Source organism: Dendrobates tinctorius, unplaced genomic scaffold (genome assembly GCF_039654945.1).
Source record: "Dendrobates tinctorius isolate UK_male_01 unplaced genomic scaffold, ASM3965494v1 ptg000103l, whole genome shotgun sequence".
Lineage (NCBI taxonomy): Eukaryota > Metazoa > Chordata > Amphibia > Anura > Dendrobatidae > Dendrobates > Dendrobates tinctorius.
In genome coordinates, this window is record NW_027361771.1 from 38,472,559 (window position 1) to 38,616,737 (window position 144,179).

The window sequence follows — 144,179 nt, forward strand, 5'->3', positions numbered from 1 at the left end:
AAGGAGGACATCATCGTATGAAGATGTGAGGCGCCGGACCGCAACACCCACCACAGCCGCCCCTGCCCCCCGGTGAGTATAATCTAATGTGTTTTTCTTATCTTTCAGGTTAAATTGGGGGCTTATCTACAGCATTACAGAGTGAATTACACAATGCTGTAGATAAGCCCATGATGGCGGTGGCCGCAGCTTATAGCACTAAAATGGGGTGACAGATTCCCTTTAACAAACTCACCACCGATTTCATACTTTGCAATACAAAGAATCAGGTCAGTGGTAAACATAGTAACATAGTTTTGAAGGCTGAAGGAAGACCTTATGTCCATCTAGTTCAGACTATTTTTAGTGCAGCTGTTCTGCATTGTTGATCCTGGGGAAGGCAAAAAACCCACAGAGTAGAAGCCAATTTTCTCCATAGGGAAAAAAATTCCTTCCCCTAAGCTGGGTCAACCATCTACCTATAATATTATGTTATTCGTAACCTTCTATACTGTTACTCACAAGAAAAGCATCCATTCCTTTCTTAAATTCATTCAGTGAGTTGGCCATCACCACTTCCTCAGGAAGAGAATTCCAGAGCCTCACTGCTCTTACCGTGAAGAACCCTCTTCTATGCTGGTGCAGAAATTGTCCTTCCTCCAAACGAAGAGAATGCCCCCTTGTTCTTGTCACAGGCCTTGGTACAAACAGTTCATTGGAGGGATCTCTGTATTGCCCTCTGATATACTTGTACATATATATTAAGTCTCCCCTAAGTCTTCTCTTTTCTAGAGTAAATAGACCGAATTTTGATAACCTTTCTGGGTATTGTAGTGAACCAACTCCATTTATCATTTTAGTAAAGGTGCGACATTACATAGTAGTAAATGCAGCAATATCTGCACAATGTCTGTGTGGATGTTTTTGCTGTTAATTTGCTGTTTGATTTCTGCAGCAAATACATTGTGTGAATGCCCCCTCTTCTAGTGGTAGGGGGTCCTAAATCACTTATATCTGACATTGGAGTAATATCAAAAGAGTTTTCCCTCACATCCCCCCATATACTTTTTACAGAAATCTCTCTGCTACCTATAAGACCATAACATTTTATGAAGAGCCTCATTTTGTTAGTAGTAGGGAAAGAAAAGTTTTAGTCAGGGGTGATAAAGGGGGAGAGGGGCTCTATCAGGGTAATACAGGGGGAGGTGGCACAGTCAGGGCTGATAAAGGGGGAGAGGAGCTCAATCAGGGTGATACAGGGGGAGGTGGTGCAGTCAGTCAGGGGTAATAAAGTGAGAGAGGGGCTCAGTCAGGGTGATACAGAGGGAGGTGGTGCAGTCAGGGTGATACAGGGAGAGGTGGCGCAATCAGGGTGACACAGGGGGAGGTGGCGCAGTCAGGGTGACACAGGGGGAGGTGATGCAGTCAGGGTGATACAGAGGGAGGTAGCGCAATCAGGGTGATACAGAGGAAGGTGGCGCAGTCAGGGTGATACAGAAGGAGGTGGCGCAGTCAGGGTGATACAGAAGGAGGTGGCGCAGTCAGGGTGATAAAGGGGGAGAGGAGCTCAATCAGGGTGATACAGAGGGAGGTGGCGCAGTCAGGGTGATACAAAGGGAGGTGGCGCAGCCAGGGTGATACAAGGGGAGGTGGCGCAGTCAGGGTGATACAGAGGGAGGTGGCGCAGTCAGGGTGATACAGAAGGAGGTGGCACAGTCAGGGTGATACAGAAGGAGGTGGCGCAGTCAGGGTGATAAAGGGGGAGAGGAGCTCAATCAGGGTAATACAGAGGGAGGTGGCGCAGTCAGGGTGATACAAAGGGAGGTGGCGCAGCCAGGGTGATACAAGGGGAGGTGGCGCAGTCAGGGTGATACAGAGGGAGGTGGCGCAGTCAGGGTGATACAGAAGGAGGTGGCGCAGTCAGGGTGATACAGAAGGAGGTGGCGCAGTCAGGGTGATAAAGGGGGAGAGGAGCTCAATCAGGGTGATACAAAGGGAGGTGGCGCAGCCAGGGTGATACAAGGGGAGGTGGCGCAGTCAGGGTGATACAAGGGGAGGTGGCGCGGTCAGGGTGATACAGAGGGAGGTGGCGCAGTCAGGGTGATACAGAGGGAGGTGGTGCAGTCTGGATGATACAGAGGGAGGTGGTGCAGTCAGGGTGATAAAGGGGAGAGGGGCTCAGTCAGGGTGATACAGAGGGAGGTGGCGCAGTCTGGGTGATACAGAGGGAGGTGGCGCAGCCAGGGTGATGCAGAGGGAGGTGGCGCAGTCAGGGTGATACAAGGGGAGGTGGTGCAGTCAGGGTGATACAGAGGGAGGTGGCGCAGTCAGGGTGATACAGAGGGAGGTGGTGCAGTCAGGGTGATACAGAAGGAGGTGGCGCAGTCAGGGTGATAGAGGGAGGTGGCGCAGTCAGGGTGATACAGAGGGAGGTGGCGCAGTCAGGGTGATACAGAGGGAGGTGGTGCAGTCAGGTTGATACAGGGGGAGGTGGCGCAGTCAGGGTGATACAGAGGGAAGTGGTGCAGTCAGTCAGGGGTAATACAGTGAGAGTGGGGCTCAGTGTGATACAGGGGGAGATAGTGCAGTCAGGGTGATTCAAATGGAGGTGGCGCAGTCAGGGTGATACAGCGGGAGGTGGCAGCCAGGGTGATACAGTGGGAGGTGGCACAGTCAGGGTCATACAAGGGGAGGTGGCGCAGTCAGGGTGATACAAGGGGAGGTGACGCAGTCAGGGTGATACAGAGGGAGGTGGCGCAGTCAAGGTGATACAGAGGGAGGAGACGCAGTCAGGGTGATACAGAGGGAGGTGGTGCAGTCAGGGTGATACAGGGGGAGGTGGTGCAGTCAGGGTCATACAGAGGGAGGTGGCGCAGTCAGGGTCATACAAGGGGAGGTGGCGCAGTCAGGGTGATACAAGGGGAGGTGACGCAGTCAGGGTGATACAGAGGGAGGTGGCGCAGTCAGGGTGATACAGAGGGAGGTGACGCAGTCAGGGTGATACAGAAGGAGGTGGCGCAGTCAGGGTGATACAGAGGGAGGTGGTGCAGTCAGGGTGAATACAGGGGGAGGTGGTGCAGTCAGGGTGATACAGGGGGAGGTGGCGCAGTCAGAGTGATACAGGGGGAGGTGGCACAGTCAGGGTGATACAGAGAGAGGTGGTGCCGTCAGTCAGGGGTAATACAGTGAGAGAGGGCCTCAGTGTGATACAGGGGGAGATGGTGCAGTCAGGGTGATACAGGGAGAGGTGGCGCAATCAGGATGATACAGGGGAAGGTGGTGCAGTCAGGGTGATACAGAAGGAGGTGGCGCAGTCAGGGTGATACAGAGGGAGGTGGTGCAGTCAGGGTGATACAGGGGGAGGTGGTGCAGTCAGGGTGATACAGGGGGAGGTGGCGCAGTCAGGGTGATACAGGGGGAGGTGGCACAGTCAGGGTGATACAGAGGGAGGTGGTGCAGTCAGAGTGATACAGGGGGAGGTGGCACAGTCAGGGTGATACAGGGGGAGGTGGCACAGTCAGGGTGATACAGAGAGAGGTGGTGCCATCAGGGGTAATACAGTGAGAGAGGGCCTCAGTCAGTGTGATACAGGGGGAGATGGTGCAGTCAGGGTGATACAGGGAGAGGTGGCGCAATCAGGATGATACAGGGGAAGGTGGTGCAGTCAGGGTGATACAGGGGGAGGTAGCGCAGTCAGGGTGATACAGGGGGAGGTGGCGCAGTTAGGGTGATACAGGGGGAGGTGGCGCAGTCAGGGTGATACAGGGGGAGGTGGCGCAGTCAGGGTGATACAGGGGCGCGGGGGTGCAGTCAGGGGTGATTCCGGGGCGAGGGGGTGCAGTCAGGGGTGATTCTGGGGCGAGGGGCTGCAGTCAGGGGTGATTCCAGGGGGAAGGGGTACAGTCAAAGAGTTTCAGGGGTGATTCTGGGGCAAGGGGGTGTAGTCAGGGGTGATTCCGGGTCAAGGGGGTGTAGTCAGGGGTGATTCCGGGGCAAGGGAGTGCAGCCAGGGCTGATTCCGGGGGAGGGAGTACAGTCAGGGTGATTCAGGGGTTAGGCGGTGCAGTCAGGGGTGATTCCGGGGTGAGCGGGTGCAGTCAGAGGTGATTCTGGGGAGAGGGGGTGCAGTCAGGGGTGATTCCGGGGCGAGGGGGTGCAGTCAGGGGTGATTCTGGGGGAGGGAGTGCAGTCAGGAGTGAATCCGGGGGAGGGGATACAGTCAGGTTGATTCAGGGGCGAGGGAGGTGCAGTTGTGGGGAAGGTGACTTGACGGACAGACTTGACTGGAAGTAGGAGGGGACGATTTGTGCACTATAGACGGAGATTGGCAATGACAGAAAGGTAACAGCAGGGGAAGACCGGAAAGGGCGTGCAGTACCAAAATTTGACCACAAGATGGCAGGGGGGAGTGTAGTTCAGGACTTGACATCAGCTTAGGCTATAGAAACTGCTTAGTCATGGGGGGCGGGGAGATAGGAACCTAGGAGGGAAATTCCCAGTGAGAGAGGGGATAAATAGGACAGGACAGGGTTCCAGGGGTGGTTAGTCCCGGGAGGAGCTCAGGTGGAGAGACTCACTACAGAAGACTGACGACGGTGGAGAGCTCAACCAAGAGACTGACAGGAGAAGACAGTCAGGGGGGTGGCCCTGACACGACGTACCGCAGGACAGACGAGGCCCTGGGGGTACCGATTGGACGACGCCCTCGGGCAGGTGAAGCGCTGGCGGTAGATTGGTGTAGGACAGCCCCAGCGAAAGATCCACAAGGAACGTCACCACGACTGAAGGAAAGGTGAAGGTACCCGGGCCTGGATACGGAGAGCTGTAAAGGTGCTGCGGTGTGTGGCTACGGTCGTCAGGAGGACGGCCAATAAACTCGGACCTGTTACAATTGGAATCTGCCTCCATCTCGTCTTTGCACCGTCTGGTCGCGGTAAGCAGTTGTCCACCCCCCAATCCGGACCCGTGCCACACAGTCAGGGGTGATATAGAGTGAGGGGTGCAGTCAGTCAGGAGTGAAAGGAGAGATGAGGTAATGGGGCCCTAATTTATCCCTAAGTATCTTAGCCCCTCCCCCTCTCTCACCCCAGACTAATGGCCCCCCATTTACACTTAAGGTACTGTCACACTTAGCGATGCACCAGCGATCCCGATCAGCAATATGAAGCGGTCAGGATCGCTGGTGCATTGCTAAGTGGTCGCTAGTGAGCTGCCACACAAGCAGATCTCACCAGCGACATAGCAGCGGTCAGGGTTCTTTACTTACCTGTCAGACAAAGCGATCCTGACGTCCTCCCACCCGCGTCCACGCGTCGCTCGTCGGCGCCACAGGAAGCCCAGCAGGAAGCTGACGACGAGAAACGGTCCTGGGCGCTCTCGCGCGATTAGCGATAATCAGCGGGGGAGCCGGTCGGAGGTAAGTATCACACATAGCGATATTGCTAGCAATATCGCTGCTACATCACAAAAACCAGTGACGTTATAGCGATATCGCTTAGTGTGATAGGCCCTTTACTTTTAGGCTGGCAGGGGGACCTCCTTCAACCATTGCAGCTGTAGTAGGGAGTCATCTATCTCCCTCTGCTGCTTACACTGTGGGGGAGGGGAGTTATAGATGACAGCAGCTCATTACCTGAGCTGTGCTGTACACCTGGGGTGAAGAGAACACAAACTTAAGCTAACACTGATTAGCTGTGCTGCAGCCAATCAGTGTTAGCCTTGCCAAAAGCTGTTCCATGCTCTCTGCTTGCTCATATCAGGGAAGAGCAGTAACACAAAAAGTCATCAGGACACAAGAGCACTTACTACTTACAAATAGTGCTCCCCAGTCTGCAGCAGCCGAACATGTGACGCCCGACCGCACAGCTCTCTGAGTAGTGAGCACGGAGCTGGGAGTAGTGGTGGTGATGTCACGCTACGAGGAGTCCTGCTCTGGGCTCCTCCCACAGAGCAGTGAATATTAATTTTTCTTTAGTAGCGGGGACAGCAGAAGCCGGCTTCTGCTTCCTGGCACCCCCTGTTGCTCCGCTGGCACCGGGGGGGCCCCATAGCAGCTGCCCACTGGCTGAGGGCCCCTGGAGCAGTGGGGGCCCTAGACAACTGCTGGCCAGTATGCCAGCAGCTGCCTATGCTTGGGCCCTCTCCAGTGGGCCAGTCCGACCCTGCCACCTAGTATGAGGCCCCCACGGTACACACAGACATCTCCAGAGAGGGCTCGCAACTCGCATTGAACATATGGGATTAATTATAGCTCTGGAAACGACAAACTAAATATAACTGAAGAAATGGGAGAGAGCTGGCACGTCAACCTCCATTGACGTAGGGGCCTCCCTCAGTGACCAGGTGATTACATCTGGGGATTTGCCCTGAGAGCCAAACATTAAGACTGGGATCTGTTTTTGTAGAGGCGGGTAAGTACCCTTCCCAGGCCAGGGCTTCCTCTGATGAAAATATTTTTCTGAGACACTTTGGAGCTTGTGATTAATATTGTGGTCTGCATTGATCCAATATGTATGGGAGATATTTTTTCAGCATTGTAGCAAAGGGAAGAACATAAAGCTTTCACTTGCATCACCAGAAGGCTGATCTAACCTCTCCAACTTAATATCGAAAAATGGATAATGCTATCCATGCCATGCTTCATCTCTACATAAAGGTAAAATCACAATAGGAAACATGGCGGCAATATCTAACGCCTGGGACCTCCAGGGACGAAGATATCATGTAAGTTGGGGATCTCATAAAAATCTGAAAGATACTAGTTTCTAAATATCCTAACATGCTGTAGATTCTGCTTTCTCATCATCCTGACAAGCTATAAGTACCAATTTCCACTCACCCTGACAGACTGTGGATAACACATTCTTACCACCTTGACAGGCTGTGGGTAACACTTTTCCCTTACCATGACAGGCTGTTGGACACACATTTTCAACATCCTTACAGGCTGGTGATAAACCCTTACCCGTCTCCCCTGATACATCAGGAGTCATGCACATCATGGGGCAGCTACCATTGGCCATGTCATAGTCCTTTGTGACACTGGTCAGCTGCACAGGACCATCTTTATGATCCCTGTGCCTGTCCCCATCCTCCGTTAATACCTCAGGAGCAATGCTAATTATGGGGCAACTACCTCCGACCATGTGACATATACAGAAAGCACTGCTACATCAATACATACCAATAGACACAGCTCTACTACATTACTACACACCGATACAGACAGCTCTGCTATATCAACACAAAATCTATACACACAGCTCTACTACATTAATACACACCCAAACACACAGCTCTGCTACATCAATTCACACAGCTCTGCAGCGTCAATGCACACATAACTCTGCTATGTCAATAGAAACACATACCTCTGCTATGTCAATACACACATAGCTCTGCTAGATTAGTACATGAATACGAACAACTCTGCTGCATCAATATACACAGCTCTGCTACATTAGTACAAACACATACACACAAAACTCAGATATGTCAATACACACAGCTCTGCTATATCAATAAATATATACACAAACATACACATAGGTTATCTACATCTTGCTCCTCTTCCATTTTATTAACTGCCAGATCTTTATAAAGGCTAAATGCTGGCTTTTTCCCACATCCTTATATTCAGCTGCATTCAGACATAGCTGATGTTGGGACATACTCTTGACTTACTGAGACAGCTCCCCAAAATTGTGACAGTCCCGCTGGATCAGGGACTGTTTGGTGGTATCAATGAGCAAAATGCCTAAAGGGGTTTTACAGGCTTGTAACAAGTCAGTAGTTACTCTATGTCTCAAGCCTCGACAACCCCTTTAAATGCTACATAAACAATACAACTCACATTAGCATCATGGCACTTTGGCTGGCTGTGCATGCGCTCGTCTATTTTGACTCCTTATCTCCTTCTATATCTACGTAGTATGCTGGGTTATGACATACACTGCCTAAAAAAATAAAGGCATCACTTAAACAACAGAATATAACTCCAAGTAATTAAACTTCTGTGAAATCAAACTGTCCACTCAGGCTGGTTTCACACTAGCGTGTTTTAGCGCAGCGCATCGTGCGCGTACATGTGCATGAGTCCTGAGCCCCTATCTTTAACATGGGTGCGCATGGTCTAGCATTTGCACGCGTTTGTATGCGTTTTTGTGCGCATGCGTTTTTTTGTAGTGTGTGCCTAGGCGCGCCGACACAACCTGTTGCATTTTTTGTGCGTCCAACCTGTGTCAAAAAAACGCATGTGCAAAAAAAAAATCACATTACAGTCTATGGGAACGCTGTCGTGCAAACGCATACAAAACGCATGATGCATTTTTTATATGCGTTTCTATTGCACACGATGCGCAGCTCTAAAAAACGCTAGTGTGAAAGTAGCCTCAGAAAGCAACACTGATTGACAATCAATTTCACATGCTGTTGTGCAAATGGAATAGACAACATATGGAAATTATTGGCAATTATCAAGACACCCTCAATAAAGGAGTGGTTCTACAGGTGGGGACCACAGACCACATCTCAGTACCAATGCTTTCTGGCTGATGTTTTGGTCACTTTTGAATGTTGCTTGTGCTTTCGCACTCATGGTAGCATGAAACTGACTCTACAACCCACACAAGTGGCTCAGGTAGTGCAGCTCATCCAGGATGGCACATCAATGCGACCTGTGGCAAGAAGGTTTGCTGCCAGGAGACAGGCCATTACACCAGGAGACGTGGAGGGGGCCGCAGGAGGGCAACAACCCAGAGGCAGGACTGCTACCTCCGCCTTTGTGCAAGAAGGAACAGGAGGAGGACTGCCAGAGCCCTGCAAAATGACCTCCGGCAGGCCACAAATGTGCATGTGTCCGCACAAATGGTTAGAAACTGACTCCATGAGGATGGTCTGAGTGCCCAACATCCACAGATGGGGTTGTGCTCAAAGCCTAAGTGGACAGTTTGATTTCACAGAAGTTTGATTGACTTGGAGTTATATTCTGTTGTTTAAGTGTTCCCTTTATTTTTTTGAGCAATGTATTTATGTAGGAAACATGGTTCTGTTATTATTTCTAAATAGTAAGCTTGGTTCTGTTAGACCAGGGTTCCCCAACTCCAGTCCTCAAGGCCCACCAACAGATCATGTTTTCAGGATTTCCTTAGTATTGCCCAGGTGATAATTGCATCACCTGTACAATACAAGGGAAATCCTGAAAACATGACCTGTTGGTGGGCCTTGAGGACTGGAGTTGGGGAACCCTGTGTTAGAGTATGTGCACACGATCCGGATCACCCACAGAGACGGACATGCGTCTTTCCAGACGCAGTGAACACATGCGGATTCACCTGCTTTCAATAGATGGCAGCGCTTTGGACGCAGCGAACATACACTGCGTCCAAAATGCTGCTAGTTCCAGATTGGGGGCACCCGGCCCTATTGGTGAAATTTGTCTTGTGGAGACTAGCATCTACGCAAGAGAAATTAACATGCTGCGGTCTGAAAAGACACACCGCATGTCAAGTCTCCGTGGGTCATCTGTCGAAATGGCATCTGTGGACACATAATGGACATGGGATTTCTTGAAATCCCATCCACTATGCTGTAACATCTGGTTGCTGCGTGTTTGATGCTACATAAGTACGCAGAGTCAGACCCGCAGAAAATCCAGATTGTGGGCACATACCCTTACTATATCTACACACGTGGTCAAAATTGTTGGTACCCCTCGTTTAATGACAGAAAAACCCACAATGGTCACAGAAATAACTTGAATCTGACAAAAGTAATAATAAATAAAAAATCTATGGAAGTGAACAAATGAAAGCCAGACATTGCTTTTCAACCATGCTTCCACAGAATTTAAAAAAAAAATAAAACTCATGAAATAGGCCTGGACAGAAATAATGGTACCCTTAGCTTAATATTTTGTTGCACAACCTCCAGCAGCAGTTCACTCCTTGTGAATCTCCCCCCAAACTTTTGAATGGCCTTTTCTTAACAATCCTTTCAAGGCTGCGGCTATCCCTGTTGCTTGTGCACCTTTTTCTACCACACTTTTTCCTTCCACTCAACTTTCCATTAATATGCTTGGATCCAGCACTCTGTGAACAGCCAGCTTCTTTAGCAATGACCTTTTGTGGCTTAACCTCCTTGTGGAGTGTGTCAGTGACTGCCTTCTGGACATCTGTCAAGTCAGCAGTCTTGCCCATGATTGTGGAGCCTATTATTATTATTCTAATTTACTAAGATAATGACTTTTGGGTTTTCATTAGCTGTAATCATCAACATTAACAGAACTAAACACTTGCGAATAAAGAAGTTTCAGGGTGCTTCCTTCAAAGGATCCTTAACCCAATTTGGAGCAAGAAGGTTATATAGCCAAATAACTAAGTATCTCTGATACTGAATTTTATAAAAGACAATAAAAACATTAAAACTTTTTTTGTTATAATAAATAATATTAGAAAATACCTCCAAATCTAAATGAAGTATAGTTCTTCTGATAAGTTGCGTAATTTGCCCCATGTGCAGGGCTCTGCAGTAGCTTAGGTATCCATGGTTACTGACAACTACACTATCACTATGTGAGTGGTCGTAATAATTTTTAATTGGAGATAGTTGCTAATATTATTACACCTACTACATATTGGGAGAGGGTCTTGGGGGTGGGAATACCCCTTTAAAGGGAATCTGTCACCACTTTTTTGGCATATCATGTAAAAATATCTGTCACGCTCACGCCTTGGCTGAATGGCGCGAGCCGGGGGGTTGTGGCCCCACTGTGCCACAAACCAGACTACCCTGGAAGGGGCGTGACTACGACAGCTACCCCGGTCTTCACTGGAGCCTCTGATGGTGAGGTCAGGCTTGTGCGGCAGGTAGCTGTCGGGTGCCGCTCCAGGGTGGTGTCTGGCTGTGGCTGCTGATCCCACTCGGGGACAAGTCACTTGGACAGATGTGACTAACAGGCAGGCTGAGACACAGGGCAAGCAGGCACGGCTTGGAGACATAGGGCAAGCAGGCACGGCTTGGAGACACAGGGCAAGCAGGCACGGCTTGGAGACACAGGGCAAGCAGGTGTGGTGTATGAAGGGACACGTTGGGACCTGTTCACACAGGAGGTGCAGGTATGGATACAGGCAGGAAGGAGTGAAATATGAAGGAACAGGTTTGGACCTGTTCACACAGGAGGTGCAGGTATGGACACAGGCAGGAAGGAGTGGAATATGTTGGAACAGGCTAGGAACTGAGCCGCAGGAGTGCGGAGTAGGCTGGGCTGCAAGGGAGCCGGGCAGGCAGAGCGGCTAGGGAGCCGGGCAGGCAGAGCTGCAAGGGAGCAGATGCACAGACAGAGCTGCAAGGGAGCAGATGTACAGACAGGGAGGACACAAGGAAAGCCACAGCAGTGAAGGAAGCCACAGACAAGGAGAAAGGGAGACTAAGGTAGGACAGAGTACAGACAAGGTACTGGGACCAAGACTCAAGGGCCAGGATATTCAGCCTCCTGGCAGGCAGGCAAAGAACACAAAGCAAGGCTAAGAGTATTCCAACAGAGAAGGAGATACACAGGACAGGGCCTGGCTTCCTCAGCAGCAAGATACTAACTGAGTATAGACATTGCACAGGCAATGTTTCAGTGGGTGTGGCGGAACTAAATAGTCAAGGGCTCTAGGTGATTGGTCAGGGACAGATTAGACAGGTGCACCCTGACTGCATAAGAACCAGAGAGTTCTGGCGCCACCCCCCTATACACACACATAGCCAGGAAACATACAGAAGAGCAGAGGCACAGAGCACAGGACTGGCAATAGACAGAATTCACAGCATGGCCCGGAGCAGTGAGTAAGTTGATGTGCGGGGGATGGGAGGCCATGCAGTGACACCAGCAGGGTTGTTACAGTACCCCCCTTTACGGCCCCTCTTCCTCAAGCCTGCCAGAATGACCTGAAGAAGGAGTATGGGACCACACACAGTCCAGGTTGACATGACATCCTTCAGGTAGGGTGGAGTATGTGTGTCATCAAGAATCCCAGAGTGCCAAATTTCTTGGTGCCCAATTGCTTCCAACACAGAGGGTACAAGGACTTCTTCCTCCAGATTGGCAAAAAGCGGGGCCCTGGCAGCTTCAGACTTCGCCCCTATATCAGCCGGCCAGCTAGAAACTGAAGACACCTGCACAAAGTCCATTTTTAGCCCATTATCCAAAGAAAATTGGATCTCCTCCAGGTGAGTGAACAACAGAGATACATAGGCCACAGTTCCCACCTCTGCATCCACCTGCCATATGGAAGCTGGAGGCATACATACAGGGAGCCATTTCAACCTGTTACTCAGAAAAAACTGGGCCCCCTTTTTCAGGTTAGAGGATGAGTAATGCTCCATCTTGGGACCTTCACCCACTGGCCATAGAGGAGCCGAGGACATCCACTCAGGATCCATCTTCAGCCCTTTATCCTGAGGAAGACAATCAGGAGGCAGGGATGCTCTAGGGAGCAGATCACTGGCATCATTGCTGGAGATGTGTGACGAGGAGACCTCCGCTTCGCCCTCTTCGGAGGCGTCATCACCCCTAGACTCGACGACCAGCAGACTGGATAAAGACGACGACTTGGCTGACTGAATCTAACGCAAGGGAACCAGACACCTCTTGCCACTTGGTTGTTTCAAGTGTGGTGCCCTGCTGGGTCTCCAGACATAAACAGGTACTAGAATCTCTGGATCAGAAAGACCCATAGGCATACCAGTCAGCAAGTGGAAGATAAACTTCCTCATGTATAAGGCTCTGACCTGGAGCTGTAGCTGTCCTTGCAGGACTAGACTGTTCTCAAGTAGGGCTCGGCCACCTCGAGACAACGCCCACGCCGGCTTCTGGAGCTGTACGACAGAGACCACCCACTGACTCCGTATGGCTGGCGGTTTATACACCCCAAAGCTCCCTGAAGACAGAGAAACAGTCATTGGCTTCACAGGACAGAGACCGTCAGGGTGTTCCTTCACCAGACCTGATTGTGGCTGCAAGCTTGCCAGCCGCTTTTTCTTAGACCTCTTGGATCTTACACGGGAGGCCGACTTGGCAGGCTGTGGAACAGGAGTGTCAGGGACGGTCACAGGCGGTTGAGACGATTCACCCACAGGTTCCTCTTGTCTGGTCTGTCTCTGGAAGCTTGGAGGGGAAGACTTTTCAAGAGCAGCTGGACGAGGCATGTCGAACACTTTACGGAAGGCCACCAGGAAGGCCCCCAGGCTCATGATGACAGGGTCCCCTGCTTCCCAAAGGGGACAGATCCACATCAAGGTATCACCAGCTAGGTAGGACATGATGTATCCCACCTTGACCCGGTCAGAGGGGAAACAAGCTGCATTCTGCAGGATGTAGTGCAGGCACCTTTTCAGGAACCCTTGGCACTCTTTAGGGTCCCCATAGAACCTAGGCGGGTCTGCTGGGTCGTGCTCTTCATAGGCCGGGAGCTGATTGTAGAGGGCATTGGAGACGATGATTGGTTCAGAGGTCTCCACAATCGGAACCACGCAGGATGGAACAAATTCCTCAGGTTGCGCATACTGGCATACAAGTTCATGACGCTCTGTGAGCGGAAGGACATGGGACTCAGCGGGGACCATGGCCTGTGCAAACTGTCACGCTCGCACCTTGGCTGAATGGAGCGAGCCGGGGGGTTGTGGCCTCACTGTGCCACAAACCAGACTCCCCTGGAAGGGGCGTGACTACGACAGCTACCTCGGTCTTCACTGGAGCCTCTGATGGTGAGGTCAGGCTTGTGTGGCAGGTAGCTGTTGGGTGCCACTCCAGGGTGGTGTCTGGCTGTGGCTGCTGATCCCACTCGGGGACAAGTCACTTGGACAGATGTGACTAACAGGCAGGCTGAGACACAGGGCAAGCAGGCACGGCTTGGAGACACAGGGCAAGCAGGCACGGCTTGGAGACACAGGGCAAGCAGGCACGGCTTAGAGACACAGGGCAAGCAGGCACGGCTTGGAGACACAGGGCAAGCAGGTGTGGTGTATGAAGGGACACGTTGGGACCTGTTCACACAGGAGGTTCAGGTATGGATACAGGCAGGAAGGAGTGAAATATGAAGGAACAGGTTTGGACCTGTTCACACAGGAAGTGCAGGTATGGACACAGGCAGGAAGGAGTGGAATATGTTGGAACAGGTTAGGAACTGAGCTGCAGGAGTGCGGATTAGGCAGAGCCGCAGGAGTGCGGAGTAGGCTGGGCTGCAAGGGAGCCGGGCAGGCAGAGCGGCTAGGGAGCCGAGTAGGCAGAGCGGCTAGGGAGCCGGGCAGGCAGAGCTGCAAGGGTGCAGATGCACAGACAGAGCTGCAAGGGTGCAGATGTACAGACAGGGAGGACACAAGGAAAGCCACAGCAGGGAAGGAAGCCACAGACAAGGAGAAAGGGAGACTAAGGTAGGACAGAGTACAGACAAGGTACTGGGACCAAGACTCAAGGGCCAGGATATTCAGCCTCCTGGCAGGCAGGCAAAGAACACAAAGCAAGGCTAAGAGTATTCCTACAGAGAAGGAGATACACAGGACAGGGCTTGGCTTCCTCAGCAGCAAGATACTAACTGAGTATAGACATTGCACAGGCAATGTTTCAGTGGGTGTGGCGGAACTAAATAGTCAAGGGCTCTAGGTGATTGGTCAGGGACAGATTAGACAGGTGCACCCTGACTGCATAAGAACCAGAGAGTTCTGGCGCCGCCCCCCTATACACACATAGCCAGGAAACATACAGAAGAGCAGAGGCACAGAGCACAGGACTGGCAATAGACAGAATTCACAGCATGGCCCGGAGCAGTGAGTACGTTGATGTGCGGGGGATGGGAGGCCATGCAGTGACGCCAGCAGGGTTGTTACAATATCATTCAATTTAGTGTCAGGTCTGCATTATACAAGTACTTTTTATACCCCTTGACTCCCCACCAATGATCCATAAATACCGTTTTTATTATTACCGCAGTGTATGTAAATCTGCTTGGTCCGGTCCGATGGGCAGGGCTTATTGTCCGTCTACACCCCCCTTTCCGTCTTGCTATACGTATTCGTTTCTGTGACTATCACAGATAGCGTAGTTACCGAGTGTGCACATTCAAATGGTCCCTCGCGCATGCGCAGTATGCTTTGCCCAACTGTGGGCAAAGCTGTAAAACAGTATTGCGCATTCGCCATGGCTTTCTATGGCCCGGAAGTAGTATACTTCCTTGCCATAGAACGCCATCACGCATGCGCAATACTGTTTATCGGCTTTGTCCACAGTTGGGCAAAGCATACTGCGCATGCGAGAGGGACCACTTGAATGCGCACGCGTGGTAACTCTATGCGAACACAAGAATTACCCAAAAGGAATGTGTAGAGCAAGCCAGGAGGGGGGGGATGGACAATAAGCCCAACCCATTGGACCTGACCGAGCAGATTTACATACAGTGCGGGAGGAATATAAAAGGTATTTATGGATCATTGGTGGGGAGTCAAGGGGTATAAAAAGCACTGGTATAATGCAGAGCTGACACTAAACTGAATACTTTTACATGATATCCCCAAAAAGTGGTGACAGATTCCCTTTAAATTGTCTTCTCTGTAATAAAATGCAATTGCTGATTTAAAGTTATGTTAGAACATTTAAAAACTTATGAAGAAATAATTTGCTGGAGCAGCCTCGAGATTTTGAGTGCCTAGGGGCCTCCACAGGGTTTAAAGGGCACCTGTCACCCCTCCAGGCGTTTTTAAGTAAAAGAGCCACCTTGTGCAGCACTAATGCTGCATTCTGTCATTCTACATGTGCAGTAGTTATCTGCGGCTGTCATGCCCGAGATTCTCAGCCCCGCAGTGTGAATAAATCATAAGCGACTGCGGGGCGGGATCTGTGGCCGCGCGATATGAAGCACAGGATGTGATCTGAGAGCACGGGCACGTCGGGCAGCGCTGACTGCACATGCCCACGAAACTATAGTACAGCGCAGGCGCCAGCATTTCAAAAGAAAACTGAGACGGCGCCAAATATGAAATGACTGACGGATGCAAGGCGTCTGTCAGAGGGGGAAAGACCTGCCCCCGTCAAATTTCAGGTATTTTTGAACAATTTTATAAATGATAATTTCTGCGGTGGAACGGAAGCTAAGTAACAGAGGCTCCTTGACAGAATGCAGCATTAGTGCTGCACAAGGTGGCTCTTTTACTGCGGCCTGGAGGGGCGACAGGTTCCCTTTAATGCCGCCAGTGTGCAGCCATTCTCTAGAGCAGGGTTCCCTAACTCCAGTCCTCAAGGCCCACCAACAGATCATGTTTTCAGGATTTCCGTTGTATTGCTCAGGTGATAATTGCATCACTTGTACAATACAAGGGAAATCCTGAAAACATGACCTGTTGGTGGGCCTTGAGGACTGGAGTTGGGGAACCCTGCTCTAGAGGACACTTCACCAGTGCAGTCTCCTCTTCATGGAGTTACCTCTCTTCATCTACAAAGGGGGCAAACATTAGAGGCTGTGGTGTCCACCCTCTGCATTACTTTGAACTTTCCCCCACACAGCAGAAGCGGAGCAGCTGAGCCCTGCACTCTGCGGCAGCGTCACTGACTGCATGACACAAGCACCGCCCCTTCCACGCCGGTCATGTGACCGCGGACCATGTGACGTGCGTGACGTCATCAGCCCTCCCGCGGTTCCTGCAGCGATAGTAGTGTAGCTGACAGGATGGTTTGGGGTCTTCCTTAGAGTCCCCTCCCTTGTCGACAGCGCTGAAGGCTTGTGAGAGGAATATGGGTGCAGGAGTAAAGTGTGTGATCACAGGGGCCAACATTAAAGGTAAGGCAGGCACATGTGCACGCTGAGCCTGTGGGCACAGCTGTGTTGCTTTCCATAGGGCTCCAGGCTGCACAAATAATGCAAACTGCAGTGTGATAGTGAGCAGCAGGGGTCTGTGCCCTGAGACCAGCCAGACAGAATAGGGTGGCCGTCACTTAGCAACACAGAGCGCAGCGAGCGGGTGATGCGCAGAGTCCGTCCCCTTATAGTGCGACAGAATATGGCGGCCGTCGCTTAGCAACACAAACTGCAGTGAGCGGGTGACGTGCAGAGACCGGCCCCTTATAGCGGGACAGAATATGGTGGCCGTCGCTTAGCAACACAAACTGCAGTGAGCGGGTGACGTGCAGAGACCGGCCCCTTATAGCGGGACAGAATAGGGTGGCCGTCGCTTAGCAACACAAACTGCAGTGAGCGGGTGACGTGCAGAGACCGGCCCCTTATAGCGAGACAGAATATGGTGGCCGTCGCTTAGCAACACAAACTGCAGTGAGCGGGTGACGTGCAGAGACCGGCCCCTTATAGCGGGACAGAATAGGGTGGCCGTCGCTTAGCAACACAAACTGCAGTGAGCGGGTGACGTGCAGAGACCGGCCCCTTATAGCGGGACAGAATAGGGTGGCCGTCGCTTAGCAACACAAACTGCAGTGAGCGGGTGACGTGCAGAGACCGGCCCCTTATAGCGAGACAGAATATGGTGGCCGTCGCTTAGCAACACAAACTGCAGTGAGCGGGTGACGTGCAGAGACCGGCCCCTTATAGCGAGACAGAATATGGTGGCCGTCGCTTAGCAACACAAACTGCAGTGAGCGGGTGACGTGCAGAGACCGGCCCCTTATAGCGGGACAGAATAGGGTGGCCGTCGCTTAGCAACACAAACTGCAGTGAGCGGGTGACGTGCAGAGACCGGCCCCTTATAGCGGGACAGAATATGGCGGCCGTCGCTTAGCAACACAAACTGCAGTGAGCGGGTGACGTGCAGAGACCGGCCCCTTATAGCGGGACAGAATATGGCGGCCGTCGCTTAGCAACACAAACTGCAGTGAGCGGGTGACGTGCAGAGACCGGCCCCTTATAGCGGGACAGAATAGGGTGGCCGTCACTTAGCAACACAGAGCGCAGCGAGCGGGTGATGCGCAGAGTCCGTCCCCTTATAGTGTGACAGAATATGGCGGCCGTCGCTTAGCAACACACTGCAGTGAGCGGGTGACGTGCAGAGACCGGCCCCTTATAGCGGGACAGAATATGGTGGCCGTCGCTTAGCAACACAGAGTGCAGCGAGCGGGTGACGTGCAGAGACCGGCCCCTTATAGCGAGACAGAATATGGTGGCCGTCGCTTAGCAACACAGAGTGCAGCGAGCGGCTGACGTGCAGAGACCGGCCCCTTATAGCGAGACAGAATATGGTGGCCAATGCTTAGCAACACAGCAAGTAGGTGACATGCAGAGACCGGCCCCTTACATTGGGACAGAATATGGCGGCCGTCACTTAGCAACACAGAACACAGCAAGCAGGTGACATGCAGAGACCGGCCCCTTATAGCGGGACAGAATATGGTGGCCGTCGCTTAGCAGCACAAAGCGCAGCGAGCGGGTGACATGCAGAGACCGGCCCCTTATATTGGGACAGAATATGGCGGCCGTCGCTTAGCAACACAGACCGCAGCGAGCGGGTGACGTGCAGAGACCGGCCCCTTATATTGGGACAGAATATGGCGGCCGTCACTTGGCAACACAGAACACAGCAAGCAGGTGACGTGCAGAGACCGGCCTCTTATAGCGGGACAGAAAATGGTGGCCGTCGCTTAGCAACACAGAGCGCAGCGAGCGGGTGACGTGCAGAGACCGGCCCCTTATAGCGGGACAGAAAATGGTGGCCGTCGCTTAGCAACACAGAGCGCAGCGAGCGGGTGATGTGCAGAGACCGGCCCCTTATATTGGGACAGAATATGGTGGCCGTCGCTTAGCAACACAGCGCAGCGAGCGGGTGACGTGCAGAGACCGGCCCCTTATATTGGGACATAATATGGCGGCCGTCACTTAGCAACACAGCAAGCAGGTGACGCGCAGAGACCGGCCCCTTGTATTGGGACAGAATATGGCGGCCGTCGCTTAGCAACACAGCAAGCAGGTGACGCGCAGAGACCGGCCCCTTGTATTGGGACAGAATATGGCGGCCGTCGCTTAGCAACACAGAGCGCAGCGAGCGGGTGACGTGCAGAGACCGGCCCCTTATATTGGGACATAATATGGCGGCCGTCACTTAGGAACACAGCAAGCAGGTGACGTGCAGAGACCATCCCCTTATATTGGGACAGAATATGGTGGCCGTTGCTTAGCAACACAGACCGCAGCGAGCGGGTGACGCGCAGAGACCGTCCCCTTATAGTGGGACAGAATATGGCGGCCGTTGCTTAGCAACACAGACTGCAGCGAGCGGCTGATGCGCAGAGACCGGCACCTTATAGCGAGACAGAATATGGTGGCCGTCGCTTAGCAACACAGAGCGCAGCGAGCGGGTGACGTGCAGAGACCGGCCCCTTATATTGGGACAGAATATGGCAGCCATCGCTTAGCAACACAGACCAGAGCGAATAGGTGACGCGCAGAGACCGTCCCCTTATAGTGGGACAGAATATAGCGGCTGTCGCTTAGCAACACAGACCACAGTGAATAGGTGACGCGCAGAGACCGTCCCCTTATAGTGGGACAGAATATAGCGGCTGTCGCTTAGCAACACAGACCACAGTGAATAGGTGACGCGCAGAGACCGTCCCCTTATAGTGGGACAGAATATAGCGGCTGTCGCTTAGCAACACAGACCACAGTGAATAGGTGATGCGCAGAGACCGTCCCCTTATAGTGGGACAGAATATAGCGGCTGTCGCTTAGCAACACAGACCACAGTGAATAGGTGACGCGCAGAGACCGTCCCCTTATAGTGGGACAGAATATAGCGGCTGTCGCTTAGCAACACAGACTGCAGCGAGCGGCTGATGCGCAGAGACCGTCCCCTTATAGTGGGACAGAATATAGCGGCTGTCGCTTAGAAACACAGACCACAGTGAATAGGTGACGCGCAGAGACCGTCCCCTTATAGTGGGACAGAATATAGCGGCTGTCGCTTAGCAACACAGACCACAGTGAATAGGTGACACGCGGAGACCGTCCCCTTATAGTGGGACAGAATATAGCGGCTGTCGCTTAGCAACACAGACCACAGTGAATAGGTGACGCGCAGGGACCGTCCCCTTATAGTGGGACAGAATATAGCGGCTGTCGCTTAGCAACACAGACCACAGTGAATAGGTGACGCGCAGAGACCGTCACCTTATAGTGGGACAGAATATAGCGGCTGTCGCTTAGCAACACAGACCACAGTGAATAGGTGACGCGCAGAGACCGTCCCCTTATAGTTGGACAGAATATAGCGGCTGTCGCTTAGCAACACAGACCACAGTGAATAGGTGATGCGCAGAGACCGTCCCCTTATAGTGGGACAGAATATAGCGGCTGTCGCTTAGCAACACAGACCACGGTGAATAGGTGACGCGCAGAGACCGTCCCCTTATAGTGGGACAGAATATAGCGGCTGTCGCTTAGCAACACAGACCACAGTGAATAGGTGACGCGCGGAGACCGTCCCCTTATAGTGGGACAGAATATAGCGGCTGTCGCTTAGCAACACAGACCACAGTGAATAGGTGACGCGCGGAGACCGTCCCCTTATAGTGGGACAGAATATAGCGGCTGTCGCTTAGCAACACAGACCACAGTGAATAGGTGACGCGCAGAGACCGTCCCCTTATAGTGGGACAGAATATAGCGGCTGTCGCTTAGCAACACAGACCACAGTGAATAGGTGACGCGCAGAGACCGTCCCCTTATAGTGGGACAGAATATAGCGGCTGTCGCTTAGCAACACAGACCACAGTGAATAGGTGATGCGCAGAGACCGTCCCCTTATAGTGGGACAGAATATAGAGGCTGTCGCTTAGCAACACAGACCACAGTGAATAGGTGACGCGCAGAGACCGTCCCCTTATAGTGGGACAGAATATAGCGGCTGTCGCTTAGCAACACAGACCACAGTGAATAGGTGACACGCAGAGACCGTCCCCTTATAGTGGGACAGAATATAGCAGCTGTCGCTTAGCAACACAGACCACAGTGAATAGGTGACACGCAGAGACCGTCCCCTTATAGTGGGACAGAATATAGCGGCTATTGCTTAGCAACACAGACCACAGTGAATAGGTGATGCGCGGAGACCGTCCCCTTATAGTGGGACAGAATATAGCGGCTGTTGCTTAGCAACACAGACCACAGTGAATAGGTGACACGCAGAGACCGTCCCCTTATAGTGGGACAGAATATAGCGGCTGTCGCTTAGCAACACAGACCACAGTGAATAGGTGACACGCAGAGACCGTCCCCTTATAGTGGGACAGAATATAGCGGCTGTCGCTTAGCAACACAGACCACAGTGAATAGGTGACACGCAGAGACCGTCCCCTTATAGTGGGACAGAATATAGCGGCTGTCGCTTAGCAACACAGACCACAGTGAATAGGTGACACGCAGAGACCGTCCCCTTATAGTGGGACAGAATATAGCGGCTGTCGCTTAGCAACACAGACCACAGTGAATAGGTGACGCGCAGAGACCGTCCCCTTATAGTGGGACAGAATATAGCGGCTGTCGCTTAGCAACACAGACCACAGTGAATAGGTGATGCGCAGAGACCGTCCCCTTATAGTGGGACAGAATATAGCGGCTGTCGCTTAGCAACACAGACCACAGTGAATAGGTGATGCGCAGAGACCGTCCCCTTATAGTGGGACAGAATATAGAGGCTGTCGCTTAGCAACACAGACCACAGTGAATAGGTGACGCGCAGAGACCGTCCCCTTATAGTGGGACAGAATATAGCGGCTGTCGCTTAGCAACACAGACCACAGTGAATAGGTGACACGCAGAGACCGTCCCCTTATAGTGGGACAGAATATAGCAGCTGTCGCTTAGCAACACAGACCACAGTGAATAGGTGACACGCAGAGACCGTCCCCTTATAGTGGGACAGAATATAGCGGCTGTCGCTTAGCAACACAGACCACAGTGAATAGGTGACACGCAGAGACCGTCCCCTTATAGTGGGACAGAATATAGCGGCTGTCGCTTAGCAACACAGACCACAGTGAATAGGTGACACGCAGAGACCGTCCCCTTATAGTGGGACAGAATATAGCAGCTGTCGCTTAGCAACACAGACCACAGTGAATAGGTGACACGCAGAGACCGTCCCCTTATAGTGGGACAGAATATAGCGGCTATTGCTTAGCAACACAGACCACAGTGAATAGGTGATGCGCGGAGACCGTCCCCTTATAGTGGGACAGAATATAGCGGCTGTTGCTTAGCAACACAGACCACAGTGAATAGGTGACACGCAGAGACCGTCCCCTTATAGTGGGACAGAATATAGCGGCTGTCGCTTAGCAACACAGACCACAGTGAATAGGTGACACGCAGAGACCGTCCCCTTATAGTGGGACAGAATATAGCGGCTGTCGCTTAGCAACACAGACCACAGTGAATAGGTGACACGCAGAGACCGTCCCCTTATAGTGGGACAGAATATAGCGGCTGTTGCTTAGCAACACAGACCACAGTGAATAGGTGATGCGCGGAGACCATGCATCTTTATGGAGTAGGGCAATGTAATTCTGTCTATGGGGTCGGATGCTTCACTGACACCTGGATCTAGGCTGATATTGACAGCAGACTGCACTGAGAAATCCTACAGAAAGTGTTCCTAAGGACCGCAGTGATGTCCCGCCAGAGAAGGCACCGGAAAGGTCTAACTTCACTTCTCAGCTCCATACTCTTCCCAAAAAGGAATCTGTCAGATTGCTGTAGGCCCAGAGCGCACATAGAGGGGTCCAAGAGGTAAAGGGACCCATTTTCTCCTCTAAAACAGGTGGTGTTATGTATTATGATGAGCTCAGATATTGTTCTTGCACTGGGGCCCCTTTCTGTTTGTGTTTGCCAGTGGATATAGGGTTAATCTGAAGGTTAATAACTTCGTGAAGGTGCCCGGCCGCAGTACTGAAAGTACGGCACCAGGGAGAAAATGTACTTTATTTCTTGCTGGAGCCACCGGCTTCTAGTCTTGCAGGCGTGCCAGCGCTGTTTCAGAATCTTACCTAATTGGTGTGAGGATTTTAGGGAGCATCAGGGTTCCCATACAGTGTAGTGGTGGGGAGGAAGTGTAATAGTTGCAAAGTGGATACCAGTACTAACCACTGAGCCAAGACCCAAAAGAAGGAGCACAGACCAGGAATGACTTACCAGAGAGATTACAGGCCATGCGTCCCCCCGGGTGGATAAGTGGTGATGAGGATGACATTCCAGCCGCTCAGCACCCCATTCCCATGGACACAGATCATGTGCAGCTGATGAAGAGGATCATGGCTGGAGAGAAGCTTTTGTCTCTTTCAGTACCTGTTTGGACACAGCAGCTTTTTGATGCTGACTGGGAGTTCACCAGACTATCCAGTCCTGCTCTTCGCTGTCTCCACCCAGCAAGAAATAAGTCTTTAAACATTGCTTGTGTATATGTATGTCTGTAATCCTTCCGGATAATGCTGTTAACCTGCAGATACAGGGTTAATAGTGTTATGAAGCTGCCCCGCTGAAAGTGCAGAACCTGGGAGAGAATGAACTGTATTTCTCCCAGGAATCGCCACCTTTTAGTCATGCATGCTAGCTGGCAAGGCTTCAGTCACCGCTTGCTATACTGCTACTTTAGGCTGTAAGCACACCCTGGCTGACTGACAGCCCGCTAAGCAGTCAATCAGTTCAGAGCTGGCTGTCAGTCATCGGGCACTCGGGCACCTTCATAACCTGCAGAAACCCTATATCTGCTTGTTAAAGGGAATCTGTCATTAGGATTAGCTCTTGTAAGCTGTCTATATGGGCATGTAGGTCATACAGTTGTGGCCAAAAGTATTGACACCCCTGCAATTCTGTCAGATAATACTTAGTTTCTTCCTGAAAATGATAGCAAACACAAATTCTTTGGTATTATTATTACCTTCAATTTGTCTTAAGTGAAAAAACACAAAAAGAATTGTCCTAAAGCCAAATTGGATATAATTCCACACCAAACATAAAAAAGAGGGTGGACAAAAGTATTGGCACTGTTCGAAAAATCATGTGATGCTTCTCTAATTTGTGTAATTAACAGCACCAGTAACTTACCTGTGGCACCTAACAGGTGTTGGCAAGAACTAAATCACACTTGCAGCCAGTTGACATGGATTAAAGTTGACTCAACCTCTGTCCTGTGTCCTTGTGTGTACCACATTGAGCATGGAGAAAAGAAAGAAGAGCAAAGAACTGTCTGAGGACTTGAGAAACCAAATTGTGAGGAAGCATGAGCAATCTCAAGGCTACAAGTCCATCTCCAAAGACCTAAATGTTCCTGTGTCTACCGTGTGCAGTGTCAACAAGAAGTTTAAAGCCCATGGCACTGTGGCTAACCTCCCTAGATGTGGACGGAAAAGAAAAATTGATGAGATTTCAACGCAAGATTGTGCGGATGTTGGATAAAGAACCTCGACTAACATCCAAACAAGTTCAAGCTGCCCTGCAGTCCGAGGGTACAGCAGTGTCAACCCGTACTATCCATCAGCGTCTGAATGAAAAGGAACTGTATGGTAGGAGACCCAGGAAGACCCCACTTTTTACCCCGAGACATAAAAAAGCCAGGCTGGAGTTTGCCAAAACTTACCTGAAAAAGCCTAAAACGTTTTGGAAGAATGTTCTCTGGTCAGATGAGACAAAAGTAGAGCTTTTTGGGCAAAGGCATCAACATAGAGTTTACAGGAGAAAAAAAGGTATTCAAAGAAAAGAACATGGTCCCTATAGTCCCTACAGTCAAACATGGCTGAGGTTCCCTGATGTTTTGGGGTTGCTTTGCTGCCTCTGGCACTGGACTGCTTGACCGTGTGCATGGCTTATGAAGTGTGAAGAATAAGAGAAAGCACTGGAGACTTCTAAGGTGGCCAGCAATGAGTACAGACCTGAATCCCATAGAACACCTGTGGAGAGATCTAAAAATGGCAGTTTGGAGAATTTTAAATATCAGGGACCTGGAGCAGTTTGCCAAAGAAGAGCATTGTAAGAAACTCATTGATGGTTACCGGAAGCGGTTGGTCGCAGTTATTTTGGCTAAAGGTTGTGCAACCAAGTATTAGGCTGAGGGTGCCAATACTTTTGTCCTGGCCATTTTTGGAGTTTTGTGTGAAATGATCAATGTTTTGCTTTTTGCTTCATTCTCTTTTGTGTTTTTTCATTTAAGACAAATTAACTGAAGATAATAATACCAAAGAATTTGTGATTGCAATCATTTTCAGGAAGAAACTGAGTATTATCTGACAGAATTGCAGGGGTGTCAATACTTTTGGCCACAACTGTAGCTGATTAAAATGATACTTTGAGGTCTACGATCTGATGTCTTATTCCAGAAAAATTAATGTTTTTCTTATATGTAAATAAGCTGTTCAATGCTGTGGGCCAGACACTGATATGCATGAGAATCTGCCTTCAGAGCTATTTTATATAAAGGGGGTGTTACCGGTGTGAGACAAGTAACTAACACAGAACAGTAGAACTGAACTCTGTCTCCTTACAAATCCTTTTGCTGCAGCTCTCACAGCTCTGCTGTATTACAACCCTGTTACCCTGTGATATGGAAGCTGACCCTGAGAAGAACCTGCAGATGTGGCAGTTATAGTGACACACAGCTCTGCTGTATTACAACCCTGTCAGCCTGTGATATGGAAGCTGAAGCACTGAGAGGAACCTGCAGATGTGTCAGTTATAGTCCCACACAGCTCTGCAGTGAGATCAGGAGAGAAGCGAGCTGCCATTACATATCACACTGGTAACTCCACTGCATGTAAAACAAGTTCTGGAGGCAGATTCTCCTGTGGATCAGGGTTCTGGCCAATAGCCTGGAACAGCTCATTTACTTATAAGAAAAATGTGGATTTCTGTGAATAACACATCGGATCGCAGATAGCAGGGTATCGTTTTATTCAGCTTCCTATGATCTACATGTTCACATAGATGACTTAGGAGGTTTGATCCAATGAGAGATTCCCTTTACTAGCGTCATCTATCCAGACAGGTTCTCTTTAAATTAAATTGTTTAAAAATGGTGGCAGAACCGTGATGGATAGGGTAGGAACAAACAGTGTATTTATAAGGCCCCTGTGGCACTTTGCTCAACACTTGCCTTGTTTGTAAAGTTGGACAGACTGTCAATGTCTTTTTAAAGGAATCTGTCATCAGGCTTTTGCTACTCCATCTGAGAGCATCATGACGTAGGGATAGAGACCCTATTTCCTGCAATGTATCACTTACTGTGCTGCTTGCTGCAGTTTGCATAACATCCCTGTTTTCTCTACTGCCGATCTAGCAGTTCTAGTAATGCTGAGCTCTGCATAACCCCATCCACACCAATGACTGGCAGCTTTCTGTGTATACTATTTATAGGGAGAAATCTGCCAATCAATGATATGGGTGGGGTTATACAGAGCTCATGAATATATAGAAATGCATGACAGCAGGTGTATTAGTCCTTTGATTAAAAGTGATTTTATCAAAACAGCAAGCAGCTCAGTTAGTGACACATTTCTGAAATCGGGGTCTCTGTCTCTATCTTATGCTGCTCTTAGATTAGGTGGCAAAATCCTTGTGACGGTCCCTTTAAGCCTCCATCGCGTGTTGAGCAATATGGAGCATACTGCACTGGTAAATGACTGGGCTGCCAGCATCTGCACAACCTAATACTTACAATAACAAACTCATCTCTGCTGCATGTATGTAGTGTGTGTCCCCGTGTAACATACCTGACTTGTCTTTCAGCTCTTGGGCGTGCCGTCCACTCCTTATCTCGAATTGGAGAAGAACTTTACTTTGAACCTTTAGACGATGGGGTAAGAAAATGTGGCCAATACTGTTCATCCATATATATTCTGGTGCTCATTAGGACATCTGTCCACATAGTGACATAAGGATATCGTAGAATGGGGGTCTCCCACTCAGGACCCCCTCTGTGAGCCAGAGTGGGAGGCTTCTGAAAAGCAGCTCTGGCAGACTTAGGTTATCAATGAATTGCATAATCAGCCAGTGGCTGTCACGAAAGGTGCCTTTCTTCAGCTGCTGGCCATACTTTTTCCTTGTAAAAAGAGGTTAAAGCGACTTTCTGGGCTGAGACAACACCTTTCATGTGCTTCTGTAGAGTGGGATCTGTCTGGTTTTGCTGCTTAGTTCCATTGTAGTAAACGAGACTGAACTGCAATACCACACACATCCTGTTGATAGGTGTGGCGCCAGTTTTCCACGAAAGGAACAATGTTTTTCTCATCCTGGACAACCCATTCAAATAGAAAACAGAACTGTGCTTTATTAGCAAAGTGAATGCTCAGCCTTCTGTAGAATTATTTTATAATGTCTGACAATCTTTATCTCTCAGCTCTGCCTGCGCTCAGTCAACTCCTCGCGGTCAGCCTATGCCTGTTTTACGCTCGCTCCGCTCTTCTTCTATGCCTATGAGGCAACTGGAGGAACTTGCCATTGCAAAATCTATATGAAGGTAACCAGCGGACAAGCATACATTCCATATATTAGTGAAGCACCTTCACAACTGAACGGTTCCCATTTTATCTTTGTGATCTACACGGAAAAAGTAAATCTGTAAGCTGATTGGTTGCTACAGGCAGATGATCGTATTCTTGTCGGCAGTAGTTTTGATACATAGACCTCATTGTCTATAAGCATGTATATTTGTCAGCTAACATTTTTGCTCTTTCCCCATTCCTAGTCGGTGATGAGTGTCTTCCGCTCTCTACCTTCTCTGGAGAAGACGGTGGAGAAGTGTGTGATCAAACTGAACACGGACAGCAGCCGCTTAGTTATCCAGCTGTTCTGCAAATATGGTTTGTATATGGCAAGCATACTTGTCTAGTGTTGGTAAATGCCGGCTGGGTCTGCAATCATGTGAAGGTCCAAGTTCAACATATCTGAGTTTCCACTGCTGCTCCTGGTGTCTGTTATTGTCTGCAGTGCTGATGTCACGCCAATAGTGCTGCAGCCAATCACTGAGCTCAGTTGCTATGACTATCTTGTGCCAGCAAGTCTGCCAGAGCCGCTGACTTCATTTACGGGATGTCAGTGCTGCAGACAATAGCTAACACTGGGAGAAGCAGCAGAGACTCGTTGCTGCACCCAGGGAGGGTGAATAAAGCAGTTTGGGTTTTTTTAACCAAATTGCAGCCAGGGAACAGAGCTCTTCTAAAATCAGCAAAACCCCTTTAATTTTTGGCAAACTTGGTAGAATTATTTACATCAATGTGTGTCATTTCTTAGTGGGTAACCCATGTCAAATCACTATGTAATTAGGACATCAGATGTCTAAGTTCAATCAGACCTCAGACCAGACTACTAAACTCCTTCAGATCCTAAATCGGGCCCCTAAACTCTGAGGCCCGACACTAGAACTTCATAGTGTACCTGAGTCCATGCATAGAGTAGTGTTCGGATTCATAGACTTTCTTTGGAGACCGTACTCCACTCTGCATGCTGGATCTGAGCACTTCAGCCTACTGAGCAGTGCCAGTAATATCTGTTTATGACCCATCAGTGGGTGGTTTGTGGACCTAGACACTCTTAATGGCCAGCAACGTGTGCAAGGAGGCTTATTATATTAATAAAAAAAGTAGACTTTAAACTCATTCAGAGTCCATATGAATTGAATTCTTAATCCAGGCCAGAATTACGTTTTAATTCTGAGCGTAATGGTTGATTGGCTGCACCAATCATGTTCTATGTTGAAGACACTGCAAGCATATCCATAAAGATTGGGAGAGCAGAGAAGAGGTGGCACAGGTGCAGGGATGGGTGTATAAAGCTTTGTTTTTAATTCAAAAGTCAGGACAACCACTTTCATTTAGACCATTTACCAGCTCCTAACATCAAAGAGGTTGTCCACTACCCAGACAACGCATGTGCAAATACTATATTCCCCCAAGCAAAGTTAAAAACAGCCTGAACTTGCTTCTGGGGTCAGCGCCGATCCTGGTGCTTGCGTGCCATTGTTATGCTATATTAGCCCTGAAGCTGCCACTAATGTACGGCTATACTGACATCCAGAGGAGGAGATGTGACCGAGCAGCAGCAGTTTGCACTTTCTCTGGATATCAGTTTAGTCTGAAGGAATTGAGAATGAAGTGGCCCATTATGACTGCTGATTAGCTGCATTACTACACATAACAATGTCATGGGAGACCCATTGGGCCTTAACAGTAAGGCTACTAGATGTAGTGGTCTGGCAATTGAGCACCCGTATAGAATATGGTACGTTTTATAGTGTGTGTAAGACTGTATGGTCAGTATATTGTATATGTAGAGCATAGTAGAGTTATTATTACATATTAGAGGACTTGTATGTGTGGTCCTACTATTTCCACACCCTAACACATTAACACACTGAGATTTCTGCGAGAGTTTTCCAACAGGTTCCATTATACACAGCTGTGCTCAACCATCGTGCAGTACTCGATGGCCATCACTATGGAGGTGGTCTAATTCCTGTCAGGACTTTAATTTTACACGTGGCGATGATGACCAGTGTAAACAGCAGCATATCTCCTTGTGTATACAGGGAAGTAACCTGAATAGAAGAGTGAGTCAAATGATCATCTGAACTAGCATTTTGGCCATAGAAAATGGTTAAAGGAACAAGCACTGATCACTTTGCTAAATCGTTGATTGGTGTTCGATACATGTTAGATTTGTTTTCTTAAGAGCCCGGTCATACTTGTACCTTGGCCCCTATGGGACGTATGCAAATGTAAGGTGTGTACGTCATACATCTATGTAGCCTAAAATAGAGCAGGATTTCACACCCCAAACTATTTCTGTGCACCTGTAGCTCTTTCAAAAACCAAGTCCAGCTTTCCCTTTACATGGCCAGTCGGTTTCTCCATTATTGAGAAATCTGCTTTTGAATTGATAACACTGTGTTACCAAGGTTTTGTCCCGCTGTCAATTTTGAGTGTTCCTGATAGATTTTTTCATGCTGATTTCAGAAATGACTTCAGATTTTCCCTATCACGTAAGGTTTTTGAGAAATGATATAAAACATTATAATATTCTGTTATAAATCTAAAAACTCATATATGAACTTTAACTATTAATTAGTTAAATGCCGCTGTTAAACTCTGACAACAGGCATTTAATTGCACTTCCGGACGCCGGTCCGGAAATAACGTGCAGCGACGACCCTCGTCACGTGATCGGGGGTCATCGCTGCGTTGCCATCACAACCAGAGGTCTCCTCGAGACCTCTATGGTTGTTGATGGCAGATTGCTATGAGTGCCACCCTGTGGTTGGTACTTCTAACAAGCCTGTAATTCTGCTGCATAGAGGTGATCTGAGCATCACCTCTATGTAGCAGAGCAGAGGCGGTTGGGCTATGGCAGCTTCTAGCCTCCTATGAAGGCTATTGAAGCATGCCAAAAGTAAAAATAAAAACCAAAAAAAACATAAGTTCAAATCACCCCTTTTTCGCCCCAAGCAAAATAAAACAATAAAAAAAATCAAACATATCGGGGTTATATTTGGTATAGCCGCGTTCAGAGTTGCCCGATCTATCAATAAAAGAAAATTAACCTGATCTCTAAACGGCGTAGCGACAAATAAAATCAAAACGCCAGAATTACGTTTTTTTGGTCGCCACGACATTGCATTAAAATGAAATAACGGGCAATCAAAAGAACGTATCTGCACAAAAGTGGTATCATTTAAAACGTCAGCTCGGCATGCAAAGAATAAGCCTGCACCCAACCCGAGATCATAAAAAATGGAGACACTATGGGTCTCAGAAAATTGCACAATTTTTTTTTTTTTTTTTTTTAAGCAAACTTTGGAATTTTTTTTCACCACTTAGGTAAAAGAGAACCTAGACATGTTTGGTGTCTATGAACTCGTAATGACCTGTAGAATCATAATGGCAGGTCAGTGTTAGCATTGAGTAAACCTAGCAAAAAAGCCAAACAAAATCTGTGGGATTGCACTTTTTTGCAATTTCACCGCACTTGGAATTTTTTTCCCGGTTTTCGAGTACATGACATGGTAAAACCAATGGTGTCGTTCAAAAGTACAACTCATCTTGCAAAAAATAAGCCCTCACACAGCCATATTGACGGAAAACTAAAAAAGCTATGACTCTGGAAAGAAGGGGAGCGGAAAATCAAAAAAGCTCCGGTCATGAAGGGGTTAAAAACCTTATGTGATACAGACTCCAGAAGCACATATTCGTGTTCAGCATATCAAAATCTGTAAGATACAATAAAATTTTCTCAGGGGACAAGAACTTCCCTGAAATTTGTTGCGCAGTGTACTCAAATGAGGTTGAGGGGCTATTTGTAGATCTGAAACCTCTGTCACTCCGGATCGGTTTTCCACCCAAAGCCACCACCATTTGTTTGATTGGTAGGTAGTTCCATTGTCAGAAGTCACACAGCTGTCTGTTCTGCCCATTTATGTGCAGCAAGTATTTTCATAAGTGCTGTACCAGTTATGACCATTAGATGTCATTAGTTGTCCCCTTGTCCTGTTCCTGGACTTAGGAACCTCTCCCTTTAATAGCTTGTTCTGTTTAGAACCGCCCCTTCAGTTTCCCCGGGGCTAGAGAACTTGTAACCATTTTCACCCCTGATCTCTGAGTTACACACACACGTGTTCCTGTCTCTCCCTACAAATCACTGCTTTTGACAAGCGGATTCCGGTGAGGGTTAATACAGTTATGTGTTTGTGCAATGTATCTGTGCTAGCTAGCCATTATGCAGTATTTTCCAGCTAGTTGTAATGCTCTTTGCACTGCATGTAGATAGTTGCATTTCTGTTTAGGATAGTGCAATGCTGGCAGCCTAAGTTTGCTTAGATATCCCTCTTAACTGTATTTTGTGTTGTATTGCGCAACCGCTGTAATACTCCTGTTACTGATGTAATAGCACCCTGTATTGTTGCTGTTGTTTTGTTATCTGCCAGTACTGATATACTGTCTATTTCTTTGCAGCTTTTACCCGTTATCATCCACCACTGTTGTTCACTGTTACCAAGTTCAGACCATCATCTCAATAAACATAGACTTAAGCACCCATACAGTCTTGTTTCTGGGAGTGCATGAAGGGTTTAGCCGTATGCTGGAATCCACACAGCATCATACGTGGAAGAAGGCAGAACAGCTGTCAGTCAAGCAGGTGGCGGCACTGGGCTGGGAATAGGGCTGGAGTGACAGAGGCTTCAGATCTACCATATCCATTTGCATATCAGTTCAAACACTGATTTCTTAAGGCGGGCGGTGCCATCTTGGAGGAGGAATTTTTTTTTTTCCATCTCCAGTAAAATGGCGCCGCTGGCACATGCGCTGTAGCAGCTATCGGATCACAGCTATTTTCTCTAGCTGAATAATATCAAGAAACTGTTTTATTGGCACACAAAACAAGCTGTTATGCTGCAGAGCAGGTGTTACAGCCGTCGCTTGCAGAAGTGTGTTTTTTTTTTTGTGTGTTTTTTTATTATTCAGTATGTACAGATATTCATTATGTAAACTAGGATGCAGGTTAGTGAGGGATCAGTGACCTGTCAGCATTATGAATATTTAATCAGAGCACCACATACCCCAACCCCGCCTTAGGGCACAAGCATATCATTAACACATAACTAAAAATAAAGATTAAAGAACAGCCGCAAGATGGATTTCATGAACCCACTTATCATTTTATTCAGTGTAATGGCGCCGACCTGACACTGTCTGTAGGTTACTGTGCACAATCCTGCTGACAGGTGCCCTTTAATGGAGGAACAGGCTGGCCATGTAAAGGGAATGCTGGACTTGTCTTTGAAAGAATTACACGCGCATACAACTAGTCTGGGGTGTGAAATCCTCCTGACAATTCCCCCTTAAAGTTAAAAGGAAACGTATAAATTCTAGAATTGTGCAGCGACATTTTTTTTTACTTGTTTTTGTTTTCCTACTACACTGTATTAATGTATTTTACAGTCCATTAGAGCTCGGGTAAATAGAGAGCTCCTTGTCTATTTATTCCCCGCAGATCCCACATACATTTGTTGTACAGTAAGGCTTACCCCGGTAACAGCCACATCGGTAATAAAGACCGATTATTACATGCTGTATCGCTTTTATGGGTTTTTTTTTGTCTCTTCATTTGATATAAGAAATTGGTTATTGTAATACTTTCTAGTCACCTCTTGTAGACTTAAGCATATAATGTAATCACAATTGCTTATTATGTGATATGTTTGGTTTACTGCTTTCCACCATATATACCGTATTTTTCGGATTATCAGATTTTCTTTTTTAACCCCCAAATCTGGGGGGAATATGGCGGTGCGTCTTATAAAGCGTATGTACCTTATCGGTGCTGCCGCTGCCCCGTGTCTGGTGCTGCCGCTGCCCCGTGTCTGGTGCTGCCGCTGCCCCGTGTCTGGAGCTGCTGCAGAGGGCTCTGCCAACATTTTGTGAAAAGCCGGAGCCCCTGGCAGTTCCATGGTTTCCTCCTGTGTGGTGGACTCTGGGGAAGATGGCCACCGGGGGCAGCGCATGCGCAGACGGAGATCTTTGCACCAAGATCTCGGGAGATGAAATCTTAGCACTGAAATCTGGGGTGCGTCTTATAATCTGAAAAATACGAAAATTGATGCCGTTAATTTCTACCATTTAAACGGTTCATCCTTTTTTTTTTTTATAGGAGTTACAAAAACCCATAACTTGTCATATCAAGACTGTGAGTCTCTGCAAGCTGTGTATAATCCTGACAGCTGTCCCAATGTACTTCGGGCACATGCCAGGTAAATATTTTTTACAGTAAATGGTTTCTCTGCTCATATGTTTAATCTGTCATTGGCAAAACGGAAGCCGCAATGCTCCTCTGTGAAATATGCAAATTGACTTCTTGAACTTGACTTGTAGGATTGCTACTTCCAGTAGGTGGCACTAGAGTTCTAATTCTCTTTCTCTGAAGAGACAATTGGCATATTTCCCAGAGGAGCATTGCGGCTTTAAGGCTAATTTCACACTTGCTTTTTTTTGCAGCGCGTTTTTCCCGCAAAAAAACGCATTGAAAAAACGCATACAAACGCATACAAATGCTGCGTTTTTTTCAAGCATTTTTATGAGCATGCATGAAAAAAACGCAGCGTTTTTATGCGTTTGTATGCGTTTTTAGTGCGTTTTTACCGCGTTTGCGGTTTTTTCCAACATTAGGTGGCCCCTCACACTAACCCAAACCATGACTTTACTGACCCTAACCCTGACCCTAACCCTGACCCTAACCTTAACCAAACCATACTAACCCTAACCCTTAACCAAACCATACTAACCCTAACCCTGACCCTTAACCAAACCATACTAACCCTTAACCAAACCATACTAACCCTTAACCAAACCATACTAACCCTAACCCTGACCCTAACCTTGACCCTAACCCTTAACCAAACCATACTAACCCTGACCCTAACCCTTAACCAAACCATACTAACCCTAACCCTAACCCTTAACCAAACCATACTAACCCTAAACCCTAGCTAACCCTAACCCTAGCCCTAAACCCCCTTAACTAACCCTAACTCTAACCCAAACCCCTAAATTCCATTGTCCAACTAATGGTAAAAAAAAAAACGCATGCGCAAAAAAACGCATACATAAGCATGCCAATGCGCACATATGCGCACCCATAGACTTATAATGGGTGTCTTGCTGTAAAAAAACGCATTGCGCGCGCATGCGGTTTTTTGAGGCAAGTCGGACGCCCAAAAAATGTAACAGGATGCATTTTGTGCGCCCGAGCGCATACCGCAAAAAAACGCATGCACGGAAAAACACGTACAAACGCATGTGTATGCTCACATAAGCGCATCCCATGCAAAGTATAGGAAAAAAAAAACGCATGCGCTATTTAGCGCTAAAATACCGCGAAAAAAAACGCAAGTGTGAAACCAGCCTAAGTCTCCTCATATTGACATGCTTAGCATGTCAATCTCCGCAAGGAGAAACGATACTTCTTGGATATCGGTCAGACGCCTCTCACATAGCCAAACCAGATCTCACACTTTGCACTGACGAGGGGCAGTACCCCGAAACACAGTGTCTGCAAATTGAGATTCTGGTTTGGCTTCATCCTAAGTCATATGACAAGGCTCGTTAAAGGATTGACATTGACTTTTAGGATTGCTACGTCCAATAGGTGGCACTAGTGTTCTAGTTCTCTTCCTCTCTGAAGAGACAATTAGCATGCACAGCCTCTAAAATTTAGCACACTATGTACAATTTTCCCCATATATCCCTAATAATTTCCCTAAATATTTTTTCATCAATACCAAAGATTCATATAATGATGCCATCTTGGCAATTGGCTGACCATTGTGAATCCCACTTTTTAGAAGCCCCTTTGGACAAGGGAAAGTTACAGCTTTTCTCTAGTGGCCACTGCAAGAAAACAGCAATAACTGCCAACGTCCCCTAGGATGGGAGCTCTGTTGGCAAAGTTTCACACTGTTAAAATAATTGCCCATTTCTACATCCATAGTGTGGCCACAAGTCACACCCCAACCTCAGGTCTAATGATTACAACTACAGCATCATAGATATCCAAAATGACCTATGCTATTCCTTCAGTATGCCAAAGGGTAAGCAAGAGGAAATCTAAGGTTCTCACATATGGATCTATAACGAACAGCTGCTTCCACAATCAAAATTATCCCACTAAAAAGGGGAGCCTCCTGGACTGTTACTGCTTTTCCACTCTAAGCCCTGTAAAGTAAACCCCGCCAGTGTTTTGAAGTAAACAACATCACATGATTACTGATGGGGTACAATCTTCACATTTCTGTCCACTCTGTATTTCTAGAAAGGTGAGAACACAGCGTTGAGAACACATGAAGTTCTCAACAGATGTCCGTAACAACCCATCCAATCCACACAGGCAAAGAAATCAAACCATAGACGTTTATAGATTTAGTTATGTGTAATAATGAGAAATAACACACATAAAAAGTATTGAACACGATTACTGAAATTTATTTAATACTTCGTACAAAAGTCTTTGGTACGGACAGCTTCAAGACGCCTCCTATATGGAGAAACTAGTCGAATACATTGCTCGTTTGTGATTTTTGCCCATTCTTCCATACAAACTCTTCAAATCATTAACCCCGTCACGCTGCAGCCCTTTTTCATTTTTGCGTTTGTTTTTTGCTCCATTTCTTCCCAGAGCCATAACTTTTTTATTTTTATGTCAATATGGCCATGTGAGGGCTTGTTTTTTGTGGGAAGAGTTGTATACTGCTCAAAAAATAAAGGGAACACTATTTCTTTTGCAACAGGCTGTTTGTGTTCCCTTTATTTTTTTTTGAGCAGTATGCTTTTAAACTAGAACATGTGACGGGGTCACCGATGGGCAGAATTAGTGACCCACTTCCGGCGCGATCACTTTAAATGCCACTGTCAGAGATTAACAGCGGCATTTAACGGGTTATCAGCCACAGGTGGATCGGAATTCCACCCGCGGCTGTTAGGGGCACATGCCAGCTGTTCAAAACAGCTGACATGTTCCGGGAAAGATGTGGGCTCAGTGCCGGAGCCCACATCAAAGGGAGGGGACACAACATGTGCAGTACATGTACGGCACATGTCGTGAAGGGGTTAAGGTTTTGTGGGGTCCTTATATGAACTCTGAGCTTTAGTTCCTTTCATAAATTTTCTGTTTTATTCAGATCAGGTGATTGGCTGCCCCATTCTAGTACTTTTATTTTCTTTCTCTGAAACCAATTGAACATTTCCGTGGTTGTTGGTTTGGTACCATTGTCTTTCTGAAATGTCCACCCTCGTTTCATCTTCATCATCCTGGTAGATGTCAGCAGATTTTTGTCACAAATGTCTCCGTACATTTTTCAATTCATCCTTCCTTCAGTTATATGAAGTTTGCCAGTTCCGTGTGCTGAAACACAGCCTCACACCATGCTGTTCCCAACTTCTTTGTTTGGTAGGTTGTTTTTGGGGTGATAAGCATTGCTTTTTGGCCTCCAAATGTGGTGCATGTGATGGCATCCAAGGAGTTAAATTTTTGTCTCATCTGACCCGACTGCATTCTCCCAGTATTTCACAGGCTTGTCTAAACGTTGTTGAGCAAACTGTAATCACGCTTGAATATGCTTTTTGTTCAGCAATGAAGTCTTGTGTGGTTTGCGTGCACACTGGCTGTGGAGATTGAGCGCTTTACTTTATTGTTGTCTTTGAAATAGGGTCTTATCTGATAAACAGGGTACAAACAGTACTAGATTTCTACTCACCTGGTATAGGAGAGGTATAGCACATGGAATTGTCAGTCAGCTGCCGCACATCCACAGGTCAAACCAGTGACCGCAGAAACATGATTTAATGGAATTTTTAGTGAATTTATGCGCTGAGGAAGAAGTGATTTTCACTTTGAAACGCGTTGGGAATATGAATAAAGTAGCGATCTGTTGATGTACGAGTGATTGTCATGTTAAACAGCGCATAAAATCCACTAAAAGTTCCATTAAATCATAGATTTCAGCTGGTGTCATGACTTTTCATGGCTTTTGCCAATACTCAATACTTTTGTTCAATACTTTTCCCATGTGTCATTTCTCATTACAACACTTAATTTATGGACATCTATGATTTGATTTCTTAGCCTGTGAGGATTGGATGGGTTGTTACCGACATTCGTGAGAATTCCATGTCAACAGTGTGTGTTCAATAGGGACGTATTCAATATTTTATTTCACCATCTGTTTTTTCCGCTGTAGCTGGGGCATTCCTTGGAGCGCCAATTACATGGGATAACAGTCCACTAGTAACAGAAGTCACTGGCTAAACTGCAGGAGCTTTAATCCCATGCAGTAAATTCATAATGACGAGAGATTAAAGCACTTGTTTATTCTCAGGTTAATACTAATGCACAGCACAAGAATGGAGCAGCATTGTAAGAGGTTAATCTGGCTTTAGTTAAAACACCAGCTTGGACTTTGTAAAAAAAAAAAAAAATAAATAAAAAAATAACAAAGAATAAATTTAGTATTATTGCACCCCATGTGGATGGGGCCGGGTTGCAATATTAGACATAACCTGTGAACAAAAATAGTGCTGTTACTAGATAAGCAGACCTCTTTCTTAACAAGTATAGTGAATCAGATGAGTTATACTTCTATTAATTCTGGTTTTTAGGCTGCTTTCAGATGCTGTGGTGCACTTCCCACTGACACTAGCAGAAGTGACGCTGGGAGCTAGTCCTTGTGGAAAAGTTACACTCCGGAATTACGTGGAAGAGGATATAGGTAAGAGGATGATGGGTTGTTTTGTGAAGTTTTTATCTCACTTTATTGTTTACAGTGGGGCAAAAAAGTATTTAGTCAGTCAGCAATAGTGCAAGTTCCACCACTTAAAAAGATGAGAGGCGTCTGTAATTTACATCATAGGTAGACCTCAACTATGGGAGACAAACTGAGAAAAAAAAAATCCAGAAAATCACATTGTCTGTTTTTTTTTCATTTTATTTGCATATTATGGTGGAAAATAAGTATTTGGTCAGAAACAAGCAATCAAGATTTCTGGCTCTCACAGACCTGTAACTTCTTCTTTAAGAGTCTCCTCTTTCCTCCACTCATTACCTGTAGTAATGGCACCTGTTTAAACTTGTTATCAGTATAAAAAGACACCTGTGCACACCCTCAAACAGTCTGACTCCAAACTCCACTATGGTGAAGACCAAAGAGCTGTCAAAGGACACCAGAAACAAAATTGTAGCCCTGCACCAGGCTGGGAAGACTGAATCTGCAATAGCCAACCAGCTTGGAGTGAAGAAATCAACTGTGGGAGCAATAATTAGAAAATGGAAGACATACAAGACCACTGATAATCTCCCTCGATCTGGTGCTCCACGCAAAATCCCACCCCGTGGGGTCAGAATGCTCACAAGAACGGTGAGCAAAAATCCCAGAACCACGCGGGGGGACCTAGTGAATGAACTGCAGAGAGCTGGGACCAATGTAACAAGGCCTACCATAAGTAACACACTACGCCACCATGGACTCAGATCCTGCAGTGCCAGACGTGTCCCACTGCTTAAGCCTGTACATGTCCGGGCCCGTCTGAAGTTTGCTAGAGAGCATTTGGATGATCCAGAGGAGTTTTGGGAGAATGTCCTGTGGTCTGATGAAACCAAACTGGAACTGTTTGGTAGAAACACAACTTGTCGTGTTTGGAGGAAAAAGAATACTGAGTTGCATCCATCAAACACCATACCTACTGTAAAGCATGGTGATGGAAACATCATGCTTTGGGGCTGTTTCTCTGCAAAGGGGCCAGGACGACTGATCCGGGTACATGAAAGAATGAATGGGGCCATGTATCGTGAGATTTTGAGTGCAAACCTCCTTCCATCAGCAAGGGCATTGCAGATGAAATGTGGCTGGGTCTTTCAACATGACAATGATCCAAAGCACACCGCCAGGGCAAAGAAGGAGTGGCTTCGTAAGAAGCATTTCAAGGTCCTGGAGTGGCCTAGCCAGTCTCCAGATCTCAACCCTATAGAAAACCTTTGGAGGGAGTTGAAAGTCCGTGTTGCCAAGCGAAAAGCCAAAAACATCACTGCTCTAGAGGAGATCTGCATGGAGGAATGGGCCAACATACCAACAACAGTGTGTGGCAACCTTGTGAAGACTTACAGAAAACGTTTGACCTCTGTCATTGCCAACAAAGGATATATCACAAAGTATTGAGATGAAATTTTGTTTCTGACCAAATACTTATTTTCCACCATAATATGCAAATAAAATGAAAAAAAACCAGACAATGTGATTTTCTGGATTTTTTTTTCTCAGTTTGTCTCCCATAGTTGAGGTCTACCTATGATGTAAATTACAGACGCCTCTCATCTTTTTAAGTGGTGGAACTTGCACTATTGCTGACTGACTAAATACTTTTTTGCCCCACTGTATATGTTATTTCATGGTTGATCTGGTCATCTGTAAGGTGTTTGTCTAGTCGTGTATTTTGTGAAGGATTAATGCACAGAGAGTAGCATGCAATGAAAAAGAGGAAAAGATCCATGCATATAAAGGCGCACACCCAAAAATAAACATATATACAGTACATACAAATGTGTATAGATTGAAATTTTATTGGTAGACAAAAAGACCACAATAAAATCATTTAAAAAAGGACAAAACACATCACTGTAAGGCCCATGGAACAACAACATGTCAAAATACAGACCATTCTTCTTTGGCAAACTGCTCCAGGTCCCTGATATTAGAAGGGTGCCTTCTCCAAACTTCCATTTTTAGATCTCTCCACAGGTGTTCTATGGGATTCAGGTCTGGACTCATTGCTGGCCACCTTAGAAGTCTCCAGTGATTTCTCTCAAACCATTTTCTAGTGCTTTTTGAAGTGTGTTTTGGGTCATTGTCCTGCTGGAAGACCCATGACCTCTGAGGGAGACCCAGCTTTCTCACACTGGGCCCTACATTATGCTGCAAAATTTGTTGGTAGTCTTCAGACTTCATAATGCCATGCACATGGTCAAGCAGTCCAGTGCCAGAGGCAGCAAAGCAACCCCAAAACATCAGGGAACCTCCGCCATGTTTGACTGTAGGGACCGTGTTTTTTTTCTTTGAATGCCTCTTTTTTTCTCCTGTAAACTCTATGTTGATGCCTTTGCCCAAAAAGCTCTACTTTTGTCTCATCTAACCAGAGAACATTCTTCCAAAACGTTTTAGGCTTTTTCAGGTAAGTTTTGGCAAACTCCAGCCTAGCTTTTTTATGTCTTGGGGTAAGAAGTGGGGTCTTCCTGGGTCTCCTACCATACAGTCCCTTTTCATTCAGACGCCGACGGATAGTACGGGTTGACACTGTTGTACCCTCGGACTGCAGGGCAGCTTGAACTTGTTTGGATGTTAGTCGAGGTTCTTTATCCAACATCTGCACAATCTTGCGTTGAAATCTCTTGTCAATTTTTCTTTTCCATCCAAATCTAGGGAGGTTAGCCACAGTGCCATGGGCTTTAAACTTCTTGATGACACTGCGCACGGTAGACACAGGAACATTCAGGTCTTTGGAGATGGACTTGTAGCCTTGAGATTGCTCATGCTTCCTCACAATTTGGTTTCTCAAGTCCTCAGACAGTTCTTTGGTCTTCTTTCTTTTCTCCATGCTCAATGTGGTACACACAGGACAGAGGTTGAGTCAACTTTAATCCATGTCAACTGGCTGCAGTCTGCAAGTGTGATTTAGTTATTGCCAACACCTGTTAGGTGCCACAGGTAAGTTACAGGTGCTGTTAATTACACAAATTAGAGAAGCATCACATGATTTTTCGAACAGTGCCAATACTTTTGTCCACCCTCTTTTTTATGTTTGGTGTGGAATTATATCCAGTTTGGCATTAGGACAATTCTTTTTGTGTTTTTTCATTTAAGACAAATTAAATGAAGATAATAACAAAGAATTTGTGTTTGCAATAATTTTCAGGAAGAAACTCAGTATTATCTGGCAAAATTGCAGGGGTGTCAATACTTTTGGCCACAACTGTATATAAGCGTTTCCAGTGTCCTAATAGGAGTAGGATGCTGAAGGATCGTAATGTATCCCAAGGTGGGTGGCCTTGGGATGAAGGCTTGCTTATGTGCTGATCAGCAGAGCTGATCTTTCGTTCCAATGTGTCAGGGTGATGCTTTCAGGTGATTGATGAGACGGGTGGGATCAATCATCTACAAATCCACCCAGGGGTGTGTTTAAGAACGCCATGGTAAAGTGTATATGAGTGTGTGTGTGAAGGACCTGTGATGAGGTCATTGCCATGTGACCCGGTGGGCTAGGGGCCAACGAGGTGCTGCAGCGCAACGGGGTCATTGTCCCTGTACCAGAGTGCGAAAGGACCCAAGGATTTTATTCCAACCTGTTCGCAGTCCCCAAGAAGGACGGAACAGTAAGGCCGGTTCTGGACCTAAAGCTCCTGAACAGGTTCATCAGGGTTAGGCGCTTTCGCATGGAATCTCTCCGGTCGGTCATATCGTCCATGGAGCACGGAGAATATTTGGCCTCGATCGATGTCCAGGATGCCTACCTGCACATCCCGATTTTTCCCCCGCATCAAAGGTTCCTTCGGTTTGCAATCGATGGTCGGCATTTCCAATTTGTGGCCCTACCTTTCGGGTTGGCCACGGCCCCCAGGATATTCACGAACGTGATGGCTGTCGTCATGGCCATTCTACATTCTCGGGGCATAGTGGTTTTGCCGTACTTAGACGACCTCTTAGTAAAGGGGCCGTCCTTTCGGGCATGCGAGGAGTGTGTCAGCATCACACTGGAGACCCTATCTCGCCTAGGATGGTTGGTCAACGGGAAGAAGTCATCCCTTACCCCAGCTCAGAGGATCTCATTCCTAGGGATGATTTTCGACACTTCCCGAGGGTTGGTAATTCTCCCTCAGGACAAGGCTCGGGCGCTCCGGCAGTGTTCAACAACCGGGCCCTCTCACTATCCGGTTCGGGATGAGGGTTCTAGAGAGGATGGTGGCGGCGATGGAAGCAATTCCGTTTGCTCAATTTCATCTCCGTCCCCTGCAGCATGCTCTCTTAGCGGCTTGGGACAGGAGTCCATTCTCCCTCGATCATCAGTGCAGGTTGTCCTCTCAGGTTCGACGGGCACTTCAATGGTGGACGCGCGACTCCTCTCTTCGTCAGGGGAAGCCCTTTCCCCCAGATCAATGGTTGGTGATCACGACCGATGCGAGTCTTTTCGGTTGGGGGGCAATCTTCCGCCATCACACGGCCCAGGGGCAATGGTCGCCTCAGGAGGCTCGTCTCCCGATCAACCTGTTGGAGATTCGAGCGGTGCGGTTGGCACTGCAGCATTTTCAGCACTTGCTAGCAGGGCGCCCAGTCCGGGTTCAGTCAGACAACGCCACGGCAGTGGCGTACGTGAATCACCAGGGAGGCACGCGCAGCAGGGCAACCATGCGCGAGATAGAGCATGTACTCCGTTGGGCCGAGAGGCACCACTCGGTAATCTCAGCAGTTCACATACCAGGCGCGGAAAATTGGGCAGCAGATTTCCTAAGCCGGCAAGGCGTCGCGGCCGGGGAATGGTCCCTTCACCCCGAGGTCTTCCAGCAGATTTGCCAACGGTGGGGGACTCCAGACGTGGATCTGATGGCTTCCAGGGAGAACGCCAAAGTGGGCACGTTTGTCGCTCGGTCTCAGGACCCGCGAGCAATCGCAGTGGATGCGTTGGTCCTACCATGGAACCAGTTTCGGCTCCCATACCTGTTTCCCCCACTGCCACTTCTCCCGAGGGTCATCAGAAAGATCAAGACAGAGGGGGTCCCGGCAATTCTGCTTGCCCCAGACTGGCCCCGTCGAGTATGGTACGCGGATCTAGTGCAGCTCCTCGCAGACGTGCCTTGGCGTCTACCGGAACGGCCAGACTTACTGTCTCAGGGGCCGATCTTCCACCCGAACTTAGGGGCCCTGGCTTTGACGGCATGGCCCTTGAATCTTGGATTCTGACCCAGGCGGGGTTTGGGCGTGAAGTGGTTGCTACAATGGTTAGCGCCCGGAAGCCGGCCTCGGCGAGAATTTATCATAACACTTGGAAAGTTTTCTTTCATTGGTGTCGAGAACACGGGGTTGCGCCATTATCCTTTTCGGTCCCCAACATCCTGGCTTTTCTGCAGTCCGGCCTAGACGCAGGGTTGGCGCCGAGTTCCCTTAGGAGGCAGATATCGGCCTTGTCGGTACTTTTTCAGCGAAAGATCGCTACCAATATGCAGGTCAAGACGTTCATTCAAGGGGTCTCTCATTTAGTTCCCCCCCTATAGAGCACCCATAGACGCCTGGGACCTTAACCTGGTCCTTAGTGTCCTACAGGAAGCCCCGTTTGAACCGTTACAGGAAATTTCATTGTCATATCTCTCCAGGAAGGTTGTATTCTTGGTAGCCATAACTTTCATTAGGCGGGTCTCGGAGTTGGGAGCATTATCTTGCAGAGCTCCTTTTCTGACTTTTTTTAAGGATAAAGTAGTCCTTAGACCACCGCCGCCTTTTCTGCCGAAGGTCGTGTCCTCTTTCCATATTAATGAGGACATTGTTCTGCCTTCGTTTTGTCCAGCACCAGTACACAGAGTGGAAAGGACGCTCCACTCTTTAGATCTGGTAAGAGCTCTCAGGAGGTACGTGTCAAGGACAGCACCTTTTCGCCAGACGGATTCGTTGTTTGTGATTCCCGAAGGGCGCAGGAAGGGGCTCGCAGCCTCACGGTCGACCATAGCCAGATGGATTCGCCTAACAATTCAGGAGGCTTACCGTATTAGAGGCGCACCGATTCCAACAGGGATAGGGGCGCACTCTACTCGGGCAGTGGGCGCCTCTTGGGCGCTTCGGCACCAGGCTTCGGCAGAGCAGTTATGCAAAGCAGCAACCTGGTCCAGCCTGCACACTTTTTGTAAGCATTACAATGTGCATACTCAGGCCTTGTCGGATGCGAGCCTGGGTAGAAAAATTCTCCAAGCAGCAGTGGCACACCCTTAGACAGGAGGGCATGCGGCTAGGATCGGTGAGTTGTCCTCCCACCCAGGGACTGCTTTAGGACGTCCCACAGTCTCTGTCCCCCAATGAGACGAAGGAGAAACATGGATTTTTGTGAGTACTCACCCTACAATCCTTTTCTCCGAGACGCTCATTGGGGGACACAGCACCCACCCTGATAGCCAGTTGGCTCTTGTTTATTTGATTAGTATAATTCCTTGTTTAATGTAGGGTGGTCCTTTTTCAGACTTATGATTTTCTGCATTAAGGCTAATTTATTGTTATGTTCTCCTACTGCTTTTGCACTAAACTGGTTTCTGCCCGCTATCGGGGCGAGGGTGTAAGCGCCGGAGGAGGAGCTAACTTGTTTTTTGTATACCTAGTGTCAGCCTCCAGACAGTAGCATACACCCACAGTCTGTGTGTCCCCCAATGAGCGTCTTGGAGAAAAGGATTTTACGGTGAGTACTCACAAAAATCCATGTATCTAATATATTCCCTATTTTTTCTAGATCCTAGTAAAGCAATGTTGACTGAACTATCCCTGAGTCGGGAAGAATTCCTGGCTTATCAGCTGCAGGACCAGAGAGAGATTACCTTTTGTCTACGTGAATTTAGGGTGAGGAATAGTTCTTTTTACACCCAAGCAAATTTACATTTTGCGTTATGATTTTATTTAATTTTTTATTTTTTTTATTTTTCCTCCTCCAGGGTCTTCTGGCCTTTGCAGAGTCCTCCTGCCTACCAATCTCAATACATTTTGATAGTGCCGGCTGGTGAGTCCCCGGACATTGTACTGGTATACTTTTATGTTCCGCTTTATTCATCACTACCGGTGACTGATTACTTGGGGGTAATTAATGTTATGTTACAGATAAGGTACTTTATAGTTTAGGGTGGGAATTAAAAACAGATTAAACGTCTTAGTGTTTGACGTGTAAAGGTTAATAAGTTTAATTTCTTTAGTTGGTATCAGTTTAGAGGAAATCTGTGATTAACAATCTTACTCTTGTTTTATTTGTGCCTTGCACATGTAGAAAACCTGTAGGGTTTTATCATCTTGATAACTCCTTGTGCTACGCTCTTTTAGGTCATTTGGATGTCTTAGGCCTGTTTCACACATCAGTTTTTCAGGTCAGTTGAAATCCGCCAAAATGGCGGAAAACGGATCCGTGGCTGACGAAACACCAACGGGAGCCACCGGACCGTTGGTGCTCTGGGATCCGCCGATATTGTAATGTTAAAGGAACCGCGCCTGAGAAAAATAATACCGGTGATGTCGCGGTATCCGGGAGCTGGCATCTGCATGTCGCGGTATCCGGGATCGAGAATGTGCATCTTGCGGGACCTGGGAGCGGGCAAGTGGATATCGCGGGACCTGGGAGCGGGCAAGTGGATATCGCGGTCGAGAGAGAGAGAATGAATATCTTCTGCCGGTATTTAGGGGTAAATCTGGAAAAGCCAAAATGCGGATCCGACGTTGAAAAAAACGTTGCAGTGTCCATTAAGTGATGTCAGCGGACGCCAAAATTTTGGCGGATCCGCAAAATATCGGATCCAACGGATGACCATCCGTCAAGATCCGCCGATAATGCAAGTCTATGGGGGGAAAAAACGGATCCGCCAAAGAAAATGGCGGATCCGTTTTTTTTTTTGCAAATCGGCGGATCTTGACTGATGCTGACAAACTGATGTGTGAAACAGGCCTTAGAAGTGAAGCCCACCCCTTACCCATTGCAGCTGATTTCTCTTCTTTCTTCTTCTAGCCCAGTTGTATTCAGTGTTGATGATGCTGTTCTCGAGGCCCATTTTGTTCTTGCCACTCTTTCAGATGCAGTTCAAGCCTCTCAGTCCCAGAACCACAGGTATTTTATTGGTACAATACTATATATGCAGCTCTTTACATTTATCTTGTGTATCTTTATCAAAATGGATGCTTTTAAATATTCAGCAAAATGAAGTTGGCACAACCCCCTCCCTGCAGTAAATGGCACGGTGATGACCTTATGATTATGACATTGCTTGGTACCGTAGCTCAGTCTGTTGGGGCTGAGCTTTAGTGCATGGCTCAGCCATGCTCATAGGGACATCACTGTAGCTGATCTTGGTGATCATGTTGTAGGCAATTGCATGATCTTGGTGAATGATGGGCAATGTCACAGAGAAGGTGCATTGGATCAAATATAATTTTTTATTAAATACGCAAATAAAATTATAACATACCCAGGAAAATAAAGTCAATAAATGTTCTTGATTGGGCAGATGACACTTGTACTCAGTATAACCCAGCACCACAACAGTAACGTAATACACATATACACAATATAACTAAGGGTTTTTACATAACTAAAACCAAATGAGGTGCAGAAAATACAGAAGTCATAGCACCAAAATAAGAGGAGCCGACAATGTGGCCTCCAGAGAAACCACTGTTTAAAGGCAATTCTTACCCTTCACCTCAGGAAGAAGAATTGGGGAAAAAAAGGAGATCTCAAATTGGGTATAGGTGGCCTCAACAATTACCCGTAAGTGGCACCTAGATTACTGATAAGCTGCGTCCCATGGACCAGAGTTAAAAAACAAGAACAGCAGAACTCTTGCCACTTTGATCAGCACCCAGTGTATCAAGAGGGAGTAAACTGGAAAGGCTTAACCGCTTCATGACAGCCAATACGTCTTTTTACTGACCTGAGATATAAGAGAATATCATCCCTATACAGGTGACAATCCAGCAGCTGATAGCTGTACACTATATCTGACAACTTGCTGTATCACAAATGATCGGTGTTGGCACCATCCAGATCTGTTTAACCCCATAGTTGCTGCTGTCAAAAGTGACTACATCTAATAAATGGTTAATAGATTGTGGAGGCTTCTGCTTTAATCTAATTGACACACCGAGATCATGATTGTGTGGTCCTGATGTTTACCATAGCAGTTCATGTCCAAATAGCGGTCTTAGAGTCTCCCGGCTATAGCGGTCAGTTCAGAAGTTAGCGACATTTAGGTGGTAAACAAACACTTTTTCATTCCGGCTATACCACTTTGCATTAATTCCTGAAAATCACCTGAAGGGTTAATAAACTACCTGACAGCAGTTTTCAATATGTTGAGGGGTGCTGTTTTTAAAATGGTATCACATTTGGGGTCTTCCAATATATATAGGACCCCCAATGTCACTTCAAACCTGGATAGGTCCTCATAAAATTAATTTTGTAAATTTCCTTGAAAAAATGAAAAATTTCTGCTACATTATTAAACCTCCTAAAAGGCTAATAAAATAAATTAGCGTTTTAAAAATGGTGCTAATGTAAAGCAGGCATAAGGGAAATGTTATGTATTAATATTTTTGTGTGATATGACTATCTGGATTAAAGGGATAATCATTCAACGTTTGAAAATTGCAATTTTTTTACATTTACTCTGTCGCCTTATTGGGGGACACAGAACCGTGGGTGTTATGCTGCTGTCCACTAGGAGGCGACACTATGCATAATCTGAAAAAGATTAACTTTGGCTCCTCCTCTGCAGTATACACCCCTGGACGGCGTCAGCCTTCTCCAGATTTTGCTTAGTGTCGCAAGGAGGCACACCTAAAGAGTTTTTACTCCGTTTTTTTCCTTGATTTTTTTTTCAACGGATTACAGATGAAGAAAAACGGGTCCCCAGCGAGACTCCCGGCATGGCTCCCTCCTCGGTCCCCTATTAAGAGGTACCCGGTTGAGGTCGAGACGGCTATTCCCCATGTCGCTCCTTCCCCAGTCCCTCGGGTACTGGCTCGAAGTCGAGACCCCCCCCCCTCCTTCCCCAGTTCCCTTGGGCTCTGGGTTGAGGTCGAGGATAGGATGAAGCCCCCTGACGGTGACAGCAGCACCCTCCCTAATCCCCCTCTGGGGGCATTAGGTTGAGACACCGCAGGTAGGGCCTGTATCAGGCACCATTCGGCCACTTACAAGTCCAGGGACCCCAGCCCAGCTGCGGGCTCCTGCTGGGACCGGGGGAGGTGCAGGCAGGCATGGCACTTGTCAGAGACAGGGCTCCCTGCGCCCCTGTCTCTGTGGCAGCACCAGCTGCATAGCGCCTCAAAGGGACCCCCCACAGGGCCTAGTTTGCGCTCATAACCCCACCGCTAGCCTGCCGTTCAATCCGGGGGGGTCTGGTTTGAATCCGACCCCCCCCCCCCCGACCACCGCGCCGGAGCCCTTCTGGGCATGAGGTATCAAATTTAGGCCGCGGCTTCGGCCTAGCCGAAGTCGCCGCCCTATTCCCGCCCCCTGGCCCGCCCCCCGGATGACGAAAATGACACACTGCAGTGTCATAGAAGGGGCGGATCGAGGCAGGAAGGGCGTGCTTTTACATAGCTCAGCGCGCCCTTTTCAGCTCTCCGCCCCCTTCCCCCTCCACCTCAGAATCCCGGTGGCCATCTTGCTGCAGCAGGAAACATAGCCGACAGCCATACAACAGTCTCCGGGTGGGGGCACAGGACTGTGATTTGTCGGCGCTGGACTTAAGGGCACACTGGTGGGGTAAGATCACAGCTGGGTTCTCTTTACTCAGCTGTGCATTCATATTACCTATAAGTTCTCCCCTTTGCATAGCCCCTGTAGGACCCCTGCTAGCCAGCCTCTGTGCATGATGCCGGGCTCAAGGAAGAAAACCAGGCAAGAGCATTCTGCACAGCCTGCAAGACCACTCCCCAGGGGCAGCACGGACCCACACTGCCGGGACTGTGTCCAAAACACTGGGTCAGAACCAACGCTTCTGCGTCTTCTTCCATACCGGAATGGGCTACTCAGATGTTGCAGTCTATAACACAGTCCATACATAGCCTGACCTCTACACTACTGCAGGCTTTGCAGGGTCATGTCTCGGCTATGAACGTTACCTAGGCCACCGGCCGTTCTAGGCCGAGCGTGACTGCATTCGTCAGGTGGCGGCCGCTAAGCAGCTTGAGCCTTGGCCGGAACCCAAATGGGAGACCAGCCCGCGCTAGCAGGTCCGGGGTCATGCGTTTAAATCTCGGGGACATGCCACTTCCGACAGTCTCAGACGTAAGCTGACCCACAGGTCGCATTCATCTGCGTCCTCACATAGCACTCGGTCGTCCCCCTCCAGGGATAGACACTGTGGCTCCAGGTCACCTAGTCCGTCCCCTGACAGAGACAGACAGTGCGGATCTCCGCAACGATTTCCGACCACAGACTCGGAAGGCATATGTGACTCTAACCCAGACAACGAAACAGAGAATTATCTCGTCTCTTGTCCCCCTAGCAATACTGCAATAGTTGAGGATATCGTCTCTTCCATCCTTCGGGTGCTGGACATTTCAGATCCAACCCCGGAAGCACCAGAACACAAGATTTCCTTTGAAAGTGTTCAGAAACCATCGAAGGTCTTCCCTAATCACCCGGAATTTCAAAAAATCCTTTCTAAGCATTTTTTGCAGCCTGAGAAAAAATTCGCCAATTGCAAGTATTTGGAAGCAAATTACCCCTTTCCACAGAAAGACACCAAGGATTGGACAGATTCGCCTGAAGTGGACCCTCCAGTCTCTAGGCTGGCAGCACAAACGCTTCTCTCGCTGCCGGACAGTTCAAACCTCAAGGACACAGCAGACAGACAAGTCGAACGCATGGCTCGTTCAATCTTTGAAGCGGCAGGTGCCTCTTTGGCTCCCGCATTTGCTTCAGTTTGGGCAGCCAAGGCCATCATGGCTTGGGCTGATCTATTGCAAAAGGGCCTTCAAGCTTCAAATCCTCAGCTGGCGGACCAGGCGGTGCAAATTGCAGTGGTGGCAGATTACATGGTCCATGCAGCGTTGGACTCTGCAAGAGGAATAGCGGGAATAGCATCAAACGCCATCACAATCCGGCGTATTCTCTGGCTAAGAGAATGGAAAGCGGACGCGGCCTCAAAAAAGTCCCTAACAAATCTCCCGTACTTCAGTGGCCGTCTTTTCGGTGGAAAGCTGGATACAATGATATCCAATGCTACGGGGGCAAAAGTACTTCCCCAACTAAGACCAAAACGCACGTTTAAAAGGCGTAATCAATCTCGTTTCCGATCCTTTCGGAATTCTTCAGGCTGGTCCGTCTCACGCCCAGCACAAAACCGTAATCGTTCCCCCCCGCAGGGACAACACACATGCGGCACAGAGGCCGGACAGGAACTGGCAATCAAAGACAAGCCAGGCAAAACCTAAAGGAGGAAAACCTCAGACTTTTCCCTCATCCTGACTCATGCCCTCTGGAAGACACCCCACTTGTAGGCGGACGACTGCTACTCTTTCAGCAGGTCTGGCTGCCTATTACAGAAGACAAGTGGGTCACGGAAATAGTGTCTTCAGGATACAAAATCGAGTTTACTACCAGCCCACCGCACAGGTTTTTTCCCTCTGTCCCTCCAAAATCCCCGCTCAAAGCTCAGGCCTTCCGTCAAGCGGTTTCTTCCCTCCTGCGAGCAGGAGTCATACTGCCAGTCCCAGCAGAAGAGCGCTTCCGAGGGTTCTACTCCAACCTGTTCGTGGTGCCCAAGAAGGGAGGCAGCGTCTGACCCATACTAGACCTCAAGCAACTCAACAAGTATGTTCGAGTTCGTCACTTCCGCATGGATTCCCTCCGGTCAATCGTTGCGTCTATGGCAAAAAGGAGAATATCTTGCCTCCATAGACATACAGGACGCATACCTGCATATACCGATTGCTCCCGCCCATCAGAGGTTTCTCAGATTCGCAATCAACCAAGACCATTACCAGTTTGTGGCCCTCCCGTTCGGTCTCGCCACGGCTCCCAGAACATTTACAAAGGTCATGGCAGCTACCATGGACGTTCTGCACTCCAGAGGCATAGTAGTCGTTCCATACCTGGACGACCTTCTCATCAAGGCCCCCACCCTCAAGGACTGCGAGGTCAACGTCTCGATCACGATCGACACTCTGACGCGCCTGAGATGGTTAGTCAATTTACAGAAGTCCTCGACTACCCCGAGTCAGTCTCTGACCTTCCTGGGGATGCTATTCGACACCTCCAAGGGTCTGGTGATCCTCCCCAGGGACAAGGCACTGGCTCTCTGTCTGGGAGTTCACACACTCCTCCGCAAGTCCCCCAGATCTCTCCGGTATGCCATGAGAGTACTTGGCAGGATGGCAGCAGCAATGGAGGCGGTACCATTTGCCCAGTTTCACCTCAGACCCCTTCAACTGGCCATCCTCAAGTCCTGGGACAGGAATCCGTTCTCCCTCGACAGGGAGTTCCGGTTATCAGCAAACACCAGGAGGTCCCTGCACTGGTGGCTCAAGCCAACCTCGCTTGCAAGGGGAAAATCCTTTCTCTCCGGTCAATGGAAGGTTTTGACCACCTACGCAAGCCTTATGGGTTGGGGCGCGGTGCACCTACATCAGAGCGCAAGGCAGGTGGTCACCAAGGGAATCGACCATGCCCATCAACATCCTGGGAATTCGGGCCATCTTCCTGGCGTTGAAAGCCTTCCATCACTTGCTGGCAGACTCTCATATCAGAGTACAGTCACACAATGCCACGGCAGTGGCATGCGTGAACCATCAAGGCGGCACCCGCAGCATCCAGGCGATGACCGAAGTAACGCGTATCCTACAATGGGCGGAGGCTGCAAGGTCGGTACTCTCCGCGGTCCACATTCCGGGTGTGGACAACTGGGAAGCCGACTATCTCAGCCGACAAGGAATGGACTCGGGGGAATGGTCTCTCCATCCCGAAGTCTTCTGTCAGATCTGTCATCGTTGGGGGACCCCGGACGTGGATCTGATGGCATCCCATCTCAAGGCCAAGGTTCCCAATTTCATAGCCAGGACGCGCGATCCGCGGTCGCTCGGAGCAGATGTCCTGGTTCAGGACTAGACCCAGTTCCAGCTTCCCTCCCCCTGATCTCCAGAGTCCTGAGGAAGATCAAACAAGAGGGTGTTCCCACCATTCTGATCGCTCCAGACTGGCCCAGGCGTACATGGTACGCCGACGTCGTGCAACTCACAGCAGACGCCCCCTGGCGTCTCCCCACACGTCCCGACCTCCTGTCACAAGGCCCGTTCTTCCACCAGAACTCAGGGGCTCTCAATTTGACGGCGTGGCCATTGAGACCTGGGTTTTGACCCAAGCAGGTTTTTCACCGGACCTTGTTAAAACCATGATCAGGGCTCGAAAGCCAACTCCAGCCAGGATTTACTATCGTACCTGGAAGATTTTCTTCACATGGTGCGACTCTCGTGGGCAGATTCCACTTCCCTATTCTCTTCCAAAGGTCCTCGGTTTCCTTCAGTCAGACCTGGACGCCGGGCTATCCCTGGGCTCGCTGAAGAGCCAGGTGTCAGTGCTCTCAGTGCTCTTTCAGAGGCGTATTGCTAACAACAAGCCGCAAGTGAAGACTTTTCTCCAAGGGGTTTCCCGATTGGTTCCCCCCTACAAACGTCCGTTGGAGACGTGGGATCTCAACCTGGTCTTGACAGCACTACAGTCACCTCCTTTTGAACCCCTTAGGGTGGTCTCACTCCGCTTTCTATCACAGAAAGTGGTTTTTCCTGGTGGCAATCACCTCGCTACGCAGGGCGTCTGAACTTTCAGCTCTTTTCCTGCAGACAACCCTTCCTGGTTTTTCACCAGGACAAGATGGTTCTCCGTACAGTACCATCCTTCCTTCCAAAGGTCGTGTCCAGCTTCCACCTCAATGAGGAAATATCACTACTGTCTCTTTGCCCGGCTCCCGTTCATAGGGTAGAGAAGGCTCTGCATCCGCTTGACCTTGTCAGGGCATTGCGTATTTACGTGTCTAGGACAGCTCCCTTCTGGAAGTCTGATTCACTTTTCCTTCTTCCAGAAGGCGTTCGCAAGGGCCTACCGGCTTCCAAAGCCACCCTTGCTAAGTGGATCAAGTCCACCATTCAAGAGGCTTACCGCCTCAACAATTCTCCCCTTCCGGCCGGTATCACGGCACACTCTACGCGGGCGGTAGGGGCCTCTTGGGCCATTCGGCATCAAGCCTCAGCACATCAAGTGTGTAAGGCAGCCACTTGGACTAGCCTGCACACATTTACAAAACACTACAGAGTGCATACCCACTCCTCAGCGGATGCGAGTCTGGGTAGACGGGTCCTGCAGGCGGCAGTAACCCAAGTCTAGAGGACTGTCAGCACAATATTCGTCCACTGCTTCCCACCCAGGGACTGCTTTGGGACGTCCCACGGTTCTGTGTCCCCCAATAAGGCGACAGAGTAAAGGAGATTTTTGTGTACTCACCGTAAAATCTCTTTCTCTTAGCCTTTAATTGGGGGACACAGCTCCTACCCTGTTGCCCTTGCGGGCCGTTGTTACGGTTGGGTTCTCATATTGTTGTTTGAGCCTGTTTATAGTAGCCTTTTTTTACAGGCATGGTTATGTTTCTGGTATATTCCTCCTAATGCTTTTGCACAAAACTGGAGAAGGCTGACGCCGTCCAGGGGTGTATACTGCAGAGGAGGAGCCAAAGTTAATCTTTTTCAGATTATGCATAGTGTCGCCTCCTAGTGGACAGCAGCATAACACCCACGGTTCTGTGTCCCCCAATTAAATGCTAAGAGAAAGAGATTTTATGGTGAGTACACAAAAATCTCCTTTTTGTCAAATTTCTGAAACTTTATAAATAAACACAAAACTTATCGACCTAAGTTTACCATTATCATAATTTATAATGTGCCATGAAAAAACAAAAAATCAATGGGATTTGTTGAAGCGTTCCAGAGTTATCACCACATAAAGTGACATTGGTCAGAATTTAAAAAATTGGCTCCGTCACTAAGGGGTTAAAAGGGTATTCCCATCTCATAGACCCTATCCCAATATGTAGTAGGTGTAATAATAATATTAGCAAATATCTCCAATTAGAAATATATAGTTTCTTTCTCGCTTCATTGGGGGACACAGGTTACCATGGGTGTATGCTGCTGTCGCTAGTAGGCTGACACTATGCAAATAAGAAAAAGTTAGCTCCTCCCCAGCAGTATACATCTACCGACAGGCACAAATTACCTCAGTTTTTTGCTTAGTGTCTGAAGGAGGCAGACCTGGGTCTAACACCAGATCCGCAGTGTTTTTTCCTTACAGGTTTTGTGTGTGTTTTATTAATCATTTCACCTTTATTTTTCAGATACAGCTCGTCTGGTAACAGGGTGCAGATTTCTCACCCTGTTTTCCCACATTTAAGCGACCGAGAGAGCAGTGTGGTTTCACCCACATCGCCCACTCTCAGACCCGCTGGCAGGACTTTGTCCCCTGTTGGGGTGTTTTAGGGCGACTCTCGGTGGCCAGTTCTTGCCTTATCCCCTCCTCACCCCTCTCCTCGGAGAGGGCTGAGAGGAAGATGGCGGTCACCGGTGGTGGCCTTCCCTCTTATTCCTAAGGGGTGACGCCGTCTGGTAGTATGTGTCCACCCCCTCCCCCGCAGCACCCACCGGCATACTCCTGCAGCTCCTGCTTCTTCCTCTACTCAGGACTCAGTTTCAAATTCCGCGTCATTTTTTCCTCATAGCGTGCGCTGTCCGGCATTTTGCAGGCTTCTTCCTCCGGCCTGTTCTCCGTTCAGGCCATGCCCCCTCCAGCATTCTCCCTCTCAACGGCCTCCTGTCCCCTGCTCGGGCACGCCTCCTCGCCAATCGGCGCCTTTATTTCATTTCCAGCACCGGGCATGCCCCCTGCCTATTCGCAGGTCCCGACATGGTCACGCCCCCACAGGCGTGCCAGCCTATCGGGACGCCGCTTTCAGTTTCTTCGGCCGGGCACGCCCCCTTCTTTTTCGGCGCACTCGGCCTGACTGGCCAATTACAGGGGGTCCCTATGGCTACTTTCACACTTGCTTTGTTTTGCAGCGCATTTTTCCCGCAAAAAAATGCATGGAAAAAACGCATACAAATGCTGCTTTTTTTTTTCAAGCATTTTTATGAGCATGCATGAAAAAAACGCAGCGTTTCTATGCGTTCGTATGCGTTTTTAGTGCGTTTTTACCGCGTTTGCGGTTTTTTCCAACATTAGTTGGCCCCTCACACTAACCCAAACCATGACTTTACTAACCCTTAACCAAACCATACCCTAACCCTTAACCAAACCATACCTTAACCCTAACCCTTAACCAAACCATACTAACCCTAACCCTTAACCAAACCCTACTAACCCTAACCCAAACCCCTAATTTCCATTGTCTAACCAATGGTCAACAAAAAAACGCATGCGCAAAAAACCGCATACATGAGCATGCCAATGCGCACATATGCGCACCCATAGACTTATAATGGGTGTCTTGCTGTAAAAAAAACGCATTGCGCGCGCATGTGTTTTTTTGAGGCAAGTCGGATGCCCAAAAAATGCAACAGGATGCATTTTGTGCGCCCGAGCGCACACCACAAAAAAAACGCATGCGCGTAAAAACGCATACAAACGCATGTGTATGCGCACATAAGCGCATCCCATGCAAAATATAGGAAAAAAAAGCGCATGCGTTTTTTAGCGCTAAAATACAGCGCAAAAAAACGCAAGTGTGAAACCAGCCTTAGCCGATAACCTGCCCACCGTTCATCGTGTCTCATGTCTCAGAGTGCACAGCCTCCATCTTGAACTCCTGCAGCGTCTTCTCTCACTCGGGGGACTCAGATACCTGCCTCCTGATCAGAGTTCCTGCGCTACTGCTGCTGCATCGCTGGGTGTCTGGTAGGCTCTGCTTTCCTCTCTCCTGGCCATCCGTTAGCTCCACTCAGCAGTATCGCCTCTATAGCGTCCTGCTGCAGTCTTCACATAGGCTCTACCTATGCCCAACCCTGCAGGGGCCTCTGGCTATATCCCTACTGTAGTTCACTACGCTTGTGCCCGCTGTAATAGAAAGTGGGCTTCAGGCCAGCCGCCCCCTTTCTGCCCATCCTGAAGTCCTTCCACCATGTCTGTGCCTCAGGACACTCTAACGCCCGGGATGAGAGCACTCCCCCACTTCCGGAGTGTGCTGTTGCTATGTCCCAGTCGGTTTCAGGTCTGACCGTTGCCATGTCTCAGTCAGTTTCAGACCTCACCAAAATATCACAGTCCCTGGTACAGGTCCTGCAACGTATGACGCGCATCTCTACCGCCATTAGTGCTCCGAACACCTGACCACGACCTTCCCAAGGACAGATCACGAGAAAGGACTAGGAAGAGGACTCTGTCTAGCTCCTCCTCAGATTCAACAGCACCAAGGGTGCCCCTCTCTGCCCGTTCCCACTCCTCGGAGGCGGATGTCGGGTCAGATGTAGCCTCTCTGTCAGAGTCTGACTTTGATGCAGATAACACCTCTAGAACGCAGGACATGGTAGATAGCCTTATTTCGGCTATCGTTCAAACGCTCAAAATAAAAGAGGAAAATGCTACTGCTCAAGACCAAACCGTTTCATTCAAACGGGTAAAACGTCCTTCCAAGCTTTTTCCCAATCACAGCGAGTTTGAGATCACTACCTCTAGACACTGGGAAAACCCCGGGAAACAGTTCCCGGGAAGAAAACGTCTGGACATCCTTTACCCCTTTAGTCCTGACCTTGTCAGCAAATGATCAGAATCTCCTAAGGTGGACCCGCCGGTTTCATGCTTAGCTTCTCACACAGTACTGTCCATTCCCGATGCGGCATCCCTCAATGACGCTACGGACAGACAGATTGAGGCTCTAGCCAAATCAGCCTTTGAGGCGTCAGGCGCTTCATTTTGCCCTAACTGTCTCCTCATGGGTGGTGAAAGCTATATCTGCCTGCGCCAAGATACTTCGTCAAGGCATTGTGACGGCAGCTCCCACAGAGGAGCTAGCAGATTTGGCAGACCAAATTGCCAATGCTGGTAAATACTTGTTGAATTCCTCCCTGGATGCTGCTGCTTGCTCAGCAAGAGCAAACAGCAACATTATTGCTATTCGCCACATCCTTTGGTTGAAGGCGTGGAACGCAGATCCGTCTTCCAATAAATCTCTCACTGGCCTACCTTTCCAGGGTGCCAGGCTCTTTGGGGCCAAGCTAGACCAGATCATTTTGGATGCCACCGGAGGCAAAAGTACTTCTCTGCCCCAATCCAGGCCAAGACGCCCCTTCAACAGAAAGGGCCCTCAGCCTTTTCGGCCCTTTCGGCCTTTCTCTTCCTCAGCAGATCCTCTCAACAGGACCGCTCCTTCAAACCTGTCCCTCGCTGGAGGTCTAGGAGCCGCCCCTCTAAGCCCTCCGGTTCTCGCGGCCACAGATTTTCCACTAAATGACTGGTCACCCCCACCTGAGAATCTTTCCAGGGGGGGAGGCAGGCTTCTTCTTTTCAAGGAAACTTGGTTGGCGGCGGTCAACGACGCCTGGGTCAGGGAGATTGGCACATCAGGGAACAAAATAGAATTTTCTTCACCCCCCAAAAGGACGTTTCTTCCTCTCTCACGCCCCAGGGCTTTACCAGGCTGTCTCTTCCCTCCTAAACTTAGGAGTAATTGTACCTGTTCCTTGGCACGAACAGTTTTCCGGGTTTTACTCAAACCTGTTCGTAGTCCCAAAAAAAGGACGGTTCCCTTCGCCTGATCTTGGACCTCAAACAGTTGAGCCTTCGGGTTCGCCACTTTCGAATGGAGTCCTTGCGCTCGGTGATCGCCTCCATGGAGCAGGGGGAATACCTTTGCTCTGTGGACATTCAAGACGCTTATTTGCATGTTCCTGTTTGTGTGCAGCATCAGAGGTTCCTCAGGTTTGCCATACAGGAGTGCCATTACCAGTTCACGGCTCTCCCATTTGGTCTGGCGTCCGCCCCCAGGGTGTTCACGAAGATCATGGCGGCGGTCATGGCCATCCTTCGTTCAAAGGGGATTCTTATAATTCCTTATCTCGACGATCTCCTGATCATGGGTCCATCTTGCTGAAACTGTGATCACAGCCTCCAGATCACTCTGGACACGCTGCGTCGTCTCGGCTGGATAATCAACAAAGAGAGGTAGACCCTGATCCCAACTCAGTGTCTCGTATTCCTGGGCATGGAATTCGACACCAGCCAAGCTCGAGTCTTCCTTTCAAAGAAAAAATTTTCGGCCCTCCGACAGGGGATCAAAGCCCTAAAGCTCCCAGTCTCTCTTCCCATTCGGCTCTGCATGAGAGTCCTAGGGAAGATGATTGCCTCCTTGGAAGCAGTGCCGTATGCCCAGTTCCACTCCCGCCCTCTCCAGCTGGCCCTCCTGTCTGCTTTGGACAAGATAACAATCCTCCTGGACTGTCCAGTGCTTCTGCCTCTCAAGGCGAGGCAATCCCTAACCTGGTGAACGCTTCCCACCTCGGTCCTAGGTGGGACATCCTTCTCATTCGATGGCAGGTCATCACCACCGATGCCAGTCTCCTGGGATGCTCAGGAAGCTCTCCTCCCCATCAATCTCTTGGAGATTAGGGCAATCCTTCTAGCCCTCATCCGCTGGCAGTCCATTCTCGTGGGGAAGCCGGTCTGCATCCAGTCGGGCAACGCCACGGCTGTGGCGTACATAAATAACCAAGGTGGACCTCGCAGCAAGCAGATCATGCTGGAGGCGGCAAAGATTCTGCTTTTGGTGGAAAGCCATGTTCCCGCCATATCAGCCGTCCACATTCCAGGGGTGGACAACTAGGAAGCCGATTTCCTGAGCCGTCAGGGGCTTGTGTCAGACGAGTGGTCTCTCAACCCTGCCGTCTTCCACCAAATTTGTCTGAGGTGGGGCGTTCCGAATGTCGACCTCATGGCGTTTCGAACAAACCACAAGGTTCCCCGGTACGTAGCCAGGTCTCAGGATCCGATGGCCATCAGTTGCAACGCTCTTGTGATCCCGTGGTCCCAGTTTCGCATGGCTTATCTGTTCCCACATCTTCCCCTGATCCCAAGAATCGTAAAAAAGATAAAGGCAGAAGGGGTCCCTGTTCTGTTAGTAGCTTCAGATTGGCCACGGAGGGCCTGGTATGCGGAGCTAGTGAACATGCTCCCGGACGTCTTCCAGACCTTCTATCGCATGGGCCCCTCTTTCCCCGAATTCTCGGTCTCTGAATTTAATGGCATGGCCGTTGAGGCCGCCGTCCTGAGGGACGCAGGTTTTTCCCACAAGGTCATCCAGACCATGATTAAGGCAAAGAAGCCAACGTCATCACGCATCTATCGCAGATTTTGGAAAGCCTTCTTTCGGTGGTGTGAGGTCAACAGTTTGTTTACTATGACCTTTTCTCTTCCCTCCGTTCTGGGTTTTCTGCAGACAGGTCTCGACTCCGGCCTTTCACTCAGTACCTTAAAGGGTCAGGTGTCCGCTCTGGATATCTTCTTTCAATGGTATCTGGCTTTTCTTCCCCAGGTGAAGACCTTTCTTCAGGGCGTCGCTCACATAGCGCCTCCTTACCAGTCTCCGGTCGACCCATGGGATTTGAATCTTGTTTTGGGCGCCCTCCAGCGTGCGCCTTTCGAGCCGATTCAGGATATTTATTTTTCCCTCCTTTCGTGGAAGGTCGCCTTCCTGGTCGCCATCACCTCTATTTGGAGGGTCTCAGAGTTGGCAGCATTGTCCTGCCGTTCCCCTTTCCTAATTTTGCACCAGGATAAGGTAGTCCTCAGGCCGGTTCCTTCCTTTCTACCAAAGGTAGTCTCCACCTTTCACATCAATGAGGACATCGTCCTCCCCTCTCTGTGTCCCTCTCCAGCTCGTCCCTTGGAGAGATCCCTTCACAAGTTGGACTTAGTCGGGGCAATTCGAATCTACCTTGCTAGGACTGCTCCCTTCCGTCAGTCCGATTCCTTGTTTGTTGTCTCTGAAAGTCGTCAGAAAGGGTTTCCAGCCTCCAAATCCACCATTGCTTGTTGGATTTATTCAGTGGTTTTGGAGGCATAACGCGTCCAGGACAAACAGCCTCCTCCGGGGGTGAGAGCTCACTCTACCCGGGCTGTGGGAGCTTCCTGGGCCGTTCCTCACCAGGCTTTGGCCTTGCAAGTTTGCAAGGCTGCTACCTGGTCGTCCCTCCATAGCTTTGTGAGATTTTAGAAGGTAGATACTCACGCCTCTGCTGATGCAGGCTTGGGTAGGAAGATACTGCAGGCGGCTTCTCCCACAGGCCGACCTAAGTTCCCTTCTCTCAGCCTTTTTTCCCACCCTTGGGACTGCTTTTGGACGTCCCATGGTAACCTATGTTCCCCAATGAAGCGAGAAAGAGGGATTTTTGTTACTTACCGTAAAATCTCTTTCTTGGAGCCTTCCTTGGGGGACACAGCACCCTGCCTTAATTTGTACCGTTTGGCCAATGTGCCGTTGTTTGGGTTGGTACATAGGTCGAGTTCTTACGGTTGAGTTCTTATTGTAGCTCCTTATACTGCTTTTGCACCAACTGAGGTAATTTGTGCCTGTCGGTAGGTGTATACTGCTGGGGAGGCGCTAACTTTTTCTTATTTGCATAGTGTCAGCCTCCTAACGACAGCAGCATACACCCATTGTAACCTGTGTCCCCCAATGAAGGCTCCAAGAAAGAGATTTTACGATAAGTACCAAAAATCCCTCTTTTTGTGATGTCTTTCTCATGTGCAGGACCTTAGGTATCCATGGTTATTATGACAACTAGCTAAATAACTCACTAGATCAGTGGTCGTAACCATAGATGCCTAAGGTCCTACAATGCCTGCACATGAGGAAAGAGACATCAGAAAAATGATACCACATTTCTAATTGGAGGTATTTGCTGCTGCTATTATTATTACACCTACTATATATTGGGATAGGATCTTGGAGATGGAAATGCCACCTTAAACTCCTGTTGAAAATTAGCACTGACAATTTCAATAAGTGGTGCCTAATGTATCTAGATTTGTTAAAACTACCTAACGGTGCTAGTCAAACTGGGTGAAATATCCCACCAGGGCATGTGTTTTAAGTGTTAGAAGAAAGGGTGGGTGGATATTCGTTTAAGCTTGTTTTAAAATCATCGTTCTCAGTAGCATAGTGTGCCAGTAAGGGTATGTTCACAATGGGCGTTTTTGGTGCGTTTTTTAATGCTAATTTTTCACCTGCGGGAGGGCGGGAATGTCACGATGGGGGCAGGCTTTGCAGTGTGGAGAATCTTTCCCCCCCCATGTGCTCGCCCACCTATCCACTCTCTCTTTCCCCATGTGCTGACTTCTCCCGTCTGTGCTCTCTTCTTTGCTTTTTAAAGGGGTTTTCCCACGAGCGAAAGTTCATTTTAAAAATTGTCTGTGTCTGACCGTGTACAGAACATACCACAGCTCCTGGTCAGGGGAGGCAGCAAAAGACAATACTGACATTACAGCAGGCGATCGCAGAGGATACATTTTGTGAGGTAAAATATTGTTTAAAAACAGTCAGTGAAATATTTTACCTCACAAAATGAATCCTCTGAGATCCCCTGCTGTAATGTCAGTATTGTCTTTTGCTTCCTCCCCTGCCCAGGAGATGTAGTATGCTCCGTACACGGTCAGACATAGACAATTTTTAAAATGAACTTTCGTTCGTGAGAAAACCCCTTTAGGCTGTGTGCCCACATAGCGATTTTTAAGCGTTTTTGCCGCGATTTTCGGCGCGAAAACGTTTAAAAATCGTGTACAGAACGCCCCCCATGCATTCCTATGGCATTCCGCACATGCTGTGCTAATGCTGCGCTTTTTTCCGCGGCGGAATCGCATCGCGGAAAAAATCGCAGCATGATCATTCTTTTGTGTGGAATCGCAAAGAACTGCCGCGATTCCGCACCCATAGGAATGCATGAGAATCGCTTACTTCCCGCATGTGGCTATGCCCACCATGCGGGAAGTTAAGCGTCTCATGTGCGGTTGGTACCCACGGTGTGGAGGAGAGGAGACTGTCCTCCAGGCCCTGGGTACCATACCCCTGTAAAAAAAAGAATAAAAAATAAAAAATCGGGGTATATTTACCTTCCGGCGTCCCGCGCTGCATTCCCGGCCTAAGCGTTCCCAGTAATGCCTTGCGGCAAGGTCCTGTGATGACGTGGTCTCGCGTGACTCTAGCGGTCTCACGAGATCGCTATAGCAACGCGAGACTACGTCATCACAGGTCTCGCAAGGCATTACTGGGAACGCTGTGGCCCGGGAATGCATCGCGGGACGCCGGAAGGTAAATATACCCCGATTTTTTTTATTATTTTTAGCATTTTAACATCCTATCTTTTACTATTGATGCCACATAGGCAGCCTCAATAGTAAAAACCTGGTCACACTTGTCAAACACTATGTTTGACGAGTGTGACCAACCTGTCAATCACTTTCCAAGCGATGCTTCAAATCGCTTGGAAAGTGCTTGAATATCGCACTCGAAAATCGCGGCAAAATCGCGATCATAATCGCGGTGAAATCGCGCGGAAAAAAACGCGCGATTTCTGGAAAGGAGTCCGGTTTTTGGTGTGCGTTTTAACACGCACCGTGGGCACATAGCCTTAATGTGACCAGCTTCCTCTGCCTGTAGACACGTCGCGCATCTACCGCCGGGATCATCCGAATGATTTACTGCACCTGCTCGGAATTCGCACAGGCGCAGTAAATCAGACAGCCGCCATCTTTGTGCAGACAGCGGCCGTCACATTAAAACTGTGCATGCGCTCCTCCTGTACAAAGATGGCGGCGGTCAGTGAATCATTTGGCTGATCCCGGCGGCGGCGTGTTCGCAACGGTACTTCGCTGGTGGTACCGCCCCAAGAGGCTGTGTGAGTGTGTTGCGTACGGCGTATAGTGTGTGTGTGGTGCGACGGTGTTCCGCTGGTGGTACCGCGCAATAGGTTACCAGCAGCAGTTTTCATACTGAGACACCCATTACTTGGGTGTTCCAATATGGCGGTCGGTGAACTTCCTCCTCTTGGAATTCTGAGATACGGTGACATCTGGATAGAACAGAAAATGAAAACATTACAAGGCAATTATATATATGGATTGTTCTATGTGCATAGAAGTGTGATTGGCTTACTTAACCAAGATATTAAATGATTGTCATTTGGCTTGCATGTAGCCGACTAGCGGCCATTTAAAGGGAATTTAAGGACTCGACAAAGAGGCATATAAAGCCACAGGGATCACTCAAAGATGCATAAAATAGTTAATCTTTATTGACATCCTCACAGAGAGGAGGGTTATACAGAGTTTATGAATATGGGGCTTACATGGCAGCAGGTTTACTAGTCCTGAAGTGATAATCTCCTGCTCATTAAAACCGTGATCTTTATTAAAACTACAACAAGCAGCCCAGTAAGTGACATATCGCTGGAATCAGGATCTATGTCTTTATATTATGCTTCTCTCGGATGGGGTAGTAAAAACTTGGTGACCTATTTTCTTTGCAGTTGGGAAGGGTAAATGCAGTTCAAGTTGTTTATTAAGTCCTGAAGGTGATATGGGTATGACCTAAGGTTTGTTCTGTCTCCATCTGCCGCTCCCTCTTGTCATTCGCCCCATCCTCCCTGATCTCCCCCATTCCATTCACATAAACGTCTACGGAGTAGAAGGTAGAAAGATGTGGCTGTAATGGCTGGAGTTGTTTAGCACTGATGGACTTCTATAATTGCTTTATCAGACCTTGCTTACCAAACGATGATGATTTTCTGGGTGATGACATTGACTACATGATCGCCATGGAAACTACTCTAGCAGGAGCTTCTTCACCACCCCGTAGTCCAACATTCAATCATCCCCTTCCTGTACAAGAAGAGCAAACCTTATCTTCAGGAAGTGACGATGATCAGGAACGGGAGATACCTGGGACGCCACCCAATAAAAGGGTAAGGAGATGGTGCATATTATGGCATCGTAATCAGAACTGGAAGCCATCCTTCATATATGATTGTGTCTCCCTGCTCGAATCTCTCCCAACAATGTCTCAACTCATCTCAGTCTCTTCAAGAATATATAGAACCCTTGTGTAGCAAACCTTAAAGGGAATCTATCAGCAGAATTTCACCCTCCAAACTACTTATATGTGTGTAACTTTTTCAAAGACCAGTCCAGCAATACCTTACATGGCCAGTCTGTTCCTCCATTACTGAGAAGTCAGCATCTGTATTGATATGGAAATGAGGCTGAAGAGCTATTTGCAGGTCTGAAGCCTCTGTCACTCCAGCTCTATTCGCCACCCAGTACCACCTCCTCTTGCTTGATTGACAGCCTCTATGCTGTGTGATTTCAGGCATAGCAACTGTTATGTAAGAGGTTGCAGCATTGGGCAGGCAATAGATATGGAATGACAGAGGCTTCAGATCTATAACCTCATTTACATACCAATTCAATCACTGATTTCTCAGTAGGAACTGCCTGACCATGTAAAATGTATTGCTGGGCTTGTCTGTGAAATAGATATATTTACAGATAAATAGTTTGGGAGTGAAAACTCTGATTTAAAAATGGCATAGCAGGTTACACTGCATAAAAAAACAGTGGCCATGAGATTGCTATAAATCCCATCCACTTTGCTGGAACTGTGATTTTTGCGCAGCGAAAGGGCGCTGCTTTAAAAACACACCAAATGATCATCCTGGAAACATGGCTTAAAGTTACTCTCCCCTTTGTAGGCAAATATTAAAACATTAAACTGGTTATCTTGGGCACTTATAGTATATAATTAGGTGGGGAGTCCTAAGGTCACGTACACATGTTCAGTATTTGCAAGCCAATACCAGGAGTGGGTGAGAGAAACCCGTCACCACTTCTGTATTTATCACCCACTCCTGGTTTTGGCTTACAAATACTGATGTAAAATACTGACCGAATACTGAATGTGTGAACGTGGCCCTACAGTGTGTTATATACTGTTAGGATTCTGCTATGTTTCTACACTTTTGGCGCTCATGACTTGTCATCGTACATATGACTTGCAAACTGGCGATCACGTGCAGACAACTAGTCTTGAGTTGAGAGAAGAGTAAAAGAAAGTGCGCATGTTCACAAGTATGCAGATCACATTGGAGTGGATTGAGAAATGACGAGCTCTGGCAGTGTGGAAAGAGCAGAAGGTCTACTTTTAATATATTACATGCTGTTCGGATTCCACGTGCTAGATCCACTACCAAGTTATATCAATGTCCTGGACAACTATTTTAACCTCTTGTCGGCCAAAGAGGTATCTCCTATTTCCTTGCAGGGTAGCAACTCTGTGGTCAAGGACTCATGAGAGATGTCCGAAGTACTAATAGCCACATCTCAGCCTGGATCGCAGCTACAGCAGAGACTCAGGGCTCATTTTAAAGTTGTTGAGATTCAGCTTCAAAATGAGACAATGATTGCCGCTGTAGTCACAAACCAGCCCAAGATAAAGTGAAAGCTGCAGGTGTCTGGATTTGTCACTCCGACTATCGTTTAATCAGTGACATCTTGGACTAAGTCACAGCTAAATTCTTATTTCATTTTGAAGCTGAGATAGTTCTGCAATCCAGGCTGAGTTACAGCCTGTTAAAATGGCCAGGCCTGACTTCAGCCACTGAAGAGGAGGGGGATGCAGGGACAGGAAAGATATGATATGCGATCTCCTCTCCCTGTGTAAGAATAGGTTTGAATAACTCCAGCAAAGTAAAGAAAAAAAAGTAAAAACATATAGAACATTGTTTCTTTTTGAATTCCTTTATTGGAGAAAAAATACATATTTGACATGACTGTGTCTATAATAGCTTACAATATAAAACTAGCTTGTCACCTCTTAGCTCCAGTAAAAAGGCAGTCACTTGGTATAAGCACGTCACTCAAGGCGGTCAGTTGGTATAAGCACGTGACTACCGCCCATATTCATTGTATGGGTGTGAAGATTATGGTGCTTTTATTATTTACACAGAGCAAAGATGGGCAGCTGGAACCTATTCGGCACAGAGGGGGTGCAGGTTGAAGTTACCTATGCTTTTCCAAGTCTATACTCACTTTTCCAATTTCTGATAAATAATTTGGACAATCCCTTTAAGGCGCCAATAAAATCTAAATGGCAGTGAGACTAACGTTTTATCAGCCAACATCTATTCCTCTCTCTGTGTATGGGGACCTTGCCTGCCTTTTTCTACACCTCTCCTCCCACTGACTGAAGTGCCCACCCAATATAAAACTAATGGCCTTTTATGAGAGCAATAAATAAACAGATGTTTACTTATATGATGAAAAAAATGGCATAAAAAACTGTTATTAATATTTTATTTGGTAAAACCTTAAGTCAGTAATGCCACATATTTGGTCATAGCATAATCTATATCTATACACGCTGAGGTCGATTGTTAGCAATTTAAAATAGTGGAAGAGTTTTTGTTTTTCTCCAATCACCTTCCACGACAGCACCACAGGAGGATGACTCCTCACCCTAATAGAGACAGGATACACAAAGAGGTCAAATAGCTCCCAGCCTTATTCCTGCCTCCTCCATGTGCTGACGTGTCCGATAAGGTAAGTGACGTTAGAGGCCGGGCTCTCCTATATAGCATCCCTTCTGATTGTATTCCAGGATGGAATGCATTATCTTTTTAGAGTTAAAGTTGGATCTCATTGAGAGGTTTCAGCAGACAGGCTCTCCGCAAGTGATTGCAAAGGAGCCTCCCTTGTTGTCACCTTCAGGCCAGAGGGAAGAGTCTCATCCAATGGGATGAGGTTGTGCTGGGTCCGGTTACTTGGATATAAGTGCTGCGGAAAGAAGACACCCTAAGGTGCGACCTATCCTTTGGCTTATGGAGGGTTTATGTTCTTGCCACTCAGCATCTGCAGATCCCAGCGGTAACCCAATCCTAGTAAGTTTCCTGGCAATGGTAGGTCTTTTTTTTTCGATGCAGGTTGTATCTCTTTTTAAGTATTATTATTTCTCATCCAAAAATATGTATGAACTCCTTACAGCTGTAAAAAATACTATGGAAGTGGAAGAAGCAAAGACCCCTTGGTCGGTCCAAGACTAAATGTTCAGGGGCTCAGATCAAAAAAGAAGATTGTGTTTCCTATGCACAAAAACGTTCACAGATTGATCATTGTGCAGAAACCAGTGGGGGAGGGGGAGCGGTGGCAGGAGCCGGTGGCTGGGACATCATACTCGCCCTCCTGTGCCATCGTTGAACGTCCCATGCATCCTCTGTTGTCCCAGGGCTGGCAGCTTCTTCCTGCGTTGAGCGGTCACATGGTACCGCTCATGAAGGTCATGAATATGGACGCAACTCCACTCCCATAGGCGTGGCGTCCATATTCATGACCTTAATGAGCGATACCATGTGACCACTCAACACAGGAAGAAGCTGCCGCACCCGGATAACAGAGGATGCAGGGACGTTCAGCGATCGCATAGCACGGTGAGTATGGACGGAGGAGGATGGGGGAAGCACGAAGGAGGGCGCAGCAGGATGGGGGAGCACAGAGGAGGACGGGGGAAGCGCGAGGGAGGACGGGGGAAGCACAAGGGGAGCACGGAGCAGGATGGGGGAGGACAGGGAGCTGAGCTTCAAGCTGACGATCTGGCCAATTCAAAGAAAAAATTGACCATATGCGACATGAAATTATCTTCCAATCCCCTCATACCATGCACTGTCCTACCTCCCCCACTGCATCTACCTCACTCTCCGATTTTGAACCAGTCACAGAAGAAGAAGTAAGCAGGCTCCTTGCATCTTCTCGCCCTACCACTTGCACGTTCTCGCCCAACCACTTGCACCAATGATCCATTTCCGTCACATCTCCTCCAGTCCCTTTCCCCTGGTGTCACCACTCACCTAACTAAAATATTTAACCTCTCTCTCTTCTGGTATCTTTCCCTTCTCATTTAAGCATGCCATCATACATCCACTACTTAAAAAAAAACCATCCCTCGACCAAAACTGTGCCACTAACTATAGACCTGTCACTAATCTTCCCTTCATCTCTAAACTCCTGGAACGCCTGGTTCACTGCCGTCTGATCCGCTATCTCTCTGATAACTCTTCTCGACCCTCTCCAATCCGGTTTCCGCTCTTTACACTCTACTGAAACTGCCCTCACTAAATTCTCTAATGATCTACTAACAGCTAAATCTAATGGTCACTACTCCATACTAATTCTCTTGGATCTCTCTGCAGCATTCGACACTGGATCATCAGCTCCTACTCACTATGTTCCGCTCCATCGGCATCAAGGACATCGTTCTCTCCTGGTTTTCCTCCTATCTGACCGCTCCTTTACTGTTTCTTTTGCTGGTTCCTCCTCCTCTCATCTTCCCCTTACTGTTGGGGTTCCTCATGAATCAGTCCTAGGCCCCCTCCTTTTCTTTGTACATTGCCCCTATTGGTCAAACAATCAGTAGATTTGGTTTCCAGTACCATCTCTATGCTGATGACACCCAATTATACGCTTCTTCTCCTGACATCACGCCTGCCTTTTTAGAAAACACCAGCAATTGTCTAAATGCGGTGTCTAACATCATGTCCTCACTATATCTGAAACTGAACCTGTCAAGGACTGAACTCATTGTTTTTCCTCCCTCTACTAATGTAATTATACCCGACATTGCCATTTCTGTGTGTGGTTCTACTATTACTCCCCAGCAACAAGCCCGCTGTCTTGGGGTCATACTTGACTCTGAGCTTTCCTTTGCCCCCCACATTCGATCACTAGCTCGCTCTTATCTGCACCTCAAAAACATTTCTAGAAGTCGACCTTTTGTTACTTTTGACTCCGCAAAAACTCTTACTGTTTATCTTATTCATTCTCGTCTGGGCTATTGTAACTCTCTTCTAATCGGTCTCCCTCTTACCAATCTCTCCCCCCTCCAATCTGTCTTGAATGCTGCAGCCAGGATCATATTCCTCGCCAATCGTTACACCGCTTCCTCTACCTTGTGCCAGTCATTACACTGGCTTCCTATCCACTCCAGAATCCAGTACAATCTTATTACCCTCACACACACAGCTCTCCATGGCTCAGCACCACTCTACATCTCCTCCCTCGTTTGTCTACCACCCTACCCGCGAGTATACACATGCTGTGACAATTCTTTGGAATGCACTTCCCAGGTCAATAAGATTAGTCCCCATTCCCTAGAATTTTAAGCGTGCCCTGAAAACATTTATTCAGACTGGCCTACCGCCTCAACACATTAACCTAACTCATTAACCTAACTATCCCTGTGTGGTACAGTCAAAAGTTTTACCATAACCAGGTTTCCCGCATCATGTTCCCACATGCTTTATGCATCTATTAGCCCTCTGTGTCTGTACTGTTACACACTTAACATTATGGCTGTTCCAAGCAATCAGGGCAATTATTACCACCCACCTTTCGTGTCTACCTTTTTTCCTCATAGATTGTAAGCTTGCGAGCAGGGCCCTCATTCCTCTTGGTATCTGTTATGATCTATGTAATTATTGTTATGCTGTAATGTCTACCGTCTGTACAAGTCCCTTCTGAAATGTAAAGTGCTGCGGAATATGTCGGCGCTATAGAAATAAAACTTATGATGATGGGGGAGCCGAGCCATGCATACTGGGAGGGGGGAGAACCACACCGAGCAGGACAGAGATGAGAGGACAATGTACACCCGGCTTATACTCGAGTCAATAAGCTTACCCAGTTTTCCGTGGCAAAATTACGGGCCTCGGCTTATACTCAAGTATATACGGTAGTTTCTACATCTGTGGCGAGATCTGTGTTCTGGGGCCTCAGTCAATTAGATCATCTCAAGATGGGCACTACCAGAGTGGATCTACTAGCTTCTCTGCCTCTCCTCCAGAAGGCAACAGAATTCCTGGCAGATGCGTCTGCGGAGTCAGTGAGTGGCGACGAGATCTTTAGTTCTGTCAAAATCCTTGAGGTGAGCACTCTGCTGAAATCATGGCATTGAGAAGTGGTTTCCCAAGTTAAGCTTACTTCCATTCCCTTCCGGGGAGAATACACGTTCGGCCCGACAGTGAATGATTCACTAGAAAAGGCCACCGATAGGATGAAATCTTTGCCTGAATCGAAAAACTCCAGAACAAAAATTTCCTTTCTTCCACCACAGAACCAGTCCCTTCAATACAGAGGGAAGGCAAAATCCAGACGATGGGGTTGCCCCAGAGGGGGACGTGGCAGAAACATCTTTCTCTCCAAAACCAGCAACAGGATAAACGATGGCGCCAGAACAGTAGGGGGGCTGGATCTCCAAATTCTTCCCCAGCGGCAGACAGTTTGTTCAAATCCTGAAATCCTTCAGAGAAGGAGAAACAAGAGTTCTTCTCCTGTCCTCCACAGAACCTGAAAATAACTCCCCTTCTCCGGAACTACGAAATGCCCTGATATCCGGTCTCCAGGATTTGCTCTCTTCGGGGTAATCTCTTCAGTTCCAGAGATAGAGGCAGAGGTCATTATTCCCGGCTATTCCTTGTAAGAAAACCAAGAGGAGTTTACTGAATAATCATAACCCTAAAGCCTCTAAACAAATAAATCACCTACAGAAGGTTCAAGATGGAGTCCATAAAATTTGCCGTCCCTTGATGGGGGAGAACTTCGTCATGGCAACCATCGCCTATTATGATGTTCCCATCAATCCAGCCTACTGGAAATTCTTAAGGTTCTCGGTTACCCAAGGAAGGCAGATATCACACTTGCAGTTCAGTGTTCTGCCATTGGGGATATCATCAGCACCTCGAGAGTTCACCAAGATCATGGCAGAGGTAGTAGCATTCGTCAGGATGCATGACACCTGCATTCCTTATCTTAACAATTTCCTGCGCGTGACCCCTTCTGTACCTCTCTCTGCTCAGGGAACACCTGCAGAGAACTATGCAGATTGTGACACCCACAGGGAGGCTGGTGAACCCTCAGAAATTGGACTTGGTCCTTTTCACCCAAGATAACCTTTCTAGGTATCCTGGTGGACTTTTGGAAACAGATATCCTTTTTCCAAGAGCGAAGTAAATTCAGCTGCGATTCAAAAAATCTTTCCTACGGAGCCAGAGTACGGTGTCCTTAAGATTTGTGATGTCACATTCCAGAGTTCTGCAAACCTACATCCTTTCAAGCGGGGATGCATCCCAAAAGTCCCTGAGCAAGAAGGTACCTGTGCCCGATCAAGTAATGTTTTCTCTCGCCTGTTGGCTCATTCCAAGGAATACAGAGAAAGGAGTCGCCTGGATTCAGAGTCCTCTGACAATGATAACAGTGGATGCCAACAATTGAGGATGGGGAGCTAAGATCTCCCAAACTTCTTTAGCGTAGATCTGGGTGCAAGAAATCAGCCAGTTATCCTCCAACTACAGAGAACTAAAGGCAGTAGAGGAGGCCCTCAGGTTAGCAACGTCCATAGTACAGGCTACCCATGTAAAGGTTTATTCTGACAACATGACCACAGTAGCAAATCACCTCCATCAGGGGAGCACGAAGTGTGAAAATCTAAAGTCAGTCTCAAGAATTTTCTAGTGGGCAGAGAAACATCTCTATCGGATCTCCGCATAAAAGACTTTGTCTACATCCAAGTTGACTTGCTGAGCAAGAAGGATGTACATGCGCTTCTCACAAGATTAGAATATCATCAAAAAAGTTAATTTATTTCAGTTCTTCAATACAAAAAGTGAAACTCATTATATAGTCATTACAAACAGTGATCTATTTCAAGTGTTTATTTCTGTTAATGTTGATCATTATGGCTTGCAGCCAATGAAAGCCCAAAAGTGATTATCTCAGTAAATTTGAATTAAGAATAATTTACAAAAATCACCTGCAAAGTCTTCCAAAGCGCTTGAAAAGGTCTCTTAGTCTGTTTCAGTAGGCTCTACAATCATAGGGAAGACTGCTGATTTGACAGATGTCGAGAAGACACTCAGCAAAAAAGCAGCCGACAGCACAGCAAGGGACTAAAGGGATGCAAGTTCAAAAGTTCATGAACCCAGATGAACAAAATATCCATATAAGAAAAGGAACAGCATCCAAACCAGGTGAAAGACGTATCAAAGATTTATTCTGTCAATATAGAATACAACGTTTCGGCCATATTGTGGCCTTTTTCAAGTATAACAAATAGCACAAATGGTGGCCTTTTATGGTGTGGCACAGCCAATCACCACTCCGGTTACACCCATCACATATAATCATACATTAGATGCATATAAATACATCAATCAGATACATATATATTCAATATAGCAGCCTAACTAGAATATATCAATGATCATCATATCCTTATTAAGAGCATTACAAAAATACACCAATAAATCCCCAAATGAACCCAACAATAGTCACCATGCATCCAAATATCCATGGAAATGACGCACCAATCACCAACAGTGGTACATATCCCTGAGAAATCCACCTATCCATGTTCCCATGATAATGGCGCCAACCCCAGAAGCCAATTACAAGAGGACTCACATATCTATGTAACGGGAGACTTCCCTCTTCCCTCCATACACATGTCATCATCAGCAAGAGCTGAGCCACGTCAGAGGCGCAACCCCATGACGCGCACACCCAGGCCACGGCGCCAGCACCGCCCACCCCAACAGGCGCGATCACGTGATGCGCTCAAAACATAGCACCGCGCTTGCGCAGTGCCATGCATGGGACGCAACCACAGTTTCTTCGGTCGTCCATGACAGCACCACCTGAGAGAGGGAATCCGCCCTTTAGGAACAGGAAACCTACAGATACAAAAAGGCGGCACCTCTCCCACGCATCAGTTGGTTTCCTGTTCCTAGAGGACGGGACTTCCTTCAGATCGTCGAGGGATTCCCATGGGGAATCCCTCGACGAAATCCATGGGGATACTCATGGAGTCGTCGAGGGATTCCCAGGCCGGCTGACCGACCCAGGTAGCGGGGGTTTCTCCTACCTCGGTCACGCTCGGGTCCCTGGAAGCGCCACGGTGGGGCCAGGTAGGTCGCCACGGCAGTGGTCGGAGCAGGTGGAGCACAGGGTCCGGTGGACAGCCGCCTCCATATTGCGGGCACCGGGTATGTATGCCCCGGGCCCCTCCTGGTGCGTTCTCCCCCCGGAGGTCCGGTCCCCCTCTCCTATCCGGGCGGCGGTGACGGCGGGCATACCGGAGCCGGGGGCGCCATGCCGGCTCCTTCCGCGCGCTCCCATGGGCTCTGATGAGCGGCGGAAGTGACGCGGCGGAAGGGGCAGGGCCGGGAAAGCCGAAACCGGAAGTCGGGTGCCGACCGGCTTTCCAGTGCGCGCCGCGGGTGCACGGCGGTCCGGGGTGGCGCGCGGTGCCCGGGGCGGGGAGGGGGTGGCTGGTACAGGCGGGGGGAGGTCGCGGGGGGGGTCCCGGGTGGGAGGTGCCACGCCAGAACCCTGCTGACCCGGACACTGGGAGGCCTTAAAAGACAGGAGGTGACGCTGCTGAGGTGCTTCTGAAGGCCCAGCAATGGAGACGACAGAAGCCCCCATAGAGCAGCAGGACGAGGCGCAGGAGCGCCCACAGAAACAGGCCATGGTGAAGCCTCATGCGAGTGGCCAGCAAAAAAAGCAGAAACGTCCGAGCAAACAGAGCCACAGAAGTTCCTTCAGGATAAAGGACCCTCCTGCCTCGCTCCGTGATCCGGTACCTGCCTCATCTGCATGGGTAAGAGATCTCTGTGAATGTACCCTGATGCAGTGTTCCCTTATGTTTTTTTCGCAGGGGAGGAAAGCTACGGGAAAACAAGCACAGGGAATGTGCCCTCTGTAGTTGCCCCTTGCCAGACGGCCACCCTAAAAAGTTGTGTCAGCCATGCGTGCGACAAACGGTAGGGGTTGGATAGGGACGGGAGCCCAGGGGTAGACTGACAGGCCCTTACACTCTCCCCCGTCCATACAGGTAGCGGAAGAAACGCCGGACTTCACCACAAGCCTGAGGGAAATTATCAGGTCGGAAATGAAGGCCCTATCTAAAAGGGATTCTTCTAAAGGAAGAGAATTTAGTCTCTCAGGTTCGGAGTCCTCGGCCGCCCCTAGGATCGATGACCCCTCAGATTCCCCGGCCTCCACTTCGTCTTCTTCAGAGGAAGACTCAAGCCGATTCTGCTTCCCCTTAGATCAAATGGATAGGCTGGTTAAAGCAATAAGGTCCACCATGGGGGTAGCAGACGCAAAACCAGAACTTTCCGCACAGGACGTGATGTTCGGGGGTCTAGATCCCAGAAAGCGCAGGGCCTTTCCATTAAATGATAAAGTCCAGAGCCTGATAGATAGGGAATGAAAAAGACCTGAAAAAAGGGGCTCCTTGCCACCTGCCTTCAAGCGGAGGTACCCGTTCGATGATCCAGTGGTAAACAGATGGGATAAGGCCCCTAAGCTGGACGCAGCAGTAGCCAAAGCCTCCAAAAAATCATCCATACCATTCGATGACATGGCCTCCTTAAAAGACCCGCTGGATAAAAAAGCGGATTCCTTTCTAAAAGGAACATGGGAGATGTCAGCAGGTGCTTTAAGACCAGCGATAGCTGCCACATGTACGGCCAGATCCATGATGGTCTGGCTAGATCAACTGGATTCCCAACTGAAGGACGGAGCCTCAAGAGCATCCATTCGAAAAACTCTACCAATCATCCAAAGTGCTGCAGCTTTTTTGGCTGATGCCTCAGCAGACTCTGCGAGAATGGCGGCGAGGACCGCGAGTTTATCTAACGCAGCACGAAGGGCTCTCTGATTAAAATGCTGGCCAGGAGATATCCAGGCCAGTTCACGACTCTGCTCCATTCCATGCGAGGGGGAATATCTGTTTGGCCCCGTTTTGGATGAACTTTTAGAGAAGGCCGGGAATGATAAAAAGAAGTTCCCCAGTCTGCCGAACCCTTCTTATAGACGTCCCTTTACTAGGAAAGGATATTTCCATAGAAGGCCGTCCAGGGACCAAGGCAGATGGGATGACAAGAAAAGGAGAGGTACAGGTTTCATGTTCAGAGGTGGGGGGCGCCAGGAAGGTCCAGCCCGTGACACTAAAAAGCCGCCCCAATGACTAGCTGCTCCGGTAGGGGGGAGACTAGCTGCCTTCTACCCAGCCTGGTCTATGAATTCTAGTAGTAGCTGGATACTGGGGGTGATAGCTGCGGGTGTACGACTAGAGTTCACCCGGGTCCCCCAAGATCGATTTAAGGTTACCCCGCTCAGGACTTCCACATCAGAACAAGCTGCCCTGGAGGCCGAGGTTCATGATCTTTGCCGCAAGAAGGTCCTAACTATGGTTCCAGAAGGAGAAAGGGGAAAAGGTTTCTACTCCCCTCTGTTCCTGGTCCGCAAGCCAGACGGCTCCTTTAGGACTATAATAAATCTTAAGTCCCTCAACGAATTCCTGGTCATACGACCGTTTAAAATGGAGACAATTCATCAATAAAAATGCTGTTTAAAAATTGCTTTATGGTAGTGTTAGATTTAAAAGATGCTTACTACCATATACCCATTCATGCAGCTCATCAGCGCTTCCTCAGAGTGGCGGTTCAGTTAGATGGGTCAGTTCAGCATTTCCAATATGCAGCCCTCCCCTTTGGGGTGGCAGTCGCTCCCCGAGTATTTACTAAAGTGGTAGCGGAGGTTATGGCCCATCTACGTGAATCAGACATTCTAGTAGTTCCCTACTTAGATGACTTCCTGATTGTAGGAAAAACGGTGAAACATTGTATGGAACAGCTACAAAGGGCAATGTGTGCCTTAGAGCGGTTAGGTTGGCTGCTTAACATTAAAAAATCTCGGTTGCAACCGATGAGAGTCCAACAATTCTTGGGCTTGATCCTAGATTATGAGAAACAGGAATGCCGTCTGCCTCCGGAGAAGCTTGATCGCCTACACTATCAGGTCCTGAACGCTTCCAATAACCCCACCATGTCCCTCAGGAGAGCCATGTCCCTTCTGGGTTCTCTTTCATCCTGTATCCCGGCTGTCTAGTGGGCCCAATTCCATTCAAGAACACTACAGGGCGAAGTTTTAGTACATCAAAGAATGCTCGGAGGTTACTTAGAGGGCCAGCTAACCTTGTCCCGGAACACAAGGGAGTCCCTAGAGTGGTGGCTAGACAAGGATAATTTATCCAGAGGGGTTCCCTGGGAGTATGACATATCCCGCATAATCACCACGGATGCTAGCCCTTCCGGTTGGGGGGCCCATATGGGTGAGATTCTGGTACAGGGCCTATGGGAGCATCATCAGATAGAGATGTCATCTAACCTGAAAGAGTTGACAGCAGTAGAACAGGCAGCTAAGAGACTACTTGTGTATCTACAGGGCCATCATGTGCGCGTGTTCTCCGACAATCAGGTCACCGTGGCTTATATCAACCACCAAGGCGGGACTCGTTCCAAACCCCTGATGAATGTGGCAGAACGGTTGTTCCAGCTAGCAGAGCGGCATTTTCTATCTTTAACAGTGCTACATATAAAAGGGAAAGCAAATATCACAGCAGATTTCTTAAGCCGCAATCTACTAAGACAAGGAGAATGGTCCCTAAAAACTTCCATCTTCGACCTGATTGTACAAAAATGGGGTCAACCAGAGATAGATCTCTTCGCTACCATGGAAAACAGAAAATTAAGGCAGTTCTGCTCCCTAAATCCCAGAGAGAACCCCCTGGCGGTAGATGCCTTTCTGATAAAGTGGGACTTCAGGCTAGCATATGCCTTCCCTCCCCTATCACTACTACCCCTAGTGTTGAGAAAAATCAGGAGGGACAGAGCGAGGATTATAGTTATCGCTCCATTTTGGCCCAGGAGGGCATGGTTCTCATGCCTCAGGACCATGTCGGTGTCCGAGCCTTGGGTCCTTCCAGACATCCCGGATCTCCTATCCCAGGGCCCAGTCTTCCATCCTCAGGTGGCTGGCCTACATCTGACGGCGTGGAGTTTGAACGGACATTGCTAAGAGAAAAAGGCTTCTCCCCAGACCTGATTAACACTCTACTTAAAAGTAAAAAAATCACTACCAAAATCTATGTCAGGATTTGGAAGAGATTCCTTCAGAACTCCGGAATAGTCGCTGGGGGGTTCAGCACCTATAAACCAGATCTTAGAGTTTCTTCAGAAAGGTTTGGATATGGGGCTTTCCACTAGTACCCTTAAAGTACAGGTATCAGCCTTGGGGGCCCTCTTTAGCTGCAACATAGCGGGTAATTACTAGATCAGTAGATTCATTAAAGCAGCAGGTAGATCCAGGCCAATAGTGAAAGATAGGTTCATGCCGTGGGACTTAAACCTAGTCCTCACGGCTATGACAGAGGCTCCATTCGAACCTATTTCATCAACTTCCATAAAAAACCTGTCCCTTAAAGTAGCCTTCCTGGTAGCTCTAACCTCAGCTCGTAGGGTGAGCGACATCCAGGCATTATCTAGGCGTCCTCCTTATATACAGTTTAAGGACGATAGAGTAACACTCAGACCTGATCCTGCGTACTTACCTAAGGTAGTTTCTAGCTTTCACAGGACACAGGAGATAGTCCTTCCATCCTTCCTCCCTAATCCAGCTAATGAGAAGGAAAAGAAACTACACACCCTAGATGTTAGGAGATGCCTCATAGAATATCTGGCAGTTACTGATCCCTGGAGAAAAGATAATGCCCTGTTTGTCTCCCATCAAGGCCCTAGGAAAGGTTGTAGAGTGTCAAAAAGCACACTAGCTAGGTGGATTAGAGAGGCGATTTCTATAGCATACACCTCAAAAGGCAGGTCGCCACCCGGAAAGCTGAGGGCGCATTCCACCAGAGCCATGGCGACCTCGTGGGCCAAGAGATCAGAAGTCTCCATCGACCAGATATGTAAGGCGGCTACTTGGTCCTCTCCGAGCACCTTTTATAGTCATTATAGGCTAGACTTAGGTGCTTCCACAGACCTCTCTTTTGGTTTAAGGGTACTGCAGGCTGTAGTCCCTCCCTAAATAGTTATTACTCTCTGTAATTCTCTCAGGTGGTGCTGTCATGGACGACCGAAGAAAGTCGTAGTTACTCACCGGTTAACGGTATTTTTCGGAGTCCATGACAGCACCCGTATATTCCCTCCCTTTAGTTTAAAATTTTGGGTGTGCACTTCTTCCCCTTATAGGTACACGGGTAATTTAAATAGTCGTGTAAAGTATTGTATATAAATTATGCTATTAACCGTTGTGGTCCTCTTGTGCTCTGTAATCCAACTGATGCGTGGGAGAGGTGCCGCCTTTTTATATCTGTAGATTTCCTGTTCCTAAAGGGCGGAGCCCCTCTCTCAGGTGGTGCTGTCATGGACTCCGAAAAATACAGTTAACCGGGGAGTAACTACGACTTTCTTCTGTGCTTGATAGGCCAGCAAACTTGAAGGACCTTAACCCCATAGAGAATCTATGGGGTATTGTCAAGAGTAAGATAAGAGACACCAGACGAAACAATGCAGACAAGCTGAAGGCTGCTATCAAAGCAACCTGGGCTACCATAACACCTCAGCAGTGCCACAGGCTGATCTCCATGTCACGCCACATTGATGCAGTAATTGATGCAAAAGGAGCCCCGACCAAGTATTGAGTGCGTTTACTGAACATACATTTCAGTAAGCCAACATTTCGGATTTTAAAATCATTTTTCAAGCTGGTGTTAAAAAGTACCTTATATATGCGAGTATAAGCAGAGACCCCTAATTTTGCCACAAAAAACTGGGAAAACTTACTGACTCGAGTACAAGCTAAGGGCGGTGCTGCACAAGGGTTAATGGTGGCCCAATAAGATGCTCCATAGATAAAATACCCCCCATAAAATGCTGCACAAGGGTTAATGGTGGCCCAAGAAGATGCTCCATAGATAAAATGCTGCACAAGTGTTAATGGTGGCTTAAGAAGATGCTCCATAGATAAGTACCCCACATAAAATGATGCACAAGGGTTATTGGTGGCCCAGGAAGATGCTCCATAGATAAATACGGCCCATATATTGCTGCTGCAATTAAAAAAAAAAAAAAAAGACATATGTCTATGGGTGCTTGTGAATCATCGGATTGCATTTGGATGTCTTCCTAGGGCAGTATAATTACTGTGGGTGCCTACAATGGAGAAGATGGAAAAATTACTTTCTTAGTCTCCTCAGCACCTGTGCTGTGATTTTTGTTTTTTTCATGCTAGAGAATCGGAGAACAGTGCACTGACACTTGGCTCACACTCACAGCAGAGTTTGAGCGTAGTGTCATTAGCATATTGCATCCGATGCTCTCACATCAGATGCTATACGCTAATGTGACCCTGGTGTAAGCTCATTCATTGATCTAAGCTCGAATGATCACCTTTTGATAAGGAGATTCATGACTGCAGCCTCCCGTATACGCCTTAGATTGACCAGCCTAATCCCATCCTGGTATCTGAATATCTTCCTCAAAGGTCAAACACTTCCTCCATTATCCTCCAAGCTAATATCCTCAATAGACCTAGGTAAACTATCCTGGAAAACAGCCTTTATGGTAGTGATTACAACAACCAGGAGAGTTGGTGAACTTCAGGCTTCCTCGATCAGGGAGCCCTACCTGAAGGATCTCGAAGATAGTTATTTTCTTTCTGGACCAATCTTTTTTTGCCCAAAGTGGCTTCTGAGTTCCACAGGTCTCAAAAAATTGTTATTCCTTCCTTTTGCCAATATCCAGCAAATGATAGCGAAAAGGAGTTTAATTCCTTAGATGTATGAAGAGGGGTCCTTCACTACCTTTAACAATCAGATCCAGTAGAAAGGGTCAGAATCTTTGTTCAGCTCTACGGTCAAAACAAGGGGAAGAAGATATCAGAGAGTACAATTGCCAACTAGATTAAGAGAACAATTTGCGATTGAAACCAGAACCTTTTGCACCAGGAAAAATGTACAGCTCGCTCCAAGTGCTTCCATCAAGCAGATCTGCAAAGCTGCTACCTGGTCCTCGGTCCATACATAGACCAAACGTGATGTCCATTAAAGGTTTGGCCTTTGGGAGAAAAGTGCTCCGGACTATTGTCCTTTCCTGACATTATTCATAGGTATTTCTACTGTGGTGCGGTTGTGGAGGGTGATTAGAAAAAATAGAATTAGCCTTAGTCTAAGTTCACACTTGGGTTTGGGTAGAGTACGTAGGGCTGCATACTTCCTCCGTTAAGCTCCACCTTCTTACGCACTTCTTCCCTTAAGCTTTGCCTACTTCCGCATGCGTCCTGCGTACACAGGGACATGCGTTGTATGCGGATTCGTCCACATGAGTTGTTTAGGTGTGCCTGCTGATCGCACAGAAATGCAACATGTTACATTCGGCGGGCACGTCAAAACAATGCATGCGGACGCATCTGCATGCAATGCATGTGTCCTGCGTACCCAATGTTAAAGGTGGGTACGCAGGACGCATGCGTAAGTAGGCGGGGCTTAAGGGAGGAAATACGCAGCCCTACGCACTCTACCTAAACGCAAGTGTGAACCCAGCCTTATTGGTAATTTGGTTTCTAAGAACCCTCCATGACAGCACAGGTAATTCCCACCCTTCTGTTTTTTTCTATTGCTTTAATTCATTGTTAAATATCTGAAGCATTCAGAATGGGGTGGCATGGTGGCTCAGTTGTTAGCACTGCAGCCTTGCAGTGCTTGGGGTCCTGGGTTCAAATCCGAGGACAACATCTGCAAGGAGTTTGTATGTTCTCCCCGTGTTTGCGTAGGTTTCCTCTGGGTACTCCATTTTCTTCCCACATTCCAAAGACCTACTGATAGGGAATTTAGATTGTGAGCCCCATCGGGGACAGTGCCATTAATGTCTGTAAAGCGCTGTTTAATTAATGGCGCTATATCAATGAGTAAAAATAAATAAAATAAATTCCTTGGTGGTCCTTTAGAAAAAAATTGGAGAGGGCATTGGAGAGGCTATTTGACCTCCTTGTGTTTCATGTCGCTATTAGGGTATGGATTCATCCTCCATTGGTACTCTTGTCGAGGGTTCTTAGAAACCAAATTACTGGTAACTCAATTTTTTTTGGCCTGTTCCCAAAACTAAATACACAAAAATAAAACATTAACCAAAAATGGTACACTTAGAAACCACAGCTTCCACAGACCCCTTATTACATATTATTGTATTGATGCAAAAAAAAAAGTTTTGAAAAGTAGAGGTGAAAAATAAAGTTTTAAGGGAGTTAAGCTGTTTTTTGTACTGACTTCCCATTATAAAATTCACCTTGTGTTTTTCTTATTTTTGCATTTTAGTTCCGGTCTTTATTCTTTGATTCTGTTATCCAAAATTCTGGTCAGACAAGACAAGAAGTTCTTGCAGAGGACAGTGATGGATAGTGTTGTACCAAATCCTGGCACTCAGACAGCAATGTGATCCTGCATAAAATCAAGAGTACTTAACACTGTCCTCTGTAGCACAAAGCGAGACATTCCCAGGTCCATTTACGGACTCGACACAGCACGTTGGATCTGTGAAGTAAGGAGTCTGTGATATGTGGCCCCACGATGCTTGCAGACGGAGATACTGCCAAGAATTTCGTAACATTACATGGAGATGCACACATTTTACAAGATAAGGAGACATTTCTAAAAAAAAAAAAAAAAAAAAAAAAAAAAGGTTTGTAGGTCAAGTTCCTAATTTTATTTTTTAAATAAATAGCCTATGCGGTGGAAATGTTTTTTTGTTGTTGGTTTTGTTGTCTTTTTTAATTATTTTTTTAGAGTTTGACCATTTCATATACAGTGGCTTGGGAAAATATTCCCCCCTTGACTTTTACCTACTTTGTTACATTACAACCTGTGTTTAAATATTTTTGTATTCTGATTTGTCTGTGATGCATGAGCACTAAATAGTCTAAGTTGGTGAAGAGAGAAAAATATAGACATAAATAAAATTTATGGGATCAAGTAACTGAAAATTGGCATGTGCCTATCTATTCACACCTTTTGTAATGAAGCCTCTCAAAATTTCTAGTGCAAGCAATTACCTTCAGAAATCACATGCTTGGTGTGCAATCGAAGTGTCACATGGTCTGTCAGTACATGTATACCTTTTCTGAAGGGCCACTACACCACTAAGCAAGAGACACCACTAACTAGAGATGGGCAAACCCGAACAGTAAAGTTCTGGGTCTGTACCCAACACCTACTGTTCGGGCACGGACACCAAACACTGACTTCACAAGGATGTCTGTGTTCGGGTTCGGCACCCCAAACACTGGGTGTTTCTCGTGCTGTTATCTGCATGACCGCGCAAGAAAAAATGGCGGTTCTGATCGGCAATAAGATTTATACCACTGGTCAGAGCGCTGCGGCTCCTTCGCTGTCAGACAACAGCAAGAGCTCTCAGCTGTGATTGTAAGTAAAATGTTTACCTCCAGTCAATGATGTCGGATGATGGGACTACACGTCCCTCGACAGCTTTTTTTTCTAAATTTATATAGAGTGTAGGTGCCAGTTGATGAATATTCCCATCAGCCGCCGCCTGCTCCCGCTGTTATTAGTGGCAGCAGGCATAGGCTGATGGGAGTAGTAGTCCCATCAGCTGACACCAGTGACCGGAAGTAAACTTTTTACCTCCGGACACAGGTGCAGGCTCACACTATCATTTGACAGCGTGGGAGCCGCGGCTCTTTGACCAATGGTAATGATTTTACCGCCAATCAGAGGCAGTGTTTGCCACGCTGTCATGCACATGACAGCGTGGCAAACATTGGATGTTCGGAGCCGTCATTCAAGTGAATGGGATCCGGGTTCGAGTACTGTTCTGGTAGGTACCAAACTTTTCTTTAACTGTTCGGCCGGACCCAAACATCCAGGAGTTCGCCTATCACTAATGAAACACCGTGAAGACCAAGGAGATCTTGAATCTTGAGCAAAATCTGTCAGTGATTTGAGACTGGGTCAGAGGTGCACCTTCCAACAAGACCATGACCCAAAGGATACTGCTAAAGCAACAATCGAGTAGTTTAATGGGAAAGGTGTAAATATTTTGGAGTGGCCTAGTCAAAGCCCAGACCTTAAGCCAATTGAGAATCTGTGGTCAGACTTGAAGATTGCTGTTCCCTAGTGGAAAGCATCTAGCTTGATGGAACTTGAGCAGTTTTGCCTTGAGGAATTTACAAAAATCCCAGTGGCAAGATGTAGAAAGCTCATAGAGACTTATTCAAAGCGACTTGCAGCTGTAATTGCTGCAAAAGGAGGCTCTGCAAAGTACTGATTTTAGAGGAGTGAATAGTTATGCACACTGAAATTTCAATTACCGTATATACTCGAATATAAGCCGAGATTTTCAGCCCGTTTTTTTGGGCTGAAAGTCCCCCTCTCGGCTTATATTCGAGTCATATACACAGAGGGGGAGGGGGAGGGGGTGTCAGGTCATACTTACCCGTCCTGACGCTGTCTCTTGAGCCCCCAGCTTCTCCCCGTGCTCTCTCTTCCTGCCTTCAGCGGTCACGTGGTGCCGCTCATTAAAACTCATGAATATGCGCATATTCATGAGTTTTAATGAGCGGCACCACGTGACCACTGAAGGCAGGAAGAGAGAGCGCGGAGAAGCTGGGGGCTCAAGACACAGCGTCAGGACGGGTAAGTATAGCGATACTCACCTGTCCTGCGTCCATGGCTGCTTGCTGCTGTCTGTCATCGGTCAGTGATTTCAGACAGCAGAGGGCGCGGTGACGTGATTAGTGCGCGCCGCGCCCCCTGCAGTCTGAACGTCACTGACTGATGACGTGGCAGATAGCGGTGAGCAGCCATGGACGCAGGACAGGTGAGTATCTGACACCCAGCAACGGAGAGGTGAGTATGTCATTTTTTTTTATTTTTACATGCTGCAGCAGCAGCGGCAGCACATGGGGAAATAATCTTAAGGAGCTTCTAATGGGGGAACAATATGGAGCTTCTAATGGGGGCAGCATATGGGGGCAGCATATGGGGGAACAATCTATGGAGCTTCTTATGGGGGTAGTATATGGGGGAATAATCTATGGAGCTTCTTATGGGGGCAGCATATGGGGGAATAATCTATGGAGCATTTCCAACCCTAGGCTTATACTCGAGTCAATAAGTTTTCCCAGTTTTTTGTGGCAAAATTAGGGGGGTCGGCTTATACTCGGGTCGGCTTATACTCGAGTATATATGGTATTTTGACTTATTTGTTTCCTTTACAGTAAAAAGAAAACCAAATGTTCACAGTTGTAAGCATTTTCTTTTACATGAACTGATATAAATCCAAAAAAAAACAGTGAATTTCCAGGTTGTAAGGTGGCAAAATAGGAAAAATGGCGGGGTGAGGAGGGTCATATTTTCACATGCCCATGGATCCGGAGTAAAGGCCCTGTTACATTTAGCGATGCACCAGCAATCCCGACCACGATATGACCCGGTCAGGATCGCTGGTGCATCGCTAAATGGTCGCTAGTCAGCTGCCAAACAGGCAGATCTCACTAGCGATGCAGCAGCGGTCGGTGGTCGTACTCACCTGTCAGACACGGCGAGGGTGACCGTCTTCTGTCTGCGTCCATGGCTCGTTCGTCGGCGCCAGCAGGAAGCCGACGACGAGAAATGGACCAGGCCGATCTCGTGTGATCACCGATAACCAGCGGGGGAGCCGGTCGGAGGTGAGTATCACTTGTAGCGATATCGCTAGTGATATCGCTGCTGCGTCACAAAATCGGTGACGCTTTAGCGATATCGCTATGTGTAACAGGCCCTTAAGACCAGCATCTATATGAAAGCACTTTTTTATTTATCTATGTGCATTCTTTCAGTATTTACTTTTTACAAGGCATTTATTCTCTTTGGTCGTCCTTGAAAAAGTGTTGGCTCTGTTTTAATAATTTGCATATTGATCCAGTTACTGTAATCATTACTAGCCTAACACCGGCCTCAATGAAGTCTTCTGTGTAATGTTTTCAGTACTTAAGAATACAGCATTCTCCAATTCACACATTTGTATGCAGCAGCCATTATAATGGTCTTGGGCTAGGTACACACTGGAAATGCGCCCAGGAGAAGGGGAATTGACAGTGGCCACAGTCAAAATGGATGTTTAAGTATCCATCCATCATAGGGCCCCACTGCATGGTATACGTTTTATTTGCAGTGACCACTTGTGTAGGAAAGTGCAGACTCCTGTGCTCTTCTGTACAGTAGGACAAACAGTATATAGATACATGCTAACCAGACAGAGGCTGAAATAACAAGATAATTGAAAAGAAATTAGGCCATGAAAAACATTTATGACATAAAGGGAATCTGTCACCCCTTTTTTAGATATCATATAATGATATCATTCAATTGTGTGTCACATAAGGATTCTCTTAGTACTTTTGCTTCCCCCTGACCCTGCACCTTTCATGCATAAATACCTTTTTTATATCGGTTCACATGTATGTAAACTGCCGCTGTCCGGTCCGCTGGGCGGGGCTTATTCACCTGCTCCCCCCCTCCCTGTCTTGCTCTACGCATTTCTTCTTGTGTAAAGCAAGACAGGGAGGGGGGAGCAGGTGAATAAACCCCGACCATCGGACCGGACCGTGGCAGTTTACATACATGTGAACCAATATAAAAACGGTATTTATGCATGAAAAGTGCAGGGTCAGGGGGAAGCAGAAGTACTAAGAGAATCCTTATGTGACACACAATTGAATGATATCATTATATGATATCTCAAAAAAGGGGTGACAGATTCCCTTTAATCTACTGGGGCTCTAGTGTCCACACGTTTAAATGAACTAGTTGTCATACATGAGACCTACCAGACTATTAATTGTCTATAGCAGTGATGGCAAACCTTTTAGAGATAAAGTGTCAAAAATGGAACCCTAAACCCACTTATTGCAAAGTGCCAACACTGCAATTTAACCCGAATACTGAAGTTTTACTTTAGAAATAACAGCTTATACAGAGTGCAGGCAGGGGTAAGAGAGCAGGTAACAGATTAAGCAGGCAGGGGCACCAGAGAGCAGGCAGGGGTAAGAGAGCAGGTAACAGATTAAGCAGGCAGGGGCACCAGAGAGCAGGCAGGGGTAAGAGAGCAGGTAACAGCTTAAGCAGGCAGGGGCACCAGAGAGCAGGCAGGTGTAATAGCAGGTGTGAGAGCAGGTAACAGAGTAAGCAGGTATGTCAGAGAGCAGGCAGGGGCAACAGAGCAGGTACCAGAGTAAGCAGGTATGTCAGAGCAGGCAGGGGCAAGAGACAGCAGGTAACCGTAAGCAGGTATGTCAGAGAGCAGGCAGGGGTAAGAGAGAGCAGGTAACAGAGTAAGCAGGCATGTGACAGAGCAGGTAACAGAGAGTAAGCAGGCATATCAGAGAGCAGGTAACAGAGTAAGCAGGCAGGGGTAAGAGCGCAGGAAACAGCAGGCAAGGGTAAGAGAGACCAGATAAGGGCAACAGAGCAAGCAGGTGTATCACAGAGGAGGCAGGGACAACAGAACAGATGGGCAATAAAGAACAGACAGGGCAACAGCAGGTAGAGGCAACAGAGATCAGGCAGGGGTATCAAAGCAGGCAGAGACAACAGAGCAGGCAGGGATATCAGAGAACAGGATGAGGCAACAGAGCAGGTAGGTGTATTAGAGATGGCAGAAGCAACAGGGTCGGCAGGGGCAACAAATACAGCCACAGACAGGCAGCAGACTGCATATGTAAGGCAGGAATAAAGTACAGGCAGCAGACTGCAGATAGAGGAGAGACAGTGGTAAGAGATTGCAGAAAGCAAAGTAGACAGTTTGGAGATGTTGGAAGAGCAGAGATAGAGAAGAGTAGAGGGGTAACACGCAGAACCAAGTGCCAGGGAGGGAGAGGGGCCGTAGTGGGATCCTCAGTGCAGATCAGGTCAGGTTGCTGCCAAGCAGAGACTACTGCGCGCTGCAGAATGTATCTCCCTGGGCACCTGCAGCTCTTCTTGGCCTTGGTGGGTACCACATCCTCCTCAAAGGTACTGTTATGCTTCCTGCAGTGCTCCTGGCCACCTGCCCGCAGCCTTCTCCCGCCCAGCCTGTGTGCAGCTGGTGCAGGCTCCAAGCTGTGGCTGCTGCTCTGTGTACGCCTGGCCGGAGGGGGAATCATGCAGGGTATACACTGCGCACTGCACCGCCTAACTGAGCTGCTACCCCACCCCCGGCACAGAGCACCACCTGCTCGTGCTGAGGAAATGCAGTCAAAAAATGTCATGTGACCAAAAATGGTAGCAATAAAAAGTTAATTCTTCCTGCAAAAACAAGCCTTCACATGACTATGTCAGCTGAAATATGGGAAAAAATTCTATCTATCAAAATATAATAAATGGTTTTTGCAATAAAAAGCGTTTTTTAGTCTGGTACCGCACGAACACAAAGTATAAAGTAATCTAAACACTTATACCTCACAAAGAGTGGTGTAAAGTATAAATAAAAACAATTCTTCACTTGTTGAATTTTTACAATCTGCCTCCCAAAGATTGCAGTAAGGCTTGGCTCACAATTATACTGTGCTCTACGCTGAATTCTTACACCTGACTTCCTGTGTAAACCTTTGAAAATACGTGATTTACATGATTTAGACGGAACCCCGTAGCTGAAGATTCCCTATAATGAGGCAGATGGAGGCACTGTGGACACTGTGGCCTGTGATCTGGCAATGTCTGTCTTTTTAGTTGTACATAAAAGCACGGTCCGCCATAGTTCTGTTCGCTTCTGAATAGAAGGACATCACTGGACAGTGGCCAGACAAAGTCCAGAGTAAGTTTTAGGCCAGGTTCACACTAACCGACGCAACATACGGTCTGTATTTTACATGCGTAATACGGATGAATGACCTCTAAATAGTGCTCCGTATGTAATCCGTAAGCAAGGTGTGGTCGCGTATTTTGCGCATGTCAGCATCCGTATGCTGAGATTTTCTCGCAGGCTTGCAAAATGGACATTTAACGGTTTTGAGGCCTGCAAAATATTTTAATCATTAGCCTGTACCCTATTTATTGACTCAGGAACAGGCGGCTGCCTCCATTCTGTCCATTTGTGACCTTGCCATGACTAGGTGTGTTGTATGTGCAACATGGCAGACAGCCTGAGTTTCAACACAACTGAGCAGGTTCTCTTCAACTGGCTTTTGTCATGCCGCTTTGGTCAACGATACCCAGTGATAGTGGATCCGCGGAGGAGGAGGCGCATGTGGGTCCATCCACTTTTGAGGCAACGACTGACAAGAGGTCATTTCCACCGCCTCTATTCTCTGCGGGATCATCCTGAAAAATTTTACCAATACTGTCGCATGAGCCTTGCAACATTTGATCGACTCTTGGATAACCTTTCAGGACACAAGGATGCGCAAATCTGTATCTGCAGAGGAGCGACTTCTACTCACATTATGGTATTATAACACAAAATTACCAATACATAATTTGGACACTTAGATGTCATCACCAGTCCAAAAAGAAGGAAGCACCAGTTCAAAGACAGTCAATGCCACAGGAGAAAAAGAGAGCAAATAGTGTCTCAAGTTAAAAGTCAAATTTTATTTTTTAAATACTTAATAGTCATAGTATATATTTAAATAACAGTACACAAAATACCAGTGACAATGCAGAAAAGGAGACTATCCCCAGGTGCCACGTTGCCTCTTAAACAGATGAGACATAACGCATAGTATTTAGCAAACAGAGTAAGCCAGAGCAATAAGTGTTAAATCAGAAAAAGTAACAGCAAAGGTAGCGCTGGACACACCAAGCGTTTGGTGATAACAAATAGATCAACAGCTCAGTATGAAATAGAACAAGTTGTCAGGCTTACCAAGGAGAAGCAGCGGGCACTAGGTGGAGGGTGTGAGGCTCCCCGACGCGCATTTCGCGGCCACGCAGGGCCGCTTTCTCAAGGGGAAGTAGAGCAAGAGTCCAAACAGGACCTTTAAGGAACCCCGTGAACTAGGTCACATGATTACATGTGGCCAATAGCGGTGATCCAAGCGGCGCATGCGCGGTGCACCGAGGGCGCCCCATGTACATCAAAGGCGTCACGTACACGGCGTCCGCCTCAGGGATTAACCCTGCGTGCGGCGCACGTGACGTAGAGACGCCCCCATGCAGACAGGGCCCCGACGGAAGCACTGCCATGCGCACCGTCACGCCATTAAATAGAGGGACATGAAATGAGGGAATGTGTAGGAAGGGAGGGGAAAGAGGGGAGGGGAGATGTAAATAAGCTCATATTAGATACAAAATAAAATACATATGTAGCAGCAATACATTATAGAAAAAACAATACATATATAGGTGGCAGCAATACAAGACAATTATGTCATACAAAAAGGTCATTAATAGTAACAACTGATGCAGATGAGTCAATATTTCCACAGAAGATTATAAATAAACCGTCTGTGTCCTCCATGATGGAAAATCCACAATCCCTTCTATTCAGAGAGTTACTTTCAAAGTCCCACCGGAGCTAGATGAATGGAACTGATGGAACATCAACAGAATCACTAGTAAAATAGAAACAAAAATAGCATAAAAATCAAAACACGTTAAAAAAATCTAAATTAAAAACACACACATCCTCCAAATCAGGGATAGAATGGTGTGGATGGGAATAACAGGAGGAATGAAAAGGACGCCGCAAGGGTTAATGAGTTTTAAAGAAATGGGGCAAAACAGGGACCCGTTCAGACCATTAGGTGTAACTGTATCGAGAAGCACAATCCACCAGGCCTCAATTTGGGCAAGGAGTTTTTTATTATCACCACCTCTAATCCCAAGGTGGAGGGCCTCAATCCCCCTAACGCTAAGTAACTTAACATCACAATTGTGATGGGCCTTAAAGTGCCGAGGGATTGCTTTTAATTTCCTAATGTCAGTCACTGTTCTGGCTGTGCCAATATCCCGCACATGCTCCCGAACCCTAACCCGGAGCTCCCTAGTAGTGAGACCAATGTTGATCTTGGGGCATGGGCAGGTGGCATAACATGACGTTGGTGGTCCCACAAGAAATACGTTGTCAGATGGAAAAATTTCTAGAGCCATCCGTGGAGGTGAACGTGGAGCAGCGCAGGACATTGGCGCAAGCCAGACAGTGACCACATGGGAAGGAGCCGACCTGTGGGGTAAAAGTGCCCAAATAAGTATTAGGAGCCGGAATGTAATGGCTTCTTACTAGGAGGTCCCCAAGGTTTTTGGATCTCCTAGATGTCTTGCTGGGAAAACCTTCTAGGGCAGATTCCAAAATGGGCCAGTGCTTTTTGAGAATGGCTCGCATATTTTCCCTCTCATGATTGAAGGTGGAAATAAACCTTATGGGGCCTTCAAAATCCACCCTGGTACGTTTTTTTGGAATTCAACAGGTGGTTGTGTGATGTTTTTCTTTCCTGGTCATACCCAGTTTTCACGCACCTGCGGCTATAGCCGCGTGCGTGGAATCGGTCCTTAAGGTCCGAAACCTGTGCCTCGAATCTGATGTCTGTGGAGCAGATTCGTCTCATCCTAAGGAACTGTCCAACCGGGACAGCCCTAATGGTGGCCGGATCATGTGCTGAGGACACATGTAAAAATGAATTGACTGACGTTGGCTTTCTGAAGACATCCATCTGGATAGGTCGATCAGTGACGACCTCCAGACGGACGTCCAGGAAGTCAACCGTAGAATTGTTAGATGTATGTGTGAGTCGTATGTTGAAATTATTTTCATTGAGCGTCCTCACGAAGTCCTCGAGCTGGTGTGCCCCCCCATCCCACAACAACAGTATGTCATCAATGTAGCGGTACCAGCACAGCACATGGGAGGTGGCCTGTGGGCCCCCGTCGCCAAAAATGGATCTCTCCCAGGCTCCCAGGAAGAGATTAGCATACGAGGGCGCACAGGCCGCGCCCATGGCTGTGCCACGCCTGTGTAAATAGAAGATGTCCTTGAAGACAAAGAAGTTGTGGGTGAGGATGTAATTCACCAGCTCGATGATCAGCTCACACAAAGGGCTGTCCAGGTCGGAGGCCCCCAGGAAGAGACGAACCGTATCCAGGCCCTGGGAATGATCGATGCAAGTATACAAGCTCTCGACATCAGCTGTAACCAAAAGAACATGGGGATCCACAAGGACGCCGTTGACCCGTGACAGGACGTCCATCGTGTCACGGATATAGGAGGGTAAAGTCTCTACCAAAGGTTTAAGATAGTAATCGATATAATGGCACATGAGATCACAGATACCTCCAATACCTGACACGATAGGGCGCCCTGGAGGGTCAAGGGCATCCTTGTGGATTTTTGGTAATAGGTAAAATGTTGGAGCTCTGGGAGACCTGACCATAAGACCATCAAAGACCTTTTTAGTAATTATATTATTGTCCACAGCCCTCATCAAGATTATCTGTAACTCGCGCAAAAAGGAAGACATGGGGTTGAAAGACAGTTTAGAGTAGGTATTAGAATCTCTTAACTGTCGGAAGACCTCGTATTTTGAACAAGGCCAAATTACTATGTTCCCCCCCTTGTCTGCTGGTTTCCATCTTTCCATGATTGCAATTCTCCAATGGCTTGATGCTGTTTATATGTTAGATTGTCAAATTTGCGTCTAGTGGAAAGTTTTCTTAAAATCATCACTAACTAATTTTGTAAAAATTTCTACATTGGGGCTCAGAGACAAGGGGGGAAACCTAGCAGATTTTGGAAGAACATGAGAAGGAAATTTACTTGCCTGTGATACATTCTGTTCATCCAGGAGGTCCTCCAAATCATGAAGTGCCTGTCTCTCAACCTCAGTCATAAATTCAAATGTCTGTTTTCTACTGTGGAGTTTCTTCAGTACCAGTTTGCGCGAGAAAAGATGGAGATCCTTTAGGGCTGTGAAATAATTAAAATGATTAGTAGGTACAAAGGTCAGGCCCTTAGCTATAACTTTCTGTTAGGAATCTGGGTTCTATAATGCCTATGCGGGAATCCAGATTCACACGTTTGTCTCCAGAGGCTAAGTCCTTTGTCCCAGCTTCTGAGCATGCTCACGGGACTAGCTCTCATTGGAGTTCAGGAGTCAGGTCCTGCTCCTGATTTGATTGGTTATGCTCAGGGCTCTGGAGATTGCCGGCAGGTCCCGTACGCTATAAAAAGTGCGCATGGCCGCTATGCCATGCGCTAGTATTTTCTTACTGCTGCTGTATGTATGGTGATGGAAGCTTGGACTCGTGACTGACTTATTATGAAACCCCTTTCCTCTGATATTACGATTGTGTGAGTGATTGGGCAGCCGCCAGTAGCAGCGCTAGCGTCAGCGCGCTCCAGCTATACTTTTCCAGCAGCTAGCGTCCTGCATCGCGCCAGCGAGTTTTGCGGTGTCTCCTCTTTGGCTACGTGCACACCGCGCTGCGGTTGCAGTCTGTCGGACGTTCGCAGTTGCGACGTTCCGCATCTTTTGTTACGGTAGGTCTAGTCAGAGTAGTCATGCGGTTTAAGGCTACTCCTGTGACCTTAAATACCGTATCTGTGTTGCTGTCAGTCTGTGACATAGAACAGACTCAGCGTTATTGTATACTTTGTGCCTGCAGCTCTGTGTGTGAACAGAGCTTGCCTCAGTGCATATTGGGTGCAGTTATACCCAGTGCACACTACCGCCATAGTGCTCTGCCTCTGTTAGCAGCGGTCTTTCCATCTGCCACACGGTGGACCCCGGGCGGCAAACATGCTTATTTATATATTTTAAGCGTGTTCCACCGCCGTAACACTTCCAACTGAGAAAAAGTGAGTGTATGGGAGGAAAGATTGACTACCTGGAGTCCACCTTTAGAATTGGACTGAGATGTAGTAGTGCCAGAGTTCTTAGTTTTAGTGAACTGTCTTGTCACAATCATTTTACTAGAGGACTCCGCAGCCATGGCGCCTCCGGCTTGCGATTTCATAGGTACAATATCCTCCTCATAGTTGTATCTGTTAGATCGTGTAGTGGTGGATCTTGAGCGTGAACGTGATTCGTTCCTAAGTCGGGAACGAGAGCGACCAGATGGATTCCGCCATCTATACACTCTACCCGTTTGCTTATCCTGTACATCCCTTTTGAACTTTTTGGTTTTAGTGGTCTGTACATCTGTAACCCATTTCTGCATCTCTGAATCAATATCATCATTAAGTTTCTTTAGGGAATCACTGGTCATGTCCCTTTTTAAAATTATTTGTAAACCATCAATTTCAGCCTCAATAGATGTCAACGATTCATGATTGATCTGCTTGAGGAGGGTCATGAACTCCCTGGAACAGGTATTCGCCAAACCTTCCCAATTCCGACTTAGGAACGAATCACGTTCACGCTCAAGATCCACCTCTACACGATCTAACAGATCCAACTATGAGGAGGATATTGTACCTATGAAATCGCAAGCCGGAGGCGCCATGGCTGCGGAGTCCTCTAGTAAAAGGATTGTGACCAGACAGTTCACTAAAACTAAGAACTCTGGCACTACTACATCTCAGTCCTATTCTCAAGGGGGACTCCAGGTAGTCAATGTTTCCTCCCATACACTCACTTTTCCTCAGTTGGAAGCTCTGGCTAAGGGCCTGACCTTTGTACCTACTAATCATTTTAATTATTTCACAGCCCTAAAGGATCTCCATCTTTTCTCACGCAAACTGGTACTAAAGAAACTCCACAGTAGAAAACAGACATTTGAATTTATGACTGAGGTTGAGAGACAGGCACTTCATGATTTGGAGGACCTCCTGGATGAACAGAATGTATCACAGGCAAGTAAATTTCCTTCTCATGTTCTTCCAAAATCTGCTAGGTTTCCCCCCTTGTCTCTGAGCTCCAATGTAGAAATTTTTACAAAATTAGTTAGTGATGATTTTAAGAAACTTTCCACTAGACGCAAATTTGACAATCTAACATATAAACAGCGTCAAGCCATTGGAGAATTGCAATCATGGAAAGATGTTGTAATCAAACCAGCAGACAAGGGGGGGGGAACATAGTAATTTGGCCTTGTTCAAAATATGAGAAGGAGGTCTTCCGACAGTTAAGAGATTCTAATACCTACTCTAAGCTGTCTTTCAACCCCATGTCTTCCTTTTTGCGCGAGTTACAGATAATCTTGATAAGGGCTGTGGACAATAATATAATTACTAAAAAGGTCTATGATGGTCTTATGGTCAGGTCTCCCAGAGCTCCAACATTTGACCTATTACCAAAAATCCACAAGGGCGCCCTTGACCCACCAGGGCGCCCTATCATGTCAGGTATTGGAGGTATCTGTGATCTCACATGCCAATTTATCGATTACTATCTTAAACATTTGGTAGAGACTTTACCCTCCTATATCCGTGACATGACGGACGTCCTGTCACTGTTCGACGGCGTCCTTGTGGATCCCCATGTTCTATTGGTTACAGCTGATGTCGAGAGCTTGTATACTTGCATCGATCATTCCCAGGGCCTGGATGCGGTTCGTGTCTTCCTGGGGGCCTCCGACCTGGACAGCCCTTTGTGTGAGCTGATCATCGAGCTGGTGAATTACATCCTCACCCACAACTTTTGTCTTCATGGACGTCTTCTACTTACAGAGGCGTGGCACAGCCATGGGCGCGGCCTGTGCGCCCTCGTACGCTAATCTCTGCCTGGGAGAGATCCATTTTTGGCGACGGGGGCCTGCAGGCCACCTCCCATGTGCTGTGCTGGTACCGCTACATTGATGACATACTGTTGTTGTGGGTTGGAGGGGCACACCAGCTCGAGGACTTCATGAGGACGCTCAATGAAAATAATTTCAACATACGACTCACACATACTTCTAACAAATCAAATCTACGGTTGATTTCCTGGACGTCCGTCTGGAGGTCGACACTGATCGACGTATCCAGACGGATGTCTTCAGGAAGCCAACGTCAGTCAATTCATTTTTACATGCGTCCTCAGCACATGATCCGGCCACCATTAGGGCTGTCCCGGTCGGACAGTTCCTTAGGATGAGACGAATCTGGTCCACAGACATCAGATTCGAGGCACAGGTTTCGGACCTTAAGGACCGATTCCACGCACGCGGCTATAGCCGCAGGTGCGTGAAAACTGGGTACGACCGGGCAAGAAAAACATCACACAACCACCTGTTGAATTCCACAAAAAGACGTACCAGGGTGGATTTCAAGGCCCCATAAGGTTTATTTCCACCTTCAATCATGAGTGGGAAAATATGCGAGCCATTCTCAAAAAGCACTGGCCCATTTTGGAATCTGATCCGGCCTTGGGGTCTGCCCTAGGAGGTTTTCCCAGCATGACATCTAGGAGATCCAAAAACCTTGGGGACCTCCTAGTAAGAAGCCATTACATTCCGGCTCCTAATACTTATTTTGGCACTTTTACCCCTCAGGTCGGCTCCTTCCCATGTGGTCACTGTCTGGCTTGCGCCAATGTCCTGCGCTGCTCCACGTTCTCCTCCACGGATGGCTCTAGAAATTTTTCCATCAGACAACGTATTTCTTGTGGGACCACCAACGTCATATATTATGTCACCTGCCCATGCCCCAAGATCTACATTGGTCTCACTACTAGGGAGCTCCGGGTTAGGGTTCGGAAGCATGTGCGGGATATTGGCGCAGGCAGAACAGTGACTGACATTAGGGAATTAAAAACGATCCCTCGGCACTTCAAGGCCCATCATAATTGTGATGTTAAGTTACTTAGCGTTAGGGGGATTGAGGCCCTCCACCTTGGGATTAGAGGTGGTGATAATAAAAAACTCCTTGCCCAAATTGAGGCCAGGTGGATTGTGCTTCTTGATACAGTTACACCTAATGGTCTGAACGAGTCCCTAAGTTTTGCCCCATTTCTTTAAAACTCATTAACCCTTGCGGCGTCCTTTTCATTCCTCCTGTTATTCCCATCCACACCATTCTATCCCTGATTTGGAGGATGTGTGTGTTTTTAATTTATATTTTTTTAAAGTGTTTTGATTTTTATGCTATTTATGTCTCTATTTTACTAGTGATTCTGATGATGTTCCATCAGTTCCATTCATCTAGCTCCGGTGGGACTTTGAAATTAACTATCTGAATAGAAGGGATTGTGGATTTTCCATCATGGAGGACACAGACGGTTTATTTATAATCTTCTGTGGAAATATTGACTCATCTGCATCAGCTGTTATTATTAATGACGCTTTTGTATGACATAATTGTCTTTGTATTGCAGCAACCTATATATGTATTGTTTTTTCTATAATGTATTGCTGCTACATATGTATTTTATTTTGTATCTAATATGAGCTTATTTACATCTCCCCTCCCCTCTTTCCCCTCCTTTCCTACACATTCCCTCATTTCATGTCCCTCTATTTAATGGCGGTGACGGTGCGCATGGCAGTGCTTCCGTCGGGGCCCTGTCTGCATGGGGGCGTCTCTACGTCATGTGCGCTGCACGCAGGGTTAATCCCTGTGGCGGACGCCGTGTATGTCTACGTCATGTGCGCCGCACGCAGGGTTAATCCCTGTGGCGGACGCCGTGTACGTGACGCCTTTGATGTACATGGGGCGTCCTCGGCGCACCGCGCATGCTCCGCTTGGATCACCGCTATTGGCCACATGTAATCATGTGACCTAGTTCACGGGGTTCCTTAAAGGTCCTGTTTGGACTCTTGCTCTACTTCCCCTTGAGAAAGCGGCCCTGCGTGGCCGCGAAACGCGCGTCGGGGAGCCTCACACCCTCCACCTAGTGCCCGCTGCCTCTCCTTGGTAAGCCTGACAACTTTTTCTATTTCATACTGAGCTGTTGATCTATTTGATATCACCAAACGCTTGGTGTGTCCAGCGCTACCTTTGCTGTTACTTTTTCTGATTTAACACTTATTGCTCTGGCTTACTCTGTTTACTAAATACTATGCGTTATGTCTCTCATCTGTTTAAGAGACAACGTGGCACCTGGGAATAGTCTCCTTTTCTGCATTGTCACTGGTATTTTGTGTACTGTTATTTAAATGTATACTATGACTATTAAGTATTTAAAAAATAAAATTTGACTTTTATCTTGAGACACTATTGGCTCTCTCTTTCTCCTGTGGCATTCACATTATGGTATGTACTACACAACCACATTCTCTATGTTCATGATGTGTTGGCCAAAGGATGTAGTTTTGGATTTTTAGACTAAGTTTTATACCCTCATCTTATTTTAGATATATTTAAACTTACAGACCAGAATGTTATGTGTAATATGTCCGGAATATTACGTAGTCATTGTGCGACCAAATATATGTGTGTTAGTAGATATGAATCAATAAAAAGTTTTGTATGTATGTACCTGGTGTTGTGTTAATTTCTGCATTCTAAAATGTTCAATTTCTGTTGTTCTTCAGCTTCCTGTCCACTGGCCTGTCTTATGCCGCCCTCCACCATGAGTTTCTCTTTGGAAAATCTACCATTTCAGGCATAGTCAGGTCGACATGTAGTGAAATATGGTCAAGACTACATCAACTCGTCATGCCCGAGCCCAGAATGGAAGACTGGTTGAGGATTTCAAGGGACTTTGAGGAGGAATGCCAGTTTCCTAACTGTATTGGGGCCCTTGATGGCAAACATATCCGGGTGCGTAAGCCGCCTGTAACGGTCAACGTGTGACTGGACACAGCGCCTCCAGCAGGGCGAATTTAGGACACACGTGACCCTGGATACAGCGCCTCCAGCAGGGCGAATTTAAATAATACCGGGACGTGCAGCCGGATACACCGCCTCCAGCTGGCGAATTTAAAGTACACGTAAAACTGGATACCCCGCCTCCAGCTGGCGAATTTAAACAATAAGGGGAAACACAGGAACAATTACAGTGGTGGGCCCTGTAATAGGGAATAGGGACATGGAGACCTCCTGAGCTCCCCTGAGGCAGCGTCCCTGCACTCCTTACATTCCCTATACAGGCTCCGAACCTGTCGCCGCACGCGAACCTTATGCCCTGACTCGCCCTGAACCTAGTCCCTCGCTAGGGCATTGGCCGGTGCGGAAACTAATCCCACCACTGCACTAGATCACACATAAGGAAAGTAACAAACAGGGGAAATAGAAAACTTAGCTCTCTCTGTGCAAATGCTCCAGCACAGAGTCCAGCAACCGACTGCAGCCTTCTGTGACTCCTTCCACACCAGTACTCAGATTGAGCTGAGCAATCTCTCCAGCTCCTTCCACCACCAAGGTTGGTTGCAAATGAACAACTATCACCAACAATGATTGCATACCCTGAGACTCATTTATAGAGCCTAACACCTGATTTATAATTACAAATTAAACCTAACACTAAGGTGCGATACCACTCCCCACCACCGGGCAACTTAGAATGAAAGACACCACGTGTGATAATTCGAATGGCCACCGGGGGCAATCACGTCACACTTTGCACTTGACAAAGTAAAAAAAATTCACTTTGTCAAGTTTAAAACTGTCAGATTATGACAGTACCCCCTCCTTAATGAGGGGCCTCTGGACCCTCAAGACCACCCCTCCTTAGGGAAACACCTACAGCGGGGACGCCCAGACCCTGAGTTCACCCCACCCTCACCTGAATTCAAATTTATGACAAACACACAGCTGGTATTGGCAATAAAGTTTATTTTGGAGGCACCACTCATCTCCACAGCGCCGACCTGGGGAACGAGTTTATGTATGTGTATGTTTGTTTGTTATGAGCTGATCAGGCTCCACAACACACTTCCACAAGATGTTTTTTGGTGGCACCCATACACGCTCGTTCACACACAGGTCCGGACCTGAACGTTTATTGCACACATTAGTTTGTCATAAAACTTGGTGAACTCATTCTGGACCTGATAACAGAGGCGTCCCCCTGTGTCACCACACTCACACCCCCGCATTACACCATAGGGTACACCACCCTCCAACCCTTTCCACCACGAGGTCTGCCCCTCACAGGGTTTGCTAGTGGCGAGGGCTGGAACTTGCCCCTACTCCCCCGCCGCACAATCGCTGCTCTCACTGGAGAGGAAGGGGTCCCCTGAAGAGAGACGGCAGAGACAGTAGTCTCAAGGCAGCAGCCCCCACATGACTGCCCCCAGCTGACTACTTCCCTAGCTCGCCAATCTATCCCCGGGTTGTGTTTTTTCAGCCAAGGGAAGCCTAAAACGATAGGTACTGGCATTCCCTCCAAGACGTAGCATGACAAGGACTCCTCATGATGTCCTATACGCAGATGGATGTTTTCTACGACTTGGGTAAGGCTCCCCTGACTCAGTGGAACAGAGTTAATGGCCTGGACGCTTATAGGTTGGGCCAGCGTCCTACACTTCAGGCCATGAGTCTGGACAAAACGAGCATCCACCAGACTGACTCCTGCTCCGCTGTCCACAAGCACCGGTACCACCTCCGGTACCCCGCCAGCTAACACTTCTGCTGACATAATACCTTGGGAGGGCAAAATGGAGGAAATGTACACTCCCTGGTTGCCTCCCTCCAAACGACCAGGGGTCTGCAGCCTCTGAGATGACACAGATATTTTGGCACGTAATGGGCACGCCTTAAGGAAATGACCAGTCTGCCCACAGGAAAAACATGCCAACCCCACTCCCTGAACCGTAGGCAGGCCTGAACACAACCCAACACCTCCTACTTGCACAGGTTCGTCCGGAGACTTGGCACGCCCTGGGCAGGCTCCCATGAAATGGCCCGGCTTCCCACAGGAAAAGCATACCCCCCACCACGGCGAACCCCAGGCAACCCCCTATTTGTACCAACAACACCGGGCTGCCTGGGTTCCACCAACCGTACCGGGGGGTCCTGACCCCCGGAGAGGACTACAGGGGGCACATTTTGTGTATGTCTTTCCCTAAGGCGTCTATCCACCCGGATGGCGAGGGACATGGCGGCCTCCAGCGACCTGGGGGCGGCGTACTGCACCAGAGTGTCCTGCAACTTAGGAGACAGACCCTGCACAAATTGACTCCTAAGTGCAGGGTCATTCCACTGAGTGTTAGTGGCCCATCTCCTAAACTCAGAGCAGTACTCCTCAGCAATCCGGGCTCCCTGTTTACACCTACGGAGTCGGGATTCCGCCAGAGAGACACTATCAGGATCCCCATACACAAGCGCCAAAGCCGCAAAAACTCATCCACGGACTCTAAAGATGGTGAATCGTCCGGCAGGGAGAAGGCCCAGGATTGGGGATCCCCCTTCAAAAGGGACATAATGATTCCCACCCGTTGCTCTTCGCTCCCTGAAGAACGAGGGCGCAGCCTGAAATATAATTTACAGGCTTGCTGAAATACCAAGAATTGATCTCTCCCTCCAGAAAACCGGTCTGGGAGAGATATCTTGGGTTCTGGCTGAGCCTGTGCCTGAATCAAACCTCCAAAGCCCACCAACAGCTGCAGTTGCTGCACCATCTCACCGCGCAGCCCCCTAATCTCTTCAGTAAAGGTCTGCAGTACCTGGGTAAAGGTTTGCATTAGGTCCATAGCTCAGTAGAAAAGAAAAAATTTTATGGTTGGTGATAATGTAACGGTCAACGTGTGACTGGACACAGCGCCTCCAGCAGGGCGAATTTAGGACACACGTGACCCTGGATACAGCGCCTCCAGCAGGGCGAATTTAAATAATACCGGGACGTGCAGCCGGATACACCGCCTCCAGCTGGCGAATTTAAAGTACACGTAAAACTGGATACCCCGCCTCCAGCTGGAGAATTTAAACAATAAGGGGAAACACAGGAACAATTACAGTGGTGGGCCCTGTAATAGGGAATAGGGACATGGAGACCTCCTGAGCTCCCCTGAGGCAGCGTCCCTGCACTCCTTACATTCCCTATACAGGCTCCGAACCTGTCGCCGCACGCGAACCTTATGCCCTGACTCGCCCTGAACCTAGTCCCTCGCTAGGGCATTGGCCGGTGCGGAAACTAATCCCACCACTGCACTAGATCACACATAAGGAAAGTAACAAACAGGGGAAATAGAAAACTTAGCTCTCTCTGTGCAAATGCTCCAGCACAGAGTCCAGCAACCGACTGCAGCCTTCTGTGACTCCTTCCACACCAGGACTCAGATTGAGCTGAGCAATCTCTCCAGCTCCTTCCACCACCAAGGTTGGTTGCAAATGAACAACTATCACCAACAATGATTCCATACCCTGAGACTCATTTATAGAGCCTAACACCTGATTTATAATTACAAATTAAACCTAACACTAAGGTGCGATACCACTCCCCACCACCGGGCAACTTAGAATGAAAGACACCACGTGTGATAATTCGAATGGCCACCGGGGGCAATCACGTCACACTTTGCACTTGACAAAGTAAAAAAAATTCACTTTGTCAAGTTTAAAACTGTCAGATCATGACACCGCCGAACTCTGGCTCCCAATTCTTCAAATATAAACAATACTTTTCTGTTGTATTGTTGGCTCTGGCTGACCCTCAATACAAGATTATAATTGTTGACATTGGGGCCTATGGAAGGACGGGAGACTCTAGAGTCTTCAATATTTCCATTATGGGGTCGGCGGCTACGCACCAACCAGTTGGATCTACCCCCACCACGCCAGCTACCAAGCTCCACTCAAGAATCAGTCCCTTATGTCCTTGTGGCAGATGAGGCATTTCAGTTAACGCGCAATGTCATGAGGCCATATCCCCGGCGCAACCTGGACCACCGGCGCAGAATTTTTAACTTGCGCCTATCACGTGCTCGGCGACTGGAGTGTTCCTTTGGCATTCTTTGTGCCAAATGGCGGGTACTCCAGTCTGCCATTCAGCTGAGTGAACAAAATGTAAATGAAGTACTTAAAGCATGTGTCGTTCTTCATAACTTCACCAGGATACATGATTGTTCTTCCTCTGCTGGTGTTGTGCGTGGGTCGGACAATGTGCATAGGGCGAGACCACCTATCAACCCTCAACGTAGACCGCTTTCTGGGCTCAAAGTGCGTGATATTTTCACAAATTACTTTGTCACCTGAGGGGGAAACTTCTTGGCAAGAGCATGCTGTGTCTATGTTTTAATTTTTTGGTTTATGTCTGTCTAAATATATATATTTAAACCCCTTATGATTCTATGACTGTTTAATTGCATTGGTAAGCATATGTTAGTATGCTGACACCTTATTTTAGAATTGAGGCAGACGTAAAATGTAGTAGACAAATGCTTAATTTTGCCTTATTTATTTTTTTAAGAAAAACATATTATTGCCGTATGATCAATGTGGCAATGGGCCAAATTGGCCTTTGTGCAGATGTGAAAATTGGGAACAAATAACATTTTCTGACAAACAAAACAACCACAAACCCATTAGCCAATACTAAAATGGCATCATTATAAATTTTGGTAGGTCGGGGGAGGAGAAGGCGGAAGACCAGCCTGTGTTTGCTGCTGGCTACTTTGGCCAACTTGGCCATCGCCCTGTGTGGGGGCATACTGTTGCCCATGATGTGGGTAGTGTACTGCCTCCTGTGATTGTGGTTGGTACTGGCCAGAGTGATACTGGAGAGGGGCCTCTTGTTGGGGCTGGTAGGCCCGTGTCTTATACCCACCAAAATAGCCATGTCGTCCCCAACCAGGTTGGGACCAGCCTCCAACACTGGATGGGAACAAGTGGCCATATTGGTGAGGTTGACTAGAGCCAGACATATGTGGCTGCTGTTGGAAAGGTTGGGTAGGGGGAGGAAGGGGGTGAGGTGTAGGCCCACGTATTTGAGGATCCTCAGAGCCTGCTTGAGCAAGCATGTGTGTGGGGTGTCTAAGGCGCATCAGATTCCTGGGGGAAAGCTGCGGTGTGTGCTTGCATCAAGCAGGATCTGAAAACATCCTCGAATACGTAGCCTCACCTCACGATAAAGGGCCAGGCTGCGTGAGTACGCCTCCTCCCTATCATCATTATTGACTCGAGCAAGGTAGTTCAGTACCCATTGGTACGGGTATCTTGGGCAGGGATCTGGCGCCTTCTTCTTCCTCGCCGGGATGGTCCAGCAGGCTGTGGGGAGCCCCGGATCTGGGTAGTTGGGCTGCTGCTGATGTTGCCCTGCTCCTCCTGGATGGCTGATGGTGCAGCAGCAGACGGTCCTGCTTGTGGATGTGGTCCTGGTGGTGGGGTATGTGGTGCAGGCACTGGGTTTTCCTGAGAGGAATCTTCACCCATGCTTCTTGGAGGGGGAGAAGCCACCTCTTCCTCTACAGACCCAGGATCTATGATGGGCTCCGTATCTGAGCCAGTTTCTCTCTCCGTAAGGTTGGACTGAGTTCTGTTATGAAATAGAACAGAGCCAAAAATAAATCCATTGTTTTGGCCCTGTAAAGTATCTGTGTAATGTGGTGTGAGGTATCTACTTACGGTCTCAGATCCAGAATTGGAGCGAGGAAGGAGAGGCGGTCATAATAGATATATTTCCTCTTTATGTGGCCCGCATCACCACTCCTGGCACGCTGCTGACGTTCCCCCCTGTATTGGTCGCGGATGCTGCACCAGCGTCTCATCACATCTTCCACTGCAATGTGACAGGAAATATTCTCAATTTCACATATTTGCTAGGTCAAATTTGCTACCAGTAGCCTATTCATGTGGCCTTCTAGGGTGTGCTTTCTACCCAGGGTGGCATATATAATTGGGGCATCCAGGCCAGATACACAGGGTCAAAACAGCTCTGGTATCAAGTAACTACACTTAATAACTTGGTTGGCTAGGAGGATGATGAGCTTGAGGCCTGGGCCAAATTATGGCAGTGTAAAACCATGGCTCACATAAAAATCTACCCACCTCATGAGGCAAAAAGTCTAAGCACAGGAAGGAGGGGGGCTGATTCTAAATGCCTTTTTTGATGTGAGGTAATTTTAAACACTTTTTGGGTTGTACTTACTCATTTACTGCTGCTCTTCACGTGGCCGATCACCAAAATCGTGGAACATCTGGCGACATATGCACCTCCATGACGTCTCCTTTCTTGTCCGGTTGGCATCACGTTGGTCCCAGATTTCTGGCCGCTCCTGCACTAGTACATTCAGCATCTCCACATTGAGGAAATATGGCGCCATGATGCTGCAGGACTCCGTGGAGGCGTACTTCCTGGATGTCTGTAGTGCTTTTTGAGCTAATTAGCATGCCTAAGCTTCCTGATGATGGATTGGCCCATTTCCTGTCACCTGCCAAAGACCTGCGTATTTCTCGCAAGTCACACGTGTGGTCCATGTGTAATCCGTATTTTTTGCGCCCTCATAGACTTGCATTGGCGTACTACGGGCATTGTACGCTGACAATCGCAGCAAGCGCGATTGGCACGGACCGTACAATACGGACGAGAAATATACGGCTGTTGGGAGCTACCACATAGAGAATCATTTGTCCGTGTGTAATGCGTGCTTTTAACACCTCTCACTCGTCCGTATTCCTCTCTAGTGTGACCCCGGCCTCACAAGCAAAATGATGCCCACAATTTGTGTAAAAACTAAATATGGACCGAGAACTTAACTACAATAGCATGCACAATAACTAGAACCAGAGTATAATCCAAAAACAGAAATTTTGAAATAAATGGCATAAAGATGTAACAATTAAAATAGAGAGGCTGCCAAGCTACACTGAAAAGGACACACTACTGATACATAAAAGTGAGTGCAAGTCCATGTAAACAGTATTTGAGCAAAATGACGTTACTGGTGGACACTACATTGGCAGTTTTCAAATTTCACTCAGTAACATCCACTGCTACTTGTTTCTGGAAATCACCCATGGAGTCAAAATCATCACTTCATCTGTAGATAAATGCTCAAAGTGGTCCAATTTCCAAAATGGAGTCACTTGAGGGGGGATTCTGCTCTTCTAGCATTTAGGGGCTCTGTATATGGAGTTTGCAAACTATTCTAGGAAAATGTGTGCTCCAGGAGGCAAATAGCGCTCCATCCCTCCCGAGTCTTGCTGTATGGCTAAGCAGTGCTGGACAGCCACATATGGGGTATTTCTACATTCAACAGAAATTGCAGAACACATTTTGGTGCTATCTTTACCCACTTCACCGTGTGAAAATGTAAAATCTGGGGCTAAAACAAAATTTGGGTAAATATGTAATAATGTTTTCTTCACTGCCCAATGGTATAAAATTCTATGACACACCTGTGGTGTCAATTTGATCACTGCACCTATCAATGAATTCATTGATAGGTATAGTTTCTAAAATGAGGTCATTTATGGGGGTTCTGCTGTTCCAGACCCTGAGGGGCTCTGCTATTGTGATATGGCACCTTGAAACCAGGCCAGCAAAATCTGAACTAGAATATGGCGCTCCTTCCCTTATGAGCATTGCACTGTGCCTCAAAAGGAGTTTTTGACCACATATGAGGTATCTGTGTGCTCAGGAGAAATTACACAACAAATTTTGAGGTCCATTTTCTCCTGCTCTCCTTGTGAAAAAGCAAAATAAATTGGGGCTAAAATATTTGTGGGAAAATATATTTTTTATTCGGTCTCCCATGACAGCACCACGAGTGAGGGGATTCACCCTTCAGGGACAGGAAACCTACATATATCAAAGGGCGGCACCCCTCCCACGCATCAGTTGGTTTCCTGTCCCTGATAAGAACCCTTCAGACATACCAGTGAAGGAAGATTCGACAGATCCCAGGCCCGATCGGTCGGTCGGTTCAGGTAGCGGGGTCCCCTGCCTCGGTCGGTGTGGGGGTCCCTCGAAGTGTCACGGTGGGTGCAAGGTGGACCGCATGACAGTGAGCCGAGCAGGTGGAGTGGTGTCCAGTAGATTACCAATTTTGGATGGTCAGTGCCGGAAGAAGGTGAGTATACCCCTGAAGATTCTGAGTCTCCAGTGTGGCACTGCCCGATATGCTGCCAGGGCTGTGGTATGTCCTAGGGGCGGCGGCATCCGGGTGACATGTCCGGGAGCCAGCCGGGGGCTCAGCTGATGACACGTCCTGGGTGAGCCCTGTGACGTGGTTGACGTCCCCGGTGACACAGCCAGGTTCGCTATGGTAACGCGTCCGGCTAAATCGGATGTCGGTGCCGCGGTAGAGCCACTGGGCTGGGGCCGGTGTTTGGGAGGTACCCGGCTCCGGGAGACAATGCTCGGTCTGATGCCTTCAGAAGGTGGGGCGCTGGGGCGGTCATGCCGTCATGCCTCGCTGGGGGCATGACAGGTCTGCAGGAGGAAATGGTGCCCGAGCCAGGACCTGTTAACCCGGGTATCCGGAAGGAGAATAAAGGGGAATGCTGCCCAGACTCCAGTGCTTCTGAGCCTATTGCCGAGAACGGAAGCAAGTGTGCAGCAGGAGCAGGTAATCCCTGCGCAGCAGCAAATGCAACCTGTTCAGAAGCCCTGTACAGCCCGGCGAAAGACCGGTGATGATACCGGTGATGGCCAGGTAAGTGATCGGTCCAGCCACCGGAGCTCCTCCAGAGTGGACGAGTCAGCAGCATCGGCTGAGATGTGCCCCCCCATCGTAATCCGGTACTTAGTTACTGCAGCACTGGTAAGTGATCTTCATGAATGTTCACTCGGTCATGCAGTCTTCCCCTTATTTCTCTTGTCCTGCCAGGGAAAGAAGTGTACAGGGAAGTCAAGACACAAAGAATGTGCCCTTTGCAGATCCCCCTGTCGGACTCCTGTCCGAAAAGATTGTCAGTCATGTGTTCAGCAGACAGTGAGGCTACACAGCAGGGCAGGGGGGAATATATGATACATTACCTCATGCTTACTGCTCCCCACAGGTAGTGGGGGAGACCCCTAACTTTGCCACAAGCCTGAAGGGGATTATTAGAGTGGAACTGAGGGAGTCCATGATGTCCCTGGCCCAGGGAGAATGCCCCAAGGGGAAGGAAAAGGGACGTAAGACAAAGTTCCCAGAGTCAGACTTTTCTATTGACTATATGGGAAAGGAGGACTCGTCCTACTCCTCACCTTCAACTTCTTCTTTGGAACAGGACTCTGGCCTCTTTTGTTTCCCATAGACCACGTGGATAAATTGGTAAAAGCGGTCAGGGGCACTATGGTGATAGTGGAGTCTAGGCCAGAACGTTCTGTACAAGATGTCATGTTTGGGGGTCTGGACCAAAGGAAGCGCAGGTCCTTCCCCTTGAATGAAAAAATCCAGGCTCTGGTATGCCGGGAGTGGAAGAGGCCAGAGAAGAGGGCTCCTTTCCTCAGGCATTAAAGAGAAGGTACCCCTTTCAGGATCCTGTAGCCAACACTTGGGATAAAGCCCCAAATCTTGTCCAAGGCATCGAAAAATCCTCATTGCCCTTTGAGGACTTGGGGTCCCTAAAAGACCCTCTAGATAAGAAGGCAGACATGTTCCTTAAGGGGGCATGGGAGATGTTGGCAGGATCCCTGAGACCAACAGTAGCATCCAAAAGATTCAGTTAAAAGGGGGAGGCTCGCGCAAGACTATTTTAAGCACCTTACTGGTGATTCAGGATGCTGCAGCGTTTTTGTCTGATGCATTGGCGGACTCAGGATGGCAACTAGGGCAGTGGACCTTTCTAACGCAGCTCGGAGAGCATTATAGCTGAAGTGCTGGCCAGGGGATCTTCAGGCCAGATCCCGACTTTGCTCCATTCCATGTGAGGGGGAGTATCTCTTTGGGCCGGTCCTGGATGAGCTTCTGGAGAAGGCAGGGGAGATAAAAAGAAATTCCCCAGCTTGTTGACCCCTTCCTGTGGGCGTCCCTTCAGTCGTAGGAAGCCTTCCAGGGACCAAGCCAAGTGGGATGAAAGGAAGAAAAGAGGTACGGGGTTCATGTTTGGAGGCTCCTCACTAGAGTGTAAGAAACCGTCCCAATTACTGCTGGCCCCGGTAGGGGGTAGGCTGTTGGCCTTCTACCCAGCCTGGTCGAAGATTACCAATAGTGACTGGGTGTCTAGCCTGATATCATCAGGGCTGAGGTTGGAATTTTCTTCTATCCCGCAGGACAAATTCATGATAACCTCTTCCTGGTCATCACCCTCGAAACAGAGCCCTGGAGGCTGAGATCCTAGAGCTATGGCATAAGAGGGACCTGGTGGAGGTTCCTGGGCCAGAGAAGGGTTGAGGATTTTACTCCCCCCTTTTTATGATTCGGAAACCGGATGGCTCCTTTCGGGCTATCATTAATCTAAGAGCTCTAAATGGGTTTTTGGTAGTGTGCCCCTTCAAGACGGAATCTATTTGTTCGGCAATAAAGCTAATTTTTGAAAACTATTTTATGGCGGTGTTGGATCTAAATGATGCGTACTGCCACGTGCCTATTCACGCAGATCATCAGCGGTTCCTCAGAGTGGCAGTAGTCATAGTGGACTCGGTTAGGCATTTTCAATTTAGAGCTCTCCCCTTTTGTCTTGCCGTGGCCCCTCGCATTTCTACAAAGGTAGTTGCCGAGGTCATGGCCCACCTGCGTGAAACCAACGTCCTGAATATTCCCTACCTGGATGATTTTCTTATTGTAGGTAGGTCAGCAGATCATTGCTCAGTTCAGGTAGAGAGGACAGTGTCCACTCTGGAACACTTGAGGTGACTATTGAACATTAAAAAATCTTGGCTACAACTCTTGAAAGTGCAGTAGTTCATGGGGCTCATTCTGGACTCAGAGGCAGAAGTGTCGTCTGCCACCTGATAAATTGATTCACCTCCGCAACCAAGTATTAAGAGCATCAAACCATCCCACTATGTCCCTTAGGTGGGCTATGTCCCTGTTGGGTTCACTAACCTCCTAATATCCCAGCGGTCCGGTGGGCACAGTTCCATACAAGAACCTTACACTGGGACATGTTGGTTAATGATAGGGCCCTCAGGGGGTACCTGCAGGGACTGGTAACCTTGTCCCCTGCTTATATACGTTCCCTGAGGTGGTGGTTAGATTGGGATAACCTGTCCAGGGGGTTCCCTGAGAAAATCACATAACCCGGGTAATCACCACAGACGCTAGCCCTACAGGTTGGGGGGCACATATGGGGGAGGCCGTAGTCCAGGGCCTATGGGAGCAACAGTTAGAGAGCTCATCTAACCTGATGGAGCTGACGGCAGTAGAACTGGCAGTTAAGGGGCTCCTTGTATACCTGCAGGGTCATCACGTAAGGATCCTCACCGACAATCATGTTGCGGTGGCCTACATCAACCTCCGGGGTGGAACTCGGTCCAGACCCCTAATGGAAGTGACAAAGCAGCTGTTTCAGATAGTGGAGGGGCATTTTCTATCTTTGACGGTGCTGCACATAAGAGGAAAGGACTACATAAGGGCAGACTTCTTGAACCGCAACCTATTAAGGCAGGGAGAATGAACGTGGAAAAGTGCCGTCTTCGACCAAGTGCGGATGTGGGGCCTGCCAGACGTAGATCTCTTTGCCACCAGGAAGAACAAAAAAGTGAGGCGGTTCTGTTCTCTCAAACCCAGAGAGAGTCCACTGGTGGTAGATGCCTTCTTGACAAAGTAGAACTTCAACCTGAGTTATGCCTTTCCCCCTTAGCCCTTTTGCCTCTAGTGGTGAGGAAGATCATGGAGGACAGGGCAAAAGTTATAGTAATTGCCCCCTTTTGGTCCAGGAGGGCGTGGTTCTCGTGGCTAAGGACCATGTCAGTCTCCAATCCGTGGGTGCAACCAGAACATCCGGATCTCCTCTCCCAGGGGCCAGTCTGCCTTCCACGATTGGCAGGACTTCACCTGACAGTGGAATTTGAGAGGTCGTTACTGAGGGGGAAAGAGGTTTTCCCCCAGTCTGTTAGTCACTCTCCTAAAGAGTAGAACGATAATTTCGAGCAGGATCTATGCCAGGACATGGAGGAAATTTCTATCTTAGAATTTAGAGTCGTGGAGGGGGTGCCGGTAGGTCAAATTCCTTCAAAAGGGTCTGGAGATAGGTCTTTTCACAAGTACCTTTTCACAAGTACCCTTAATGTCCAAGTGTCAGCCCTGAGTGCCTTATTTAGCTGCGACATCACGGGTAATTACTGGTTGGCCAGATTTATTAAAGCCTCAAGTAGATGTAGGCCATTCATAAAGAAAGAGTTTTGCCGTGGGACTTGAATTTGGTTCTCACAGCTATGATGGAGCCCCTGTTTGAGCCCACTAGTACACCTTCGGTGAAGGTGCTCTCCCTTAAGGTGACCTTCTTGGTTGCATTAACATCTGCACGGAGGGTGAGTGATATCCAGGCTCTTTCTAGGCTCCCTCCATATACACAGTTCCTGGATGACAGGGTGGTGCTTAGACCAGATCCAGCTTACTTGCCCAAAGTAGCCCCCAGATTCCACAGGTCACAAGAAAGTTCTCTCCTACTTTCTCAACAATCCTACTAACCAGAAAGAAAGGAATCTTCATACACTAGAGGTTAGGAGGTGCCTGTTAGAGTATCTATAGGTCTCTAATCCTTGGAAGAAGGATAATGCCTTGCTTGTGTCCTTCCAGGGGGCCAGGGAGGGTCTTAGGGTGTCAGAGTACTTTGGCTAGGTGGATTAGGGAGGCTATTTCTTTAGCATATACATCGAGTGGCAGGTCGGCACCTGAGGATCTAAGGGCGCATTCCACTCGACGCATGGCAACCTCATGGGTATACAGGTCGGAGGTCTCAGTCGACCAGATATGTAAGGCAGCTACATGGTCTTCTCCTTCCACCTTTTCTAATCATTATGGGTTAGATATGAGTGCCTCCTCGAATTTCACCTTTGGTATAAAGGTGCTGCAGGCTGTGGTCCCTCCCTAAGGCAATTATTACCTCTCTGTAATTCTCTCGTGCTGCTGTCATGGGAGGCCGAATAAAGTCTTAGTTACTTACTGGTAAGGTAACGGCATTTTTGAGAGCCAATGACAGCACTCTGTAGTGTGAATATAAAAATGGCTCTTTTGAGTCCATATTGAAATGTACAGAATGCATACCGACAATTACAGAGCATTTCTAGTCATACAGTTCAGGCAGACAGACAATGCTCATAGTGACACAATATTGAGAGCGGTTTATTACCTGAAACCCTTTCACCTCACATAGTGACTCAATCTTGAGATCTGAAACCCTTTCACCTCACAAACAGTTCTAAGTTTCTATATGTTTGTTGTTTGTTATTGTGGTTTTATCTAAATCCATGTGGGCTTTTCTCATCGTTTGATGTTCGCCTGGTATCCTACCTTGAAAACTGGCCACTTGAAGGGCAGGGTGAAACTAGAGTTACACATAGTGTAAATCACTATATAAGGCCAGAGAAACATGACTAAGACAGAAGAAAAAACTTGGATACCTGTACGTGTACAGTGTTGATACCTGCATAATTGTGGACGCCCGTGCAGTGTTGTGAATTTCCCAGGGGTTCTCTGTCTTGGTGTTGCTTCTCTTAATTTCCAGATGGATGATGTTTAACCCCTTTCTGACATCTGACGTACTATCCCGTCCACGGTACCCTGGCCCCTATGACTGGGGACAGGATAGTACATCATCATGATCAGCGGCTCCCCGGGGGGAGCACCGCTGATCACGGCAGGGTGTCAGCTGATTATCACAGCTAGCACCCGGCACTATGTGTCAGGGGAGGTCACGAACCGCCCCCGACACATTAACTCCCGGCACACTACGATCAAACATGATCGCAGTGTAACGGAGGATCAGGGAAGCATCGGCAGGGAGGGGGCTCCCTCCGTGCTTCCCTGAGACCCCCGGAGCAGCGCGATGTGATGCGCTGCTCCGGGGGCCTCCTTCCCTGCAGGCCCCCAGATCCCATATGGCCGCGGGGGCCTTCGGGGGCCTGCACAGAGCGCAGGCATGAGGAAGCCTTGTGCAGCGCCTGTCAGATCGCTGATCTGTCACAGCACGGTGTGATGTGTCAGATCAGCGATCTGACACATGACAGTGATGCCCCCCACATGGGACAAAGTAGTAAAGTAAAAAAAAAAAAAAAAAAAAAAAGTGTAAAAATAATTTATAAAAAAATCGCCAAAAAAAAAATTCCCTAATAAAGGAGGGCACCACTAAATAAAGAACGGGGATACTCCTGCAGTCAGTATAGACATGAACTGAGAAATTTTGTTAGTTACAGAAAGACAAAACCATATAAAAACATTTAAAATGTCATAAAATGACACATGCAAAGCACACAAAGCTCATGATAGAGCCAACAAGACACACCCCATTTTGTGAGAACAGGTAAAATGGCTCAAGGGTAAATAATAGTACAAAATAACTAAACATTCATATGGAACATTCTGAAAGACATATAACCAGTAAAAATGTGATATCACAGAGAAACCCCCATCAAAATCCTGATAAGATGTTGTCAAATGCCCATAATGGTAAACAGGCCCCAATGGTCAATGAGATGCCCGCAGACAACACCAGGGGGAAAGTGAGAATAATCACAGAAGTACAATTATCAAGATATGCCCATACACTGAGACAGAGCCACATACATGTTCTGGGGAACAGTGCGAACAATAATACAGGAGGATTCAGCAACCTATGAAATAAATAGCACCCATAGTGAAGCCTAAAAGGCTGGAAATATAAAACCAGAGAATTGAATCCTGCCCGTGCTGTCCCAGAGAAGTACCGCTCACATGGGAACTTGTGGAGTGCCCGACACGTGTCGCCACCACAAGGTGGCTTCGTCAGGGACTGAAGAGTCAATCTGAAACATGCCCTATAAATATGTTCAATAATTAGCGGATACAAGCTACAGCCGCAGCGGAATACCTGATTAGCCACATGTAAAATTGGACACCAGGACGCGCAGTCACGCCGGAGACAGAGGTGTAGTCTATGACTCATGGTTATTTCCGGGTTGGAGCTGTGTGATGTGTCAGTCCCCAGTGCGCAGGCGCAAAACAGACGGTTACCACAGTGACAAGGAGAGACAGTGGTATGCTGTGTGACGTATTCAATCCCAAATGCGCAAGCGCAGAGCGAGCGGTTACCACAGTAACAGGAAGATACGCTGATAGATTGTCTAACGTGTCTTGTACCCAATGCGCAAGCGCAAAGCAAGCCATTGACTAAATACTACAAGACAAATAGTTACCACAATAGCAGCAAATAGCGCTACTAATCCAAATTATCGCGCTCTAGTCATCATTGATGCTCCATACACAGAATTAGTGGTAAAAGATAGTAAACATAAGTGTTCGAAAAAGCTTATAATAAAGCCTGAGCAAGATGGAACACATAAAATATCAAAGAGCCTGTTATGATATGCTGGGCTGGATAAAACACAAAGGGGGCTCTGCACACTATACCTGTAAACAGGCGAGTGCACAAAAAACACCCATGCAATCGCCAATGTGCACATAGACCAGAGTACAATCCCTGCAATTGCAGCAATATTGCAAAGAATTATGGAAGAAAAATCACAGTCATTGAGCAGCATGCAATGCAGACATTAATACAATATTTATTATAGGTATAAAGACGCTTTACAATGTAGTTTCCCTTTGATAAAACAGGCGCCAATGTGTATACAAACACAAGTCTGAGTAGATGTACAAAAAGGGATTAAGTATACACGAAACAAACCAAAACAGAGTCTGTGCCATTATGATTTAAGATTCCATATGAGGAAAGGGGCAGGCCAAATGGCCAAATAACGATCCCTAATGATGGTCAAGCTCTTAAACTAATTCTTATCAAAGAATGGCTGCACGCCAAACACAAGATAATAAAACTCCACAAGCTCCTCCCCATTTTTTTAAAAGGTAGGTTGAAGTTGAAAATTGGGAGTATTCAATAACAATATGTTTTAATCTAATGCCGGTGCAAACAGTACAATGAAACTCCACAAGCTCCTATAAAAAATGGCTAACGCCAAATGTAGGAAAAATGGAACTCCACAAGCTCCTCCCCATTGCAGAGCCAGGGTTAAAGTAAACATTATCATCCATAAAAGGTGTAAGGACGGAAAAAGAAATACAAAAAATGCTCAGAAATAATGATGACACACAAAATCTTATTAGACACAGATCCCTAAGAAGGCGAGAGACAATAAGTCCATGTTGATATAAAGGTATCTTCAAAGCTAGAACGCCTTCGCATAGATCCTCTGGAAATGATGAAAAACAACATCCAGTGTGAAAAATCGGAGAAAGCCTTGGTCCAAAGAGAATGGAAGAAAGCGCATGTCCTATCAAAGGCACACAGACCAAGCAAGTAGAAACCCCAAAGGGGATCCAGGTAGTTCTGAACATAAAAGAAAGGGGCGGAAACCTACAAACAAAGGAGAAAGAGGAACATAACTACCTGGTAAATCAAATTTGTTTATAGTAACCAGTCAATAGTTAATCCCATAGGTGACCGACTCCGAAGATCATAATTCCACCTGGATTCACACTTCAATAATTCCAACGAAATGTTACCCCCTCTAATGTTAGTCTGAACTTCTTCTAAGCCCATAACCCTAACTCCAGTGCAGCGGCCATTATGTTCACACAAAAAGTGCATAGCTACTGAGGTAAGGGGTTTACCTTTTTCGCAATCAGTTCTTGCGGTATTGATATTAGAGAGATGTTGTTGAATCCTCTTCCAAAGTTCTTGTGTAGTTTGTCCTACATAGATTTTCGGACATTGGCAAAACAGGGCATACGCAAGATTCTTAGACCTACAATTGAAAAAGATCTTAGAGACAACAGGGAAATTCAAGGTTGGAACAGTTACCCCTTCACTGCCAACAGTTAGATGGCATATATTACATCTGCCACAGGCAAAAGTCACCAACAGGCGTGTACCCCTGTTGAGATTGAGTATAGGCCATTTAAACTGGCTGTGACACAGGGAATCTTTTAGTGATTGTGCCTTTCTAGCGATAAGAGTGGGACGTGGCGCTACATGGGGTGCTAGCCTGGGCTCATTAACCAGCATACCCCAATATTTAGTCAGAATACCCCGTAAATCACACCACTCATTGTTATAAGTAGTTATCAAACCTAATGGTTTGTTGGCATTGGGAGGTCGTGGACCTAATAGATCAACACGATCCCTATCTCTTGCTGACAGGAAGGCTCTAGATATTACCTTGCGTGGATATCCCGTTTTTGAAACGTCTTGTCAAATCATTAGCCTGTGTAAGGAAGTCTTGTTGATTTGAACAATTCCTTTTTAACCAGTAAAATTGTCCTTTCGAGATTCCATTTCTCAAATGCTCCGGATGGAAAGTTGAGCAGTGTAAAATATTGTTGGTAGAGGTAGGTTTCCGGTAAAGGGTGGTCTGGAAGGATGATCCTTCAATAACCAGTTTCAAATCTAAAAATTCTGCAACGTTGCCTGCAAAGTTAGCCGTAAGTTGAATATTTAATACATTGTCATCAAGACCATCTACAAACTTTTTGCTTTCTTCCAAAGGCCCCGTCCACAGTAGAAGGACATCGTCAATATAACACCACCATTTAAAGACATGGTCCTTAAATTGAGGTGACGTATAGACTCGAGTCAATTCCCACCACCCAAGAAATAGGTTGGCATACGATGGTGCACATCGTGCACCCATCGCAGTGCCAGACACCTGCCTATAGAATACCCGATCGAATACAAAATAGTTCTTATCTAAAATAAAGTGCAACAAGTCCACTATAAAAGAGTCATGTTGCCGATCACCCGTAGTGTGATGGTCCAAGAAAAAAGTTATCGCTTGAATCCCCAAATCCTGTCGGATATTGGTGTAGAGGGATTCAACGTCCAAAGTAACTAAAAAAGTGTCAGGGGGAATAATTAAATCCTTCAACAAAACCAATAAATGTGAAGTGTCCTTATCATAAGACTTAAGGGTGGTAACCAAGGGCTGGAGGAAAAAATCAACATAAATGCAAGGTTTCTCAAAAACCCCACCAATACCCAACACGATTGGTCGGCCAGGTGGATCAACAGTGGACTTGTGCAATTTTTTTTGCAAGGAAATTAAGGGTTTAAAGTTGACCAGTGATTTCTCATTTTTGATGGAATAGTCTGCAGGTGTCATGTAACGTTTGGAAAACCCTTTCTATGTCTAAACAGTGGAAAACCCCAAGTGACCCCATTTTGGAAAGTAGACCCCTCAGAGAATTTATCAAGATGGGTGGAGAGCACCTAAAATCTACAGGTGCTTCACAGAATTTTACAATGTTGAACTGTGAAAATGAAAAAGTCTTAGTTACTTACCGGTAATGGTATTTTTTGGAGCCCATGACAGCACCACGAGAGATGGGATCTGCCCTTCAGGGACAGGAAACGTACAGATATAAAAGGGTGGCACCTCTCCCACGCATAAGTTGGATTACATAGCCCGAGAGGACCTCCATGGTTAATGGCAGAATATATACAAAACCCTAATACCGAACAATTTCACACACGTGAAAACTTATAAGAGAAAATGAAATGCACACCCACATGTTAAGGGAGGGAATCTAAGGGTGTGTATTGCCAAGTTTTTAACACTAAGGTTCGAATACGGTTTTAAAGAATGCTACTTACGATATAACGTAATTTTATTTCAAAGTACAAAATTAACCCCTTACTGACATCTGACGTACTATCCCGTCCACGGTACCCCGGCCCCTATGACCGGGGATGGGATAGTACATCATCGCGATCAGCGGCGCCCCCGGGTGGAGCGCCGCTGATCGCGGCGGGGTGTCAGCTGATTATCACAGCTGGCACCCTGCACCATGTGTCAGGGGCGGTCACGGACCACCCCGACACATTAACCAAACATGATCGCAGTGTACCGGAGGATCAGGGAAGCATCGGCAGGGAGGGGGCTCTCTCCGTGCTTCCCTGAGACCCCCGAAGCAGCGCGATGTGCAGGCATTAGGAAGCCTTGTGCAGTGCCTGTCAGATCGCTGATCTGTCACAGCGCTGTGTGATGTGTCAGATCAGCGATCTGACACATGACAGTGATGTCCCCCCCGGGACAAAGTAATAAAGTAAAAAAAAGTGGAAAAATAATTTATATTAAAAAAAAAATCGCTAAATAAATAATAAAAAAAAATATTCCCTAATAATAAATTCATATTTTGGAAATAAAAAAAACAAACAATAAAAGTACACATATTTAGCATCGCCGCAACCGTAACTACGCGCCCTATAAAACTGTCCCACTAGTTAACCCCTTAAAAAATAAAAATAAAAAACAAAGCAAAAAATAATGCTTTTTCATCATACCGCCGAACAAAAAGTGCTGCAATAACGCGCGAACAAAAAGACGGATATAAATAACCATGGCACCGCTGAAAACGTCATCTTATCCCGCAAAAAACGAGCCACCATACAGCGTCATCAGCGAAAAATAAAAAAGTTATAGCTCGCAGAATAAAGCGATGCAAAAATAATTATTTTTTATATAAAATTGTATAAAAGCGCCAAAACATAAAAAAGACATAAATGAGGTATCGCTGTAATCGTACTGACCCGAAGAATGAAACTGCTTTATCAATTTTACCGGACGCGGAACGGTGTAAACACACCCCCCAAAAGAAATTCATGAAGCATGGGCAACAAACAAGGAGAATTGGAACTACTAACACAGGAACAGAAATATGATGTAATTGGAATCACTGAAACTTGGTGGGACAATACACATGATTGGAATACAAGACTAGAAGGATACAACTTATTTGCAAGAAACAGACTTGATAAACGAGGAGGGGGTGTCGCATTGTATGTTCGAAACGCGTATATCTGCACAGAGATTGAAGCTTCAGAGACTGGGAGTTCTGTGGAAACTGTTTGGGTAAGAATACAAGGACAGAACAATGGAAAGGACACCATTGTAGGCATTTACTACAGGCCGCCTGTGCAAGCCGAAGATATAGATGAACTCTTTATGCATCAGATGGCCAAGTTCTCCAAAAAATATGACATAGTTGTCATGGGAGATTTCAACTATCCAGACATTTGTTGGGAATCTCTCTCAGGCAAAACTAACAGGTCAAGGAAATTCTTATCCTCTCTTGCTGACAACTTTATCTTCCAAAAGGTAAGGGAGAAAACAAGGGGAACTGCTACCTTGGATCTAATCCTTATAAACAGGGAGGAAATGGTTGAGGAGGTAAAAGTGGCTGGGACCCTAGGAGGTAGCGACCATGCTATTTTAGAATTTTGGATTACTAGAGGTGGAAGACCTGTGAAGACTCAGACGTCAAGGTTAGATTTCAGAAAGGCAGATTTTAAGGGATTCAGAAAGAGAATTGGAGGGATCCAATGGCTGGATATCCTTAAAGACAAAAATGTCCAGGAAGGATGGGAAATCTTGAAAAATGAAATTCTCAAAGCACAGTTGTTAAAAATTCCGAAAAGAGGGAAGAATAGGAAGCATTTAAGGAAACCAGGATGGATGAACACAGAACTTAAGCACATGCTAAAAAGGAAGAAAAAAATGTTTATAAAATGGAAAGAGGGAGGCATATCTAAAGAAGAATATAATGCTGTCTGCAGAACCTGCAGGGCACAAATCAGATTAGCTAAAGCTGAAAATGAACTGAGGCTTGCAAGAGATGTCAAAAGCAATAATAAAGGATTTTGGGGATATGTCAAAAGTAAAAGAAAAGTCAAAGATGCTATAGGATTTTTACAGGATGAAAATGATGAAATGGTAAGACAGGATGTTGAGAAGGCTGAACTTTTAAATTCCTATTTTGCATCTGTTTTCTCTCAGAAAGGAAATGCAACATCAACTGTTATTCACTGTCCTATTAAGGGAATAGAAGAATCCAGGATATCTATAAACAGAAAGATAGTGAGGAAACACTTAGCTAACCTAAATGAATTCAAATCTCCAGGTCCAGATGAATTACACCCCAGAGTACTGAAGGAGATAGCAGAAGAAATTTTTGAACCCCTCTCCATAATCTTTGAAAATTCTTGGAGAACAGGAGAAGTGCCAGAAGACTGGAGAAGAGCAAATGTTGTTCCTATCTTCAAAAAGGGGAAGAAGGTGGACCCAGGCAACTATAGGCCGGTGAGTCTGACTTCTATACCAGGAAAGATCTTTGAACAAATTATTAAACAACATGTATGTCAATACCTGGATAAGAATGAAGTGATTAAACAGAGTCAGCATGGGTTTCTAACTAATAAGTCATGTCAGACTAACTTAATTTCCTTCTATGACGGTATCACTGATTGGGTGGATCAAGGAAATGCTGTAGATATAGTATATCTTGACTTCAGCAAAGCATTTGACAAAGTCTCTCATACAATCCTTATTGATAAAATGACTAAGTATGGAATGGACAAGGCAACTGTTAGGTGGATTCATAACTGGCTTAGTGATCGGACCCAAAGAGTGGTCGTAAATGGCTGCACATCCAGTTGGAAGAATGTCTCAAGTGGGGTACCACAGGGCTCTGTCCTGGGCCCTGTATTGTTCAACATCTTTATCAACGATTTAGATGAAGGAATTGAGGGTAAACTGATTAAATTTGCTGATGACACAAAGCTAGGAGGGATAGCTAATACTAGAGAAGAGAGAGAGAGGATTCAAAAAGATTTAAATAAACTGGAGAAGTGGGCAGCAACTAACAGAATGGTTTTTAACAGGGAGAAATGCAAAGTACTACATCTGGGCAATAAAAATGAAAAAAGCATATATAGAATGGGAGGAATAGGGCTAAGTGACAGCACATGTGAAAAAGACTTGGGTATACTAATAGATCACAGACTGAATATGAGTCAACAGTGTGATGCAGCAGCAAAAAAGGCAAATGCAATTCTAGGATGTATTAACAGAAGCATACAGTCTAGATCACGTGAAGTCATTATTTCCCTCTACTCCTCTTTGGTCAGACCTCATCTGGAATATTGTGTCCAGTTTTGGGCACCACATTTTAAAAAAGACATCAACAAACTGGAGCAAGTTCAGAAAAGAGCGACCAGAATGGTGACCGGTCTGCAAACCCTGTCTTATGAGGAAAGGTTGCAGGATTTGGGAATGTTTAGTTTGCAAAAGAGAAGACTGAGAGGAGACTTAATAGCTGTCTACAAATATCTAAAGGGCTGTCACATTGTAGAAGGATCAACTTTATTCTCATTTGCACAAGGAAAGACTAGAAGCAATGGGATGAAACTGAATGGGAAGAGACACAGATTAGATATTAGAAAAAACTTTTTGACAGTTAGAGTGATCAATGAGTGGAACAGGCTGCCACGAGAAGTGGTGAGTTCTCCTTCAATGGAAGTCTTCAAACAGAGGCTGGACAGACATCTGACTGGGATGATTTAGCGAATCCTGCTTTGAGCAGGGGGTTGGACCAGATGGCCCAGGAGGTCCCTTCCAACTCGACGATTCTATGATTCTATGATTCTATGATTCTATGAAATGCTGGTTTTCGTTCATTCTGCGTCCCAAAAATCGGAATAAAAAGCGATCAAAAAATGTCACGTGCCCGAAAATGGTACCAATAAAAACATCAACTCGTCCTGCAAAAAATAAGACCTCACATGACTCGGTGGGTCAAAATACAGAAAAATTATAGCTCTGAAAATGTGGTGATGCAAAAACTATTTTTACAATAAAAAGCGTCTTTTAGCGTGCGACAGCTGCCAAACATAAAAACCCGCCATAAATAGTAAATCAAACCCCCCGTTATCACCCCCTTAGATAGGGAAAAATAATAAAATTAAAAAAAAATGTATTTATTTCCATTTTCCCATATGGTTAGGGCTAGGGATAGGGCTGAGATTAGGGTAAGGGGTGTGTTGGAGTTAGGGTTGGAGTTATAATTGGGGGGTTTCCACTGTTTGGGCACATCAGATGCTCTCCAAACGCAACATGGTGTCTAATCTCAATTCCAGCCAATTCTGTGTTGAAAAAGTCAAACGGTGCTCCTTCCCTTTCAATCACTGCCATGCGCCCAAACACTGGTTTACCCCCCACATATGGGGTATCAGCCTATTCAGGACAAATTGTAAACAACTTTTGGGGTCCAATTTCTCCTTTTACCCTTGGGAAAATAAAAAAATTGGGGGCAAAATATCATTTTTGTGGAAAAAAGATGATTTTTTTATTTTTATGGCTCTACGTTATAAACTTCTGTGAAGCACTTGGGGGTTGAACGTGCTCACCACACATCTAGATAAGTTCCTTGGGGGGTCTAGTTTCCAAAATGGGGTCACTTGTGGGGGGTTTCCACAGTTTTGGCACATCTGGGGCTCTCCAAAGGCAACATGACACCCGCAGACCATTCCATCAAAGTCTGCATTCCAAAACGTCACTACTACCCTTCCGAGCCCAGACGTGTGCCCATACAGTAGTTTTCTCCCACATATGGGATATCAGAGTACTCAGGACAAATTGGACAACAACTTTTGAGGTCCAATTTCTCCTCTTACCCTTGGAAAAAAAAATTAAGATCATGTTTGTGGAAAAAATGATTTTTTTATTTTCACGCCCAGGTGTTATAAACTTATATGAAGCACTTGGGGGTTCAAAGTGCTCACCACACATCTAGATAAGTTCCTTGGGGATCTAGTTTCCAAAATGGTGTAATTTATGGGGGGTTTCCATTGTTTTGGCACATCAGGGGCTTTCCAAACGCGACATGGCTTCCGATCTCAATTCCAGCCAAAAAAGTCAAATGGCGCTGCTTCCCTTCCGAGCTCTGCCATGCGCCCAAATAGTGGTTTACCCCCATATGTGGGGTATCAACGTACTCAGGACAAATTGCACAATAACTTTGGGTCATGTTACCCTTGGGAAAATAAAAATTGGGGTGAAAAGATCATTTTTGTGGAAAAAATATGATTTTTAAATTGTACGGCTGTACGTTATAAACTTCTGTGAAGCCCTTGGGGGTTCAAAGTGCTCACCACATAGCTAGATAAGTTCCTTGGGGGGTCTAGTTTTCAAAATGGGGTCACTTGTGGGGGGTTTCCACTGCTTAGGCACATCAGGAGCTCTCCAAACGTGACATGGAATTAACTAAAGGGGTTAACTAGTGGGACAGTTTTATAGGGCGCGTCGTTACGGACTCGGCAATGCTAAATATGTGTACTTTTATTGTTTGTATTTTTTATTTCCAAAATATGAATTTATTAGGGAATTTTTTTTAATATTTATTTAGCGATTTTTTTTTTATATATAAATTATTTTTACATTTTTTTTTTTTTTTTTTTTTACTTTATTACTTTGTCCCGGGGGGGACATCACTGTCATGTATCAGATCGCTGATCTGACACATCACACAGCGCTGTGACAGATCAGCGATCTGACAAGCGCTGCACAAGGCTTCCTCATGCCTGCACATTGCGCTGCTCACGGGGTCTCAGGGAAGCATGGAGAGAGCCCCCTCCCTGCCGATGCTTCCCTGATCCTCCGGTACACTGCGATCATGTTTGGTTAATGTGTCGGGAGTGGTCCGTGACCGCCCCTGACACATAGTGCAGGGTGCCAGCTGTGATAATCAGCTGACACCCGGCCGCGATCAGCGGCGCTCCCCCCGGGGGGCGCCGCTGATCGCGATGATGTACTATCCCATCCCCGGTCATAGGGGTCGGGGTACCGTGGACGGGATAGTACGTCAGATGTCAGAAAGGGGTTAATTTTGTACTTTGAAATAAAATTACGTTATATCGCAAGTAGCATTCTTTAAAACCATATTCAAACCTTAGTGTTAAAAACTTGGCAATACACACCCTTAGATTCCCTCCCTTAACATGTGGGTGTGCATTCCATTTTCTCTTATAAGTTTTCACGTGTGTGAAATTGTTCGGTGTTAGGGTTTTGTATATATTCTGCCATTAACCATGGAGGTCCTCTCGGGCTCTGTAATCCAACTTATGCGTGGGAGAGGTGCCACCCTTTTATATCTGTATGTTTCCTGTCCCTGAAGGGCAGATCCCATCTCTCGTGGTGCTGTCATGGGCTCCAAAAATACCGTTACCGGTAAGTAACTAAGACTTTTTCATTTTCACAGTTCAACATTGTAAAATTCTGTGAAGCACCTGTAGATTTTAGGTGCTCTCCACCCATCTTGATAAATTCTCTGAGGGGTCTACTTTCCAAAATGGGGTCACTTGGGGTTTTCCACTGTTTAGACATAGAAAAGGTTTTCCAAACGTTACATGACACCTGCAGACTATTCCATCAAAATTGAGAAATCACTGGTCAACTTTAAACCCTTAATTTCCTTGTAAAAAAAATTTTTTTTTAAAAAAATGGAAAGTAGACATGTGGGAAATTTTTTTTATTAACAATTTTGTTTGACATAACTCTCTGGAGTAAGGACATAAAAATTAAAAGTTTAAAAATTGCAATGTTTTTGCCAAATTTCTGTTTTTTCCTATTGAATAAATTTTACCACTATCATGACGTACAATATGTCACAAAAGAACAATCTCAAAATCAGTGGGATCTGTTGAAGCATTCCAGAGTTATTACTTCTCAAAGTGACAGTGGCCAGAAATGTAAAATTTGGCCTGGTCATGAAGGTGAAATCCGGCTTGGAAGTGAAGGGGTTAGACATTTAATGTTTAAAATGCAATACATATTAGATTACCGTAGGCCAAACCCACCAATTTTGGTGGGATTGACTTTCTTGCTTTAAACTTGTGACCACCCATGTGATTCCGTGGCATTTCTTCTTTGCAGCTCTATCCCTCTCTGCTCCTCTTATTTGCCTGCCTAGTTAAGTATAGTATGACACAAAAGTGAGTACACCTCTCACATTTTTGTAAATATTTTATTAAACCTTTTCATGGGACAACACCGAAGATATGACACTTTGGTACAATGTAAAGTAGTCAGGGTACAACTTGTATAACAATATAAATTTGATGTGCTCTCTAAATAACTCAAAACACAGCCCTTAAGGTCTAAACTGCTGGCAACAAAAGTGAGTACACCTCTAAGTGAAAATGGCCAAAATGTGCCCAACTAGCCATTTTCCCTCCCCGGTGTCTTGTGACCCATTAGTGGTGCAAGGTCTCCGGTGTGAATATGGAGCAGGTGTGGTAAATGTGGTATTATCGCTCTCACACTGTCTTACTGGTCACTGGGAGTTCAACATGGCTCCTTATGGCAAAGAACTCTGAGGATCTGAAAAAAAGAATTGTTGCTGGTACATAAAGATGACCTAGGCTATAAGAAGATCGCCAACACCCTGACATTGAGCTGCAGCACGGTGGTCTAGACCATATACTGGTGTAGCAAGATGTGTTCTACTCCTCAGAACTGACCTCGCCATGGTCAACCAAAGAAATTGAGTGTACGTGCTCAGCGTCATATCTAGAGGTTATCTTTACAATGTAGACATACAAGTGCTGCCAGCATTGCTGCAGATCTTAAAGAGGTGGTGGGGGGGTCAGCCTTTTGGTCGCCAATCATCTGCAAATTTACAGACAGTCCATAAAAACCTGGTCCGGCAGAAAAAAGCACCATCTCGTGATTTCTTTTTTTTACATTTTGCCGAAGTTTGTACTGCGCATGCGTGAAAAATGCTAATCTGTGTAGTACAAACAGAAGAGTGACCAAAACGACCTGTGAACCCTGCAGAGAGCGGGATTCCTTGACACGCCCCGTTCTTCTCAGCATTCAGGCACTGGCAGGATGACAAGTCTGGTAATTATGGCTGACGTTCTCCGCCAATCCTGTCTCCTTCTTCTTCACTGCCTCTGAGTGCTGCTCAGAACAGCCTCCGAGCACTCAGTACAGATGGCAAATCTCCTTCCTTCCTTGTGAGCAGTTTGGACAACTGAACTGCCTGACCGATGTTCCAATGAGCTATCACACCAATCCCCCATTATCTTAAAGGGGTTCTCCTAGAATGTGATAAAAATGGACCTGGTCACGTATGAGGATAGGTTGAAAACTGAGGAGACACGGCTACAGAAATGTGACAATTTTCAGAGGAGCAGCATCATAATTAAACATATGTCACTCAGCCACTGAGCAGGGCTGTGACATCTCCATGCTGACCGAGCACAGCCGGGAGATTTTTTTTCTCTAGCCTTAGTCCTTCTACATGCTCAAACAGTCTCCATCCCCTGCTACAACGCTGCTACAGGCTGACTGAACAGAATGAGTATACAAATAAGTACTCAGGAGGATGAAGGAGAAAAAATAACTATGCTCAATCAGCAAGGAGATTTAATTTTTTCTAATGTCACAACCCTGCTCTGCAGCTGAGTGAGGAATGTTTGTTCACAATGTTGCTCCTCTGCCAGTTGAGACACTTGTTGAGCATTGTTTCTTCTGTCTGCAAGCCATCCTCACATGTGACTAGGATATGTGAATTAAAATATGTTTGGAATATGTGAAAAAAAAGAGTAATTTTTATCACATTCCCTGAGGACTCCTTTAAGAAATTGTAAACTAGTCAGTTTTATTGCTTTGCCGTATTACACCATGCATTATAAGGAGAATCAAGTAGTCTGAAGGCTGCAATAATTAGTCTTCATCTGATCATAAATAGTGGTCGTCCAGGGCAGAGAAATGACAGAGACTGGAGAAAAGAACTACTAAATTTAATCCACTCTAAGCCTCTGGATACATGACATCTTTTTCAGGCAAGGTCTGCCTGGGACCCACCTGAAATAGCATCCCATAAAATGAACATTGTGCACATGTTCCATTTTATAATTTTATATCACTTATTGTAAACCCTTCTCACTTCAGAAAACCTTTAAGGGGCTTGGAACAGGACATCATCAAGGGGCTGTGCTGCAATTACTTAGGGGGTGTGCACACGTCGCGGATTCTGCTGCCAATCCGCAGCGGAACACTACCATTTAAAGCAAAGCAAAATTAAAAACTCAGTGCCCACGGTGTGGAATTTTCCGTGCGGATTTGCTGCGGTTTTAAATCCGCATCATATCACTTCTTTGTGCGGATTCCGCAGCGGTTTGGCACCTGCTCCATGACAGGTGTCAAACCGCAGGGGAAAACCGCAGGCTAAACCGCAGAAAATCCGCAGATAAACCGCAGCAGAATCCGCAACGTGTGCACACACCCTTACAGTTACTTGCATCACCGCCCTATTAAGACGTCCTACATCCATAGTGATAGAAGCTGTGGGTGAGGTGAGTGTAGGGCCTGCATTCTGATTCTATCTCTGCCACCGCTATAAGTTCTGTGAAAAAAAACATAAAGATGGGAGATAGAAACATTAAGTGACACCAGCGTTGCCCTACAGCTTCCAGCTTCGTTTGAGGGTGGTGCAAGAAGCTGTGGGATGGCATTGGTGTCACTCAATGCTTCTTTCTCGGCCCTTGATGACCTCTTCTGTCACAGAACCTACAGCATTGGAGGAGATAGATTGAAGCAGAATTCGGGCACTACCTTCCTCACAGCTTCTATCGCTATGGATCCAGTTCGTCTTCAGAGGTCGGTGATGCAAGTAACTGTTTTAAGTAACTGCAACGCTGCCCCATGATGACTTACTGTTCCAGAAGGGGTATTAGACGCTACAGGGAAGTGAGTGCAACCCGAGCCTCCTGTGACAGCCTTTGCTAGACTCCTCGTAAACGAAACATTACGAGAAGTGCAGTAAAAACACATTTAGGCTGTGTGCCCACGATGTGATTTTTAAGCGTTTTTGCCGCGATTTTCGGCACGAAAACGCTGCGAAAAAGTTTAAAAATCTTGTACATGACGCACCCCATGCATTCCTATTGCATTCCGCACATGCTGTGCTAATGCTGCGCTTTTTTCTGCGGCGGAATCACTTCGCGGAAAAAATCGCAGCCTGGTTATTCTTTTGTGCGGAATCGCAAAGAATTGCCGCGATTCCGCACCCATAGGAATGCATGAGAATCGCTGACTTCCCGCATGTGGCTATGCCCACCATGCGGGAAGTTAAGCGTCTCATGTGCGGTTGGTACCCACGGTGTGGAGGAGAGGAGACTGTCCTCCAGGCCCTGGGTACCATACCCCTGTAAAAAAAAGAATAAAAAATAAAAAATCGGGGTATATTTACCTTCCGACGTCCCGCGCTGCATTCCCGGGCCTCAGCGTTCCCAGTAATGCCTTGCGGCAAGGTCCTGTGATGACGTAGTCTCGCATGACTCTAGCGGTCTCGCGAGATCGCTATACTATCGCGAGACCAACGTCATCACAGGTCTTGCAAGGCATCGATGGGAACTCTGAGGCCTGGGATGGCAGCGCGGGACGTCGGAAGGTAAATATACCCCGATTTTTTATTTTTTTTATCATTTTTAACATTTTATCTTTTACTATTGATGCCGCATAGGCGGCCTCAATAGTAAAAAGCTGGTCTCACTTGTCAAACACTATGTTTGACGAGTGTGACCAACCTGTCAATCACTTTCCAAGCGATGCTTCAAATCGCTTGGAAAGTGCTTGAGAAAATCGCGGCAAAATCGCAAACAGAATCGCGGTAAAATCGCGGTGAAATCGCACGGAAAAAAATGCGCGATTTCTGGGAAGGAGTCCGGTTTTCATTGTGCATTTTAAAACGCTATGTGGGCCCATAGCCTTAAGGAATTAGATAGATAGGGAGAAGTGTAGGATATCGCTAGCATGAATATTTTACTATGTCGTCTATAACATACTTACCTGAATAAAGCAAACTGCATGTCCGTTGAGCTGGATTATCCCTTCTTCCTTGTTTGCATCACCATGCCTTCGCAGAGTCACCTTCCGTGCTCCGGACCTCATAGGAATACAGCTGGAATCTCTTTCTGTTCATTACAAAAGTACTTAGGGTGATAGAAATTTAGAAAGGACATTTTAGCGTTTGGAACAATCCTTTAAAGGGAATCTGTCACCTCATTTTTGGCCTATGAGATGCGGCCACCGCCTTCAGAGGCTTATCTACAGCATTCTGTAATGTTGTAGATAAGCCCCCAATGTAACCTGAAAGATAAGAAAAATGAGTTAGATTATACTGACCCAGGGATCCGGTCCGGTCCAATGGGTGTCGCGGTCCGGTGCCTCTCATCTTCTAGCGATGACGTCCTGCTTCTTACTTCTGCCGCGGCTCCTGTGGAAGCGTACTTTATCTGCCCTGTTGAGGGCAGAGTAAAGTACTGCAGTGCGCAGGCGCTGGGAAAGGTCAGAGAGGTCCGGCGCCGCATATTACGACCACATAGTGACCGAACACTACCACAAACAAGGGATAAATACCGCTACACCATGACCAAGCAACATATTACCGCCACATAATGATCAAATAGTACAATACTGATTATTAATAAAAAAAAACCACAATACTAAGTGCCATTATACACAGAAGCTCTGTCTTTACTGTCAGTGTACAGGTTATACAGTGTTCACCAGCGACATTATACACAGCAGCTCTGTATATAGTGTCAGTGTACAGGTGATACAGTGATCACCAGTGATATTATACACAGGAGCTCTGTATATAGTGTATAGCGTACAGGTGATACAGTGATCAACAGTGACATTATACACAGGAGCTCTGTATATAGTGTCAGTGTACAGGTAATATAGGGATCACCAGTGACATTATACAGTGGGGAAAAAAAGTATTTAGTCAGTCAGCAATAGTGCAAGTTCCACCACTTAAAAAGATGAGAGGCGTCTGTAATTTACATCATAGGTAGACCTCAACTATGGGAGACAAACTGAGAAAAAAAAATCCAGAAAATCACATTGTCTGTTTTTTGTTTCATTTTATTTGCATATTATGGTGGAAAATAAGTATTTGGTCAGAAACAAGCAATCAAGATTTCTGGCTCTCACAGACCTGTAACTTCTTCTTTAAGAGTCTCCTCTTTCCTCCACTCATTACCTGTAGTAATGGCACCTGTTTAAACTTGTTATCAGTATAAAAAGACACCTGTGCACACCCTCAAACAGTCTGACTCCAAACTCCACTATGGTGAAGACCAAAGAGCTGTCAAAGGACACCAGAAACAAAATTGTAGCCCTGCACCAGGCTGGGAAGACTGAATCTGCAATAGCCAACCAGCTTGGAGTGAAGAAATAAACTGTGGGAGCAATAATTAGAAAATGGAAGACATACAAGACCACTGATAATCTCCCTCGATCTGGTGCTCCACGCAAAATCCCACCCCGTGGGGTCAGAATGATCACAAGAACGGTGAGCAAAAAGCCCAGAACCACGCGGGGGGACCTAGTGAATGAACTGCAGAGAGCTGGGACCAATGTAACAAGGCCTACTATAAGTAACACACTACGCCACCATGGACTCAGATCCTGCAGTGCCAGACGTGTCCCACTGCTTAAGCCTGTACATGTCCGGGCCCGTCTGAAGTTTGCTAGAGAGCATTTGGATGATCCAGAGGAGTTTTGGGAGAATGTCCTATGGTCTGATGAAACCAAACTGGAACTGTTTGGTAGAAACACAACTTGTCGTGTTTGGAGGAAAAAGAATACGGAGTTGCATCCATCAAACACCATACCTACTGTAAAGCATGGTGGTGGAAACATCATGCTTTGGGGCTGTTTCTCTGCAAAGGGGCCAGGACGACTGATCCGGGTACATGAAAGAATGAATGGGGCCATGTATCGTGAGATTTTGAGTGCAAACCTCCTTCCATCAGCAAGGGCATTGAAGATGAAACGTGGCTGGGTCTTTCAACATGACAATGATCCAAAGCACACCGCCAGGGCAACGAAGGAGTGGCTTCGTAAGAAGCATTTCAAGGTCCTGGAGTGGCCTAGCCAGTCTCCAGATCTCAACCCTATAGAAAACCTTTGGAGGGAGTTGAAAGTCCGTGTTGCCAAGCGAAAAGCCAAAAACATCACTGCTCTAGAGGAGATCTGCATGGAGGAATGGGCCAACATACCAACAACAGTGTGTGGCAACCTTGTGAAGACTTACAGAAAACGTTTGACCTCTGTCATTGCCAACAAAGGATATATCACAAAGTATTGAGATGAAATTTTGTTTCTGACCAAATACTTATTTTCCACCATAATATGCAAATAAAATGAAACAAAAAACAGACAATGTGATTTTCTGGATTTTTTTTTCTCAGTTTGTCTCCCATAGTTGAGGTCTACCTATGATGTAAATTACAGACGCCTCTCATCTTTTTAAGTGGTGGAACTTGCACTATTGCTGACTGACTAAATACTTTTTTTCCCCACTGTATACAGGAGCTCTGCATATAGTATACAGTGTATAGTGTGGGTGTACAGGGAACACACTGACTTACTAGTGACATCTCTAGCTGAAATCCTTCATCTTTGCTTTTCTTTTTCATGCAGTGCAGACCGCCATCACTTCTTCCAGCCAGGACTCACCTCTTCATAAAATAACACACTTATCTAGAGTCCCAGTTCCAGAGCACATTTCCCACTTTTTCGCTTTCTTCTACACTACACAGCTAAATACAGATGCACACTCACCATTAATATATAATTAGATATTATGCAACCCACCATTCCAAACATAAATTATAAACCACCACTAACTATAAATAGCTACTTTGCCCACCTAATACATATACAAATTAACTAGCACCTATACTCTTTCACCCTATTTATTACCAGTCACTGCATCCTCAACGCTCCCACTATGTACCTCCCACTCCCCCGATTTATTATATTTACATGCTCCTTCTGCCCCAATTTATTGTTATGTCCTCTCTCTCTCTCTCCCACCCCACCCTCACACTCGATTCATCATTTGCAGTCACCCGTTCTCCCCTCACTTCATCATTTGCAGTCATCTTCCCCCTCACTTAATTATTTTCAGTCCCCAACCCCCTCACTTCATCATTTCCAGTCCCCTTCACCTCCCCACTTCATTATTTGCAGTTACCCTCCCCCCACTTCATCATTTGCAGTCCCCTATCCCTTCTCACTTCATCATGTGCAGTCCCCCATCCCCCATTTTATCATTTGCTGTCCTTCTCCTCCACTTCATCATTTTCAGTCCCTCTAACTCCCCCACTTCATCATTTGCAGTCCCCTATCCCCCTCACTTCATCATTTGCAGTCCGCTGTCCCCCCTCATTTCATCATTTGCAGTCCCCTGTCCCCCCTCATTTCATCATTTGCAGTCCCCCTCCCCCACTTCATCATTTGGTGTCCTCCTCCCCCCTCACTTCATCATTTGCAGTCCCACTCCCTTCATCATTTGCAGTCCCCCATCCCCCCTCCCTTCATCATTTGCAGTCCCCCATCCCCCCTCACTTCACCATTTGCAATCCCCTAGACACCTCACTTCATCATTTGCAGTCCCCCATCCACCCCTCACTTCATCAATTGCAGTCCCCCCATGCCACCACTTCATCATGTGCAGTCCCCCTCCCCCAATATATCATTTGCAGTCCACCTCACTTCATCGTGTGCAGCCCTCCCTCCCCCACTCCTTCATTTGCAGTCCCCCTTACCTCATCATTTCCAGTCCCCCTCCCCTTACTTCATCATGTACAGTCCCCCTCCTACTCCCTTCACCGATTTAATTCATATTTTAAGGAAAACAAAAATGTTATTCATACTTACCTCACAGACTTTCCCTTGCAGGCTTCTAGCTTCATCGTACCTGTTGGTGCGTACGCGATGGCGTCATCGTGTAAGCGCAGTCACTTTACCGGAAGTACACAGAAGACAGAGGGAGCAAGAGCTGCACAGACATCAAAGTAAGGCCGGTTTCACATTTGCGTTAAAGGCTGCAGCGTCGGCCTGCGCACGGCTGCCGCTAAGCCCCACCCCCTGCTGCGCCTCCGCCGGTAGCTCCGCCTCCGGGCGCATGACGCTGCATGCGTCATGCGTCCCCTATCTTTATCACTGAGGACGCAGGCCATGCACAGTATGCATTTTGGCGGTGCCTGCGTCCTTTTGACGGTGCGCCGACCAGCGCCAAACGCAACCTGTTGCAATTTTGTTGCGCTCGGCACACCGTCAAAAGGACGCAGGCGCCACCAAGCGCATACTGCGCACGGCCTGCGTCCTCAGTGATAAAGATAGGGGACGCATGACGCATGCAGCGTCATGAGCCCGGAGGTGGAGCTACTGGCGGAGGCGCGGCAGGGGCGGGGCTTAGTGGCGGCCGTGCGCAGGCCGACGCTGCGGCCTTTAACGCAAATGTGAAACCGGCCTTATACGGCCGTGGAAGTCTTAGAAAGCTCCCAGGCCTCAGCGTCAACGTGTGCGCCGCAGCGCAGAGCGATTAATGCACGATGGGGCCCAGTAAGCAGAAGCACAAGAGCGGGGCCTCGGACTTCCGGACCCCCTCTTTACTGCTGCTTACCGAGCCCCATACAGCAGTAAGTGCATTAATGACCTGATGGCGACCCTGAATGCAGATGTTGGTCACCTTCAAAACCCTATTAATCTGCAGATTATTTCCATATCTGCAGGGTAATAGCATTTTTAGATTTCCTATAATTCTTAGGGCAAATATAGAGCAAAATAATAACCAGCGGCAGAGCCGTTGCAAGAACAATAGCAAAGATGCCTAAGGGAAATAACAGCTAATGTTTTTCCAGAAGTGGCTTCTGCTCCATGTACACATTGCCTTACAGGTAGTAAATCAGATAACAAACCCACTAAATAAAGATTTCAAAACCCACTTTAATACACAACAGGGACAAGCCTTCAGACCTCTAGACATGCTTTATTCAGGCCCCCATAACAGAACAGAGGTCTACCTTATTGCAGACTCCTCTCACTGCACAAAACCTTTAGAGGAAAAACCTCTTTGTACTCTCCCCAAACCCTTCTTAAACATTACAAAGAACCTAACTGTATACACTCAGCAAATTCCCAGAAATAAAACCACAGGCATCACCCAGCATTGTACATCCCCAAATACCAAGACACATACAGTGGGGAAAAAAAGTATTTAGTCAGTCAGCAATAGTGCAAGTTCCACCACTTAAAAAGATGAGAGGCGTCTGTAGTTTACATCATAGGTAGACCTCAACTATGGGAGACAAACTGAGAAAAAAAAATCCAGAAAATCACATTGTCTGTTTTTTTTTCATTTTATTTGCATATTATGGTGGAAAATAAGTATTTGGTCAGAAACAAGCAATCAAGATTTCTGGCTCTCATAGACCTGTAACTTCTTCTTTAAGAGTCTCCTCTTTCCTCCACTCATTACCTGTAGTAATGGCACCTGTTTAAACTTGTTATCAGTATAAAAAGACACCTGTGCACACCCTCAAACGGTCTGACTCCAAACTCCACTATGGTGAAGACCAAAGAGCTGTCAAAGGACACCAGAAACAAAATTGTAGCCCTGCACCAGGCTGGGAAGACTGAATCTGCAATAGCCAACCAGCTTGGAGTGAAGAAATCAACTGTGGGAGCAATAATTAGAAAATGGAAGACATACAAGACCACTGATAATCTCCCTCGATCTGGTGCTCCACGCAAAATCCCACCCCGTGGGGTCAGAATGATCACAAGAACGGTGAGCAAAAATCCCAGAACCACGCGGGGGGACCTAGTGAATGAACTGCAGAGAGCTGGGACCAATGTAACAAGGCCTACCATAAGTAACACACTACGCCACCATGGACTCAGATCCTGCAGTGCCAGACGTGTCCCTCTGCTTAAGCCTGTGCATGTCCGGGCCCGTCTGAAGTTTGCTAGAGAGCATTTGGATGATCCAGAGGAGTTTTGGGAGAATGTCCTATGGTCTGATGAAACCAAACTGGAACTGTTTGGTAGAAACACAACTTGTCGTGTTTGGAGGAAAAAGAATACTGAGTTGCATCCATCAAACACCATACCTACTGTAAAGCATGGTGGTGGAAACATCATGCTTTGGGGCTGTTTCTCTGCAAAGGGGCCAGGACGACTGATCCGGGTACATGAAAGAATGAATGGGGCCATGTATCGTGAGATTTTGAGTGCAAACCTCCTTCCATCAGCAAGGGCATTGAAGATGAAACGTGGCTGGGTCTTTCAACATGACAATTATCCAAAGCACACCGCCAGGGCAACGAAGGAGTGGCTTCGTAAGAAGCATTTCAAGGTCCTGGAGTGGCCTAGCCAGTCTCCAGATCTCAACCCTATAGAAAACCTTTGTAGGGAGTTGAAAGTCCGTGTTGCCAAACGAAAAGCCAAAAACAGCACTGCTCCAGAGGAGATCTGCATGGAGGAATGGGCCAACATACCAACAACAGTGTGTGGCAACCTTGTGAAGACTTACAGAAAACGTTTGACCTCTGTCATTGCCAACAAAGGATATATCACAAAGTATTGAGATGAAATTTTGTTTCTGACCAAATACTTATTTTCCACCATAATATGCAAATAAAATGAAAAAAAAACAGACAATGTGATTTTCTGGATTTTTTTTTCTCAGTTTGTCTCCCATAGTTGAGGTCTACCTATGATGTAAATTACAGACGCCTCTCATCTTTTTAAGTGGTGGAACTTGTACTATTGCTGACTGACTAAATTCTTTTTTTCCCCACTGTATGTAAGGAGGAAGACCAGGCTGCAGGTGCCTGCATCATGCTGGGTCCGGAACTGCTGAGGCTCCGTCCCATGTTGCCTGGGGGAAAGAATAGGGGGCAGGACAGGCCCCATGACTTAGGAAGAGGGGGTAACTTACGGCAAGGGGTTAACTCCTCACAGGGAAAGAGATGCTTGAGGAGTAAATGCAAAAAGAAGCAAATGCAGAATAGTAGCAGTCCATTTATCAACTTATCATGTCCTTTATGTTCCTTCTCCGCAGATGATCTGGGGGAGATGTCCACAGATGGGGGTCCTTGAAACAATGGTCTGTCTTCTGGCAGCAGCGGTCGGTCTCTGGTACCTTCTGCTGAGCCCCTAGTCCATTTAACTGAAGGGCAAAAGAGTAAAGCTCTCCGCAAGGTTCCTCGCGGCACGTGTCTCTCTGAGCAGCTGCCGTCACCTAAATGGCTGCTCTGCACGGCTCTACTCAGCATGCGCTCTTCTATGTGCCAGCGTAAGTGAGGATTGCTGCAGTAGTTTCTGTCTCACATGGGTGCCACTGTGCATCTGTAAGCAATGGGGGGGACGCACCTCAGGGTTCTGCACCTGGCCCCCGTTCCTCCGCTCGGGCACAGCACTCTGTCTAGCCGGGCGCACTGCGCTCTGCACGCATGCTGCCTCTCTGGAGCGGTCGCTTAATCTCTGCCTCGGCTCGTCTCCGTGCCGCACGCCTGCCTCAGCACTCGCTGCCGGCGGGAACTCACTTTCTCTTTGCGCGCTTTCAGCCCTGCTTCTTCACTGCCTGGCTTAGTCACGCCCCCTCTTCCCGGGTCATGGGGCCTGTCCTGTCCCCTATTCTTTAACCCAGGCAACATGGGACGCAGCCTCAGCAGTTCCAGACCCAGCATGATGCAGGCACCTGCAGCTGGTCTTCCTCCTTACACTCCTCCTTTCTGTTAGGTTGCCATTCCACGGGCGAGGACTCTTTGTGCCCCTTTATGTTCTTCGGAGATGGGCCAGATGCCCACAGTTTCCACACCCATTTCTGCCTCTCTTGCACCTCGTTTTGCCAAAGAAAATTGTTCTGCAAATATTGCATGGGCGGAACATCAGTGGGGTCACACTGATTACTTTGAGGCACCCCTTGAATTATCTCATCAGGAGTATTCAGAACTTCAGGTATCTCATGTAGAATTTCAACATCAGGCTCTTCTCCATGGCATCTAATGTCTTCCTACACTAAGTCATCCGACTGCACACTAGGTGTGAGTTCTACCTCCGCCTCTTCATTGGGGTTGCCGTCATCTTCAACTTTCTTGGTGCACTCCGGCTCCACCCAATTCACCTCCGTGCTCCTGATTAACGCAGACATCTCGCTGCAGGTAGGCCACGCCTTCTCCCTTTCTTCTCGGCGTCCGACGCCATGGCTCTACCTTGCTCTGGGTGAGGCTTCCCTCCGCTGACCGTGCCATTTCTTCCAGGTACAACGTTCTCTCCAGTAAGCATGATCTTCGGAGGGGTGAGCGAATCTTCGCCGTTGACTGTCTCGTGTAGGGCAACTCCATGTGTCCCTTTTTTTCACAAGTCTAACACTCACTTCTGCGCATGTCTGGTGGGCGCTTCAGTCTAGATCACAGTCCTCCAGGAGAGGCATACCCCCCTCTGTAATAGCTCTTCATCCCAGGATCTAGGACTAAATTCTGGGGCTGCTGCTGGATTTTCTCTTACACTCCATATCACTCCTCAAACTTCTCTTATCTCTTGCCGTAAATTACCCTGGGGTACGGGATTGGACTCCAAGGTAGCAGCAAGGGCTTCCTTTAGGCTCCCTATTTCTGCCCTCATTTACTGCATTTCCTGCCATAATTTGCGGGACCACTCCGGCTCTGCCACGTTCGAGATAGATACTTCACAGCTCCGGACCATCCCTGCCAAGGCTACGGTCACCTGCTCCTGTTCCCTTATGCGTGCTTCAGCTCCAGTTTCTAAGAAAGTCATATGCGGCCTAGCATGAAGGCGCTGACGCAAAGCTTGTTTAAGTTGCATGTCTCTGAGGCCTTCCACTAGTTGGTCTCTCAAAATTACATCAGGAGGCCCTACACCCACATCATCCCGCTTAGCGAACATGGCGTGAATCTCCTGCGCTGCGTTCATATATTGGGTCACAGGCTCCCCCTCCCTTTGGACATGGCGGAATGAGCACATCTAGAGTTCCCCAACATCAGTGGGATCTCCATGCCTTTCCTCTAGGATCTGGAGTACCTTAGTGAACGTATCCCATTCATGAGCGGGGCGGAACATTACAGAATACCTCACCGTCTTAGGCCATTAACGCTATCTCTGCCTGTGGCGTAGGGGCCATGGGGTACATCCGCAGCATGCTCTTAACTATTTCAGTCCAGTCCCTCAACATCATGTTGCTCCCCTTGAACTTTGGGAGATAACTAAGCATCGCCCCTAAGGGTAAGCTGGCCCTTGGGGCACCCATAACCACTTGGTTTGCTGCCTCTGCGCCCGTGGACTGCATCCTGGCGACTATGCCAAGTGAAAGCAGGTTAAATGGATGAAGTGACGCAAGGCAGACAGAACAAAGGTTTGCAATTTAACAGTTTAATTAGCAGGGGGTTAGCTCCTTCCTGGGAGAGAGATGATTGAGGGGTCAATGCAAAAAGAAGCAAATGCAGAATAGTAGCAGTCCAATTATCAACTTATCCTGTCCTTTATGTTTCTCCTCCATAGATGATCCAGCAGGGATTGTAGCACCGGCAACAGCCAGGGAGATGTCCACAGATGGGGGTCCTTTAAACGATGGTCCGTCTTTTGGCGGCAGCGGTTGGTCTCCGGTACCTTCTGCTGAGCCCCTAGTCTGTTTAACTGCGGAGCAAAAGAGTAAAGCTCTCTGCAAGGTTCCTCGTGGCCCGTGTCTCTCTGAGCAGCTGCCGTCACCTGAATGGCTGCTCTGCATGGCTCTGCTCAGCATGCACTTGTAAGGAGAAGGACCGTGTCAGGTGTACCTTCCCTGCAAAGGGTCCGGAACTGTTGGGGATGTCACCTGTGTTGCACAGGGGAAAGCTAGAAACCCTGGACCAACCTTTGCACTTGCTTACAGGGGGTGCAGTTAAGCTAAAAGATCCGCAGCGCATGGAAAACTAGGCAGTTTCGTTGGGAATGTGCAGCACGCAGGGCAACAATGTGAGTGCTCTGACCACAGGGGTTCATCACAGAGTCGGCCTAAGACTTAGAGGCCTCAGCAATACTAGGAGAGTCAAGCAGCAGAGAGCGGTACAGACACCGCTGACATCGCTGACGCCGCTGCCATCACTGACCGTGAGTCATAAGACCCCTTGTGAAATTGTAGACTCGCGCCTTATCTGGCAAGGAAGCCGGGTCAGCCCCTGTGACCTGAGACCAGATAAGCTTGTGCACAACCGCCGTGTCACGTTAACCTCTGCACAGGGCAGAGACATTCTTCTTCTGCCACCCTTCGTTCCTTTGGACTCAGGACCCCTCATCAGGACCACGAGCATTCATTGCCTTTGCCAGGATCCAGGACACCTCCTTCTTCAGGACAAAGCAAGACTCCATATGCGCCAGGGCCTTGGCGCCAATGTTTGCACCCAGGACTCCCGCTACTGAAAGTCGCTGGTCTGATAAGTTAATTTACATTTAAACTGTTTGCCTATTTACCTGACTCTGCCCAACCTTCTCGTTTTTGACATCCCTGTTGAACCTGCCTTTTCTTCCCCACTTCTCCCTGCGTGGAGTATCCACTGTATATTAAACCCCCTTTAACCCTTGATCTGCATCCCACGTTCCTGCTTGAACCCTCACACTCCTCTATGTGCCTGTGAAAGTGAGGATTGCTGCAGTAGTCTCTGTCTCACATGGGTCCCGCTGTGCATCTGTAAGCAATGGGGGGACGCACCTCAGGGTTCTGCCCCATTCCTCCGCTCGAGCACAGCACTCTGTCTGGCTGGTTCCACGGCGCTCTGCATGCACACTGTCGCTCTGGAGCAGTCGCTTAATCTCTGCCTCGTCTCGGCGCTGTCACCCTGCGGAGCGTGCCGCACGCCTGCCTCTGCACTCGCTGCCGGAGCGAAACTCACTGTCTGTTCGCGCGCTTTCAGCTCTGCTTCCCCACTGCCTGGCTTAGACTGGTTTAGACTCGTCCCCTCTTCCTGGGTCATGGGTCCTGTCCTCTATTCTTTCCCCCAGGCAACATGGGATGCAGCCTCAGCAGTTCCAGACCCAGCATGATGCAGGCACCTGCAGCCCGGCCTTCCTACTTACACTTTCACCTCCAAATTCCACCACAGGCATCCTGCCCAGCATTGTACACCCCCCTTCCAGTGTCCACCCACAGGTATTACTAAGCATTGCACACCTTCCAAATCCCACCGCAGGCATCTACTAGCATTGTACGCCCTCCCAAATCCACCCACATGCATTACTAAGCATTGTTCACCCCTCAAATCCCACCACAGGCATCTACTAAAGATAGAGACCTACCCTACCCCCAAATCCCTCCACAAGCATTACTAAGCATTGTACATCTCCGAACACCCCCCAGCTTTAGAGACCTCCAAAATACCACCACAGGCATCACCCCTAGCATTACAGAGTCCCCAAATCCCACCTCCGTTTGTCCCTTTTCACCTGCAGCTTCTCATTGATGCAGTGAACAATGAAGGCTAACGATGGAACACCTCAGTCACATCTCTCCCAAGTCCCTCAGTCAGATGAATGGTGCTTTGCACTCTGGACTGGAAGTGATGCCTACATATCCACAATGCAGCACCCCCCTACATCTCCTCCCTCATTTCTGTCTATCGGCGTAACTGACCGCTGCGCTCTGCAAATGACTTTCGACTAACCTCTGCACTAATCCGTACCTTCCACTCCCGACTCCAAGACTTCTGCGCTGCGCCAATCCTCTGGAATACTCTACCCCAACAATTTACACAGTTTTAGGCGCTCCCTCAAAACGCATTTGTTCAGAGCGGCCTATCACGTTCATTAATCAAAGTTATTTTATGTGTAAGTGTGCGTGTGTAGCCCATTTACTATCTCCATCCATCCCTCACTCCCTCAAGATGGCTGGACCATCATTGTAAATACACCATTGTAAATACACACCTGTACTTTGTATCTCCCCCACCTCATTGTAGATTGTAAGCTCTCACGAGCAGTGTCGTCTTATTTTGCTTTAATTATTGTATTGTTAACGTTGTTACTTATGACTTGTGTTTTGAAACTGTTAAACTGTAAAGCGCTGCGGAATATGTTGGCACTATATAAATAAAGATTATTGTTATAAAAAAAATAAAGAGAACACAAAAATACCACATCCTAGATATCACTGGATTACATATTCCAGTTGCAAATCTTTATTCATTACATAATGGGATGTGTTGAGAGCAATAAAAAATAAAAATCATCAATATAAATAAAACTTAATATCCCATGGAGGCCAGGATGTGGAATGATACTATGGTCCGTTTTCTTCTGTGAAAATGAAAAATTTGGGGCGGAATTTTCACTGCTCAAATTTATAAAATTTTGTGAAGTCTCTGGTTTAAGGTGCTCACCATATCTTTAGATAAGTTCCTTGAGGGTGTAGCTTCCAAAATGTGGTCACTTGGCCGGGGTGCTGTGTGCAGTATACAGTTGTGGCCAAAAGTATTAACACCCCTGCAATTCTGTCAGATAATACTCAGTTTCTTCCTGAAAATGATTGCAAACACAAATTCTTTGGTATTATTATCTTCATTTAATTTGTCTTAAATGAAAAAACACAAAAGAGAATGAAGCAAAAAGCAAAACATTGATCATTTCACACAAAACTCCAAAAATGGGCCAGACAAAAGTATTGGCACCCTCAACCTAATACTTGGTTGCACAATCTTTAGTCAAAGTAACTGCGACCAACCGCTTATGGTAACCATCAATGAGTTTCTTACAATGCTCTGCTGGAATTTTAGACCATTCTTCTTTGGCAAACTGCTCCAGGTCCCTGTTATTTGAAGGGTGCCTTCTCCAAACTGCCATTTTTAGATCTCTCCACAGGTGTTCTATGGGATTCAGGTCTGGACTCATTGCTGGCCACCTTAGAAGTCTCCAGTGCTTTCTCTCAAACCATTTTCTAGTGCTTTTTGAAGTGTGTTTTGGGGCATTGTCCTGCTGGAAGACCCATGACCTCTGAGGGAGACCCAGCTTTCTCACACTGGGCCCTACATTATGCTGCAAAATTTTTTGGTAGTCTTCAGACTTCATAATGCCATGCACACGGTCAAGCAGTCCAGTGCCAGAGGCAGCAAAGCAACCCCAAAATATCAGGGAACCGCCACCATGTTTGACTGTAGGACCGTGTTCTTTTCTTTGAATGCCTCTTTTTTTCTCCTGTAAACTCTATGTTGATGCCTTTGCCCAAAAAGCTCTACTTTTGTCTCATCTGACCAGAGAACATTCTTCCAAAACGTTTTAGGCTTTTTCAGGTAAGTTTTGGCAAACTCCAGCCTGGCTTTTTTATGTCTCGGGGTAAGAAGTGGGGTCTTCCTGGGTCTCCTACCATACAGTCCCTTTTCATTCAGACGCCGACGGATAGTATGGGTTGACACTGTTGTACCCTCGGACTGCAGGGCAGCTTGAACTTGTTTGGATGTTAGTCGAGGTTCTTTATCCAACATCCGCACAATCTTGCGTTGAAATCTCTTGTCAATTTTTCTTTTCCGTCCACATCTAGTGAGGTTAGCCACAGTGCCATGGGCTTTAAACTTCTTGATGACACTGTGCACGGCAGACACAGGAACATTCAGGTCTTTGGACATGGACTAGTAGCCTTGAGATTGCTCATACTTCCTCACAATTTGGTTTCTCAAGTCCTCAGACAGTTCTTTGGTCTTCTTTCTTTTCTCCATGCTCAATGTGGTACACACAAGGACACAGGACAGAGGTTGAGTCAACTTTAATCCATGTCAGCTGGCTGCAAGTGTGATTTAGTTATTGCCAACACCTGTTAGGTGCCACAGGTAAGTTATAGGTGCTGTTAATTACACAAATTAGTGCCAATACTTTTGTCCACCCTCTTTTTTATGTTTGGTGTGGAATTATATCCAATTTGGATTTAGGACAATTCTTTTTGTGCTTTTTCATTTAAGACAAATTAAATGAAGATAATAATACCAAAGAATTTGTGCTTGCAATCATTTTCAGGAAGAAACTGAGTATTATCTGACAGAATTGCAGGGGTGTCAATACTTTTGGCCACAACTGTACGTCCAGTGTGTGAGTGGTGTATAAGGGGTGTGAGTGCTGTGTACGATATACAGAGTTTCCAGTGCATGTGTGCTGTATATGGTCAGTGTCTGGGTATACAGTATGACCACTGATTGAGTGCTGTATAGGAGGCGTGAGAGCTGTGTACGGTATACTGTATGTTCTGTGTGTGTCGTGTGCGGTTTACAGTATTGCCAGTGTGTTAGAGCTGTGTGTGGTATATGGCTAGTGTGTAAGTGGGGTGTGTGGTATTTTGCCAGTGTGTGAGTGTTGTTTGTGGTATTGGGCCAATGTATGAGTGCTCTATGTGGCATATGGTTAGTGTGCGACTTTGGTGTGTGATATATGGCCAGTGTGAGGGCTGTGTGCGATATACAGCTAGTGTGTGTGGACTGTGTGCGGTATAAAGCCAGTGTATGAGTGCCATGTGCTGTATATGGCCAGTGTGTAAGTGCTGTGTGTGGTATTTGGCCAGTGTGTGAATGCTGTGTGCGGTATATGGCCAGCGTATGAGTGCTGTGTGTGGTATATGGCCAGTGTGTGAGTGCTTTGTGGGCTATATGGCCACTGTGTGAGTGCTGTGTGCGGTATATAGCCAGTGTGTGAGTGCTGTGTGCGGTATATGGCTAGTGTGTGAGTGCTGTGTGTGGTATATGGCTAGTGTCTGAGTGCTGTGTGTGATACATGGCCAGTGTGAGGGCTGTGTGCGATATATACAGCTAGTGTGTGTGGGCTGTGTGCGATATATACAGCTAGTGTGTGTGGGCTGTGTGCAGTATACAGCCAGTGTGTGAGTGCCGTGTGCGGTGAACGGCCAGTGTGTGAGTGCCGTGTGCGGTGTACGGCCAGTGTGTGAGGGCCGTGTGCGGTGTACGGCCAGTGTGTGAGTGCCGTGTGCGGTGTACGGTCAGTGTGTGAGTGCCGTGTGCGGTATACGGCCAGTGTGTGAGTGCCACATGCGGTGTACGGCCAGTGTGTGAGTGCCGTGTGCGGTATACGGCCAGTGTGTGAGTGCCGTGTGCGGTATACGTCCAGTGTGTGAGTGCCGGGTGCGGTATACGGCCAGTGTGTGAGTGCCGGGTGCGGTATACGGCCAGTGTGCGAGTGCCGTGTGCGGTATACAGCCAGTGTGTGAGTGCCGTGTGGGGTATACGGCCAGTGTGTAAGTGCCGTGTGTGGTATATGGCCAGTGTGTGATATATGGCCAGTGTGAGGACTGTGTGTGATATATACAGCTAGTGTGTGAGTGCCGTGTGCGGTATACGGCCAGTGTGTGAGTGCCATGTGCGGTATACGGCCAGTGTGTGTGAGTGCCGTGTGCGGTATACGGCCAGTGTGTGAGTGCCGTGTGCGGTATACGGCCAGTGTGTGAGTGCCGTGTGCGGTATACGGCCAGTGTGTGAGTGCCGTGTGCGGTATACGGCCAGTGTGTGAGTGCCGGGTGCGGTATACGGCCAGTGTGCGAGTGCCGGGTGCGGTATACAGCCAGTGTGCGAGTGCCGTGTGGGGTATACGGCCAGTGTGTAAGTGCCGTGTGTGGTATATGGCCAGTGTGTGATATATGGCCAGTGTGAGGACTGTGTGTGATATATACAGCTAGTGTGTGAGTGCCGTGTGCGGTATACGGCCAGTGTGTGAGTGTCATGTGCGGTATACGGCCAGTGTGTGTGAGTGCCGTGTGCGGTATACGGCCAGTGTGTGAGTGCCGTGTGCGGTATACGGCCAGTGTGTGAGTGCCGTGTGCGGTATACGGTCAGTGTGTGAGTGCCGTGTGCAGTATACGGCCAGTGTGTGAGTGCTGTTTGCGGTATTTGGCCAGTGTGTGAGTGCAGTATGCAGTATACGGCCAGTGTGTGAGTGCTGTTTGCGGTATACAGCCAGTGTGTGAGTGCCGTGTGCGGTATACGGCCAGTGTGTGAGTGCCGTGTGCGGTATACGGCCAGTGTGTGAGTGCCGTTTGCGGTATACAGCCAGTGTGTGAGTGCCGTGTGCGGTATACGGCCAGTGTGTGAGTGCCGTGTGCGGTATACGGCCAGTGTGTGAGTGCCGTGTGCGGTATACGGCCAGTGTGTGAGTGCCGTGTGCGGTATACGGCCAGTGTGTGTGCCGTGTGCGGTATACGGACAGTGTGTGAGTGCCGTGTGCGGTATACGGCCAGTGTGTTAGTGCCTTGTGCGGTATACGGCAAGTGTGTGAGTGCCGTGTGCGGTATACGGCCAGTGTGTGAGTGCCGTGTGGGGTATACGGCCAGTGTGTGTGCCGTTTGGGGTATACGGCCAGTGTGTGAGTGCCGTGTGGGGTATACGACCAGTGTGTTAGTGCCGTGTGCGGTATACGGCCAGTGTGTGAGTGCCGTGTGCGGTACATGAGTGAGTGGGGTGTGTGATATATGGCCAGTGTGAGGGCTGTGTGCGATATATACAGGTAGTGTGTGAGTGCCGTGAGCGGTATA

At 47.4% G+C, this 144,179-nt stretch overlaps 1 protein-coding gene across 1 annotated transcript; it reads left to right on the plus strand.

The window, feature by feature from the left end:
* Window positions 1-16,560: 16,560 nt before the first annotated feature.
* Window positions 16,561-82,213, plus strand: RAD9A (RAD9 checkpoint clamp component A). The gene is made up of 11 exons (XM_073588253.1): window positions 16,561-16,790; window positions 26,727-26,797; window positions 27,337-27,456; window positions 27,685-27,799; window positions 33,639-33,738; window positions 38,138-38,247; window positions 45,008-45,114; window positions 45,207-45,271; window positions 46,262-46,360; window positions 64,047-64,251; window positions 81,549-82,213. The coding sequence occupies exons 1-11, from the start codon at window positions 16,745-16,747 to the stop codon at window positions 81,630-81,632; spliced, it is 1,122 nt and encodes a 373-aa protein (XP_073444354.1). The 5' UTR covers window positions 16,561-16,744; the 3' UTR covers window positions 81,633-82,213.
* Window positions 82,214-144,179: the final 61,966 nt, after the last annotated feature.

Bases quoted from the DNA above. Each gene is read 5' to 3' on its own strand.
- RAD9A (XM_073588253.1), top strand. From the start codon at position 16,745: ATGGGTGCAGGAGTAAAGTGTGTGATCACAGGGGCCAACATTAAAG. The intron at 27,800-33,638 runs GTTTGTATATGG...TTTTTTTTATAG, and splicing joins CCAGCTGTTCTGCAAATATG to GAGTTACAAAAACCCATAAC. The intron at 45,115-45,206 runs GTGAGGAATAGT...TTCCTCCTCCAG, and splicing joins TTTGTCTACGTGAATTTAGG to GGTCTTCTGGCCTTTGCAGA.